Genomic DNA, 144,179 nt, shown 5'->3' on the forward strand with positions numbered 1-144,179 from the left:
TCATAAATAAAAACCACATAGCATTGTTTACAAAATGTTTTCAAATCATTTTCCATCAGAGTGTCCCAAAAATCATAACATAAGGATGAGGAGCGATACGGTCACGCCTTCGCCTTTCCACGATCTCCTGAAGTACCTGAAACAGTAAACTGAAAACTGTAAGCCCGAGGGCTTAGTGAGCTACCCCCAAAATACCAACACCACACTGACAATACCATAATAGTAATAATCAACCAATCAACATGGATACTGGGCCATCGGCCTGACTGGACCGCCCTACCGGGCCTATAGTCTGTGTGGATCTATCCCGAGCCTTCGGCGTGACTGGTCCGCCACGTGGGCCTACAGTCTCCCCGAACCGCTCATAGGGTATGATGGCCTTTAGCACAAACCAGGACCGCCTCAACCCAACCAACAAGCAAATAACCATGTGCGCATAGCTATCATATACTGGCATATACAAACATCAAACATATCTATCTCAATGAACACAATCATAGAATTCTCCTGTAACTAGAGTACCGACCTTGCAGGTCACTATCACACCAATCCCTACGGATCATAAAAGCATAACATACTGTCTACCTCGATTCCGAACTAACAAATCATAACCACATGCAACATACCAGAACAATAACAACTAAAGGCCGGCCTTGGTGCCGTAGACCCTATCGATATAGTGAGGATAACTCAGCTTGCAGATGTCGACTCAGAAGGTAAACTCCAACTCTCGGATCACTCGACACAGGCCCCACCGCCTATAACCATAGTTCAATATACGCATAAGTCTTTACCCTTATAAGGTACTCCATAACCCAATAGTCAACCCCTGATCAAGGTCAAAGTCCTCAGTCAAGGTCAACAGTCCATGTTGACCTCAACTCGCCGAGTACACCCAGCTACTCGCCGAGTCCCTTGAAGCATAATCCAACTCGCCGACTCATCGAGGTAACTCGTCGAGTTCCTTCGAATCCCGATCAGACCTTAAAGCCACCCGTCGAGTTCCCTCCCTGCGACTCGACGGATTTACTCGCGAACATATTCTTAGTTAAAACTCATCCAACTCACCGAGTTGTTCTTCAACTCGTCGAGTCACATGACAATCTTCATCGAACTCGCCGAGTTGTTCAACCAACTCATCGAGTTCAATGGCCATCTTCATGCGACTCACCGAGTCGACCTTGTGGCTCGCCGAGTCCATTCAATCCTCTTTCCATACAGATCCATTTTGAGCCATGCAGCGGCTCCAAATCACAAATCCAAGCTTCTAGGGCATGCTTATCACGTAAAGTTGCAAACTTTACGTGCATGCATGACTTTAAATGCTCAAAATGGAAAATCTAAGCTATTGATGGGTCTTTATGCACAAAGGGGACCTCAATCATGACTAAAGCTGCAACTTTATGCTACTAGAATCCAAAGAGAGTCAAGATCTGAAGTTACAACTTCAGATCTAGCCCATAGCTCATCATACCAACTTGATATTCCATGAAAACCCTAAAACTCACCCAATAAAGGAGATCTATAAGGAGAATGATGGTTTTGGTACCTTTTCAAGTTGATATATGAGATGAGTGTTGATTCCCACACTCCAACTGCTTCAATCTCCTTCTCCTCCAAGTCTTCTCCCTCCAAGAACTCTCTTTCAAGCTTCAAACACACACACAAGGCACACTCACACGAATAAGGCTCTCAAGGGTTCTTTGGAACTGTAAGGAGGTCTAAGGGAGGCTAAGGTCCTTTTAAATAGGGGTGCAAACCCCGGGAATTAGGGTTTCACTTGCCAGCTCCTACTCGCCGAGTCCCAATATGGACTCGTCGAGTAGGTCACTTAACTCGCGATCCTTTTCACTGCTACTCGACGAGTAGGTGTAACGCCTGTGTTTCTGGGCTTGCCATTCTTAGCAATGTAATAGTCTAGGTTAACCTTTGTAACTAAATTTGAAATAATAAAAATGTATTATTTGTGAATTTAATGAATTAAGAATAAAATAAGCGTCAAAATTAAAGTTTGAGATAATCCCGATATCTTTGCATAAAGCTGTAGTGGTCGAAACAAGGATTCCGGAGATATAAGGAATGCCAAAATCCGAGTTATAACGAAGAAGTTATGACCTGTCAAAGTTTCGCGACAGAACCGGCACGACGCCGAGTGATGTAAAATATGAATTTAAGATAGAGTGATATTTAGCCTTAGCGATCTAAATGAAAGTCGTAAATTTCGTTAAACCGAGAGCGTGCATAAAAGGAACGCCCAAATCTGACTTCGTATGAGGAAGTTATGATTTTTCTAAGTTTCGACTTAGCAGTATGCAGCCCGAATACTCGATTTGAGATCGAGCGGTTTTTAGCCAAGACAATCTAAATGAGAATCGAAGATCTCGTTGTTAGTAGCGAATCGATGCAAAGATAGGCGAGAACGGACGTCGGACGAAGAAGTTATGATTTTATAACGAAGTTTTCATGTCCGGGCCTTCTAAAAATAAATAATAAAAAATAAAGTCAAAGTTAGCCGACGGAGTCTAAACGAAAGTTGTAAATCGTAGTCTCACCTACGCGTGGATATAAAGAACGTCGAAAACGGAGCTCGTATGCGAAAGTTACGAAATTTTGAAGTTTGACGAGTCAAATTACGCCCAGCGTAATTTGAGTACGCCCCGCGTACTCAAGCGGATGCAAGTTGCCTGACCAATACTCGAGTGCCACAGATCGACGCATGCAGTGACATCAAATTACGCCCCGCGTAACCAAGTTACGCCCTGCGTAATTTGAGATTACGCCCCGCATAATCCCAGACCCTCAGCCTATAAATAGAACTCGAAATCAGCCATTTTCTCTTGTTCAAACTCTTCCTTCTCTCTAAGTTTTGCCTCGATTTGCGTGCCAATCATATCCCGAAGCCCCGGTATCATTCCCGAGCCCCGAAGCAGGATCCGAAGCCCCGAGGATCCCAAAGAACGTTATTCCCGAGCCGAAGCTCTGCCCGCGAGGAGTTCGATTTTGGTGAAGATCTTCCAGATCCATCGAAATATACTACTTCTATAAGCCGTAGTGCTGTCGGATCATCTTCTGATCAAGTGAGTGTGTAGTTACCTTCTTCCAACACATTATTATGAAGTATTTTATATAAAATATGTGCTATATGTATATATTTTGTTGTTATATGTGTGAATGTATATTCACTCTCTTCTATCTCATAGATCTGAGTTATTCTCTATAAAATACGTGCTATGTGTATATATTTTGTTGTTATATGTGTGAATGTGTATTCACACTCTTCTATCTCATAGATCTGAGTTATTCTCTATGAAATACGTGCTATGTGTGTGTGCCTCATCTGTTATGTGGAATATGTATTGATTAAAGCATGCTATACAGGTTTTAAACTATGTATAAAACTGTATATTTTTATCTACTAATATGTTGGGTAGAACATGGGTAGATAGTTGGTGTGTAATAAACAGATGAGAGGCCTCGATGTTGTTTTGATTTAGTCATCTAGCGGAGTTTAGATGACGACCACAGACTTTTCTAGACAGTCCTGTGGAATACTAGCAGGCTCGCCACCTGTAGGTGTTAATGAACTTGGGTGTTCATTCGCTGTACTCCATCCCCCCCACGGTTGCCTAATTTGACATATATTGTCGGGAAACCCCCGAATGCATGTGTTGTCGCCCCGATGAAATATTCTTAGACTAGGTCCCTTGTGTTAGTTATTTTAGGGACATAAAGTGAGAATAACGAGAATGGGTAATTGGGTTATTGTTGGTTGATGAAAATTAATTTAATTATTTATTGTGGGTTGAAAACCCTATATGCTCACCAGGCTCCCAAGCCTGACCCACTCAGTTTCTGTGTATTACAGGAAGTGGCGCAAGGGCATGAGATGGATAATCATCAAGTTGTTTTTGTTTACAAGTATGTATATGTATATATTTGTTGAATGATTTGTAATGTTTATCGTTTATGCTTTATGGTTTGTATCGGAACATGACATCCCGAGTTTTGGTTATATAATGAAAATACATTTCTTTATGAAATGCTTTGGTAAATATTATTTTATCATACTTTGTTTTTGGGAACAAATTCCGCATCTCTTTTAAAATCAAAAGGATTTACTCTGAAAATGTTTAAAAAGCATAAATGAAACCGGTCTTTTATGGCCGAGATTTTGGGGATGTCACAGTTGGTATCAGAGCATTAGTTTAAGCGAACTAGGAATTTATAGGATTTCTAGACTTAAACTTAGAATGCTAAGTGAAATTTTGAGATGTGTGTCTGTGATATTTTAGACACGAGCACTAGTTTATTTTAGGAAAGTTGCCTAAAATGCTTTATGTGCTAAATGTTATATGTTGCCATATATGATATTATTTGTTCGGATCTATGGTCTGTTGCCGAGCGGATCTAGAAACTTTATGTGTGTAGGATTCTAAGCGTACGTCTACGATATTAGAACTAGCATGTAAACATTTCGGAGCGATAAGGATGATTTGAATATCTATCGTGATTGAGGATCTAGTTTCACCTTATTCATTGTGTAGATCAAAATGGTGAGAACAAGAAGTGGAGTTGGAAATGCTGACGAAAACAGGAATCAACCACCAGTGATTGAACAAATACCTGTCGTAGCAGCAACACCTGAGCCAATAACCATGGCTGGTGTGCAAATGATGATTCAGACGATGTTGGATCGTCAGATGGATGAAACTAGAAGGTTGCTTCAACAGAATCGTGAAGAACTGTCAATTCGTGTGGAAGAGCCTGAATTAAATGAAGGGCACTCGGAAGGTGGAAACTTCAGTGGGTCTATTGGTCAAGCCAAACCACCGATAGTTAGGCAAGACAACCATGATGGAAGGAATGATGGAATGGGATGCAAGTACAAAGACTTTCTAACTTGCAAACCATCGACATTCAATGGAAAGGAGGATCCGATTGGAGTTATGGATTAGATCTCCGAAATGGAGTTAGCCTTCATGACTTGTGGCTGCAGAGGCAAGTTGCAAACTATCTATGCAGTGCGTCAGTTCCGAGGTGGAGCCGTTCGTTGGTGGAACACTCTAGGGAAGACGTTAAGCCCTAATGAGCCATTGCAATTGACATGGGCAGAGTTCTTGGTGCAGTTCAAGCGCAGGTTCTGCTCGGCCCAAAATTTGTTGGAGTTGGAGAATAAGTTTTTGGCATTGACGAAGGGCAGCATGTCAGTTGATGAATACACCAATAACTTCACTGATAAGATGGAGTTTACTTTGCGCATTGTTCCAGATGAGCTGAAAAACGTGGACCGGTATGCGAAGGGACTCCCATGGGAGTACGAGGTGCCAGTACGTCAGGCACATACTCTAGAGGCAGCTATCAAGGCTGCCAAGTCTGTTGAGAACATAATTAAGGGAAGAAACACCGACAAGGTTGAGGTTGGTGAGAAGAGAAAGTTTGAGCGAACATCTGGTTACGGTAAGAAAAGCAAATTTTCGAAATCTGATTCGAAAAAGTTTGGAGGAAAAGGAGGCGAAACGAAGTGGTGTGATAAGTGTAAGAAAAAGCACTTTGGGAAATGTAGCGAGGATGTAACCTGCTACAAGTATGGAAAGGTTGGACATTTTGCCAATGAGTGTCCGAACAACAAAAGGATGTGTTTTGGTTGCAATGAATAGGGGCACATTTTGAAAGACTGTCCGAAGAAGAAGGAGGCAGCTAGGCCCAACATTCCACCAAAGCCGAAGGCGAGAGCCTTCCAGATGACACTTCAGGCTGCGAAAGATGAAGCTGATGTCGCTTCAGGTACCTTTCTTGTAAACGAATTACCTGCTCAAATTTTGTTTGATTCTGGAGCCAACTACTCCTTTATTTCGCATGAGTTTGGTAGAAAACTAGCTTTGCCTGTTGATAGACTAGATGATGCTTTACTAGTCGAAGTTGCTAGTGGCAAGTTTGTACCTGTTAGCCATTGTATGAAAAACATCTTAATCGACCTTAATGGGAATAAGTTTCACGAGGAATTATTGCCTATCGAACTTAATGGTTTCGACATCGTGTTGGGAATGGATTGGCTTAGCGCCAATGATGCCGAAATTTTATGCAAGAAGAAGATAGTTAAAGTAAACCCGCCTGGGAAAAAGATTCGTTTATGGTGTATGGGGACAAACACAGAGTGAATTTTGGAATCATTTCCCTAATGAAAGCCAGAAAGTGTTTGACCAAGGGATGTACATCATATTTAGCATTCGTGATTGATGCTAAGAAGGAAAAGAAGGTGATGCAGAATATTCCAGTGGTGTGTGATTATCCGGAAGTATTTCCCGAAGATCTTCCTGGATTACCACCTGATAGACAAGTGGAGTTCAGAATAGACTTGTTACCAGGGACCACGCCAATAGCAAAAGCACCTTATCGATTAGCACCGACGGAGATGAAGGAGCTGATGATGCAACTTCAGGAATTATTGGACAAAGGTTTCATTAGACCTAGTTCATCGCCCTGGGGAGCTCCGGTGTTATTCGTGAAGAAGAAAGATGGAAGTATGAGAATGTTCATCGATTACAAAGAGCTGAACAAGGCAACAATAAAGAATAGATATCCGTTGCCAAGGATTGATGACCTGTTTGATCAATTGCAAGGTTCGAGCTATTTCTCGAAGATCGATCTTAGGTCAGGATATCATCAGCTAAAAGTAAGAGAGCAAGATATCGAGAAAACTGCATTCAGAACTAGATATGGACACTACGAGTTCTTGGTTATGTCGTTTGGACTAACCAATGCTCCGGAAGCATTCATGGATTTGATGAATAGGGTTTGTAATCTGTTCCTTGATAAATCTGTGATAGTGTTCATAGACAACATTCTGATTTACTCGAAAAGCCAAGAGGAGCATGGCAGACACTTGCGAGAAGTGTTAGAAGTCTTGAAGAAGGAGAAGTTGTATGCAAAGTTCTCTAAGTGTGATTTTTGGATTCGTGAAGTCCAATTCTTGGGTCACGTGGTCAACCAAGAAGGGATAATGGTTGATCCAGCAAAGATTGAAGCTGTAATGAAGTGGGAACAACCGAAAAGTCCCACGAAGATTCAAAGCTTTTTAGGATTAGCCGGATATTACCGAAGGTTTATCCAAGGCTTTTCTTTGATTGCTACTCCATTAACAACTTTGACCCACAAGGAGCTACTTATGCTTGGAGTGATAAGCATAAAGAAGCATTCGAGAAGCTAAAGAAGAAGCTATGCGAGGCACCGATACTTTCTTTACCCGATGGAGTTGAAGACTTCGCTGTTTATAGCGATGCGTCTGGGGTTGGATTGGGTTGTGTTTTGACCCAAAGAGAAAAGGTGATAGCATATGCGTCTCGACAGTTGAAGGAGCATGAAAAGAATTACCCGACTCATGATTTGGAGTTGGCAGCGGTAGTTTTCGCTCTGAAAATATGGAGGCATTACCTCTATGACACGAAGTGTAAACTTTTTACTGATCATAAGAGTCTCCAATATCTCTTTAATCAGAAAGAGTTAAATATGAGGCAACGACGCTGGCTGGAGTTACTCAAGGACTACGACTGTGAGATACTTTACCATCCCGGTAAAGCTAATGTTGTTGCTGATGCTCTCAGTCGGAAAGTCAATCTTGAAAGGAAAAGGCCAAGAGCGTTGAGAATTAAAGTTGTCTCGACTATTTTGGAAAGTATAAAGAAAGCTCAAAGCGAAGCTTCTAAGAAGAATGACCGAAAGGAGGAACGTTTGGGCAAAACGTTGGTGTTCGGTTTAAACGGTCATGGACTGAAGGTGTTCCAAGATTGGATTTGGATACCTAAGACAGGAGGAGTCAGAGATCTTCTGATGGAAGAAGCTCACAAAACCATGTACTCGATTCATCTTGGTAGCACTAAAATGTAAAGGGACCTAAAACCCTACTACTGGTGGCCGACGATGAAGCTTGATGTTGCAAAGTATGTCGCTGAGTGTGTGACTTGTGCGAGAGTAAAGACACAACATCAGAAACTGTACGGGAGTTTAGAACCATTTCCTGTGCCTATGGGTAAGTGGGAAGACATTGCTATGGATTTTGTCACTAAACTGCCCCGAACAAAGAATGGTCACGACATGATTTGGGTGGTCGTTGATCGATTCACTAACAGTGTGGATTTCATAGCAGCCAAGGAGAAATGGTCTATGGAGAAGCTTGCAAATTCTTACGTGAGGGAAATTATGATGCTTCACGGTGTTCCGTTAACGATTGTGTCGGATCGTGATAGCCGTTTCACCTCGAGGTTTTGGAAAAGTCTACAAGAGGAATTGGGTACCAAGTTGTGTTTAAGTACAGCTTACCATCCGCAGACTGATGGCCAGAGTGAAAGAACAATACAAACACTTGAAGATATGCTGAGAGCATGTAACCTGGAATTCCTAGGTAACTGGGATGAACATTTACCTTTGGTAGAATTTTCCTACAATAATAGTTTCCACTCGAGCATAAAGATGGCACCTTATCAAGCTTTGTACGGACAGAAGTGTCATACGCCGTCTTGTTGGCTTGAGGCTGGAGAAAAGCAGTTTATGGGTCCCGAGATGGTCCATCAAACCGCTGAAAAGTTGAAAATAATTAGAGAAAGAATGTTAGCAGCTCAAGATCGTCAGAAGAGCTATGCTGACAAGAAGCGAAGGCCAATGACCTTCGAAGTTGGAGATTCGGTTTTGCTTAAAGTCTTGCCGTGGAAGGGACTTATAAGATTTGGTAAAAGGGGAAAGTTGAGTCTAAGGTTTATTGGACCGTTTAAAGTTCTTCAGAGAGTTGGGAACCAAGCTTACAAGCTCGAACTACCAGAAGAACTGACTGGAATTCATAACACTTTCCATGTGTGTTATTTGAGGAAGTTCGTGGGAGAAGTTCCCGATATGATTCCAATTTCTGAATTGAGAATTGATGAAAACAAGAGGTTAATTGAAGAACCAGAGGCAATCGTTGACCGGAAGACTAAGAAATTGCGACGTAAGACGGTTGAGTTAGTGCTTATCCGATGGAAACACACGAATGGGTCGAATCTCACCTGGGAGACGGAGAGTGACATGATGAGTCGCTATCCGCATTTGTTTGTTGTTGTGTGATTCCGGGGACGGAATCATTCCAAGGTGGAGAGAATTGTAACGCCTGTGTTTCTGGGCTTGCCATTTTTAGCAATGTAATAGTCTAGGTTAACCTTTGTAACTAAAATTGAAATAATAAAAATGTATTATTTGTGAATTTAATGAATTAAGAATAAAATAAGAGTCAAAATTAAAGTGTGAGATAAGCCCGATATCTTTGCATAAAGTTGTAGTGGTCGAAACAAGGATTCCGGAGATATAAGGAATGCCAAAATCCGAGTTATAACGAAGAAGTTATGATCTGTCAAAGTTTCGCGACAGAACCGGCATGATGCCGAGTGACGTAAAATATGAATTTAAGATAGAGCGATATTTAGCCTTAGCGATCTAAACGAAAGTCGTAGATTTCGTTAAACCGAGAGCATGCATAAAAGGAACGCCCAAATCTGACTTCGTATGAGGAAGTTATGATTTTTCTAAGTTTCGACTTAGCAGTACGCAGCCCGAATACTCGATTTGAGATCGAGCGGTTTTTAGCCAAAACAATCTAAATGAGAATCGAAGATCCCGTTGTTAGTAGCGAAACGATGAAAAGATAGGCGAGAACGAACGTCGGACGAAGAAGTTATGATTTTCTAACGAAGTTTTCCTGTCCGGGCTTTCTAAAAATAAATAATAAAAAATAAAGTCAAAGTTAGCCGACGGAGTCTAAACGAAAGTTGTAGAGCGTAGTCTCACCTATGTGTGGATATAAAGAACGTCGAAAACGGAGCTCGTATGCGGAAGTTACAGAATTTAGAACTTTGACGAGTCAAATTACGCCTAGCGTAATTTGAGTACGCCCCGCGTACTCAGGCGGATGCAAGTTGCCTGACCAATACTCGAGTGCCACAGATCGACGCATGCAGTGACGTCAAAGTACGCCCCGCGTAACCAAGTTACGCCCCGCGTACTGAGTATGCCCTGCGTAATTTGAGATTACGCCCCGCGTAATCCCAGACCCTAAGCCTATAAATAGAACTCGAAATCAACCATTTTCTCTTGTTCAAACTCTTCCTTCTCTCTAAGTTTTGCCTCGATTTGCGTTCCAATCATATCCCAAAGCCCCGGTATCATTCCCGAGCCCCGAAGCAAGATCCGAAGCCCCGAGGATCCCGAAGAGCGTTATTCCCGAGCCGAAGCTCTGCCCGCGAGGAGTTCGATTTTGGTGAAGATCTTCCAGATCCATCGAAGTATACTACTTTTATAAGCCGTAGTGCTGTCGGATCATCTTCTGATCAAGTGAGTGTGTAGTTATCTTCTTCCAACATTATTATGAAGTATTTTATATAAAATACGTGCTATGTGTATATATTTTGTTGTTATATGTGTGAATGTATATTCACTCTCTTCTATCTCATAGATCTGAGTTATTCTCTATAAAATACGTGCTATGTGTATATATTTTGTTGTTATATATGTGAATGTGTATTCACTCTCTTCTATCTCATAGATCTGAGTTATTCTCTATGAAATACGTGCTATGTGTGTGTGCCTCATCTGTTATGTGGAATATGTATTGATTAAAGCATGCTATACAGGTTTTAAACTATGTATAAAACTGTATATTTTTATCTACTAATATGTTGGGTAGAACATGGGTAGATAGTTGGTGTGTAATAAACAGATGAGAGGCCTCGATGTTGTTTTGATTTAGTCATCTAGCGGAGTTTAGATGACGACCACAGACTTTTCTAGACAGTCCTGTGGAATACTAGCAGGCTCGCCACCTGTAGGTGTTAATGAACTTGGGTGTTCATTCGCTGTACTCCATCCCCCCCACGGTTGCCTAATTTGACATATATTGTCGGGAAACCCCCGAATGCATGTGTTGTCGCCCCGATGAAATATTCTTAGACTAGGTCCCTTGTGTTAGTTATTTTAGGGACATAAAGTGAGAATAACGAGAATGGGTAATTGGGTTATTGTTGGTTGATGAAAATTAATTTAATTATTTATTGTGGGTTGAAAACCCTATATGCTCACCAGGCTCCCAAGCCTGACCCACTCAGTTTCTTTGTATTACAGGAAGTGGCGCAAGGGCATGAGATGGATAATCATCAAGTTGTTTTTGTTTACAAGTCTGTATATGTATATATTTGTTGAATGACTTGTAATGTTTATCGTTTATGCTTTATGGTTTGTATCGGAACATGACATCCCGAGTTTTGGTTATATAATGAAAATACATTTCTTTATGAAATGCTTTGGTAAATATTATTTTATCATACTTTGTTTTTGGGAACAAATTCTGCATCTCTTTTAAAATCAAAAGGATTTACTCTAAAAATGTTTAAAAAGCATAAATGAAACCGGTCTTTTCTGGCCGAGATTTTGGGGATGTCACAGTAGGTAAACCAACTCATCGAGTAGGGCTTAATCCAAAAACTCATATTAACAATAACTGAGAATCGGGGCGTTACAAGATAAGCATGGATAGGAACAAACACATAGTCAAACAGAGATAGTTTGTGAAGGACGTGTAAGCTTAATAAGTTCATTTATGGACCAAAATAAGCATCTCGCAAGTGGGATCATTATTTCAAAAAGAAAGTTCAAGGTTTTGAATTTTGATAAATAAACATAAGCCGCCATACATATGTCAAATCTAGTGGGAGTGATTGGAATCTTTATTTCAACGAGACATTTCAAGGAGTTCGAATTTCGAGAAACATAGATGAGCCATATATATATATATATATATATATATATATATATATATATATGTCAGTGCTCATGGGAGAATTTTTTTGACAACCCGAAAATTTTTTCCTTGTATGTCTAGCCATTCAATTCAACCGGGTGTCAGACCCAATTCTACTATCTTTTAGCATTATTTAGAGTCTGTTTAAGGGTTCAAAACTCAGTACAATCAAGCTATGGGTTCAGGAAAGTGACAACTTATGTTTGTTGGTTTGCAATCGATCTGGAAACTCCATTACAAGGAGTTTACGGCCGCAAACTAGGAGTTTAAGGCCGTAAACTCTTGGTTGGCCGTAAACTCCTCCTATATACATGATATTCCTTTATTTTTCACCACTCCTCACACTTCCAAGTCTAGAAAATCAATCTCTCTCAAGCATCATCGAGTTCTTCATCCTAGATCTTCAAAAACGTAAGTGTTTCTTCCATCTTTGAGTTGTTATCCTTCTTAATCATGTGTCATCTTTTTATTCCATCCATGAAAAATCAACTTTTAAGTAGATCTTCATCTTTCACCAAGAAAACACAGTTGTTCTTGGTGGCCGTGAACCCTCCTTCAAGCCTCCAAATCGTGAGTATCCTTCCCCTATGCTTAGTACACATTAGAATCTCTTGTTAAACACCTTGAAATCAACCATTTAACTGGAACAAAAGGAGTGTATGGCTGTACACCCTTGCATGTCCGTACACACCTCAAACACCCCAAAAAGGGCCTCTAAAGTGAGAATCTAATTCATATTCTTGATGAGCAATCGACCCACTAGCTTTCCCATTGATCAAATACCCTTTTATGCATGTTTACCATGAGTTTATGGTCGTACACTCCATGGCCGTAAACACCATGTGGTGGCCGTAAACACCATGTGGTGGCCGTAAACACCCCTTTGATGAATCACATGTGATTCTAACACTTAGTCCAAGTCCCTAAGGGTGTTTCCTTGCATGTTAGTTGCTTTTAAACATTATCTTCATGCCTATATATGCCAATATATATATGTCATTTAGGACTCATTTGTGTCTTGGGAGTTCATTCATGGAAATTCTCATCCTTACACAAATCTGCAATTGAATCACCCACATAAGGTGAGTTCATACCCCTATGATCAAACTTTCGAATGTTTTTAATTGCTTTCAGGGGGGAATACAGGTTGAACACAATGATTAATTGTGTAAATTTTATTTGTGATAACTATCACATTAAAAGGATTTCTTATGCTTTATAAGTGATCAAAACCATTTCAAAAACTCTTTTTAATTTGTGTTACTTTATTGTTTATAAAACACCGTTTTTAAAGTACAATCATAACTCAGTAGATAAATGAGTCTTTTATTCAAGTCAGTAACAAGTTAAACAAACATACTAGTAAACTATAAAAGATATACCATAGGGGTTCAGAATCATACAATAACAAGAATAGAAGGAACATACGATAACAAGAACAAGATAACAATAATCTGAAACCACTACTTCACGACTTAACAATATACTTGTTAGGTTGCATTTTGTAACCAACGTCTCCTAGAGGGAGAGCATGAGTTTGTGTATAGATCGATAGTCGATTGACCATCCTACACCGTGTTGCTAGCTATAGTGGTACCTGCAGGTCAACGGGTGACAAATGTCATACCATTTTGATGTCTTTGGAACGTCGTGTCTTATACTAGTCGATCAAGCATGGTTACAACCATCTCACATTTAAACATTAACTAACAAAATGGTTTTAAGATAGTTAATACATTCAGTTAAGAGGGGGCCTATAATGCTAATTTTATGATTCCTTAGTAGTATACATCAGGGATATATATAAATCGGGTCCAGCAAATAGTGGATGTGTGTTTTCCGCTTCATTTACTATTCCTTGTTTGGTTGTGGGCTTAAAGCAGATGCACCTCGTCTACTATCTATTCAATCTTAGCTTTATAGATATTTCGTATACACCCAGTAATTATAAGGAGTACCAGGTATGGGTCAAGTCATATTATATAATTTCAATACATCGTTTTCTAGTACAAAATCATACTTTTCACATAGAACATATAGTGGACTAAACTAGAAACTTATCAGTTCAAGGGTTTAATCCATTTTATTAAACTAGTATAACTTAAACGACCTTTATTGGTTAATTCTATAATGCCTTAGTTTATACATCAATGCTATATATAATTAGTATCCGATGGGCAGTTGAATGTGTGATTTCTGCCTTACTTCCTATTCCTTGTCTGGTTGTGGGCTTAGGGCAGATTCACATAATTAACTATCTGTTCGATATTAGATTATATAGCTTGTATAAACTAAGTGATTATAGAAGGAACTATCGTTGTTACCATTTTTACTAAAGGAAATAAGGGTTTTCCTTAAAGAATGTTTTCATCAAATATAAAGGAACTATTACAGTTAACTCCATGAGTACCAAGTGAATACACCAGGGTTATATACAATGGAGATCTAACAAGCAATGGAATGTGTGAGTTCCGCCTCATTTCATGTTCCTTGTTTGGTTGTGGGCTTAGGGCAGATTCGCTCAAGCAATTGTTTGTTTGATCTGGATTCTATATAACTTGTATCCATTTAGCATTCATAGAAAGGATTGTAGAGTCATTTTACTTATCTTTCATCATATCAGAAGATATAGGAAACTAGTAGACATGTACGCGCACTGGGATACAGAAGATGGAGCATAGTAGCTTCATGTCTTGTGTTGTTATTTACTTTTGGAGTTAATCTTTTGTGAAACACATCTTTGTAAACACTTTAATATTAATACAGTGGTTGTTTGTTACTATGATTGCTATGATACATGTGTTGTGATACTAAACATGACGTCCTCCGCCCCCGAACGTTTCCGCCGTTCCGGTTTGGGGGTGTGACAGATTGGTATCAGAACATTGTTTATAGTGAACTAAGTATATCAACTTATAAAAGATATACAAGTATAAATACAATAGGGCCGAAGTGCTCTGGATAATAATATATTTTAAAAATATAACAATATGTTATAAAAATATACCTACTTGCTTATACATATATACATACTAGAACAAGCATAACAAGAAGAACATAACAGAAGGATTTAAAGGTTGAACACTCCGGTCAAACCTGAGAAATTATGTAATCATATATGGGATCAATATAGCTTGATCAACTATATTCATTTGAGATGTGATCAACATGTGTTTGGGAGCGATGTGGTGTTGCAACGGTCTTAAAACTTACATAACTCTATTCAAAGGATCTCTAGATCAGAACAGAAAGTTAGAATACTATGGGAGTATTTTATGATAATACAAGACAACAAGAAGTTAAAAACATACCAAGTTCATTACATTAAAATACTATAGGAGTATTTTAGGCACTATAATTAACTTATGTGAGAATTTAAAAGACCCTTCTGGTAGGTCTATGATTCTGGATGATATACTTCCAAGGTTTTATATAATTAAGGTTTTATAGACTTAAAATTTGTGATTTATGCTTCACTACCTGTTCCTTGTCTGGTTGTGGTTTTGGAGTAGGATCACTTATTCGAAGGTCTATTTAATCTTAAATTATATACAACTTGTATACAGTGAGTAATTGTAGGAGGACCCAGTAAGGATCACCCCATAATGTTACCCTTAATCTCATAGATTCTTTAGACACTACCATTCTCGTACAAAAAACCATGATAGATGTAACCACTCCATCATGGCAGACCGTAGAGGAGTCAAGGAGAGACAAAGAGAGTTTTCTAAGAAGTGATCAGATAGAGAAACTAAAACGTCTTAATACGTCACACTAATAAATAATACCCATGAATGACTTAGCGAGCTAGTGATTTCACTACTCACACTATGTGCTAGGATTATTTCGTTGCATGCAGTCAGTATCAGTTGTTCAATTCACAGATATTCATTCGAGGATAGCCACTCCTGATTCATAAAGTTTATTTGTATAGACTCATTTTAGAATTGTTTCCAAACTGTATGAAAGTCAAAACCAGATACACTCAGAACTAGGATAACTTAGTCTTTCAGCTTTCGGCTTATATCCACCGCTATAGACTTATTTCCATCTTATCTATGTATTCTATTTAGCAAGATGCCTCCACGTCGATCAGCGAGACGCACTACTCCGATAACTACAGTTCAAACTCCACTACCTTCTCCAAAATTTAATCATACTGCTCTCCAAGCAGCAATAGTGGCCGCAATATCAGCTGCCTTAACCCACCTCAGCGAAAGTGGTACCAACGGATCTGGTAGCGGTACACACTTGACAGACCCCGGAGTTACCCACGGACACCCATGGGAGTGTTCGTACAAGGATTTCATGAACTAAAAACCCAAATCCTTTAATGGAAATGGAGGATTCATTGCTCTAAGGCGATGGTTCGAGAAAACAGATTCGGTCTTCACAATCTGTTCATGCCCAGAAGGGAGTAAATTTAAGTTTGTTGCCTGCACCTTCTCCGACAGATCCCTGACATGGTGGAATAGCCATGTAAAGTCATTGACCCTACCAGTGGCTAACTCGATAGGTTAGGAAAACCTAAAGGTGATGATGTTAGAGGAATACTACCCAAGGGGCGAAGTTCAAAAGTTGGAACAAGAACTATGGGAGCATACCATGGTCGGCTCAGACATAGTGACCTACACTAACAGGTTCAGCGACCTGGCAGCACGATGCCCGGAGATGTTTACCCCCGGAAAGTAAGAAGATAGAAAGGTACATTTGGGGTTTATCTACCCCGATTCAAGGAGATGTGTTATCAACTAAACCAACTACATTCGATAGCGCCAAACGCCTGGCTTAGTGACTCGTTGACCATGGAGTCCATCATGGCATAGTGGTCCCTGTTCCCGAGGCATCAAAGGAAGGAAACTATAAACGAAAGTCGGAGAAGAAGAGGAAAGAACGAACAACCCAGGAAACCCCGCAGGAGCAACAAGTGACTACCGTGTACGCCGCCACAACACTTGCTATTCTAGCACCTGTCGGTCAATATGTTGGAACTCTCCTGAAGTGTGGAAAATGTAGCTACCACCACACCGGAGTATGTTGGGAAATGCACTGCTTGAATTGCCACAGGAAGGGGCACACTGCTCGGCTTTGTAGAGCACCAGAACAACTGATCTCCCAAGTCCCCGGAGTAGAAATAAACCAGGCCTGCTATGGCTGTTGTGAGATAGGATATTACAAGAGGGATTGCCCAATAACGAAGAACTCAGGCGCAGATGGACGGATTCCGACGATCACTGCAGGAGAAACTAGCCCAGAGTCCCCAGCGACTAGCGGTACGTCTTCTAATTAAAAATTTCGTTAAACAGATTTAATTTATATATATTATAGTAAAATTTAAAATCTTGGGGAAAACATTTAAAAGTAATTATAATTTTTTAGTTCGTATGAACAAATCACAACAGTCATAAGAGAACTAAAGATCCGTCAGGCAAGCTATGATGGACTAGTATGTACATCAGGGTTGTGCAATAGCTAAGATTTTGCAGACTTAGAGTGAGTGATTCTGCCTTAATTCTTGTTCCTTGTCTGGTTGTGGATTTCGGGCAGATCCACTCAGTTGGGTGTCTTATTCATCTTAATTATACATAGCTTGTATATACAGGGCGATCGTAGAGGTACCGAGGAGGATCATAATACAGATTAATACTCGCTCATCGCGGTATGATTGGTGGCGGTCGATTCATCAAAGGAAAATAGAAAGCACTAGAACATTTACACAGAGTACATTGTTGAACACACTCAAGATACACCATCGTATAACAAACATTTTCTTTTCAAATCGACCTAACTTTTGTTTCTGTAAAGAGTCTGTTATCATCATTCCTCATGAATTGGCGTGATCCTGACCATACTAAGTCCATATGTTTCTGTCGCCTTGACCGTCAAATCCACGAAACCCTCGTGATTCGTAACGACAGCCCGATCTAGACCTCGGAATCGTCTACGTCTTATTCTAAACCCTAAAGTACTCATGCGAAGAGTACCTTGCCCTTCAACACCATGTCAACTGTATAAACCGCAGACCTTTCCCAAACTACCACTCGTCCAGCAGATCAAGTTCAAGCATAGAGGTTAAGGACGAATACAGCCCACCTATCACTAATGATTGTATACGCGAAGGTGGTATATAATTATGATTATACAGATTTAGTGTGTGTGCTTCCACCCTATCTCCTGTCCCTTGTATGGTTGTGCACCTAGGGCAGAGATGCACATCTGACCGTCCTACTAATCATAATTATGTGCGACTTGTATACACAGGGTAATGATAGATGGACCAGGTATAAATCCTAACATGAGTCTAAAGGGCAAAGTTGGCCAGATCTACGAGTGAGTATTCTGCCGATCCAAGGAGCACAACCTCAGGAGTACTTCTAAAAAAAGCTAATTTCGGGACGAAATTCCATCTAACGGGGGGATGATGTGATAACCCAAAATTTTTTGCCTTGTAAGTCTAGCCATTCAATTTAACCGGTTTTCAGAACCAAATCTGCTATCTTTTAGCATTATTTAGAGTATGTTTAAGGGTTTAAAACTCAGTACAATCAAGCTATGGCTTCAGGGAAGTGACAGCTTAAGTTCGCTGGTTTGCAATCGAGCCAGAAACTCCATTACAAGGAGTTTACGATGGTAAACTCTTGGCTGGCCATAAACTCCTCCTATATACATGATATTCCTTCATTTTCACCACTCCTCACATTTCCATGTCTAGAAAATCGATTCTCTCTCAAGTATCATCGAGTTCTTTATCCTAGATCTTCAAAAGCGTAAGTGTTTCTTCCATCTTTGAGTTGTTATCCTTCTTAATCATGTATCATCTTTTAATTCCATCCATGAAAAATCAACTTTTGAGTAGATCTTCATCTTTCACCAAGAACACACACTTGTTATTGGTGGTCGTTAACCCTCCTTCAAGCCTCCAAATCGTGAGTATCCTTCCCCTATGCTTAGTACACGTTAGGAGCTCTTGTTAAACACCTTGAAATCGACCATTTAACTGGAACAAAAGGAGTGTACGGCCGTACACCCTTGCATGGCCGTACACACCTCAAACACCCCAAAAAGGGCCTCCAAAGTGACAATCTAGTTCATATTGTTGATGAGCAATCAACCCACTAGCTTTCCCATTGATCAAAGACCTTCTTATGCATGTTTACCATGAGTTTATGGTCGTACACTCCATGGCCGTAAACACCATGTGGGGGCCGTAAACACCCCTATGATGAATCACATGTGATTCTAACACTTAGTCCAAGTCCCTAACGGTGTTTCCTTGCATGTTAGTTGCTTTTAAACACTAAATCCATGCGTATATATGCCAATATATGTCATTTAGGACTCATTTGTGTCTCAAGAGTTCATTCGTGGAACTTCTCATCCTTACACAAATCTGCAATTGAATCACCCACATAAGGTGAGTTCGTACCCCTATGATCAAACTTATGAATGTTTTTAATTGCTTTCAGGGGGGAATACAGGTTGAACACAATGATAAATTGTGTAAATTTTATTTGTGATAACCATCACATTAAAAGGATTTCTTATGCTTTATAAGTGATCAAAACCATTTCAAAAAATCTTTTTAATTTGTGTTACTTTATTGTTTATAAAACACCGTTTTTAAAGTATAATCATAACTCAGTAGATAAATGAGTCTTTTATTCAAGTCAGTAATAGTTCAAACAAACATACTAGTAAACTATAAAGGGTATACTTTAGGGGTTCAGAATCATACAATAACTAGAACAGAAGGAACATATGATAACAAGAACAAGATAACAATAATGTGAAACCACTACTTCACGACTTAACAATATACTTGTTAGGTCGCATTTTGTAACCAGCGTCTGTTGGAGGGAGAGCGTGATTTTGTGTATAGATCTATACTGGATTGACCACCCTAGACCATTTTGCTAGCTATAGTGGGACCTGTAGGTCTACGGTTGACAAATGTCATACCATTTCGATGTCTTTGGAACGTCGTGTCTTAAACTAGTCGATCAAGAATGGTTACAACCATCTCACATTTAAACATTAACTAACAAACTGGTTTTAAGGTAATTAATACATTCAGTTAAGAGGGGGCCTATAATGCTAACTTTATGATTCTGTAGTAGTATACATCAGGGATATATATATATATATATATATATATATATGTATATATATATATATATATATATATATAAATCGGGTCCAACAAATAGTAGATGTGTGCTTTCCGCTTCATTTCCTGTTCCTTGTTTGGTTGTGGGCTTAGAGCAAATGCACCCCGTCTACTATCTATTCGATCTTAGCTTTATATATATTACGTATACACCCAGTAATCATAAGGAGTACCAGGTATGGGTCAAGTCATAGTATACAATTTCAATACATCGTTTTCTAGTACAAAAGCATATTTTCAGATAGAACATATAGTAGACTAAACTAGAAACTTATCAGTTCAAGCGTTTAATCCATTTTATTTAACCAGTATAACTTAAAGGACCTTTAGTGGTTAATTCTATAATACCTTAGTTTATACATCAGGGCTATATATAATTAGTATCTGATGGGCAGTTGAATGTGTGCTTTCTGCCTTACTTCCTGTTCCTTGTCTGTTTGTGGCCTTAGGGTAGATTAACACAATTATATATAGCTTGTATAAACTAAGTGATTATAGAAGGAACTATCGTGGTTACCATTTTTACTAAAGGAAATAAGGGTTTTCCTTAAAGAATGTTTTCATCAAATATAAAGGAACTATTATAGTTAACTCCATGAGTACCAAGTGAATACACCAGGGTTATATACAATGGAGATCTAACAAGCAATGGAATGTGTGACTTCCGCCTCATTTCCTGTTCCTTGTTTGGTTGTGGGCTTAGGGCAGATTCGCACAATCAATTGTTTGTTTGATCTGGATTCTATATAACTTGTATCTATTTAGCATTCATAGAAAGGATTGTAGAGTCATTTTACTTTTCTTTCATCATATCAGAAGATATAGGATCTTCTAGAGGAACAGGCGAACTTTTCTAAAAAGAACTTACAACTTACTTAACATCACTAAAATACTTATGAACTCACCAGCTTAAATGTTGATCAACTCTTTCAAAATAATTTGTATTCTCAGGAAACTAGTAGACAGGTACGTGCACTGGGATACAGAAGATGGAGCATAGTAGCTTCATGTCTTGTGTTGTTATTTACTTTTGGAGTTAATATTTTGTGAAACACATCTTTGTAAGCACTTTAATATTAATACAATGGTTTTTTGTTACTATGATTGCTATGATACATGTGTTGTGATACTAAACATGATGTCCTCCGCCCCCTGAACGTTTCCGCCGTTTCGGTTTGGGGGTGTGACAATTGTAGTCACCCTTATATTGTACATAGATAATGTGTGATTCTTAAGAAACTATATTCTGACTTGGCAAGTGAAAAAGATTGGCTTTGTATGGAATTGCTTCACTACAATATACATGGGAGATACAACACACAGACATAATAAGGATCAATGGAGATACATCTAAGTGACTTGTTGGATTGAGCTAAAGTACATGGAATGTTGGGGAAACTCGAAAAGGAGTTTGGGCTTAATAAAATACAGAATGACATTGAGGGATGCTAATATTCTAGTTCTACTATTGAGCTAAATGAAATGAGTCGTTTCTTACATGCTTCTGCTATGGGGTCGATCATATATGCCATGACATGTACCAGATCTGATGACTCGCATGCCTTGAGCATGACAAGCTGGATCAGATCAATTTAGAAAGAATCAACGAATCAAGATCAAGAACATTCTTAGTTCTAGGAGGACAGAGGAAATGATTTTGACAGTATGTGGAGTTCATTGTAAAAGTTACATTGATGCTAAGTTCAACACTAATAAACATGATTTCATTCGTAGTCGGAATTCGTGCTTTTATTGAATGGTGATGTATTAACATGGAAGAGCACCAAGTAATACACCAAATTTAACAAACTTAGAGTATATTGTAGTTGGTTAAATTGCAAAGAAGACAACATGAATACAAGAGATTCATTAGTGACATCTTTGTTGAAATTCAATCATTAATGGTCCTTATGAAGGTTCTTGTGACTTTAATGGTGAACTTACCTCGAGTATAGATCCCAAGCAACACAAGCTTACATGATACATACTTATTAAGTACCAACACACTTGATAGTGAGTCAAATGTAAAGACATCATAGTTAGTAAGTCATAGAAAAATAATCTTGTCGATCCATTCCATAAGCCAATGTCACTGACCAAGCCTGACAGTCAGAAAAAGTCAAGAGGCATTAGATTTGCAAATGAATTGGCTTAAACACTTTTAGTTTAGTTTTTTTAAAACGTGAGAACTTAAAGCAGTATAAGTGTTAATTCGATTTGGCGATTATTAAGTGGAGATCTTAATATATGATGGAGTTCGGTCATTTCAATTAGCTTATTACTGTATTCTCCTTTTGCATGTTTAGAACCCACTTCCCAAGTATTAATTTACTCAAATGTCCACAGTCGGTCATACTCTTGAAGTAAGTAGTGATTCAAGACTGCCATGAGTATTAAGGGATTGTCCATAACGATTGGACATAGCATAGAGATTGCGCTAACATTCATGAGTACTTAATAGAGATTTAAGTATTGGACCAACCCACTCTTAGATATTAATTCATGGATACAGTCAGTAATTCTAAGTTGATAATATTTTCTATTCTTAAATCCTAGATACATGTGGGGTTTTGCTCTATGATTTTGCTAAGCATTGGTCTACTCCAACGCTATCCATAACTAGTAGTTATAGAGGGTATGTCCATGTGTGACATGATAAATCAGACAAAAACTATGTAGTTGAAGTTTGTTTCTTCCTTCTGTCTTAACAGGAGAAGCGATATCTATGGGCCCCTTGATGATTTCTTGTTAACATCTAAAGTGCTTGTCCTAGCCTGGACTAGAATTGATGTGTTCAATTTAGTAGTCAAATGCAGTCGTCACAAATCTATATCGGGAACCATAATCTTGAATTATGAGATTTACCATTATCCATGTCTCGAGTTCATAAAGATATCATAGAATGAAAGGATAGTTGATCACATATCTAAGGGTTGAATCTTGAATGGATCAAGAGTTCGGTAGTTGCATTGGATGGCTAACTCTCTGTTGATTATTGTAGAAGTATTGGTCCTTGTATACTTGATGACTTGTCCAAGTAGGAAACTGTTGGAAATAGTGTCCAAGGTCATTAACTACAGATAATATTTGTAATAACAATAGGGTCCTTTTAGGTTGCCCTCAAGACCCAAACTGAGTAGAGTAGATAAAAGAGAATTTTTTTATTAATTATCATGGTTAATAATTAATTAGAGACTAATTGGAAAACATTTTGGGAATTAATTAACAGTTTAATTAATCAAAGGGATGAATATTCATTAATCGATAGTTGGTTAATCAGGAATGTTCCAGAACCCTTATGGAATTAGGGTTGGACGCAAATCACTCCATTCCACATGGGAAAATGAGTATATTTTGTGGTTACCTCCTCATCCTATATGGGAAGGATTATAAAACCTAGGAAGGCATCCAAGGCTATAAATTGGGCCTTAGGGATTTCATTCTTCCTTACACCTTGGGTTGAAGTTTAGGATGATTTCTAACCCTCTTAGGGTTTATGAAATTGACCCTTCTCCTAGTTATTTTTATTCCACTCTTTGGTGTCATTGGGTGTGATACCATTAGAGAGATACTGGTTTGGGTCCTCTCATCCAAGCAACTTCGTGTAGGATGAGATCTCAAGCATGGAGATCAAGGGCTACATAAGAGGTATGTTTTTCTTCTTTGTATTTTTGTTTTCTATGGTAGATGTAATTAACATGAAACCATAGATACATAGGTTGCATGTACACTTAGGTATATCGTAGTTTCGATTTTTCTGCTACCTAGTTTAGAGTGTATTTGATGCGTCAAAAACCCAACATGGTGAAAGAGGCGATCCCTTCTTTTAGAGAAGAAGGGTTCCTTTTATACCTATTGTCCTCTACGCGTGATCCCGAAAGGATCTTTTTTCCCATCTAGGTCGAAAAGACATGGAGGATTCCTATTGGCAGGTCGTGCACCATTAGCGGTTATCTGCTATTGGTGAAGAACTAACAAAGGATAGCACCCTAGGCGCTACACTTGTCGCTCTGAAGAACGGAAAAATACTATTTTGGCTTATTCTAGACCAAAGTTCCTTGTTCTGAATTAGACCTTGGCGTTGGAGCGCTGGGGGACTAAGTATGAGGCTGCAAGGATGAGGGTAAGGACCCGAGCCTAATCACTCATGTTGGATGGCGACTGTTAGCTAGCTTGTTATTTACATAGTCATTTTTTTATCTTTGACATATTTTGAGGAGGATACGTTAACACTAGGATAAAAATAAAATAGAGATTGATATATATATATATATATATATATATATATATATATATATATATATATATATTAACAACATACACTGCGAACCCCATTGGTTAGACTCCCTGTAAATCTAGCCTCTTGGACGTGCCTATAAATAATAGAAGGTTTATGGTGTGTATGATAGAAAACTTTTTCAACTCCAGTTTATAGCTTTCTTTAAATCAAGCGTTTGTAAGTACCGGAATATAGTTTAAAAATAAGGGTGGCAGCGGTTGCAGTGGGAATTAGTGGGTTAGTATCAACAAACGTTTTAACCAAAGCCGAGTTGGAGTTGGTATTATATGAGATGGACAATAGCCTTGACAGTGTCTCAGTGTTGAATTAACCAGGTAGCCTGTATTCCTTCTCCATCGACTTAAACTATGCATAGGTTTATAAATCACAATTCTCTTAATTAATTTGCTAAAACCCTCTCTCTCTCTCTCTCTTTCTCTCTCTATCTCTCTCTCTTTCTATATATATATATATATATATATATATATATATATATATATATATATATATATATATATATATATAAAAGAAGTTATTAAGAAACCAAATTGACAAGTTAAACAGCTATATATATATATATATATATATATATATATATATATATATATATATATATATATATATATATATATATATAAAAGATCAATAGAAAATGCATAAATCTAAAAAAAAACCATAAAATCCCTAAAAATATATATTAAAAAAATAGTTTAAGATTTCTAATTTTTTTTTTTAATTTACAAGATTAAAAATCATTACTTTTTATATCATTGAAAAAAATTAAATAAAATAAAATAAATTTTACATATATTTTTTTTCATAATTTTGTTGAGCAGATGTGTTCCAACACCAGAGATTTTTAGCCTTATAAAATCAAAAAAAATATATCGTAAAGTATACTTTTTTCTATGTATTACTATTGATTTTTGTAGGTTTTAGGGTTTGAAAACCTTTATGCATTTTATATTGATTTGCCTTATATATATATATATATATATATATATATATATATATATATATATATATATATATCAACAGTTTAATTTTTTTTTTTTTGGAAACCGGAAAATAAATTAAAGAACCTCATCAAGACAATGAGGGAAAAGAGTACCAAAGGAAAGAAGAAGAAAAAGCAAAGTATATGCAAATTAAAAGCAAAAGAAATGATTAATGTTTCACACTCTCCAATCAATTTTCCTTAACGTCTATGCTTGCACTAAGTGAAGGTAATTACCTTTATTATATCCACTACCCTCGTAGGAATCACCGGAACTTTATCAAAAATCCATTTGTTTCTCGCTGTCAATATGCACCATAAAGCTCCACAGATAATTACATTCAGTAAGCTCCGTTTCTTTCTACATCTGGACCATCGAGAAATAAAGAGAACCATAACTTTCACCGGTGTAAAGCTATCGTATTTCATTTCACACCAAGACAGGATCGACTCCAACACAGATTTCGCTGCATGACATGAAAGTAAAGCGTCATCACTTGTCTCCCCCTCTGCATTACATATACAACATATGGTGACTGCAATGGTAATTCCCCCTTTGACTTAGTGCCATAGCAACTGGAATTCTTCCCTGTTTTTCTCTCCATATAACGCATAGGATCTTGTATGGGATCACCTTTCACCAATTAAATGGACCATCATTTACAATATGACTCGCCAACTTGATTCGGTCTCGTAACAAACTAACAATGAATCGATCGCCAAACAGGAAATCAGAGACGCATTTGTTCACCTCCGTATTCCAACAAACAACTTCATCAGGTTCAATGTTAAGTTTTTCCAAGCTCCTGCTATATTTTATGATGTTTTTCCAAACCTAGGTGATAGTATAGTTACCAAACACAGTCCAATGCCTCGCCAATAGTCTGTGTAGGCAACTAGTCATTTTTGCCAAGAGGGCAGAATTGTAATTTTTTAGTTTCCACAACCATTTAGTGACCAAGGAGAGATTAAGAGCTTTAATTGAGCCAGTCCCAATACCCCCCACCTTTTTTGGGATAGTGATTGTTTCCTAATTCATCCAACAGATGCTTTTTTTTCGTATTCTCTATTCCATATAAATTTCGTCTTATTTTTTCAAGAGTGTCAATGACTCCATTAGGAACTACGAAGATGGACATATAATACATCGGGAGGTTACCTAGCACCGCCTTTAGAAGCATAATTCTACCACCAAAGCTTAATGTTTTAGCTTTACACATTGAAAGTTTTGATTGGAATTTATCTATTATCGGCCTCCAAGCGCTTTTTAGATTCATGTTTCCACTAACGGGGATTCCAAGATAGGTAAACGGTAACGTCGATGGTTCACAACCAAGGGGAGAGAACCAGTTCGAGATTTCCGAGGGGGGAGATCCGATCCCAAACACCTTCGATTTTCTGAAATTCACTTTCAGCCTGGTTGATACATAAAAGCATCTCAAAATACGAGCTAGATTAGCAATGTTTCTCCTCGACCATTCTCCCATGAGAAGTGTGTCATCTGCATAAAATAAGTGAGACAAACAAATGATAGAGTTTGGGAGTTTTATCTCGTCGAAAACTCTAGTATCCACTAGTGTCTTCATTGCCAGATTAAGACCTTCCATAGCAATGATGAAGAGGAAAGGAGAGAGAGGGTCTCCCTGTCGGACACCCTTTGACATCGTGAATTCAGTGGTTGGAATTTCGTTGATGATTACCGATACTCTCCCTGATTTCAGACAGTTTTGAATCCACTTTCTTCATTTCTCCCCAAACTTCATTTGATCCATGATTGAGTCGAGGAAAGCCCAATTCACTGAGTCAAATGCTTTATTAAAGTATGCATTGAAGAGAAACATCTTCCTTCTTTTAATCTTTGTCTAAGAGCAAAGCTCATTAACAATTAACGGCCCCTCCAGAATATTTCTACCTTCAACATAGGCTGATTGCACCTCATCAATAACGCTTCCAATAACTTTTTTTTAACCTAGTTGCCAACAATTTAGCAATTATTTTATATAATGATCCAATCAAGCTAATTGGTCGAAAGTCTCCTAAGTGTATCAGATCTTTTGATTTGGTCATGAGGGAGATGAAAGAGGAGTTGCAACCTTTAGATAATTTGCCACCAGCTTCAAAGTGATTTACCAAACCCCTTATGTCATCTTTTAGTAAGTCCCAATATCTTTTGAAGAATTTAAACGTGAGTCCATCCGGACACAGGGACTTATCACCACCACATGCCCACACTGTGTTTTTTATCTCCTCCAAAGAGGACTCCCCCTCAAGGAATCTAGCATTTTTCCGAAAAGTTTACGAAAACTAGGATGTTTGAAAGAGGGTCAGTTTGGCCATTTTTCATAGAATTTCGCCTCAATGAATTTTGCTGCCTCGCGTTTGATTTCTAACGGGTTATTTGTCCATGAACCATTAGCCATGATTCCATGAATGTGATTCTTCCTGTTTCTATTGTTGGCGTATCCATGAAAAAATGAGTATTTTCATATCCTTCCACTTCACATTTAATTTTCGCCATTTGTTTCAAATTCATGGTTGTCACTCTAGCTTTTTCCAGTATTTTTTCCCTGGAACAGTTTAATAATAGTTAATTCATAGTTTAATAACTATAAATTCATAGTTTAATGACTTGAAATTATTCAATTCATAATTAAATAACTATAAGAACTTGATGTTATTTTCGATGATGCCATTTTATCTAATTTAAGTCTAGTTGTCCATATTTATAACTTAATAATTTAATAATTGAGAATTTGGTTTAAGTGGGTTCCTTTTTCAAAATATAAACGAAATGAACAATAACTTGGTCTCACAAACCGTGTATGGTTATATATATATATATATATATATATATATATATATATATATATATATATATATATATATATATATATATAGGGAAGGGTTATATGGAAAATAAACAATTAGGGCAACACATGTTGAAACCAATAAAAACATGACAACACATCATTTTGGAGTAACTATATCAATAACTTCCATAGTAGATTGCTTATGAATAAAGAAATGGACACGTGTCACTTGATCATTGGTTCCAGCATATGTTGCCCTAATTGTTCATTTTCCATTGAACCTAACCCTATATATATATATATATATATATATATATATATATATATATATATATATATATATATATATATATAGAGAGAGAGAGAGAGAGAGAGAGAGAGATTTAAGTTCAAATAAAAATAATAAATAGTGTGATAACATAAAAACATTATGTTTATGTTATTATTCTATAATAAATTTTGTATATATGTATTGTTAAAATAATTGTAATATGAATATTAACGTTTGATTATTCATATATTCTTTAGAATTTTATTGTTCTATTATAAATTAATTTATGTGCATTTTTGTAGTAAATTTAAATTTTAGTTTGAACGTATGACTATTCATTTATTCGTTGCTTACTAATCACATAAAGTTTTGGATAAAGACGTTAAAAATGAAAATTTTAAAAGCTTTTATGCTATTATCCCTTTAACATAATATTACAAATATTAGGTATTATATTTAAATTATAACTAGTATATTAAAAAAATGTAAAAATATGCAAACTTTAAAGAAGACTATAAAAATGATAACTAAAATCTCCAATTTTTATTTTTTGTGCAATTGAAAAATATCGCTCAATATTTGAATTATTACTATTTATTTATGTCAAAATATAATTTAAAATTTAGTTGAGTTAAAGATATATGGAGTGAATATATATATATATATATATATATATATATATATATATATATATATATATATATATATATATATATATATATATATATATATATAGGTTCATTTGAGACGATGTCAATTTCGTGAGACCTTGAAACTAAATCTAAAAATAATTTTAAAATGCAAAATAAAAGTAAAAATCCAAAAATTCTTTTTTTAATTATTATTTTCGAACCTTATTTAACTAAAAAAAAACAAAAAATAAATAAACAAATTACCGTTTTTTTTTAAAATACGTGAAATATTCTAATGGAATATATATTACACTGTACATATTGTAATATGATTTTTAGAATGTTTAGAGTATTCTACTAGATTTGCCAGATATGTACAATATTCTAAATATTTTACTAAAATATGTAAAAAATGTATTTTTTTGTATTTATTTTTTATTTATGTTTGTATTATATATATATATATATATATGTATATATATATATATATATATGGAAAATATATATTTCGAAAATAATATTGGAAAAAAAAATTTCAAAAATTTTCAATTATTTTGTATTTTAAAAATATTTTTGTTTTATCTAATAAATGAGTGGCTAGGATTGCGTGTCACAGTCTTACAAAATTAGGTCGTCTCATTTGAACCTATATATATATATATATATATATATATATATATATATATATATATATATATATATATATATATATATATATATTAAAAACACCTTCATAGCCAACCCCATTAATTACTTAGACTCCCTATAAATAACGAAGGTTTAGGGTGCATATGATAGAAAACTTCTTCAAATCCATTTTTTATCTTTCTTTAAATCAGACGTTTGTAGGTATCGAAATATATTTTCAAGATGAGGGTGGCGGTTGTTGCAGGGGGAATTAGTGGGTTAGTATCAGCGCACGTTTTGGCTAAAGCTGGATTGGAGGTGGTATTATATGAGATGAACAAATGCCTTGACAGTGGCTCAAAAACCATCTCTGTGAACGGTGTTGAAGTAGACCTTAGTTTCATGCCCTTCAACCAGGTAGCTTTTGTTCCTTCTTCTTCAACTTAAACTATGCACTGGTTTATAAATCACAATCCGATTAATTAACTTGCTAAATCTCTCTCTCTCTCTCTCTCTATGCGTGTGTGTGTGTGTATATATATATATATATATATATATATATATATATAAGTATTAACGATATACAAATTCCATCCTTAGGTCACGCATCACAATTGACGTGACTTATCACGACACATAAAGTATGAAGTTTGACATTACCGTTAACTCATACCAAATGTTATTTTAAATCTTTTGCCTTATGATATGTTTATTATTTTACTGATCTATGTAAATACTTTTTTTATCATTTGATGGACTTCTATTTTTTAAATTATAGAAATAACAAATAAAGTGTTATATCTTAAATGGTAAAAATGTAGGAACTAGTTACTAGTATTTTATTCGTCATGCACTGCAACGACAATCATCGAAAATAGTGATAATTAGAGAGTGACCTTGTTTGGACCTTTATGAGCTTCTAAAATATCTTTTACACCATGACCAATGCCCCAGTTGGTCCTATACATGTGACCCGCTATCAGAAAAAGAATTGCAATAGCTAAATGATGGTGTGCCGTATCAGTTAGCCATAGACCTCCAGTTACAGTTACTGGGTCTAATCCTCCGGAGTCATCTGGTGTGGCAGATGAAGGAGAAAAAGTGAAGGAATTAGAAAATTAAAAAAAACAAATAAACAAAAGGACTCAAATGGAAAATAAGTTAAAAAATAAATAAATAAAATAAAAAATTGGAAGGGAGGAAAAGCAAAAGAAATTTAATATATATATATATATATATATATATATATATATATATATATATGTGTGTGTGTGTGTGTGTGCTAGGTGTGAGACCCATGTTTTACATGGGTTTATTTAAAGAAAATATGAAATTTTAACAATTTGAAAAGTTTGAATTTGTAAGAAAAGTGAGAAAATTTTTGAATTATTAAAATTAATGAGTCTTTAATGTATTGAATACATTACATATATACATCATTTTTAATAAATACTTTACATATATATTACCTTACATATTAAATGTGAAATTTTAATTTAATAAAATGAAAAGTACAATAAAATGACAAGTGGAAAATAGAAAATTTAAAAATTCTAGAAAATGTCATGTGTCCAAATTAATGAGAAGAGGACATGTGGAAAAAAAAACCTTCATTTATTAGAGTAGATAATAAGGTGAAACATGACAAAATAAAAATAAATTTTGCATTAATTATGAGGCTTAATATGGTGACACGTGTCAAAAGGAGATTAAAAAACTACTCTTTTATTAGAATATATATATATATATATATATATATATATATATATATATATATATATATATATATATATATATTGCGAAGCATATCATCGCTTCGTGCTGTTCCCTTATGCATTGATGATTACTGATTTAAATTGCTGCAATAAGCTGCCTCTCCGCTACGAGGTTTGCGAGGACCTTTATATATATATATATATATATATATATATATATATATATATATATATATATATATACATATATATATATATATATATATATATAGGTTCAGGTTCATTTGAGACCATTTTAATTTTGTAAGACCGTGAGAACAAATCTAAAAATAATTTTAAAATGCAAAATAAATGGAAAAGTCCAAAAATTCTTTTTTTAAATATTATTTTCGGAACTTGAATTAACTAAAAAAATAAAAAAAAATCCCGTTTTTTTTTTTGAAAAAATACGTGAAATATTCTAATAAAATATTACACTGACATATTCTAAAAAATAATTTTAAAATGCAAAATAAATGGAAAAATCTAAAAATTCTTTTTTTAAATATTATTTTCGGAACTTGAATTAACTAAAAAAAATAAAAATAAAAATAAATAAAAATAAATCCATTTTCTTTTAAAAATACATGAAATATTCTAATAGAATATTACACTGCACATATTCTAAAAAATAATTTTAAAATGTAAAATAAATGGAAAAATCTAAAAATTCTTTTTTTAAATATTATTTTCGAAACTTGAAATAACTAAAAAAAATTAAAATAAATAAAATAAATGCGTCTCACGGTCTCACAAAATATATATATATATATATATATATATATATATATATATATATATATATATATATATATATATATATATATATATATAATATTTAGAATAAATACCTTTTTGTCATTTGATGGGAAATTTTAAAGGTTTTTAGTTTCTTTTTTAAATTCACAAATAACAAATACAACGTCACATATTCATGTGCAACATGCAAGAATATAGTTATATTTTCAAAATTATGAAAAATATATTTCGTTAAAATTATCTAATTCATTTTCATTAACTTTGAAATATATTTTTTTATATTAAATAGAAATGTTAACGTAAAACATTATCATTATTGGAACAATGTGATAACATAGAAAACTATTAAATCTAATGTTTAAATATAGTAATCAATGGTTTAAAATGATAATGGATAATAAAGTTTATGTATCTATTTACTTTATAATATAATTTTATCTTATTGGAACAATGTGATATGATAGACATCTAACATTTTATTCTTTAAACATATTTCATTTAAAACCCCTAATATAATTTTACTTTTTAAATATTTTTTATTTTTTACGAACTAATTATTTATATTAAGTATTTAATTATAATTTATTTATGAAATATAAATTTGATATCGATTATAAAACATTTTCAATCTCTTTTTGATAACTATGGCATTATATATATATATATATATATATATATATATATATATATATATATATATAGGTTCCTTTGAGACCACCTATATTTTGTGAGACTGTGAGACGTATTTTTTTTATTTTTTTTTATTTAATTCAAGTTCCGAAAATAATATTTAAAAAAAGAATTTTTGGATTTTTCCATTTATTTTGCATTTTAAAATTATTTTTTAGAATATGTACTGTGTAATATTCTATTAGAATATTTCACGTATTTTTCAAAAAAAATGGAATTTATTTTTATTTTTTATTATTTTTAATTAGTTAATTCAAGTTCCGAAAATAATATTTAAAAAAAAGAATTTTTAGATTTTTCCATTTATTCTGCATTTTAAAATTATTTTTTAGAATATGTCAGTGTAATATTTTATTAGAATATTTCACGTATTTTTCAAAAAAAAAATGGAATTTATTTTTATTTTTTTTATATTTTTTTTTTAGTTAATTCAAGTTCCGAAAATAATATTTAAAAAAATAATTTTTAGATTTTTCCATTTATTCTGCATTTTAAAATTATTTTTTAGAATATGTCAGTGTAATATTCTATTAGAATATTTCACGTATTTTAAAAAAAAAACGGAATTTTTATTTTTATTTTTTCTAGTTAATTCAAGTTCCGAAAATATTATTTAAAAAAAGAATTTTTGGATTTTTCCATTTATTTTGCATTTTAAAATTATTTTTAGATTTGGTCTCACGGTCTCACAAAATTAGAATGGTCTCAAATGAACCTAAACCTTTATATATATATATATATATATATATATATATATATATATATATATATATATATATATATATATTATTTTATGTATATAATATAAAGCTCAGGCATATTTTGTTTATATTTTTTGTTTGTGACGATTTAAATATAATACATGTTTAACATATAACTAACTAAATAAAAAGATTTTATAAAACATTTTATATAGGCAATAAATTAGTTAATGTGGGTTTAAGAAAAACACTATTAGAAAGAGGTTAAACATTAAAGATGTATTTAAGATGTTTGTTAAAATTAATAAAATAATAAATTTTGAAAAAATCATAAGATAACTTATCCATGGATATAAGATAACTTATCCATGGATATGATCCATCTAAATGGATGTGTTTTACATTTAAGACTTTTCAAAATGGGTCATTCTCATCTAAGTTGTTGTCATCTTTTAAGTTTTACATGAGTGATCTTCAAAGAAGTGTTGATATAAATCTATAATTACTAAGAGTTTTCTTTTGAATAGAACGATTAAACCCTAACCTATATGGTTAAACCAAATTAATTTTGATTTAAAAAATATTGATTTTAATTGTCTATAATAATCTAAAATATGTTCCAAATCCAAGGAATTACATTTCCATTGGATCAGTTTTTTAATTGATTTTTCAAGAATGAAAACTATCGTTATAATAAATATATAACTTTAATATTAACAATCTTTAATTTGCCTAGTTTAAGAGGGTGTTTAGGATTTAATTTTGAAGTTAAAAAAGACTTATCTAAAATGATTTATTAACTTATCAATGTGATAACATGAGATTTTAAAAAAAGTGAATGGATTAACTATTTAATGACAAAAATCAATAAGTCAATAAGTTAAAAAGTGTTTGGATAATTTATTGACTCTTGCTTGTTTTATTCTATTAAGTCATAAGTCATAAGTCATTTTAAGAAGTCACAAATTATACCTTCTTCAAAACTTTTTTTCAAAGCCTAATTCAAAAGTTGTTTTAAAAGTTTTTATTAAGTATCCAAACAATTTTTTTCTAACTTATTGACTTTTCAAGAAGTCAATAAATTAGAAAGGTGTTTCTAGATGAAATCTCAAACACCCTCTAAATCAACAAATTTTTGGAAAATTACAACTCTAATAATATATATAGCCTTTTCAATTAGACGTAGGTTCTACTGTAACTTAAAAAACAGCTCTCTCTCTCTCTCTCTCTCTCTATATATATATATATATATATATATATATATATATATATATATATATATATATATATATATATAAGAAGTTAATTGTTATTATTTTTTTCGGTTCATTCGGTTTTCATTATAACCAAAACGATTTCGAAATCCAAAATAATAATTCTAATTTAGTTGAAATCAATCGAAATATCCAAATACTTGGTCAATATAGTTCAATACAAATTTTCAAATTAGACAATTTGGTTATATCTAAAAATGGTGAACAACCCGAATAGTAATATATGCCAATGATTCTTCGATATGCAGGTCACATATCCAAATATGATGGAGTTCTTTACGAAACTTGGAGTTAATATGGAGATTTCTGATAAGTCGTTCTCCGTTAGCTTAGTCGAAGGCAATGGCTATGAATGGGGCAGTCGAAATGGTTTATCAAGTATGTTTGCACAAAAGGGGAACATGATAAACCCTTACTTCTTGAAGATGTTATGGGAGTTGACCAAGTTTAAAAATGATGTTTTGAGGTATATGTGATTAATTGTAGAGCTTTTAACAGGAAATTCTTTTAGTTTGCCAAATATGTTCTCTTTTTCCCCTATGATGATTTTTTGTTCATTAATACCCAAAGTTTGACAAAAAGAAAATTCATTGTCCTTGTGACTTGTAATAACTGGTTTTTAGGTTACCATCAAACGAAATTTATATATATATATATATATATATATATATATATATATCATAAGGGTGATATTTTTTAGAAATACTAGTATTTTTTTTAGTAGTATTGCTACATATTTTTACCAAGCTAGAAGTATATACCAAAGGCTCAAAGGCCTAGCAGTAAGGAGTGGCTCTCTCAAATGAGAGGTCATGAGTTCAAGTCTCGTTGAAGACATATGTGGTTATTTAGGAGTAGATTAATTAGTTAGTTTGCCGTTAAAAGAAAGTATATATCAATAAAAAACGTGTTTATATAAATAGACATGGTTTTCATTCTAAAAACATAAAAATTATATATATATATATATATATATATATATATATATATATATATATATATATATATATATATACTTCCAAAATATAATTATGTTTCAAAAGCATAAAAATGCATATTGATGCTTATGAAGATGTATCTATACTTCTAAGAATATACAAATACATATTTATGCATCTAAAATATATAAATATATGTATTTATACTTCTAGGACGTATAAAAAAGCATATTTAGAAGCATGCGTATATATTTTTACCTTTTTAAAAGTAAAATTTTATTTTTTAGATGTATAAATATATATTTATACCTCTTTAGAATAATAAATATATTTTTTTTTACGTTTTTAGAAGTATAGATGTATAAATGTGTATTTTTATGTTTTTCGAAATACAGAAGTATAAAAATCTATTTATACATAAAAATACATATTTATACTCCTAAAAATATATATTTATATGATGTTTAATTAAAAAAAATCTTGTATAAATAATTTTTTTAAAGCATGAATACTTACGATATGATAAAAAACATATTAAAAAAAACATAAAACATATATAAACTTAACGGATTTTATTCTATAAATTTGATTTCATACCAACTTAGAAACCTACGATTACATATATCAGTGACAAAAATAAAAAGAATAAAAATAAATATATAAAGTGATAAAATGTTGGCATTAGCGAACAAGAAAACGTCAAGGCGACAAAAACAATAAATTTGACAAGATTAAGGACTTTTATATGACGAGCCCTTAATTATGTTGTAGGAAATACCTTGTTCTTCTAAGTAGTAGCAAATGCTTTTACAACAACAAACAATAAAAATTAAATAACGTACTTTTTTAATATAAGCTTGGACATGCTAATTACTATTGTTGTCTTAGAGTTAGAACAAGGTCTATAGTTCCGATCCTCGTGCTTGCAAGTTCTTAAGTAATGAGTAAGGTTTCCATTGCTTTGATTTTCATACATAGAGTATATAATCGTAGAGTATATAAGTGAAATGCCGAATGATTAATATGAGAACCTGGCTAGTGGTTCACTTTTAATTAACTTTATAACTTACATATATAGGTACCTTGAAGAGTTTCAACACAACCAAGATATCAGTCACAACGATACTTTGTGGGATTTCATCAAGTCACATGGATATTCAGAGTTATTTCAAAAGGCTTATCTTGTGAGAAACCTTTTGAAATTCTATCATTGCTATGTTTAATTTTGCAAATAATTACTCAATGAATCTTTGTTGAAGGAATGAAATGAATGCCTAACACAGGTTCCAATATGCTCTTCCTTGTGGTCCTGCCCTGCACACGTAGTTATGAGGTTATCTGCTTTTTCTGCTCTCTCATATTTCCATAACCACCATCTATTTCAGGTACACCCTTTTATGTTTATTCATAGTGAAAAAATTTAACTACAATATACATGTAGTTCGTTAATTATGCAATAGATAACATTTTTATGGAATTTATTTGTCGTCTATCTTTTGTTAGATTTTCAATGGCCCTCAATGGTATACAGTTAGGGGTGGCTCACAGACTTACATTAAAAAGGTGATATATTATGTTTCATCTTAAATTTTCCATGGTTCAAAGTATAATCATCATTGTTTAAACAACTAACTCATACACTCTCTAATTTTACTCATATATATATATATATATATATATATATATATATATATATATATATATATATATATATATCAACCAAGAGAACCCTAGACCTATTGCTTAAGGGACCATTCTCTTACGAGAAATTTAATATCCTATTATTTTTTATTCATACTATCTTCCTATTTATTTGAGATGGTGACAAGTGTCATTAAATTTAATTGAGATGTTAAATTTATTTAATTGTCGTCATCTTAAAAAGATAGGAAGAAAAATAGTAATAAAAGGTAGAAGAATATTTAATTTCTCATTACTTATACACTTAGTGCCATTGGGCCACATATACATACCGTATGATAAAGTTTAACCATCCTAATTACATGTTAGATTCATTAACAGATCAAAGAAGAACTGTCGTCTAGCGGCTGCCAAATAAAAACAGGTTGTGCAATAAAATCTATCTCAAGACGTGATGATGGTAAATAATTGCTTTGACTCCTTGAATCTTCATTTTATATTATGTATGCCACCTTATAATTATCATGCCTTTATTTCCTATGATTTTCTAAATTTAAGACATTTATGATTGATTCTCAAGTGTGCACGCGCGCAAACACACACACACATACACACACACACACACACACACACACATATATATATATATATATATATATAACAACTAGTTTATAACTCATGTGAACCACGGTTACAAAATTAATTAAACTTTAATAGTAAAAAAATTCAAAATTTTTAATCACTTATTTTAAATAAATTTTTAATTAAGAGATTTTTTTAGTTAGATAAAATTATTATAATTGATTTAAATAAATATGTAAAATTATATTATTTTATAATGTGTATTAATTTTATTTTAGTTTTTGTTTTAGTGTTATTAATTTAATGTAATTAGAATGGGAAATTTAAAATTTAAGATGGATAATCAATATGTTGACAAGTGGCATGCATTAATTAGGAGACATAATAGGATGACACATGACAAAAGAAAAATAAAATATGCATTAATTATAAAGCCTAATATGGTGACACATGTTAAAAGAAGAATAAAACTATTCTTCTATTAGAATAAGAAGAAAAAGATAAACCATACACGGCCCATGTAAGTGGTTAATTATAGAACACTAACATTTCAAACGTGTCATGGATTAAACTTTTGATCGGTGTTGTATTTTTCACCTTAGCCGCTAGGTCAGCATCGTAGGCCATATATATATATATATATATATATATATATATATATATATATATATATATATATATATATATATATATATATATATATCAATTTTGAATATCCGAACTCTTGAAAATCCATTTGTGAACCCATATCCAACCAAATTATTTATATATATATATATATATATATATATATATATATATATATATATATATCAATTTTGAATATCCGAACTCTTGAAAATCCATTTGTGAACCCATATCCAACCAAATTATTTATATATATATATATATATATATATATATATATATATATATATATATATATCAATTTTGAATATCCGAACTCTTGAAAATCCATTTGTGAACCCATATCCAACCAAATTATATATATATATATATATATATATATATATATATATATATATATATATATCAATTTTGAATATCCGAACTCTTGAAAATCCATTTGTGAACCCATATCCAACCAAATTATATATATATATATATATATATATATATATATATATATATATATATATATCAATTTTGAATATCCGAACTCTTGAAAATCCATTTGTGAACCCATATCCAACCAAATTATATATATATATATATATATATATATATATATATATATATATATAAAAGTAAATAACAATATTTTCTTTTGTAGTCGAGTTCAACTATTTGAAAATACTTTAAAGTCTTAAATATAAGGGTAAATTACATGGACGATCCCTACTATTTAGAGTAATATGCGTGCATGATTCTTAATAATTTTTATTTTAACTTGAACCATTCATAATTTATAATTTTGTTGCATGTGTGTATCTGTCCATTCTAAAAAGACTGTCCATTCTAAAAAGACTGATTTACCGTTAATAATTTATTTATTTAATTATTATTTATTCTTTTACCTTTTTTATTAAGAATATATTACAAAAATGAAAAATAAAATAAAATAAAATAATCCTAAAGCCCTAACTCCCTAAGCAACGTTAGGCATTCTCCCCCCACCCCTTCTTCTTCACGTATCGTCTTCCACTATCGCCATTTTGTCTGTATTACCGGTTACTTGCATCACTGGTTACTTGTATCGTCACCGGCCACCACACCCCGAACAAGAAAATCGTACCGTCGCAACTTACTCTATTCTTGTCCCCTTCCACCAGTTACAATCTCGTCATTATCGGCTCATAAGCCACCATAATTTTGACGCCTCTATTCCAATAAAACTATACAAGGTCTCCGACGACTACAACAACGTCACACAGGGCTGGTGAGCAAACCCTCCATCTCTTTCTCCTCTTCACTCGTAGGAGTAACCTGTCTTTCTATTTCGCCTTTCTCTATCTTGTTTGAAACCAAATGACACTTGAAGCACTTACCATGGACCTCTGATGAGCCTTGAAACTCTCAACACGATGAAGACCTATGAGTATTCTCCGCCTCTCTATCCTATGATGAGCCCTGAAACCCCCATTCCCATTGGAATCTACTCCCGAAGGAGAAGGATGTTGGTGTTTTTCTGATTTTATGCAATTCCAAAATCCATTTTTTTTCAAGCAGGTTAGGGTTTTTATGGTTTAAATCATCCATCGGGTTGTGATTTATAGGAACTATCTCAGATTGTGTAAAATCAATTTCAATTTTATCAAAATTTCAATTTCTGGTTTTTCTGGGTTTGAGTAAAGATTGGGTTGTGGTTATCGGAATTGTTTGAAATTGTTCATTGATTTCTGATTTCCTTACTTTTTCTGGTTTCCTTCATGAACTCTTGGTAAGATGAAGATCGATGTGTTTATAGGTAGGACAGAGAGGCGTTCTTGCCAAATAAGAGGAAGGATCGATGAGTACATTTATGTTGTTCAAAATAATTTGGATTTTCATGTTGCTACGGATGAGATGGTAGTTGGGTGGAGGATTAGCGGAAGAAGAGAGTGAACAGGGGGAGAAGTGAGAGGTGGGTTGGATCGGAGGAGGAGGTGACCTAATTATGTTTTTCAATAATAAGGAATAACTATTAAAATGAATTTAAAATATAAAAAGTAAAAGTAAGGGCAAAACAGTTTTTTTAAGGGGTAAATTACGCCAATCGTCCCTCGTGCATATGCCAAAATGCATATTTAGTCCCTATTTTCAAAAATTAACTCGGACCGTCCCTCGATTGTTTAAATCCTGCATGCGTCATCCCTGATATACGGTTTTCTTTTGATTTTAGTCCCTGTCAGATTTGAAATGACCATAATGCCCTTTGTATATTTCCTTTTCAATTAATTTAATGTTTTTTTTTATTATTATTAATTATAAAAATATATGGACCCACTTAATACCCAAACCCAATCCCACGCCATTCTTCCCAGATTTGTCTTCTTCATCCTCTTCTAAAATCTTAAAATCACTCTTAACTCTTTAAGTCACCGTTGATGGATAATCTCTCCAGCAAACCTTCTATCATCTTCCTTTCGTTGATCCTACTCCTATCATCATATCCAACCACCCGAAATTCCACCTTTTATTTTTGGTTTCCGAATCTGAAATTTGTAACTCAGATGGTTTTAGAAATTAAGAAAAAGAGAGTGAGTCAGGAAGAAGATTGGCGAAGAAGGAGGAATGGCAGTAACAAAACTGTTGTTGGTGATGGTGGGTTAATTCACCCGATCAGGTTACTTGTTCTCAATCGATCCATGAAATTTGTGGAGAATATATGGATATGTTTGAATCGCCACCTAGGGTTTTAAACCACCGCCTAGGATGTTAAATCGAGCTCCACCATCGCCATCGTTTACAAATCGTCACATGTGCGTTACCATCGTCATCGTCACTTGTGTGCTACCTCGGATTTCCTCTGTTTGAAAACCTATATCTAAACTAGTGGTTTTCTATGCAAGAGATATAGAAGGGGAGATGTAAGTATGAGACTAGAAGAGGGGAAAGAGGAGACGAGAGTAAAATAAAGATTGAAATTGTCCGGTATTTTGGAGTCAATTTCCTCTGTTTGAAACCGAAATGAATATAAATAAATCAAAAAATAAATAGCAAATGAATATAAATAAATCAAAAAATAAATAAATAAGGGCAAAATGGTGTTTTTATCTGAAGAGGGACTAAGCATGCAAGAAAAGACAAACATAGGGACTATTCTAGTTAATTTTTGAAAATAGGAACTAAACGTATTTTTTGACATATGCACGAGGGACGATTGGTGTAATTAAGACTGTTAGGAACCAAAGGCACAATAAAAGCAAATGATAAAAACCTCGAAGTTAAAAAATACTTCTTAGAGACCAACAACACAAATTACTCCAAACCACATAGACCATTCGGATAATTTACTCTAAAAATAATATAATTAGTTTTAAATATTAATGCTTTACATTTAAAAAGTTGATTCGGGTTGAATTGTTAATAAAAAATAAAAATTGAATTGATGACTTCATAAATGTGTGAATTGTGATAACCACTCAACATCAGCTAGATATCTCACCGCCATATTATTTTCAATCTCGATCACTTCATAAATGTGTGAATTGTGATAACCACTCTCCATCATTTCAAATTCATTAATTTTGAATACAAATAATATCTATTAAGTAAATACATTTTAAATATAAGATTAATTAAAGTTAAATAAATTTAATTAACTTATAGAATCTTAAATTACATAATAAAAACTATAAGTACTTAACCATAACTGTTTTTTTTTCATAGGTAACGTTTTTTTTTTGAACGGCGGAATTTTATTAAACTAGCAAGAAGCTAGAACAAACAATTATATGGTAATAGAAGAGGGATTATGAAGCCAAGTAGACCATCATAACTTAGCTTTTTTACATCTATTTGAAATCCAAAAGAAAGCCTTTTCAACTACGACATCAAAGAGCAAAGCTTTTTTAGGAATAACCGTGCCGAAGATGATGACATTTCTAAAATTCCAAATGCACCAAAATGTTGTTATAACCACCGCATCAAAAATTTTACGTTGACTAGCCCTCAACGTCACTATATCGGACCAAGAGAGAAGAGAATGAATAGTAATCCAATTCAGGAGATTTAGACCCCACCATATAGCAATACGTCTCCAAATATCCATTAAATCAGAACATCCAGCAAAAAGATGATGAATAGTCTCCGCCGAACAGGAACATATAGGACACATGATCGTCTCTACCAGAATACCGCTAGATGAAAGTCTCTCCCTCGTAGGAATGCTCTGAAGCTTCACCCTCCATATAAGAATATTGAGTTTAATAGGAACCCAATTATTCGATCTCGTAGTCATATCTATCGAAGTAATCAGCCCATTGTCGAGAAAGGAACGAGCTGAAGAAACTGAAAAAATATCAAAGATATCAAGAGACCATTCCAATATATCTGGAACAGTTTGAAGCCGTACATCCTGCATTAGTCTGGAAAAGATAGTCCATTGGGTCTCCTCGATACCACCTCTAGGAATTCGTCTGAAATGGCACATATCCCACCCAATATTTATCCGGTCTCTAACTGTAGTTGTACGGTGATTATTCAAAGAAAACAACCTGTGAAAAGAAGTAGCAAGAGGGAGATCTCCTAACCAAACATCATGCCAAAACGAAGTATACGCTCCATCCCCAATCCGGATAGGACAAAGGGACTGAAAATCAAAGTCGTGATCCTGAAGATTAGATAACATACGAGTGATACCATTCCAAGGGCTTTTTCATACGCTTCTCGGGATCAGTGGAGTAACATAACCCTCCAAACCATACAAAACTTTCACTACCCTAACCCATAGTAAATCGGGATAATGAAAGAAACGCCAACGCAAAAGGTGTGACATCCCCAAAATCACGGCCAGTAAAGACCGGATTCATTTATGCTTTTAGAATAATTTCAGAGTAAATCCTTTTGATTTAAAAGAGTTGCGGAATTTGTTCCCAAAAACAAAACGTGATAAAATAATATTTACCAAAACATTTCATAAAGAAATGTATTTTCATTATATAATCAAAACTCGGGATGTCATGTTCCGATACAGACCATAAAACATAAACGATAACATTACAAGTCATTCAACAAATATATACATATTTAGACTTGTAAACAAAACAACTTGATGATTCATCCATCTTATGCTCTTGCACCACTTCCTGTAATACAAATAAACTGAGTGGGTCAGGCTTGAGAGCTTGGTGAGCATATAGGGATTTCAACCCACAATAAATAATTAAATTACTTTTCATCAACCAACAATAACCCAATTACCCATTCCTGTTATTCTCACTTTACGTCCCTAAAATAACTAACACAAGGGACCTAGTCTAAGAATATTTCATCGGGGCGACAACACATGCTTCGGGGGTTTCCCAACAATATATGTCAAATAAGGCAACCATGAGGGGGATGGAGTACAGCGAATGAACACTCAAGTTCATTAACACCTACAGGTGGCGAGCCTGCTAGCGTTCCACAGGACTGTCTAGAAAAGTCTGTGGTCATCATCTAAACTCCGCTAGATGACTGAATCAAAAACAACATCGAGGCCTCTCATCTGTTTATCACACATCAATTATCTACCCATGTCCTACCCAACATATTAGTAGATAAAAATATATATTTTTATACATAGTTTAAAACCTGTATAGCATTCTCATTCAATACATATTCCAAACAACAGATGAGACACATACACATAACACATATTTCATAGAGAATAAATCATATCTATGAGATTGAAGAAAGTGAATATACATTCACACATATAACAACAAATTATACACATAACAAGTATTTCGTATAAAATACTTCATAATTATGCGTTAGAAGAAAGTAACTACACACTCACTTGATCAGAAGATGATCGGACAGCACTACGACTTGTAGAAGTAGTATTCTTCGGTAGATCTTCACACAAACCGGGCTCCTCGCGGGCAAAGCTTTGGCTCGGAAACTCTTTTCTTCTCGGGATCTTCGGGCTTCGGGACTCCTTTCGGGTCTCGGGATGATACCGGGGCTTCGGGATATTTCTTGCATGTAAATCGAGGTAAAACGGGAGAGAGAGGAGAGAAAATAGCAACCCTAAACGGCTGGCCCTTCAAATCTGTTTATAGGGCAAAATTTGCCCTTGCCACGTCGTGGCACCTTTTTCCACATCGTGGGCTTGGTCGTCACTGCATGCGTCATCGCAAGTTACGTCTGGAGGACTCCAGGAGGTGTTAGAAGACTTGCCACGTCGTGGCACTGCTTGCCACGTCGTGGTATCTGACAGTTTTGGTCCCTAATTAGCTAAAAGTTTACCAATAATTTTATATTAGCAGCCAATTAGACTAATTGGTCTAAAATCTGTTACATTCTTCGGGTCCCTAACTTTAGGAATCAAGGTAAAGAACGAAGCATTGCACCCATTAGAAATCGAGGAATGCACATGGAAATGCTCAACAAAAGCAACTACATCATCCTCCAAAATATCCCAATATCTCTTCATAAAAGCAAACAAAAACCCATCTGGACTGGGAGCCTTTGAAGAACCATAATCCCACACAAATTTTTTTATTTCCTCACGCGTGAAAGGAGCTTGCAAAAAACGAATCTGAATTTTAGACAGAGTCGAGAAATGAAGAGGATCTGTAAGAGGTCTAGGTCCTGTCTGTTTAGAAAAAAGAGATTGATAATGCACACGAAATTCTTCTTTGACAATGCTTTGATTATCAACCCACACACCATCTTTTAGAACACCACGAATAGCCATTTGTCGCATCTTGCGTTTTATAGTACCGTGGAGATATCCTGAGTTTTCATCACCTTCAATACCCCATTGAATTTTAGCCTTTTGGGCTAAATCCAATTGAGTAATGTGATCCAAATCTATAAGTTCCTTAAGGACCGTAACTCGTTTCTCCCGTGGCTCAGTCGTACCTCCATCTTCCATCAATCTAGAATCAATAGAGTCTAAAGTCTCCTGTATCTCCTTTCGTTTGTTGCTCATCTGAACTCGAGTGGTAGCATTCTAAGACCTCAAATTAGATTTAAGAAGTTGTATTTTCTTTTTAAATTTAATCCAAGGGTTTGAATATATTGTTCCTGATAGATCATTCCAAGAATTGCGGATAACGTCATCAAACCCATCAATGTGAAACCAGGAGTGAAACATACAAAAAGGTGTTGGACCATAATCAACACGGTGTTCCAGTAAGAGAATGGATCTATGATTTGGGATGAATTTCTCCAAGATCATACCCGAAAGATGTGGAAAGATATCCAAAAGGCCACCCGTCACTAAAAAACGATCAAACTTACTAAATTTTGAACCCCACTTATTACTCCAAGTAAAACGAGGCCCCCCTAACGGGATATCTGTCAAATCGGCATGTTCAATAAAATCATTAAAGCTACTAGCTGTAGAAGTGTTAAAATGGGACCCCATTCTCTCCGTCTCATCCCTCACAACATTGAAGTCACCCATTAAGACACACTCCCCGCAGAAAGAAAAAATAAGCTGAAAAATATTGTTCCAAAGTTTCCTCTTACAATCCGCCCCTTAAGGAGCATAGACCTTAATAAATAGCACCTCCGTACCCGAAGTCTTCCAAATAGCTTCAATAGCAAGAAAATAATCTGAAGAATAACTCTTTTTAACAATGATACAATCCAAATCCTAAATGGCAAGAATACCCCCCGAGGCGCAACGAGAAGGAGAAAAAGCATGAGAAAACGAATTGTTACCCCAAAAAGACCGCACCGTATAAAGATCCATAACTTCCATTTTCGTTTCTTGAATAGCTAAAAAATTAACTTTATGTTTATGACATAAAGTTCTAATCCAACTCTGCTTGTCTTTGCAACCCGCTCCTTGAATATTAATAGACAAAAAATTCATCTCATAACCGAATTATTATCGTTCCATATTCTTGTTTATCATCATATATTATAGTTGGAAGCTATGTGTTTGTCCATTTTGTTAAATAATTGCTGAAACTTATTTCCCAAAAAATTATTCATAGTAGACGATGCAGCTCTTTTTGCTCTATCCTTTGAAGTTCTTCTGATTCACGCTTGCCATCTTCATGGTTAAGGTCGATATAACAAAGCATGTTTGGTATCTATATGTAATCGTTGGTTTCAAATGTCTTTGACCTTTTATACCTACATGTTTCATTCCTTATCAGTGGAACCTAAACCTACTTTGGGCAACTTCGTAGAATGTCCCAACCCTTATAGTGGGTAAATGCATTCCAATTGATTTCAATTCGATATTATACGAGCGCCACTATTTTTTTTTGTGCAAATAAGTTATAAATTTTATTGAACATGATAATCTTTTGTTTGAAGTCCTGGAATTTTCAAGATAGTTAGTCTATTATGGTATTCACGACCCACTGAATTATGGAATTAGGCCAAACCGTGCTCCCAAAAAAGCAATTGCACATTGTGAATTCTCGGTCACATCATCCTCCAAAATGTTGACGTATGCACTGCACAATGCAACTTCCCCCTTTGAATTCCGAGTTAGATTGTGGCCACTTTTTGAGCTCTTTTATTAGAGCTCTAACTCAATCATGATGGTTCACCTGAGCAACTCATAATCTATTCGTTAAAAGCTTGACTTGAGTTCGAGTTAAAGTCTGAGTGGAGCTCAAGCTCAACTTGAGGCTCATTTAATAAACGAAATCGAGTCGAGCTTAGACTCACGTGACAAATGAACCTAAACGAGCTACGCTCGAGCATGTTATTTTTCCCACGAGCCGAGATCGAGCTGTGAAAATAGGCTCGAAATGAGCTGAGCTTGATCTCGAGTCTCCATAACTTAAAATGAGATCGAGCTCATGCTCAAGGTAAGGTGGGGTTTGCTTGTATACATCCCCTAGTTTTGGGCACCGAATCAGGATGGAAATAATGTATTTGGTGATGAACACCTTGGAATTGAGAGGGAGAATTGAGTAAGTTTGTAAAACTAAGTTGCAATGAAGGGAAGAGATTACGATCTCAGTGATAAAAAATTGGTACAGAGTTGTTTAGCACGAAAGGATTATTAGATCTTCGTGTTGTTAAATTTGTGAAACGATTTCAATTTGATGTCAGGTTGTTGAAGTTTGGATCTGTATTATGAGAGTAAGAAAGTGGCAATAAGTTTAACAAATATAATATTGAAGTTTGATAAATTGTGAATAAAATTGGTTGATTATATATATATATATATATATATATATATATATATATATATATATATATATATATATATATATATATATATATATATATATATAAAATTGATTTTAGAAAAAAAAAAAACAATTTAGCCGTGATGAGGCATGAAGGGGTTCACATAGCAGCATGTAACCTCAGCATCATTTGACCAACTTTCCATTGGATCATAAAGTTTTGTACAGTTAGCCTTAGGTTGTGTGTATGTATGAAAGATAGTTTTTTTTAATAAAAGATTGGTTGCTTTATAGTATCCAACTTTACATTTTTTTACTCATCATCCGATTTTAAATTCTGTTTTTGAAGTTTACTTTTCACAAAATGGGTATTTGGCAAAACTTTTCAAAACAGCTTATTAGTTTTTTAGCTTTTCAAAAATCTAATAAGCTAAAAAAGTGTTTGTGTATTTAAAACACTTTTTAAATCAGCTTTTTGGATAGGAAAAAATAAAATTTTCAAAAAGCTAGAAAATCCTAGCTTTTTAACCATTTTACTTTTGAAAAGCAGTTTTTCTTATCCAAACATTTTTTAAAAATAGTTTTTTTTTTCTAAAAACTATAAGCTAATAAGCACTTTTCTTAAAAATCACTTTTACTATAGAAAAAGCTAACCCAAAATGCCCAAATGACACGGTGGATGCAAAATTTTATAATAAGTATGACTCGGTTTTTTCTCTTCGATCAAACATAATATAAAACATAAAAACAATTGATTACGTCTAACATGAAAAGCCATCCATTGCATAAAAACATAATAACTATCTAATTATAATTTAAATTTGACCTTTCCAAATGGACATTTTTTGAAAATGATTCGTTACTTTTTCGGTCTCAATTTTAAAATATTTGGGCTTCTAGCCTCGGGCTACTTGTCCATTTTTTTTTGGATGAAAACATTGGGCTTCTAATTATATTTTTGGGCTTCTAAATTGCACCTTAGGGTCACACATTTCTTTTACCTAGTTTCATATTTTTTTACGCACCGACATAATAGTAGAAAAAAGATCAAATTTTTTTGAATTGCATCCAGAAAAATCGGTGTTGTTGGTGCTGCTACGGGCACCATAGCAAAACCGCCACCGAGTTGACAGTTAATTTTTACTTAATTTTTTGCTTAATAAGTAAGGTTACACTAATGTAGTAAGTAAATTAGCTAATGGGTGTGAAATATGATCTATGAGCAGGTTGTTTACTTCTATGTGAGGATGGCTCTGAAGAAAGGTTTGGTGGATGCATAATAGATGCGGATACCCATCAAACTCTGAGATTGTTGGGGGAAGAAGCTACAAATGAAGAAAGAAGAATATTTGGGGCTTTTAATTATGTATACAGGTATTATGTTCCCTTACGCTCGAGTGATCTTGACCTACTTAATGTATGGATTGACAACCTTTTCTGTGAACGTTAATATCATCATAAACTACAAACTAGCTCATGGCTAGCAACAAGGATTGTAACATTTAAGAAAGAGCTAGAACGATTTTGGCTACCAAACAAATGAAAACATCTTACCTTCTAACAATGTGTATTTGGGAGCTTTTTTTTTTGAAAGACAACACGAATACAAAATCTTCAAACAAACAAAAACGCGACGGCTCCCAATTGAACTGAATCAACCAAACTGATGGATGCCTATGAAGTGGAGACGATCAAGTTTCTTTGGGCCATCCCAATAATTTCTTCTCTACAGCAATGTCGTTGCTATAATGATTTTAAATGGATAATAAATGTTTCTTTTTGCAGTGACGTTTTTCTACACAATGACAGAAGTCTAATGCCTCGAAACCGCACAACATGGAGTGCACTGAATTTTCTTGGAACTAAGGATAACAAAGTGTGCTTAACGTACTGGTTAAATGTGCTCCAGGTACACATGATGTTTTCAATCTTAAATTTTAATATGCTCATTGAGAATTCTTAAACGAATAGAAATTTACGATGACATTTCTCAATTAAATGAGAAATGAAATGATGGGAAACACACTTCTATTAGTTTGAGAGTATCACCAGGGTAGATAGATTATTTACTTAGCAAACAATAATTAATTCAAATTGAATAGCTTATTTATCAATGTTCAAATTTTGATACTACTCGGCCCTTGTCGCTATACCGATGTTTCACTTACAGTTAGTAGCCGATGTAGAGGGTTTTAGTGGGGTGCATGCACCCCACTTAACATGCTTTTTTTCATATATTTTATATAGAAAATTCATAATTAAAATTGATTTTCAATTAATGGCCCCCATGATAATAATAGTTGTGCACTATGCACCCCAGTTACAATAATCTCTGGATCCGCCACTGCTTACAATGACTCAACGACATGAGACATAGCCTCATGTTTGCAACAAAGATTAGTTGATATGCGAAAACTGACATGGAAACTCATTAGGGAAGTTCTTATTTCAATAAATAAATAAATAAATAAAATAAATAAATCTTTAAGGTTAAGACATGCTCCAAAAAATTAGATAGGAAATCTACATTACACCCACCCCTACAAACAACTACATAGCCCGTAGAGAATAGATATTAGCTGTTGTTTGTTTTTTCTGAGCCAACCTGTTTACAGTCTGTAGACATATGTAATAGAAGAGATGAACCAAATGTCTGCAATCTGATAAATAAGACTATTTGTTTTTTAACTGTCTAAAAACTGCGAAAATAAACTAAAATTTAAAAAAACTATTTTTCTTAAAACATATAAGAATTTTTCAATACTTTTAATCTATTATAAATAGTTAAGAAATCTAGATCAAATTTTATGTATTATTGTATAAAATAATAAAAATAAAATGGTACAAATTAATGGATATATTTGATAAAAAAACAACAAGCTTTGGTCTAAAGTTGTACATAAAAATTGTAGTTAGGGATCAAAAAATGTAACATATAAAATAGATGGAATTAAATTTCGATTTTAAAATTTACTTTTCTACCTAAATCAATTAAAAACTCACCATAAGTATTTCCCAAGAAACTGATGTTGCTTCATTAATTATTTTTTATAAAATTTGGCACAAAAAATATAAGACAATATTAATTTGTTTAATATCTATATAAGGAGCTGTAACAACTATTATTGTAATTAAATATTTATTTATAAATTTGTCACAAAGGGAATCGTTGTGTCGTCAGACCTATTTTCTTGAAGTATGATAAACAAAAAATCAAATTGTTTATCATAGATAAACTTGGAATAAATCTAAGTCTTAATTTTTAAAAAAAAGATATATGTGTTTTTAGGCTAGAAAATGTTAGAAAACTCTGGTCTACATCTACATCAAGAAGAGGACATGCAAACCTTATTAGGTCTACGGTCTTCAAAAAACAAACGGTCTACGAAAGCTAATATTTTTATGTGGTCTTGACGATGCAAACAAAGGAGGCCAAAAAGATCTACAGACAAAAAACCAATACCAACTAGGTTACTAAACATAGCATCTTTCTCAAAAACATTTCAAAACCTTGTTTTGTTACTAGAACATGGACATACATTTCAAAGACATAACCTTATTCTCCACTACTCATTTCTATATGTGCAAAACGTTGGGTATGTCTCTTTTGTTGGGGATTCAGATATGGTAGGGTATGTGATAATCAATAACTTGAAATTCAACTTTGCTTCGTCTTTTTTGTTGGGGATTCAAATATGGTAGTGTATGTGATAATCAATAACTTGAAATTCAACTTTGCTTCATTGTGTCCTACAAAATGATCCTTTTTCTCAAATGTTTGGTTACATATCATAAAAGAGATTAAATTTATATAAGGTTTAGATCAAATTGAAAATATTATTTGTATCTCCAACAATCATTGGCAAGTGATTCTCGGATGTTATGTCATTGATAAGCTAAAAGTAGCAAATATCTTATGATTACATGAGTCAATTTTAGAATAAAACCCGGGAACTAAATTGGCAATCCTTATTTATTAGTATTACTAGATAGGCACATTTTTAATTTGTGTACATATCAAAGAATGATATACTTTCCAGAGATTCATTATAGAAAAATCCTAAAGTTGATGTTATCAAGCACACAATGAATAATTGCAAAACCTAAAATATTAATATTTTCTTAAACGATTAACACATAAACGATCAGGTTAATAGTTCTAGAGGCCCCAATTGGCTGAAGATACATTCATGTGACCCATGCCAGAGTTTCAACTATGTATACATACAACAACATTTAGTAACTCCTATAATAATAATCAATCATAAACTTTTTCATCTAACTTATTAACTTATATATCAATAACATGCTATGAATCTAAGATACACCAACATATTAACTTATATATCAATAACATGTTATAAATCCCAGCTACACCATCTTATTGATTCATATAGCAATAAGCTACTGTAAATTTAAGCTACATCATCTTATCAAATCATATAGTTATAACCTACCATAACTCTTAGTTACACAAGTTTATTAACACATACAACATTATTTAAAAATCATTCATATATTATGCCTTTCACATAATACAATAATCACCACATATCTTGATATCAATTATCTAGAAAGAAAGCATGGTCATTCACCTTGCAACATTTCCAGTGTATGGATTGTTGGTTCTTGAAGCTCCATATATGCTTTAGTTCAAATATTGTCAGCATAACACACTCAATTGAGTATTACAACTCAAGGTACAACTCATTTATATATTGACTCAACCCATCAGTAATGTAGGTAAACTTATTAAGCTCCATGAACTTGTTGTCTACATGTCTTAATTCATTAAGACATGAACTTTCTGTCACCTTATTCATTATTTCATTACCTTGAGTCAAGGTACAATATTTCCACCACAATCATAGAACTAAATTTAATGGATAAAACTAATTATACTTCACGAATAAATCATTAATATAACTTAACTCATTATGATATAAGTCAAAAATTTCTTATTATCAAAATTTCCCAAAACTAGGGTTTCGGTTTATCTTCTCCAAATTCAAGAACTAGGCATGGACTAGTTATATAACATCAAGAATATGATTACTAAGCCCATTTTAAAAATATAATTAAGCTTTCTTTAATATATATAAGATACCAGTCACCATAAACTCCAAACAAGCTTAATGATGAAGATGAAGTTACCTCTTTATTCTAAGTGATAGTGTTAGATTATTGATTTATTGAGATTTCCTTTCACCTAGCTCCTTATCTAGGTTTAGCTCATCAAAAATTGTCCTTAGAGAGTGCTAGAGAGTGTGTGGGCAGTAAATGAGTGACACAACCGACTTCCTAATTTGTGTACTATGTTTTGTGACGTTGGCTCCATTTGATGTGTAATTAAACGTTTACACATCACGTTATCATTAACATCATGGTTTAGATTTTATGTGTTGTGTACTCACTATCTTATTGTTTTAGAATTGTACTTTCTTCTTAACTTCAAATAAACATAACTTCTTCATATGGACTCCGTTTTAGTCGATTCTTTCGCCCACACGCTCTAAATTTTCATGGCTACATTACAAAAATAAAATCAATTCTTTTAAATCTATTAAGTCACACTTTCTTAATCTCAACATTATTGTCTAACCATTTTATTAAATATGAATATAATAACTTTTTTCAAAACTACACAACTTTTCAATTTATTTTTTACCACATATCCAAGGGTTATTATCATATACATAACCCCTTTTAAAACATAAGTACACCCCGTATTTACTTTTACAAATTCATAAAATAAGGTGTTACATATATGTTGTTCTTTTCCTTAGAGTATAAAAATAACGATGACATATAACATTTGTAATAAATGTTCCCTCTACAGATGGATAAAGGAAAGTGGTGGTTCATAGTATTTGAAGTTTCTTTTTGGTGCAAAAGGTGTACCAATAGTACTAACTACAGATTAGTATGCAACACCACACATATCAGACACTTGTATTAAAATATTAAAATACCAGTACACCCGTGTATGGTAATGCCTTATGTTGCAACATATGTGAATGTATGTTTTTGTTGAATGTCGCATCACCATTTTTTAATTTAGGTTATGAAGGACTTCTCTAAACCCAATATAGGTGTTTCCCCATGTCCCAATCTGTCAATTTGTAGTAAGTGACTATACTCTTTAGCTATGCAAGGACGCCACCCTTTACCATGTAAGGGGTCACGTCCTTTTGATTTATAATATTCATCGTATTTGTGATCTTGGTAACTTATAAGGATATGAAATCAACAACAGTTAACATGTATTAGGATCAACTCCAAATACCTTTGGTGTTATATAAATACCAACCACCAAAAATCATTCTTAATACTAGAATCACCAATATTCCTCCCCTAATTTTGTTGTAATCCTTTTATATTAGTGTATTACACATTTAATTTACAACAGAATGCAGGTATCCCAAAGACTAGACCGTTTATATCTTTGGAGATAATATATACATTCACGAGTCTAGTTCTAATACTTAGTGTAACTCTAACTTTGTCCAGTAGGAATTAGCAACTAAATCACATCATTTGTTGTGATGTCAATGTCCAATGGAAATACAGTCTAATTTATTTCTTTTAATTACAATACAATGAATACCAAATAGGTTTTACAATAAAAAAAACAATATAGAAGCACTATAAAAGTTTTCTCAAATAAATTAATTAAACTATACATATACTCTTGTACTTCTTTCTTGTATGCGGTTTACTAAATCCTTTAACAAGTGCTATCTAAAATGTAGACTTCAACCCAAAGCTCGATACCTGACACACATAGAATTTAAAAAGAAGAATACGTAAGACAACGAATTGTCTTGTGAGCCCATGTTTTAGACATAAAATAATGTTTGGAAAAAATTTCCTTACCTTATTCTTTAAAAGAAATGATTCTCAAACAACACTTACTTTCCAAAAGATTTTCTATAAACAAAATAACTCATTTTTCAAATTGTTTTCCTTTGTTCAAAACATCTTTACACACATATAATACTTGCAAAATTCATTTGTGCCTAATATGCATCAAAGTCGATAGCACATTCCAAAGCCGTAGATATAGTTCAAAATACTTATTTTTAATACATTCACCAACTCAGAACATTGTTCCATAATACTCAAGTAAGGAAAGAATTAATTTCTCCAAAATATACAAATAATCAAAATACATATAACTTAAAACGTATAACTAGTCAAAATACTTATAGCTAAAAGTGTACAAATTGTCAAAGTACGTATAACCCAAAAAGTATAAATAGTTAAAACCCAAAAAATACAACCAAATACTCAACAAGTCCAAAACAAACTTTCAGTTCCCTTCGAAATACAAGAAAACCGGTCAACACCGATTTTCTATAATCCCCTTTAACGATCGTAATGTATGTCAAGACAGAATATAGTTCATCTCTTGACCCGATACTTTTCTTTCAAGGTCGCTACCTTGTTTGGAGTTTGTTCCAAAAGTACGACCCTTGTTCCGGAATGTTTTCCATATGGGAATCCCACATAGGGATATCTAACTACTTCACGGCAGGATCTACCTACACCTCCCCACTTATGTTTAACCTTGATTACTTCTAAGCACAATTCAATCTCTGTAGGATTGATTAATGAATAGACAAGTCAAAAACATGTTATATAATTATGCAAGGACTATGTTAATATAGTTATTAGAACATCATTATAATGCTTTAAAGTTATTTTAAGCTTTTTTTTTTTTCCATTTTCAACTATTTAATCATATTACTTTAATTTAGCAAACTTATTTAAATCTCAAAAATATATAATGACTATGGTCTAGATTATTCCAACTCTATTATAAAAGTTAAATATGCTTCATAAAAGTAAAATAATCACTTTTACATGTTTTCCTTTTCTTTGTCCCAGTTTAGAGTAATTCGTCATTTCTTATATTAGTGTGTTCATACTCCATGATTTATAATCGAAACATGTTCCAATAATTTTAAAACATGTATAAAGTTTCATAGGACTTTTCAAACCAACTATTTTCTCATTTAAACATTATACTTTGCCTAAATATTATTTTCTTGGGTTTTAGGGAGTTATTTTAGCAACATTCTGGTTTGAACTTGTTTATAAGTTTATTACAATGGTTAGTTGTCAAAACGTCATTTATCTTATTCATTTTTTTATCCGTAAAAGTTTCTAAAAATAGAAAATATTTTACATTCTATATTTTCAATATATTTGTTACCAAATACGCCCAACATTATATAAATGTCATTACGATTTCTTTTTGCATTCGTATGTGCTAAAACAATAACTTTTTTAGTTTTATCGTATTTTCTCATTTTTAAGCTTAACCAAAATATATTTTTTTCTTGACTCAAACTTGTTATTTCTTTTTTTTTTTTCTTGAACTTTTTATGGTAAGAAATCGTTGTAGTTATGTTTCGGATCATTTTGAAAAATACTATTTTTCACTTTTAAAATGATCGCTTAATAGCCATTTTTATAAAATATTATTTTTCACTTTTAAAATGATCGCTTAATAGCATTTTTTATAAAATTTTAAGCAATTTTTATTGTCTATAACTCATTGTTCATGCTTTATTAACCCATTCTAAATTAATTTATTCAATTTAACTAAAATCCTTGAATTTGATAAAAATTCAACAAAAAGGTCAATTTTTGACATCACAAGTTTAAGCTTACTTTAGACCCTGGTAACTATCACATATGACCTCCTAATTAATTTATTATTTTCCCTACATCTTCCTTTCTGTAGCGGATATATGTTACACTCCAGAATCAACTTCGTTGGATAGCATAGCAAGAGTTACGCATCCATAGGTATATAAACACTTTAATTTTTCAGACTTAGAAAAATTCTGCATTCCAACTTTGTACAGATTTTTCACAAATTTGAACACTCGTAACTCTCTCTCTTAAATTTTGATCAGGCTAATTCTTTTCGATATTTGTTCTTTGTTGTCTTGGCTACATAAGAAGCTATTGTTTCACTAAGTTAAAATTTATAGCTACAAATATGCATGTTGGACATAAAATTACTACAATTCTGTATTTTCATCATGATGAAGTTCATGATTTCATTCCATTCTTCAACAAGCTTTTAAGAAATTCCAAGTAGTTTCTCATTTCTTATTTACACCTACATATTCTTAATAACCATTTACATAATCTTAATAACCATTTGATACTATTCTTTCTAGCAAGAAAATGTTAATTCCATTATTTCTTCATCTTTCGTCAAACATAAAATCTAGTGACTATAATTAACTCAATACTACCAATTGCTTGATTTTATGATACTTTCGATCAACTCATGGCATGATTTAATTCAAAATTTTAATTCCAATTTCTACATGTAACACTTTCAAAATCTAAATTCACAACCCAACTTCCAATTTCAATACACAACAAAGATATTTCAAGTTATTACATTTATACTTACTATTTTGACTCCAATGAAAAAGTGAAAATTCCAACCAAAGATGTTTAAGATGGTGTTTGTTTTTTGGAAAAAAAAATCTTTTTGACCACTTATGTTTTTGGGTAGAAAGACATTTGAAGAGAAATTGTTTGTTTTTAGAAAACAAAAGTCATGATAAGTCTTTTTGAAATTTTTTTTTCCGAAATACAAAAAAAAAAAAAAATAGTTTTTGATTTTGAAATACATTTTATAAGTTCTAAAACTATGTGATATTTAGTTTTACACCATCAATGTAGGCATCACCGCCACTTCTACAACCGCCTAATGCTTGTGCCACCGCACCACCACCATCAACACCACCGCCGTCACCACCACCTCTGCCACCCCATCTCCCTACTTCTTCCACCACCACCATGACTTTTGTACCTCCATCATCACCACCAACATCAACACCATCACCATCGGTCTTTTTTTTTTTTTATTATTATTTTTTTTTATTTTATTGTTTTATATGAAGACTTTAAAAAATAACTAATTTTTTTATTAAGACAAAAGATATGAAAAAATGATTTTGGTCTATATTTTATTTTGTGGACATGGAAAAGGACAGAATATATTTACCTCTTAAAAACAAACACCACCAAACTCATGTCTCTATGTCCATTTCCATGAATTCAACCTACTATCCATATTCATAATTACAATGCATCATGAATCTCATACGTTCAACAATTTTCCATTATTTTCAAACCATTCATGAGATTATATAAGGTTTTCAAGAAATTATCTTAAATTGTGCAATCTAATGAAATCAAGAGTGATTAGGGTTGTCCATTGCTAAATCAGTTACTTAGCACCTCCAACCACCATCGTCGGCCATATAATATCACCGGCGGCCACTAATACCGTTGTTTCTGCCCAACTATTGTGAAGAGTTCTGATGTCACTATTTTCTTTATCTTATGTCCCATTTCTTTTCTTTCCTGTTCACTACAAGATTTTTAGCCTATAGGGACGACAAAAATCATCTCTATAGAGTGGAAAGTCGTCGCTATAGACCTCAACGACGACTTGTCGTCGCTATAGACTTTGTTGCCGTAGGTTCGTCGCTTTATGTTGAAATGTCGTCGCCATAGCCTTTGTCGATGTAGCCCCCCTTACAACGACGACAAATCGTCCCTATATAGCGGACAATAGAGACGATATATTGTCGCCATAGTGATCAATATAGCGACGACATAATGTCGCCATAGCCTCATCTATAGTGACGACATATTGTTGCTGTAAGTACACTTATAGTGACGATAAGTCGCCCCTACAGGTGTTTCACAGGTTTTACACAACACAGTTTTTTTACCCCCCTGTGTTAAATTTCCAAAAAATTTATATACAATAAAATAAAACCAAAAACAGTTAATTTAAATCTAAATAATTCCAAATATCAAACCATCAAAACTTTTAAAATATCTTACATGCTCGGTTTACCAAAAATGAAGAGCCAAATTTGATTTTGTTTAGATGTTTCATACAAACCAAACTAAAACAAACAACCTAATTATCAGATACACTAGAACTACTTTCCCATTCTTCATTTTCATCATCTTCTTCATTTTCATCACCTTCTTCCATTTCATCATCTTCATTTTCATATCCTTGACTTTTTTCATCTTCTTCATTGACATCATCACCCTTTGGAACTTGTAGTCAGGAAGGATCAAAAGTAAATTGAAATTGTGGTGGTTGGGCGTTTGGATTTTGAGATAAGAACTTGATGCATCTGTTCTGTAAATTGTTGACTCATTTGTTGAGTCAACTCTTGAGCAAATGCATTGAAGTTTAGGGCATTGGTTGATGTACTTTGCACATTACGTTGCTACATTTTTCACTTTTCTTCCAACACCTCTTGTATGGCCGCTTCTTTCTCCAAGTGCACACTTGAGGCATTCTGTCTGATTAACCAATGAATCATCACCATCAACCTCTTCCAAGATTTTTCTATACTCTTCCATAATTTTACCATACAATAAACATTTATTAATTATTTTTTCTAAAATTTGGCAGCGTAACAACTATAACAAGAAAAAACCCCATCTGTTCAAAGTATATAAATAATAAGAATAACAGTTCCAAAATTTGAATAAATCTACTTGTAATATATGCAATCCATTTTAAATAACAATATAAACAATTTACTCTAAATTCCATATGAATAATTTATACAAAATAACATCATACTAAAAGTACGTAAATACCACTTTTACTTACCCAATCGTGTTGCGTCTGTGGGTGACACCATCATTTTCCTTCCTTAAAATGACTTTTTTTTCCATCCATCCGTGTGGTTTGCCATTCGAGTTTCTTTTTTCTACAAAAAGCCACAAAAACTATTACTAATATTTCATAGAAAATGTTGAAAAACCCTTAAATAACACTAAAAAAATCTTAATTCCTTATGCCGCTTTTGGGCATAGGATTCAACACCATGAGAACTTCCATACAACTATTTTCCCCTGTTATCTTTATTTTTTACAGAATGGTTTTGATACTTTTCGTTCATGAATAACTTTCCTCCATGCTTTTTCATTCATTTTAGGTGGGTGGGGGGGGGGGGGTGTTTCTTTGCCGTTACCACATCATTGTAGCCTCCAACTCTCATAAAATGCTTTTTCACCTTCAATTTTCGGTGCCTGTAGCTTACTTTGAAATCCACGTCAAGTCCTTGCATAATGCCATTCCAATGAGGCGTGTCACCGAAAGAATCTATACCAAAATAATTCTATAAAAGAAAATGAAAAGGATTATAAAACACCTCAAAAATATAAAGTTGTTATACTAATAAAACCATTAAATTTTATACTTACATTCAACGTGGGATATATTTTTCTTTTATAATCTTCAGGGACATCATCCCAACTCGGATAGTGAAAGGGGACATTGTTTGCAACCTCATTTGAGACCAATCGTATATAATCCTGATAGTTATCGCCAATGACCTTCTATAGTCTCCCCGTGATATCAAACTCCAAGGGAAGTGGCTTCTTCTTGTTAAATCTAAACCGTTCATACAAATTCAAATTTCTTCCAAAACTTCTCTTTGGTTTTGATACATTTATACATGTAATTAAAAAGTTAGTAAGTTAAAAAGTTATTGAACATAAAGACATATTTGATTAGAACAAGTTATTTACATGACCCACAAGCTCTGGCAACATGTATTGACATTCTGTTGAAATAAATAATAAACATAATTTAAACAAAACATTATAAGCAAGAATTTTAACATGTAACAATCATCTATTAAAGACACAAAAACATTATAATACATTTAATCATAATCATCACTGGAATAATATGCATCTATAGACTCATATTCTTGTAGTGGTTATCTCTCTCTGTTATGTTTGTGATATAGATAAACACAAACACACACACAACCATTGATTTTATTTCTTTCTTATTTTCTCTTAAGACCCTCTCTCTCCCTCAAACACTTTGTCTCTTTTCAACTTGATTGAGTCGCACAAAGTATGTGTGTACGTGCCGAATTTTTTTAGTAAAGCCCACAGATAAAATATGAAACAAAACACAAAATAAATAAAAATAAAAAAAATTATGTAAGGACCAAAAACATAACTTGAAAATATAATATTCTACCACAATTGCAACTTATAAATTACAAACGATTTGGCTTTAAAATTAAGAAAGATGAAAATTATTAGATCAAACTTTCCTAAGCAGAAAACATATTAATGTGAAAATCTATTATGATAGTAGACAAAATACATATGCCTAGACAGTTTCTTATTTTACATCTTGTATCATATGCTATCAAAGTTGTAATGTTAATTCGATTTAGGTAGCTATTTTTTTTGTCTAGAAGAAGTCGAACCGAATGAACAGTAACTCTCCCTCACAATCTCTATTTACTAATATATATATATATATATATATATATATATATATATATATATGTATATATATATAATTTACTTCTTATTTTCCTTAACTGTTAGTTACTACCATCTAGTTTATGTAAATGCAAATATGTTTTAGTGGTTTAACTATTAAAATTAAAATGCAGAATATTGATGAAAATGAGCTGCCTTTTCTAGTCACTGTCAATCCTTCTCGAACACCAAAAAGTACATTACATAAATGGTCACTAGGACTGTCAATTCCATCAGTTGCAGCAACAAAGGCTGTTCTTGAGCTTGCTTACATCCAAGGGAAGCGAAGAATTTGGTTTTGTGGAGGATACCAAGGTAATATTCTTCCTTTGTCAGTCTTCATAGATAGGTGTCAAGATACGCTCAAATAGATAATCAAGAGCCTTTTTCATCTAAACAATAGTTCGCCATCTCATAATTGACTTTCGAATGCCATACACCAAAATCTCAATATAAATAATGTATGGGCTCTTCAAGAAAGTATAAGATGATATTATAATGCAAGGTTTATTGTAACTTTGTAAATCTCATTGTAATTATGGTAAAAGCATATACGAATTCATATATATTTGAACTTGACAAAAGTAATTGAATTCATTAGATAACTAAAGGTCATACGTGGAAATTGTTTATGAGATTAAAAGAGTGACATGCCATTATTTAACTTGAAATTGATCGGTGTTTCATAGAACCTAAAAGGGTTTATATAATTTTTTTTAAAGTCATCCCTATTATTCTCATACATTAACTCTACAAAAGGTTAATTTACATCACACTACCCTTTATGTCACCACTTTTTGTTGAATCTATGACTCTACAAGAAATAAGTGTTTCAATTGTAAGTATTTTCGTCTATGTTCAAAGTTTAATTACTTTATCTTAATTTTAAAAAGTGTAATTTATTTTTATAGGTCATGGGATCCTTGAGGATGGTGTGAAGGTAACCTGTTACACAAGTTAATATTACATGCAAAACTCTAGTGTAGATCAAATAAGTATTCATTACACAATTTTGTTCAAATTTTGATAAATAGAGAACACATAAAAGTTAATGTCTCACATGGTCTTTTATTGTCTTCCAGGCGGGTATGGTAGCGGCAAATGGAATTCTTAAAAGGACTTGTGAAATTCTGAACAACCCGAAAACTATGGTACCATCTTTGATGGAAATTGGTGCGAGGTCACTTGTTGTTGGGTTCCTTCAAGAATTTATTGCTATTGGCACCTTAATGTGAGTCACATTCTTTTACGCATGTGTGTGTGTGCGCGCACACACACACACACACACTATATATATATATATATATATATATATCCAAAATGCAGAAAAACAAAATCATTTATCAAACAACATTCAAAAACACCCTTATATTTTGTTTATATATAAAAAAACCCTCACATTTTAAGTAACATTGTAGATTTATTGAAATATTCGTTTTTTAAAGAAGTTACTAGTTGTTTTTTGACATCACATTTATCCTATTCGTTTTTAGGTTGACATTGTAAAAAATAAATGATGTCACTTATTTTTGTTTGAGTAATGGTTGTTGATTAATGATTAATTTCTTATTTTTTTTACCCTAGACAAGAGACAACCTCACTAATTTGTGTTTCCATGCTAATTTAAAAAAACAAAGAAATAAATGTTATGTTATAAAAAATCAGTAATTTCTTTTTAAAAAACAGATATTTAGGTTAATATGAAATGTAAAGGTTTTTATGCAAATATGTAAAAACTTAAGAATTTTTGTAAATTTTGGTGTATATATATATATATATATATATATATATATATATATATATATATATATATATATATATATAGGGTTAGGTTATTTTGTTTTCACTATCTATTGTGTGCATGTATGATTGATTCTGGACCAATTATTTTAATTATTTTAAGAAACTAATTAATGCATATTACATGTTGAAGATATAATGGATATTAATTACATTTTCAGCATTTAATATGCATTAATTACTTTCTTAAAATAACTAAAATGATTGGTCCAGAATCAATCATACATGCACACAATAGATAGTGAAAACATTTGAACCTAACTCTCTCTCTCTCTCTCTATATATATATATATATATATATATATATATATATATATATATATATATATATATATATATATATATATATGACAAAATACAAAAACACCATCATTTATATACCAACATTTAGAAAAATCATAGATTTTTATATATTTGCAGAAAACCTTTACATTTCATATTAACTCAAATATCCAATTTTTACAAAGAAATTACTACATACATATATATATATATATATATATATATATATATATATATATATATATTATTTTGTAAAACATAATAGTTATATCTTGAGTTTTAGGAAGTATAAGATAGAATGTGTTTTGTACAAATCAGTTATGCATAAATAAATCATTAAAATCTACTAAAAGTTTGAAAACTATAATTAAGGAAGGTTACTAAGAAATTTAATTTGAAGCAAAATGACAATTTTAAAATATTAAGTTGATGTTTACAAATTAATTTACATTTTTTTTAACTCGACATCGATAATGATAAATTACATAAAATATATAAAAAGACAATTTAAATACAAGTTGTAAGAATAAATATTTTATTTAAAGGTGGTGATATTTTTATTATATAATAACTAATATTAAAATCTAATGATTATTTCCTCGTATGAAGCTATCGTAAAAAAAAAAATTATTTATCTTTGTCGGCTCACATCTAGTGTGTGTGTATATATATATATATATATATATATATATATATATATATATATATATATATATATATATATATATATATATATAACCATAAATTATATTTGTACATTGCATCTTTATTGGTATTATCTCTTCATCTTTGTTTCTTTCTTTTTTTTTTTTTTTTTTTTTTTTTTTTTTTTGACTCAACAAACAGATAATTGTTCTATTTTGAGCTCTTTATTCCAATACATGATAAAGGTTGGTATAACAAGCATATTGTTATTTAAATTTATTATAGTTTATTGGAAGAAGGCGGCGCAACATTCAAATTTGAAGGAACAAGGAAGAAGGAATCTATAAAAGTTTATGTGAAAGTTCAAAATCCTCGATTTTATTGGAAGGTCAAGACTCTAACTTAGTTTTATATATCTTGGGCATGGTTATCACTATATTAAGACTTTATGATCTCTTACAACAATAACTCAAATATCCATGAACATGTTTAATTATGACAATTATTTAGTAATTCTCGAATGATTAAATTGCGACGCTCAAGTCCTTTTGCAGCTTGCTACAGAAGACGAGTTAGGTCTGATTGGCGCATACATTAAAGGGGACTTCTCTTTTGTTGATAAAACAAATGGCCTTTTAAACTTGATAGTGGTAAAAGTCATGGCTTATGGCTGCTATTCAAGTAGCTTTTCTTGTGCTTCCACATTAAAGTATGCTAGTTTTGCAGATTCTCATTGTAAACTATGAGCAAAAAAATTATTCCTCGATGTCTTACAAAAGGTAAATATAGCTTATACACAACTATCACATGTTTTAAAGGTTATAATTGTTCATTAAATTAATAGAACTCGTTGTGTGTGGCTCCAGAGGTTGGTGGACACCAATGTTTTCAACAGCGATAATAGCATCTGCAAAGTATTTCTATCATCATGTTTTGATGCATAACTCTGTTACTCAAGCACGTAGGAACATATCTCATCACTATGATTTGGTACGTGGAAAAATTTACATATTAATTATAAAATATGTTTTATCATAATGTTACCACACTATGTAAAAAATATTACAACATTCACCTTAAAACGATAAACAAGCATAATATATATATATATATATATATATATATATATATATATATATATATATATATATATATATGTATATATATATATATATATATATATATATATATATATATATATATATATATATATATATATATATATATATATAATGATATATTGACGTGCTTCGGTAACATCTATATCCATGATAACATGCCTAGCTAAAAACGAGCATCGATTATGTTGAAGAAGTAAGTACAAGATATAGTTTAGGTTTATGCTTACACTATAATCTTTTTATGAAAATGCCACACAATTCTAACCATTATGGTTTCACTACATGAATCTACCCATATGTCCTTGACCTTTTTTAACCTTATGATGCACCAAGCCTTCGAGATAGCCTACGCTCGTCGACATACCTAGTCGGCAAAGGTAGAAAAACTCATCGGCATAGACGTTGTCGGGATAGCTACCGACTGTACCGACGACATGTCGTATGCACAAAATAATGTTTTATTATTTACTTGTACCGACAACAAGTCATCACCATAGGTCAACTCTATGGCGACGACATGTCGTCGGTATAACAACGACATTTTTTTAATCGATTCTGTTATTTACCATTCATTTTTGTTTAAAGAATCTAGATAATTTGCAACATATAACCATAATATACAAACATTCAGTAAATCATACCAACACATATTGCTCAAATTCAAGTCTAGTACATACAAAAATGAGATACAATAAACAATAACACAAAAGATAAATAATCATAATCTTTCGTATCCTCGGTCTCGTCGGTTAGTTTGGGGTTATTTATCGAAACATATTGGGATTGAATTGAAATTGTAACATTGGTGGTGGTTGAAAATTATGAATTGCTGCCACCAAGTCGTTATACATTTTTTTTTTCAATTGTTGCAAGTATTCTTGCGTTTGTTGGTTAATGCGACAAATTGTGTATCACTCATATTTTAGGATTGAGATTAGGAAGATGTGGAAGGTGGGTGACATGGAAATAAATTATTGGGTGTTGGTTTCCTCCAACTCTACGAGTATGTCTATGTCTCGTCGTGAGGGTACGATTGAGAAATTGAAGCTCATTTACAACTTCGCCCTCTACGACCTCTTTTTGCAATTTCCTATACTCCTCTTGAATCTTTTCTTAAAATAAAGAAAACAATAAACATAAATTAATTAAAATGAACAATTTAAACACTAAAATAATAATAATAATATAAATTAAACAAAAACTATAATAATAATAACATATTTAAACAATGTATTAACTTCATTTATTACTTACCAAATCTTCTTGAGTTCGATGCGACCAAACCGAGCATTCCTTGAAGCGCATCTGTCTCCAACCCTCAACATGTCACGACTTCTATCCTTTTTATTCCTATAATAAGCCAAAAACAATAAATATATTTATATAAGTGTTCATAAAAACATTATATAATAAAAATAAATTTTATTACCTCTATATGGCATCTTTGAGCATATGGCATACAACAACGAGCACTTGTATGCGGAAGTTTTGCCCAACTAACTTGAATTTTTTGTAACATACGTCTATATTCTGGGGTCAAAAACAACAAATCAAGCATGTCATTCCAAGTACTAGCGTCCCAACCACACGGTGGATGTCTTCTTGCAGTTTCCATGTCCACATATCTGCCCACCTCGTGAAAATGATATTTTGCATCATGCTTGTGTTATCCACACGCTCTTTGGCAGTCTGCTTGGATACCTGCTCAAACAGGTTCCCATAAATTTGTACCTGCGAAACCTATTAAGATCAAAATAGGTCTGGAAAAAAATATATTTGATTAGTAAAAGAGATATTTAATAAGTGTAATATTCAATACATAAAAAAAGTATTATATACTTACTTCTAACTAGGGATATATAGCTCCTTTTTAGTTGATAGGAACATGGTGCTAATATGGATAATGCAACAATAACTTTGATACCACAGGATTTGAGGTCAATCTAACTAATATTTGGTCGTTATCCCTTATGAATTGACATGTCTCCCCAGTAGTATGAAGTGGAACGACTAAAGGCTTCTTATCGTTATCGGCATACAATTCATACATATTTAAGTTCCTTCCTAAGGCATACAGATTCTTCGGGTTTGCTACATTTATACATAGAATTGGAAATTTGGAAATTTAGAACTTTAAAAATATATCTAATACTTAATAATTCATGTAACTTACAAGATTCGCAACCCAATGCTATCCTGTATGCACCCTCATGTGGAGGTTTGTTCTCGCCATTTTTTCTATATCCCCTCACGACATGTGTTGCCATCTATTTAACAAATATTATAAACATTCAAAATATACAATAAACATACTTTAAACAAAACTTATAAGCAACATTTAAAATTTAACAAATATTATAAGAAATCATGATATATAATAACCTTAACATACATGTAATAAAAATCATCACTAGAACAATATACAACTACAACATCATCATTGTAATGACCCAAACTTTCATCATCTAACTAGCTAGGGATTTATCATAGATATTTCTACAAAATGTGGAAATTTATAAAATTTAAAACACTTTAAACCCCATGTTTTTCAGGTTTACAATAAAATCTATCTATAAATACATCCATAAGGAAAAATAAAGTAAAATATACTTATAGTGTAAGTCCTTGTGCTCCTATCTTCTTATGTACAATGACTACTATGTAAACTTACAAAACATGAAAATCATCTACTACATTATAGCACAATTTTGGTGAGTTATATTCTAACTGTTTCATTTTATGATACTCTTCTACTAATCTTTCTCTATTTTCACATACTCTAAAACTTTTCCACTTTTCTCATACTCTGTTATATTCTCAATCTTTCTTATCTCATCTATCTCTTCTACCCTTTTTCTCATCCTTAATTTCTATTATTGCTATATCACATATCATGCTTTCTCCTATTTCTCATAATTTTTCTTAACCTTTTCTCGGGCTCATCTCATATTGTATACATGATTTATCTTCTCTTTCTTTACGTTTCTCACGCTCTTCTCACTTCTTCGCTTTTCTCTTTCTCCATACTCTATCTCATCTCATATTTCTCCACTCTTTCTTCTCTCTATGCATGCCCTTCTCATACTCATACTTTGCTCTTTTCTCATCTCTTCTTAGCATGCCTTTCTTTACTCTACTTAAATCTCATCTCTATATTCTCTGGTTTTCACGCCTCAACATTTTATTCTCATCTAGACCCAAATTGTCTAATCATATATGATAACTACATTATCATGTAGGGGAACAAAATACCTCTAATCTTATCGGGAATAACCATCTGAACATAATCCCCTCATCTTGATTCCTCACGGATCCCTTGACATTATTCTTCTCTTGAATCCGTAAGATTCTTTACTTTTAATCCCTCACAAATTATATCCAAATTCTCAAAAGAACTTTCTTACCTTGTTCTACTCATGGAACCTTTCATCTATCTTCTCTAACCATATATAATCTCATTATTGTAAGAATTGTTTATCTACATCCCTAAAGGGACCATGCTCTTATTCCAGTAGGAATATATATCTCATTCCAGAGGAATCTTACACTTTATTCCCGAAGGAACCATTCTCTTATTCCCGAATGAATATATATCTCATTCCTAAATGAATTATCTTTCTATTTTTCTCTAACACTTTTATGTGACTCATCACATAACATATGTTCGATGGACGTTCCATGTCTTTATCTCATCAAGAGATCTTCTACTACTCATCTAGTACTCAAATCATTAAGTACTTAATCTTTATCTTCTTCTAACATCTCTTAAGTATTATATACAACACCATTACATCTATACATACATACATATTCATTTATATGATTACAATGCATATAATCATATTCTAACTCTTTCTACCATCTCTCAAGTATTTAACAAATACCCTTCTCATCTAACCATACATTCTCTAGGTATATATACATGCTCTAATACATGTTTCTAAACATATACCTCATATACACTCTAAATATATGTATATGCCCAACTACATGCTTTGAAATTTATATTCTTAGTCTATTTTCATCTAGTAACTTGAGGGCATTCACTTAGTGCCTCAAGGTAAAACATATATATATATATATATATATATATATATATATATATATATATAATTCACCATGCTAGTTAATGAAGACGAACTACCGTTTAGATCCCAATCTTTAATCGATGCATCATGACCCATGTTCTTGCTCAAGGCATAGTCATACAAAATTTCAAGTTCCTTAAAACTTGTTTTATCCTATTAAGAGCATAATGAAATTCTTATGTCAAAATGGTCATTTAACGGATCAACATTCTGTCTTTTCACTTTCTATTTCTCAATCCAATACAAAAGGTTAATTTAGCATCCCATACTACATAATTCATTACACTTATTTCTAGGACATCAATTTGAAATTACCACTAGTTAGGGTTTTCAAAAACTAACTATCAATAGGTTGATTTCACCATGGAAATTACCCACAAGGCTTGATCAAAACTCCTAAACACCCTTAATAGCATCATATACATGCTATAGGTTGAATAAACCAAGCATTCTCCCTAATGTAGCACATTCACTATTAAAGCTCAAAGCTTAAGAAAATAGAGAAATCATTACCTTAGGAGTGTAAGGATGTTAAGCCCCTGTTAGGCTCTATCTGTAGCTTATCCAATCTTTTTCTCAACCTCAAAATCGCCCGTTATCTGCTCCCCCCAAATATGAGGTGTTTTTTTGGTTCGAAATGAAGCCTTAACAGGTTTAAAACCCGTGTTTTGATTGTTTAACAATATCGTGCTGGGATGTTGACCGTGCCATGAGGCATGCTATTAGTTGATGGTGGAATGTCTACCATACTGTGAGGTGTACTATTAGGTTGTGGTCAAGTCTCTGGTCGAGTCGCAGTGCCAATCTCCCATAACATGTTACTTTTTCCACCATGTCGTGGTACCAATATACCATGCAGTGGTGCAAAGTACCTTTCCTTCTACTTATAAAGATGTACTTTCTCTAAATTACCGTTCTCTCTCATCATGTCATGGCAAGCACCTTGCCGTGCCATGGTGGCTGTAGATTAGCAACCTTTGATTCCATTCCAGCTTGGGACGGTTTTTCTTCCAACTTATAACACGTATAACTTCTTCATTTCAAACCCATTATCTATATCTTTATATACACTCGAAGGTGGAGATACGTTCTACAAATCTTTTAAGTCATTTCTTACTGACTTAATACGGGTGTTAATTTGTTAAATCACAAAGTTGGCCCAAAAAGCATAAAATTTCCTATTTTAGCCATTTTCCTAAACTACATCCTCTCACCTGTTTCTTTTTCTTGAACGTATTTATCAGATCACATCTTAGTGAATTAAACTTATTGTTTCCATTTTCATGAATTCATAACTTCATAAACTTATAGAATTCTCATAAATTACAAATTTTCCATTTTGGTCAACATCTGGATGGGGGCTCTTCTAAGGGTGATGGAGGCTAAAGGTAGTCGAAACTCAAAACCCTAGCCCCCATATCCTTTATATATATGCCCTAAATCTTGAAACTTAGGGTTTTATGTGCATTGTGATATCGCATTGTGGCTACTTAATAAGTGTCATGTCGTGGTGATGTGGCACTACCACGCTCTGGTAATCCACTCGCGACGTTGCGGTGGAGGCAAAAACTCAAAATCCAAGTCTTTAAAACACAAGGAACTTCAAAAGAATAATACCTAGGATACAAATGTTATAGTATTTATATGATAATATATCTTGTTTGATCTTTCTTGCTAAATTCATTCTACGACACTTGTCTCTATGCTTCCACATCAATTAATTGTTATAAGAGCTTAAGGGAAGGTAATTTTTAAACACACTGACAATTTTCAAAGTGTTAATGGATATATTTCTTAAAATGGTATCATCAATGGGTGAAGAGTTGAGTTGGATGACATTTTAGTTATGATTTTCGTAAGTTTCCTTAAACAGAAAACTATAGAGACATTCAGGGTGAGTTTTGGTTTTGTAATATTATGGGCATTTCTGTTTTATAATTAGGTTAAAAAAACAAGTTTAATATCCGAATCTACTTCATTGAATTATATTTGGTTTGTCTCTTTTATAAATTGTCAACATCATTTGATTATGTGTTTTCCAAATCTAGAATATAAAGTGATTGACAAAAGTCATCAAAGAAATCATGAGTATTCTTGAGGATCAATAATATAGGGAGTTTCTTGTAAAAACATAGCTAAATAATAGAGTTCCAAGCTATATAACATGAGATGTAACATAAATTTTGGGGTCTGTGCACATGAATACAAGAATGAGTCTTCTATCCATGTGGCTTATTGCACGATAGTCTAAGGGGATTACCTTACTCATGCATCTTAAATAAGGAAAATTAATGTAAAATTTTCTAAGTGTTACAACTGTATCAAGTAGTTTCATAAATCATGGGCCAAAACTATTTCAAGTCATGTAAAAGTTAATAGCTAATGAATTTTTGCAACAATATTAATACACAATATATTATGGTCATTCATATGGTGATTGACAAGTTCAAGGGCAACAATAATTTTAGCATATGACATATCAAAATATAATACAATTTTGGTTTCATTATTGCTTTTGTATGAAAACATTATTAATTAGTTTGTGATTAATCAAGTTACCAAAATATAGGAGGCCATGTCTTGAAGATTAAACTCATATAAGTTAACATACAAGGCATGACATAATGTTTATGAGGGTCAATCAGTAGGATTGAATGTTTCTCATGGTGAAGGCTGAAATGAGGATCAATCTCAAGTGGAAAAGGAAAATAAATAAGAGGAAGGTCAAGTTCTTAGAATAAAAAGCTCCACATATGACATGATTTCCACAAGTATGGAGATATTAAGTATTCAAAATGGATGTCCCAAAAAAATCAAGGAAACATATATAATATATACGTTGCAAATAATGATACGAGATTAGAAAAATTATTGGTTCTTATGGTGGTAGAATATAAGTTTGGAAGGTAACCTTAAGGGTGCTCTTTTCATATGTGTTTGAACATGGAAGAGTCTAAAACCTATTAATAAGTTGAAATCGGTAGTGTGATGATAAGGAATGACGAGTCTTTTAACGTGATTGGCATTAGGTGATAGGGTCGTGACTCTCATAGAGGTAAGGTAACTTCCAAGCTAAAGAATAAATTGGTCTCTTTAGAAACTATGGACTAAGAGGGTTCAAATACACTTTTCAATATGAGTCACCAAGGTTCAATAAAAGGGGCACTACCAGTTATAAAAGGGGTTAAAGTGTCCATGTCGTATGTGCTAAATAAGGAAACTATATTTGGTTCGACATTAGTTTTATGTTCCTAGAATTTGAATTCATAAATGAATAGACTTTCACATATGATACTTGGTCACATGGATGAAAAAGACATGATACAATTGAGCAATCAAGGGATTTTAAGCAACCACAAGGTAGCCTAAATGAAATCTTATGAGCATCATGCCTACTAGAAGGAACACCAACTTGTCTTCTCGAAGGCTATACATCAAAGGAATGACTTAACTACTTACATGCATATTGTTGGAGCGCTCTAGTGCACCATCTCTCGGAGGCACCAGGACAATTTTGGAATCAATAGGCTATACTGGAATACAAAATATACTTAAAGGTTAAACGGCTTATGATCGATCACATGCTAGATATTTGTTTAGTGATTTTTTTGTTTGGGATAAGAGTAGGTTATGTATACCCCAAAACAAGACAAACATGCTAGTTTAAAGTGTTTACTTTTCAACATCATGTTGGGTCGATGCTTTTAGGCCAATATAGTGGTGGCAATCGATGACACGACACAATAAAAATACACTACATGAAACAAAATCCAGACAAAACTAAAACTCGAATTTGTGTTTGTGTCATACAAGTGTAAAAAAGACACATCCTATTATTTTTGTGTTCCAGATTGGACATGATGTTCACACAATATCAACATGTGTTTTTCAGGTTTTGTAAGATTATAGGAATTAAATTAAATAAATGTTTATTTTTTTTTTATCTTTTCCATTTTTCTCGTGCTGGTCATTTTTATTATGTTTTAATTGGGTCGTTTTAATGCTAAAAAACAAAATTCAACATTATCTCATGTTATGTTCGTGTTATATTAAAAAGATTTCATATCAACATGCCACACCAAACCAATGCTATCAACAAGGTTATGCTACCTGGCTCAACGTTTTCCAAAATGACTATCGATTGCAAGATATCATTTGAGGTATGGTAAGGAAAAACAACATACTATGTTTGTCATCGTGTATTTGGTTGCACGTCTTATTATCATGTAAAAGATGGAAAAAACATACCGGGGCCAAAGAAAAGAATACTTTTAGGTCATTGTTACAATGTCAAAGGATGCCATATTTGGTCACCGTCCAGTATAATTTTGAGCCGACATGTCACTTTTGATGAGACATATTGTCCATGAGTGTCCTTAAGTACGTGGAGGATGACCTTACATAGATGGAGAATTTGGGTTTGAATTGATACGGAAGGGTTGGACAATCAGACATGGAAAAATTTCAGAGTCATATCCACGGAGGAGGCCATGGCCACCGGTTTCTCTAGTCCGTTGGAATATGTAATAAAAGCCACAACCTAGCTGCTAGTTTCCTCTCTGATTGGTCGAAGTTTGGAATTTGGCTACAATGTTTCTTCTAATCCTCAAAGGTGGAGCTAAAACCATATTTCTCATGGTCTATATATGGTATGAATAAAAAATAAAAAATTTATTTGTAAACCAATAAATTGTCATGTCATGGTCTTGCTCACAACCATTCGTCATCCTAACCATTTTTACGACCTCAATTTTTACACTTGGCACCACAAGGCTGGCTAGTTTTTTTTTTTTTTTTTTTTTTTTTTTTTTTTTTTTTTAAATAGATTTAATAACAAAATATTAGATAATATATTCATTTGTTTTAAAATCATATATTAAATCTTTTTTACTTTTAATTTTCCATAAACAAATTATAATATTGATATATATTTGATATATATTTAAAACTCTCATATAGTATATCATTTGGTTGTGTTGGGTTGGGTTGTCGATAAATGGTTAAAAAATAAATTTAGCTAGTTTTATATGCGGATTTGAGAGAAAATATTTTTTAACGAAAGAATAGGTTGTGATGGGTGATGGGTTATGGGCATATCTACAATCGTATGTGATCATGCAACTCTAATGACTTTGAATCTAAGTTTTTCACTAATTGAACATGAAAATTTGAGCACCAAAACAATAACCCTAGATGTAGCATATATAATTCGAAATTCATATATAAATTAGGGTTTTGAAGTTACCTTGCTTGTTATGTAGTAATAACAAGAACACCTTTGTTAATCTTGACTCTTGAAAGATTAGTGCACCAAATCTTGCACCTCTAATGGCTCACAAACACCCAATGCAAGAGGATGAAAGGAGAGACAAGGAAAATTGGCTAGGGTTTGTAATCATATGCATAGCTTGAAATTCTCATGCTTGGGGGGGTTTATATAGCTGAGGGCTGCTAGGGTTTTCAGGTGGAAATCCTAATTTTCAGATTAAGGCTTAAGCAGCCCATGGACTCCCTATTATGAGGCCTTGAACGAAAAACTTATAGGGCCTTCTATAACTTTCGTCCACTCCATCATAAGTAGTCCAATAGCCTAGTTTTACAACTATCAATGATTTGCAAAACAATCCTTCTATTATTAATCAGTTCCTTTAATCCCAAAATTAATATCAAATTAAATTCTGATTAATTACTAATTAATAATATGATTTCCAAATAATATATTAATCTTATAATATATTAATAAAATCATTTTGAGTACCAATTTATTATTTAAAATAATAAATCCTATTCTCTCTCTCTCTCTCTCCACTAGTCATCCTGTCTAGTTGAATGAGTGAAGGAAACCCAAAAGGACCATGCTACTATCAAATCAAGTACATATACCAATTAAAGTTATGGGCTTAGACACCTAATCCAAGAGTCTTCCACTTAGATAAGTCTAATAACTATGATTGCAAGTATGACTTCAAAAATTGACTAGCAATCGTAGCTTTCAAAAGCCGTTGTCGAACTTTGACCTAGTCAATGACGTGTCTTTAGATAAGGGATCAAATATTCCACCATTCTATAAGATATCGTATAGACATGAGACATGGATTATAATCATTATCTCTGTCCAAGTTTTTTGTTTCCCGATTTCCGATTTATGACTACGGACTAATTAAACAAATAAAAATCAGTCTAGGCTTGGCCAAGTGCTTAGGGTGTCATCACTAAGTCATCGGGCGGCCCACAGGTATCACTTTTATCACATTTAGTGTAAAAGGAACGGATAAACTTTGAATCATATGCTTGTACTATTTACTCATCAAATCACACACTACAATACGTTTTATAACATTAAGTTACTGATGCGGTTACGTATTATCAATGCGCAACCGACTCGTAAACAACAACACATTTGTCTCTGTTTCAAGAATATAAGATATTATCGTCTCAAAATCACTCGTAATAAAATCCATGAAGTAATTCTATGAGCGTGGGTTAATCCAATACTTAAATCTGTATTTCAAGAGTACTCATGAACATTGCAGCAAACATTTGCTATGTCTAAGCTCATAGACAATCTACAGTCGGATTCATGACAATCTTAATTCACTACTTACTTCCAAAAGTATGATCGACTGTGGATGTTTGAATAAACCAGTTATTCAGGAAGTAAAACATGCGAAGTGAAACACAAGAATAACCTACATATGGTCTCAAAACTTTTGAATATAAATAATCCACTTATTATTTAATAACCATACTAATAAGACTTTATTCATTGTAAAATGTTTCGATTAATCAACTAAATACTTGAATTAAACAACAATCATGCCATGCTCTAAGCACACACACTATGTTTATCTATGGTCCTTCCTTTGTGAAACATATCAATTGAACACATTTTCAATGATGCTCATTTTACAATTCTAAATCCTTATCGCAAGTGTAAGAATACCAAATTCTTGTCACTACTAGAATGTGTTAGAATCTAAACTCACATTTAATGATCCTTTTTGTAATATCAAGGCACTAAAGTCATAGAGACTTTGCCGACGATATTACAAAGCATTCCATTGGAGATTCGTTATAAAACACAATTCCATGGAAATGAAGTCTCACATTCAAAGTACATTCCTTTGAACATACTTCTTGCATTAAAGTTTCTAAATTACATATAGATTCTTAATATCCAACTCCCATAATGGAAACATTTCCATATTACCATATGACTATCAATTATGAGCAAGAATTACCTCTACTCAAAACATGTCAATACGGTCCACTCAAATTAATACCATACTTCCAACTATCCATAAGCAATAAATCTTTGGCAAACTTCAGACTGTCCTTGATAGTTGTTTAACAACTTTAGTCACATCTTGTTCAAGTCCTTTTTCCCTCTAAATGCTTGGGACATTTGGAAAATCAGAACAAGTGAATATTATAGCATATGTAATAAAACCTATATTTGAAGCATATGGGATTCGATTCACAATGTCTTAAAGAACTGATATTTGACCAGTCTCTTGCTAAAATATTTTCATATATTGAATTTCCTATGTTGAAGTATTTCAACATGATATTCATATATGATCATGACTAAGTTCCATTAAAACATCAATCTAAACTTTTAGATTTTAAATGAACTATTAGTGCCCTCTCCCTTAAGCCTTACTATAGCGAAACAATTTCCAAACTTTGTTTCCTATAAATAGTACTGCTAACTTGGAACACCTTACATAATATTCATGCTCCCACTAGCATACCAATTATGTTCTTACCAACATAACAATTATACTCCCACTAGCTTTGACATGTACTCAGAAATCAGCTGCACTTCTAGAAAACAATAATTATTGTCTTTCTTACCAAAGTTCAGATTTTTGATACGTGGCACTTTGACAAGTCTTTATGAAGACTTCTCAAGCTCATACACCTTTCATTAGATAGCCTACGTGTGTGTCTAAACCCTTTCAGAACTTATAGTAATAAGTTCGAATGTTCAAACTATTTTCCATTTCTCACAATTCGAACTATGAAGAGGGATGCCGTAATAATACTCGAATTTGAGAAAGCAATTACCACAATTGCTAACCATAATGATATTAATCAATCCTCTAAAATCTACCAGTGAAAGCGTTTCCTCACAATCATTTTCACGAAGTAGAGAGAAACCTCTTGCCACTTAGATTTTATGGTGTATGTGTTCCTATCCATGCAAATTTGTCATTCCCAGCCCTTATCATAAGACAAGGTTTATGACAAATTCAAACTCATATGGACTGAACTTGCTTAATCTTAATTTCTTGAAACCTAGTAGCACAAGGGCCTACCAGTGCTTCCAAGTTATTGAGTAGCTTACCCATACTAATCAATGCACTTTCACTGATCAAGGTGTTTTGCCTTATCCAGTCAAATGAAAACTCACAGAACTCACATGCATAGTCAACTTAAATGGAATGCGTATAGAAACAAGAGTGTGTAAACATGATAGGTTGTCAACCTCAGGCCGTGTGCTAGTGATAACTAATATGTTTTTTCTTGATTGTCTCCTGAAACTTTTCAAGATCAACTAGACTCCTACTAACGTCTTGACATATAAGATTCTTTCGTTAAGGAACATCCTGATGGGTTTTAGGTATAAGAAACAATCCTATGTGCTCATACAACCCTAAAGCTTGGATCTAGGTTTCTCTATTGTGCATGCTTTGATTCCACGACTTGAAAACCTAGATCTAACATATATAGCTCGAAATTATCATGATGAAAATAGATCTAAGTGTTTAGCTCTTCCAAGTAGCTTGAAATCCTTGTAATCTTCTTGATCTTGAGCTTAGAGTCACAATTGTAACTCCTCTAATGGTTCACAAACCCCACAAGCAAGAAGGTAATATGAGAGGGGTTGAGAGTTGCTGGAAATCGGCCCTAGGGTTCTCTTAGAAGCATGTGTAGCCGATTCCTCTAGCCTAGGGGTCTTATTTATACTTACAGGCTACTAGGGTTTCAGTCTAAACCCTAATGGACAGCTTAACCACCAAGCAACCGAAGGAGCCTTTTGGAATAAGGCCTTGGACGAAAATATGATGGATCCCTATCATAATTTCGTTCCCCTTTTAATCCATAAGGCTTCCTTAGCCCAAAAACCAACTATCATACATTTGACAGTTTATACCCCTTTATTTAATTAATCTCTTTTAGCCACCAAATTAATTCCTAATTAATTTATGACTAATACTAATTAAATAAATATGATTTCTCCTTTAATATATTATTCTTATAATATATTAATAAATCATAATACTCCCTCTTTCTCCTTAAATTACCTTGTCAAGTTGCTTTGGTGAAGGCAACCCAAAAGGACCATGCACAACCGGATCAAGTACATACCAAATACAGTTACGGGCTTAGACACTATTCCAACAGATCCCTCATCAAACAAATATTCAAGAGTTAGTGTGGGTTTTTATCAATAAAACACTTCATGTAAATGGTCATAGTTGGTTTTTGTTTTAACCAAAACATCACAACTACCAATTTCAAATGTGCAAGAGTAAGGAAAAATTTATACTCCACATTTCATGAGGCGTTATAAACCTACTTAGAATATGTTACTCAAGGTACAACTTGGAGTAACTAGAGTATAACTCTAAAACTTGATTTTGAAACGAAATATGATTCATCTTCTTGATTTTAACATTTCAACAATACTTGGTTCCTCTTCTTAGTCATATAAATGCACTAAGGTGTCCTTGGAGGATCAATTGTGACATGGTTTCTAAATCATTAAGATCATCATAAAAGATGATACTAAAGTACTCTCCTTTCCTTTCAGATTGGAGAAACTTTTATCTTTCTGCCCAATGGATTCTTTTATTCGTTCAACTATACTTTGAAACTTTTCAAGGTATCAGAATCACACTTAATCTTGTATGCATAACCATATTTACTGAACCAATAGTAAATCATGACGAATAGACTTTATCATCCTTTGTGGTGGATCTGACTAGTTCACATCAATGTGTACTAGACCCTTTAGTCCTTCACTTGACTCATATATACAATTCAAATACATATGAAAACTATGTTTCTAAATACTCCTAAGCAATCTATCATAACTCCTAAGCAGCAGTTCAAAAATCTGATCATCAAACCATGTGACCGAAATCCATTTCTAATGATCAGACTCAGTTTACTCCTCTTTTAAGCTTCCTTCTTTCTCTTCGATCCTACAAAACATCAAAATGTGATTATCACATCATGTAAGAAGAATATATAAACAGGAACTTAATAGAGTTAGATAGTGGATGTACTTGGAGTCATACAATTTGACTTTACTATCTCTGAGATCTCTCAGGTAGTCTGGGCAGATTTGCTTCCAATGCTCCTTCAATCGGCAATAGAGAGAGATGGACTCTTTAGGAGTGACACGTGAAACTATCTCAACATCGGCCTTTAACTTATGGTCAAACTTTTTAACCTTGGCCAATTTCTCTACCTTAGGAGAAGAAATCATTTCTGGACTATCATTGTTATGATTGCCTACGTCCATGGAAATTTGAGAGATAGATCTTCCAAACAAATTTGCTTGACCAGTGTGCCAAAGCATTGTTGCTTCAGCAACAATTAGTAAATATGTCAGATCAGTAAGGTTCATGTCGTGGTCTGTCATATAGTAGTCCTTAACGAACTGACTATATGACTCAGGAAGCGATTGAAGAACCTTGTCAACAGCTAGCTTCCTTGGGAAAATGACACACAACATTCCCAGTTAGTCAATGTGCGACTTCATGTTTAGTCAATGTGCAACTTCATGTTTAGAACATGTGTACACATAGAGTTTCCATCTCGGTGTTTGCATGCTAATAGGGCTTGAGAGACCTTGAACTTTTCAAGTCAACGAAAACGTGGGTCAGTGAGAATCAATGGAGGAGGTGGAGGAAGAGAAGTATGATTTCTAGTTCCACCAATACACAAGGAAGGGCATGATCTTTCACCTTGATCGACATGTGGAAGATCATCTTCAAAAAGAAAGCCTTTTCCAAAGGATTGAGGAAAACCATAATTTTCAGACCTAGACATCTACAAGGGAGAAAATTCAAGTTAGTTGACTTAATCCTTAATATAACACCCAAATGAAATATCAAGGCTAGGACCCAACACAATAATTCACAATTCAGAAAAGGGATGCCATAATGCAATTGTAAATTATTTGAAGGTAGGTAAATGACGATTTACCACTTCCACCATGAAAACGAAATTTTAAACGGATCAGGTTTTTGATGAAACTCCTAGATCCTATGAGATTAATTGAACTTTTCAATGACATGTTTAATCTCGATTATGCCCTTCAAGTTTGTGACTGAGATACCGAGGATCACAAACAAGGTGTGAATAACCATGCAAATTAGTTTGGTACTCTCGATGTCATTTATCACCTAATCAATGTGCTAGTTAACCACACACGCTCTATTAATCAATGATAATTTAGGAGAAACCCATTTCCAACAATATTAGTCCCATATTAGTGTGTCAGTTAACAACACATGCTCCACTAACGACCAACAAGTGCAATGTGCAATTTCGTGGGTTAGCATCAAATTCACATTTTCCTAAAGTAACTAAGATTGGGAATTTTAGAAAATGGTTTAGTTACTTTTATAATTCATTATACTTTTAATGAGAGTTTAATGTCCAATCCTACCCGTTCGGATAACGACCCTCCACTAGTCAAGAGTGCGGTGGGTAAGAATGGATACCCAATAATAATCATTTTATAGGCTGCTTTCTTAAACACCCCTTGTAGACCAGCTTCGTAAATAAGGCTTACTAATAATAAAACTAACTTTTCTTTTATATATATATATATATATATATATATATATATATATATAAATTTGAACTTTTAATTTTATAATAGTATAAGTGTGTATTTTAAACAATTAAAATACTAGGGTCTAATCCTTTAATAAATTAAACTTTTAATTTTATTAAATTTAAACCATTTTATAGATTTATTAATTGTCTTTTAATTAAACACTTAATTAATTTATTAATAAACTCCATGAGGGTGTATTTTTAAACTATTCCAAAATAATAGGGTTATAAAATTGAATATTTCAAAATTAAAACTATTTAATTAGATTTAAATTGTAAAACCAAAGGATGTGTCTTTGAAACTTTTCAAAACACTAGGTTAAATTTTAAAAATAAAAATAATCTTATCATTATCCAACTTTAACAAAATCCTTCAATTTTGATAAGGATATCATGTTACCATTCAAAAAATTCAGTTTTAGGCATTAAAAATGAATTATGGTAATTATCCTATTCAAAACCTGATCTGAAAATCAAAAAATTAGGCAACTGATTAATCAACTCGTTGAGTTGGACACTGAACTCGTCGAGTTTCACATTGAACTCGTCGAGTTGCAGCTTAAGACAACAAAAATCGATTTTCTTCTACTTTGGATAATATACAATTGCATTAATTCAATTGAAAAATCATAGTATCTGATACCACTGATGGGTTATGATCATATCTAAAATCTTATGTGATCATGCAACCCTCATTGCTTTGGATCTAAGTTTTTCACTAATTAAACATGCAAATTTGAACACCAAAGCAATAACCTTAGATCTAGCATATATAATTCGAAATTCATATATAAATTAGGGTTTTGAAATTACCTTGCTTGTTATGTAGTAATAATAAGAACACCTTTGTTGATCTTGACCTTGAAAGCTTAGTGCCCAAAATGTTGCACCTCTAATGGCTCACAAACACCCAATGCAAGAGGATGAGAGTAGACACAAAGAAAATCGGCTAGGGTTTGTAATCATATGCATAGGCCGAAATTCTCATGCTTGGGGGGGGGGGGGGGGGGGTTATATAGCTGAGGGTTGCTAGGGTTTTCAGGTGGAAACCCTAATTTTCTGCTTAAGGCTTAAGTAGCCCATGGATTCCCCATTATGAGGCCTTTGATGAAAATATTATATGACCTCCTATAATTTTCGTCCACTCCATCATAAGGAGTCCAATAGCCTAGTTTCTCAACGGACAAAGATTTGCAAGACAACCCCTCCATTATTATTCAGTTCCTTTAATCCCAAAATTAATATCAAATTAATTTCTAATTAATTACTAATTAATAATATGATTTCCAAATAATATATTAATAAAATCATTTGAAGTACCAATTTATTATTTAAAATAATAAATCCTACACTCTCTCAACTAGTCATCCTGTCAAGTTGAATGAGTGAAGGCAACCCAAAAGGACCATGGTACTATCAAATCAAGTACATATCAATTATAGTTACAGACTTAGACACCTAATCCAACAATAGGTTGATATTAAAATTAAAGACCAATAGACCATTGTGCGTCCATAGCTGAGTTTATGGCAGATTTAGTGAAAATAGTTTCTACCTAGAAGCATTGTTTATGTTGGTTAGGTTGTGTTCATTAGGAGGTTTCATAGTAGGATTACGTGCCATGTATTGAGACCGTATTTGATGTTTAAACTATTACCTTGGTGTGGATCACTAGTACGTGTAAAAAGTATGTTGAGCGGGTTTGATCGGGTGTGGATGCCTGCCTTTTACAGTAGCCTCCAACTTGCAGTTGGTCTTTTGTTGTTTTGTTGCTAGCTTTAATTAGTCTAGCAATATGGTTGGTGTTTGAGAAAAAAAAGTATAGTATAATACAAAGACATGATAATTCAGATAAACTCAGATGCGACACTATCCACCATTGACATTGTTTTGCCAAAATATATGATGCTAGAAGATCAAAAATAACATTTTTCCGGGACAGTGAAATAGAACCTAACATTGATTAATTCAGTTAACACATTTCTATGTTCTTAATGTGGTTGTTATTTTGTGTGTTGATGCAAGTGTCCTAGTGATTGTTGCAAAGTTCCTTTTCATAGTCATGTTGTCCATGAAATTTCATTATTTTGAATAACTTTTTGTAGCTGTAAAAGTATTTCATAGAATATAAGTACGTAACTTACCATCTCTATTAGTTCTAATTCTGTTATGGTGATATTATCTGGTTTGCCTGTAGAGTAACGAGTTTTTTTCCCTATTCCTTGACGAGACTATGTCATACTCATGTGCATTATTCAAGGTTAGTATTTCAAATTAGTTTTCAGTTTCATTGATCTTTAATTAGCGTGTACTCATTTGTCATGGTACATTGACTAGAGTGAAGATGAAGACTTCAAAGCCGCACAAATGAGAAAAGTATCTTCGTTAATTCAAAAGGTAAGTTTTTACGCATCATGTTGTCGTTGTCTTAAAGAAAATGATCTATTGGAAACAACTGATTTTTTCCTATAAAATGTGTCTAGGCAAGAGTTGATAAGTACCACCACGTTCTTGAGATAGGATTTGGTTGGGGAAGTTTCGCTATTGAAATAGTGAAACAAACTGGATGTAAATACACAGGCATCACCCTTTCTGAAGCGCAACTCAAATATGCAGAAACTAAAGTGAAGGAAGCTGGCCTAGAGGTAAGTGGGTTTTAAGAAATACCGAAAGCAAAAGATATATAAGATTTAATTTAAAAGTGAAAATCACCATCATATATATTCTGTAATCTAGAATTTTGTTTCCTTGATCTCCTACAAAGCTTTGAGTTTCACCATCTTCCTTCTACAAGTTCCTTAATAGACTTAATTTTTAACGTTGATCAAGTTTCTTTTTCTTCATTTTTCGAGTTTCTAATAAATCCACTTCATTGTTCAGGACCAAATAAAATTTCTACTATGTGACTACAGGCAATTGCCTGACACTGCCAAATATGATAGAATTATATCCTGGTGAGTTTGAGCAAATCTCGTCTCTATGATTGTATTGAAACACATATGGTTGTCTAAGAAGTTGAGTGTGTATTTTCAGTGAAATGATAGAACATGTCGGACATAAATATCATGAAAAGTTTTTTGGATGCTGTGACTCAGTATTGGCAGAGGATGGGATTTTAGTCCTGCAGGTATCTTCTGGACTCAGTTCTCTCCTTAGTGGGAGGAAACTAATGTTGATTCTATAAGATAATAAAGTCATTAGAAAGAGAAAGTGTATACTTCGATGAATATATAGTTAGAACTTGACAAAAATGAGCAATTTAAAGCATATTATTAATTTACAATTACAATCCTTGGAATATATTAGTTCACTTCAGTGCCAGACGGAAGATATGATGATTACCAAAGGAGCCCAGGGTTCATTAAAGAATACATATTTCCTGGACTATGCATACCTTCACTTACTAGATTAACATCAGCTATGGCTGCATCATCTAGACTTTGGTATGTGCTAAAATCATCGCGAGATCACCATGCTGCATGTAAAAAAATTCTTTATAACTTTTTTACTTGTCTGGAATCTCATCAAATGCTTAATGACTTGCAGTGTGGAGCATGTGGAAAACATAGGAGCACATTATTATCAAACACTCAGACACTGGAGGAAAAACTTAATGCAAAACCAAAGGTAAAGAAAAAAATTATCCTTTTATCAACTGGTGTACATTCTCATTCAAGACTTGAGTGATGGTTATTTATTTATGTAACTCCTAGCAAAATACTTGCGTTGGGCTTCAACCAAGAATTCATCCGTACATTCGAGTGCTATTTTGATTATGCAGCTGCTGCCTTTAAGACCAAGACAATTGGGAACTACCAGGTACCTATTATATAACTTGAGCAAATATTCTACCTACAACCATTAATTACTATCAAAATCATAAGTTTTTTTTTCTTTTCAAAATGATTTTGAAATTCTATACATACATATATGTGTGAGTGTAATAGACATGTTTTTAGAGTAAAAAAATTGTGTCATAGTTATGGAGTTACCGTTTTGGCTTTTCCCCAATATTATTGCAGCTAACATCCTTATAAAGTAAAGAAAATCACAATACTTTGTGTTTTATTGTTGATTGAAGGTTGTGTTCTCAAGGCCGGGAAACGTTGCCACATTTGGAGATCCTTACAAGGCTATTATTTCAGCTTATTGAAAAATGCGTGTATCCATGTCCCAAAACCAACTTTAATAACTTCTTGCATGCAAAAACCAAATATATATGGGTGTTTCATTGGTCGTGCTTGTTATGTTGACATATATCATATTGTTGTGAAACTTGTTGTATATCATGTATTTTGACTTGAGTGTAATATTACTATAAACAACCCGAAGTTGCATAATTATGTCGTTTTTTATGATTCTAGAAGTTGTGTGCTGATTCCAACATACTTAGAGTCTGAAAATCGCAACTCTAGTTATGTGGTTATATTGATGGCTTTATTTTTTACTCAATTTTCTTGATGATTAATCATCCCCAAGAAAAAGTCAGTGATACGAATGCTCATGTGCTAAGTACTAATGAAAATAGACCAAGAGTACTACAGTCTTATTTCTATAAATAAGGCGGGATATGGTATGCACAGATGCACTGTACCAGGTGTCTAGAATTTTACTCATTGTAATTGGCTCCAATGGGTGGTTCAATCGTAGACGAGTCTGGGTTGGGATTCCATTGAAGCCAGATCAACAGGCTGAGTTACCCTCACCTAAAACTTCCCGAATTTCATGGTTTCGATATTCCTCAAGCCTAGATTCAGAAGGCGTCTCTATGCTTCAAAATAAATGCTACTCCTCCTAATCTCCATATCCGTTTAGCGTAATTAACTATCTGGTACTGTTCTCGAGTTATCAGGAGGGATACTGAAATTCAGTGGAGAAATTGCAGATATTCTATTAGTGATAATGGTAGATAGTGGGGCTACACATAATTTCTTATCTCAACAGTTGATCATTGCTTTGAGTTTGTAATCCATGTTTTTTTTAGTGGAATTAACATCAAGCTTGGAGACGATCAAATGGTGTTTATCAATCAAAGGTGTCTGAACCTTCCCATTCATGTAGGGGCTGTTTGTTTTCGGTGAACGCTCTAGTTTTTGATACGGTTGATATTGATTTAATTATGTGTATGGAATGGTTGAAATCTCCAGGAGAGGTTACTCATAATTGGGACCAGGCTTGGAAGAGGATTAAGTACCAAGGAGTTGATGTCCATCTTTGTGATATAAACCTGACCACACACAAAGTCAGAAACATCTTCCTTGTTTCATGGTAGGCGTGACTTTAGTTTTTCCTATGTTTGAAAATAAGCCATACATTTGGCAGCATAATAAATTTGGTTGCAGCTATCCATGACTTTTACCAAGTAGTTAGGATTTTTAAGCTTATATAAGAAGCCGAATCGTAGGTTTGAAGAAAAGAATACATCCCATATTGTAATTTGTCTTACAAATATTTTATCAACAATAGCCTTTTGGCAACATCTCCATGCACGTCCAATTTATTTAGATAACATCTGAAACCCATATTTGTTCACAAAACTTTAGCTTTCTTGCATACAAATTATTTTATAAATTCCAACAAGTGGTATTAGAGCGAGGTTAGTGTATGCCAAAATATATGCCAAGAATGACAACTCTCGAAGGTGAAGGTGTTCAAAAAACCGAGAAGAACAGCAGTGTTACGTTACACTATCCGATGCTTACAAAGCTAAATTACTCGGTGTGGGCTATAAAGATGTGTGTGAATCTACAAGCACAAGGAGTGTCGGATGCAATTCAAAAAGACGACGTGGATGAACGAAAAGATCGGATGGCTCTTGCGGCTATCTATCAAGCGATTCCGGAGGACGTGCTACTTATGTTAGCTGAGAAGGACACGGCTAAAGAAGCATGGGAGACGCTGAAGATGATGCACATGGGCGCCGATCGAGTAAAGGAGGCTAAAATTCAAACCTTGAGAAGCAATTTCGAGGTTATCCAAATGAAAGACGGTGAATCGGTGGATGATTTTTTCATAAGGTTGAATACCATTGTAACCGGTATTCGATCTCTGGGCGAAAAAATAGAGGAGATTACGGTGGTGAAGAAGTTCCTTTGAGTCGTCCCATTACGATTTATGCAAATCGTAACATCTATCGAACAATTTGGTGACTTAAAAAACATGACTGTGGAAGAGGTTGTGGGTCGTTTAAAAACCCATGAAGAGAGGCTTCGGGGTTATGGTGAACAAGGAGACGGACCTTCCTTGTTGCTTATTCATGCCGAGTGGGCAGCACGATCCAAGAAGACCGACGGGGGGAGCTCGCCAAACACCTCAAAGGAGAGAGGTGGTCATGGTGGCCGAGGCCGAGGGAGAGGCCGATGACGAGGGCGTGGCCGAGGAGGTGGCCGTGGATGCAATGCAAACCAAAATGACTATAAAAAAGATAAAAGCAAAGTAAAATGCTTTCGGTGTGAAAAGTTTGGTCATTATGCATCAGAGTGCCCTGAAAAGAACCAAGGTGAGGAGGCAAACCTCACACAAGCCAATGAAGACCAACCCATCTTGATGATGGCAATCTCACAAGAATATGTACCCGGAAAAGTGTCGCTAAACGAGAAGATTTGTGTCAATCTTCTTGCCTCGGGGGAGAGTCGAGTGGAATCCGAGGTGTGGTATCTCGACAACGGTGCTAGCAACCATATGACGGGAGACCGCTCAAAGTTTCATGAGTTAGATGGAAATGTGACGGGTCACGTAAGATTTGGCGACGGTTCTACTGTTGCTATTTTTGGAAAAGGCTCGATTCTATTCGATTGCAAAAATAGCGACCAATGACTTTTAAATGAAGTATACTACATCCCAAGTCCAAAAAGTAACATTATTAGTCTTGGTCAAATGACGGAAGAAGGAAGTCGAGTCATTATGGACGGGTCGGATTTGACGGTATACGATAGAAATAAGATTCTACTTTTAAAAGTTCAAAGATCCGCAAACCGGTTATACAAAACTCCTTTGAAAACCGGTAGACCAACATGTCATTTAGCCATGAAGGATGAGCCGACTTGGATATGGCATTCTAGACTCGGTCATGTTAACTTTCCCGCGTTGAAGAAGTTGTCCGAAAAGAATATGACAACTGGAGTTCCAAGGATTGAACATCCGAATCAAGTATGTGAAGGGTGTGTTCTTGCAAAACAAAGTCGAATCTCTTTCCCAAACCAATCAGTTTTTCGAGCTCAAAAGCCACTTCAACTTGTTCATGCGGACTTATGTGGTCCGATCACACCCACTTCTATTGGAGGAAGCAAGTATTTTCTTCTTTTAGTCGACGATTATAGTCGGTGTATGTGGGTTTATACGTTATCCGGGAAGTTTGAAGCCTTTGGTGTTTTCAAACGTTTCAAGTTGATGGTCGAAAAAAGTTTGGGTTATGAATTGAAGACACTACGCACAGATCGAGGGGGAGAGTTTACGTCAAAAGAATTCTCATTATTTTGTGAAGAAAATGGAGTAAAAAGACATCTTACGACACCATATTCGCCTCAACAAAATGGTGTTGTAGAAAGGCGAAATCGTACAGTTATGGATATGGCAAGAAGTCTTCTTAAAGGAAGAAATGTACCCGAAGAGTTTTGGGGAGAAGCCGTTAGACATGCGGTTTATCTTCTAAATCGTTTACCTACAAAAGCGCTCACCGACATCACGCCGTATGAAGCATGGTTTGACAAAAAACCAAACCTTGAATATTTGAAGGTTTTTGGTTGTGTTGTCTTTGCCAATAGTGTAGGAGGTCATTTGAAGAAACTTGAAGAACGAAGCAAAAAGATGGTGTATTTTGGAGTAGAAGATGGAACTAAAGGGAGAGTCGGAAATTGCGGGTTAGTTGTGATGTTGTTTTTGACGAAAATGAAGGATGTAATTGGTACAAAAACAAGGAAGAGGAAGAGACGACTGCTAAAACATTCACAATAATTGAGTTGGACGGTGACGAAGTCAACCCGATGAATCCGGACATCCCCGAAGTCGATCTGGAAATTCGGACAACCCTCATGTCGAACCTGTCCAGCCCGTAACAGCCCCAAGTTCTCCTACTACAGCCCCGATTTCTCCAACTTTGACCGACACGGATAGTCCTCCAAACTGGGTTGGGCGAAAAGGACTCTGTTCACTTGCCGATATCTATAATGATTCCGAAAATGTTATCCTAGAACCCGGAGAATTGTTAATGATTGCAGCGGATCAACCCTTGAATTTTGAAGAGGCGGTTACCTATAAACCATGGCGGGAGGCCATGCAAACAGAGTTGGATGCGATCGTTAAAAACAAGACGTGGCAACTCACCGACTTGCCACCGGGTTAGAAAGTGATAGGATTAAAGTGGGTCTTTAAAGTGAAAAAAGACAATCTTGGAAATGTGGTAAAACACAAAGCTCGACTTGTCGCAAAAGGTTACGTACAAAAGCAAGGGATTGATTTTGATGAAATTTTTGCACCGGTAGCACGACTTGACACGATAAGGCTCTTTCTTGCCTTAGCAGCTCAACATGGGTAGGTTGTCCACCATTTAGATGTCAAGTCAGCTTTCCTTAATGGTGATCTTGAAGAGGAGGTCTATGTAAGTCAACCGGAAGGATTCGTTGACAAAGTACATAGTCACAAGGTGCTAAAACTATCAAAAGCTCTTTATGGTTTACGACAAGCCCCTCGAGCATGGAACATTCGCTTGGATAAAAGCCTAAAAGGACTTGGTTTTTCGAAATGTTCACAAGACACGGCGGTGTACAAAAGGAACTCAAAAGGAAAAACTCTTTTAGTTGGTGTCTATGTTGACGATTTGATCGTTACCGGATCAAACAACGAAGACATTATCGAATTCAAGGACCAAATGAAAAAAGAATTCGAAATGAGTGACTTGGGTTTACTTTCTTACTAGCTTGGAATAGAAGTGGCACAAAAGAAGTGTGGAATTTCTTTGCGACAAACGGCTTACGCAAAGATGATTTTGGATCAATTTGGGTTACTAGATTGCAACCCTGCAAGTTCACCGATGGAACCAAAGTTGAAAGTCAAGAAAGACGAAGGCGGTGAAAAAATTGACCCGACCGAATATAGACGAGTAGTGGGATGTTTGAGGTACTTGACGCATACTCGACCAGATTTGTCGTACGCGGTTGGAATTGCAAGTCGTTTCATGGAGCAACCCACCACTTTGCATTTCCAAGTAATAAAACACATTTTACGATATGTCAAAGGAACCATTGAATACGGAATCAACTATGGAAAGGGTCGTGAAGTTGAAGACTTGGTTGGGTTTAGCGATAGTGATCATGGTGGTGACAAAGTTAGTGGAAAAAGCACAAGCGGGATGATTTTCTACCTAGGAAGAAATGCGGTGACATGGCAATCTCAAAAACAAAGGACCGTTGCTTTGTCAACATCCGAAGCCGAGTTCATGGCAGCCACGGCGGCGGCATGTCAAGCCATTTGGCTTGGTAATCTCATGAAGGAGCTTACAGGTGATCATGTTATGCCTATCACATTGTATGTTGACAACAAGTCAGCAATTGAGTTGATGAAGAATCCCATGTTTTATGGTAGAAGCAAACACATTGACATTCGCTATCACTTCATAAGAGAATGTGTCGAGGAAGGGAAAGTTGTAGTGGAACATGTCGACTCAAAGGATCAGCGAGCTGACATCCTTACAAAGGCCTTGACATAAGTGAAGCACGACGAAATGCGAAATATGATCGGTGTGACAGATATTGAACTTGGTCCAGTTTAAGGGGGAGAATGTGATATAAACCTGACCACACACAAAGTTAGAAACATCTTCCTTGTTTCATGGTAGGCGTGACTTTAGTTTTTCCTATGTTTGAAAATAAGCCATACATTTGGCAGAATAATAAATTTGGTTGCAGCTATCCATGACTTTTACCAAGTAGTTAGGATTTTTAAGCTTATATAAGAAGCCGAATCGTAGGCTTGAAGAAAAGAATACATCCCATATTGTAATTTGTCTTTCAAATATTTTATCAACAATAGCCTTTTGGCAACATCTCCATGCACGTCCAATTTATTTAGATAACATCTGAAACCCATATTTGTTCACAAAACTTTAGCTTTCTTGCATACAAATTATTTTATAAATTCCAACAATTTTCAGGGTATATATTTTGGCAGGTAAATAGGGCACAACACCCATGCAACAATGCTTGTCATCAAGGGGTTGAGCTATACCAAGATTGTCAATGTTAGTAAATAAGCAGGGGTTATATTTGGAGCAGGTTTTGTAGTCATTTTTAGATGTGTTTCGGGACCCATCAGGGCTGGCTCCACCACGATCGCACGATCATAAAATTTCTTTAATCAACCCTAATGAATGCATACGTGTCGGACAATATAGATACGTATACCTACATGTCCAGAAGACTGGAATTGAAAAACGAGTGCATGAGTTACTCTCTTTGGGTAGGGATGAGCAAAAACCTAACCGAAAACCGAAAAACCGAAAAAATCGACATAACCGAAACCGAAAAACCGAAACCAAAGCAATAACCGACGATTTAGATTTGAATTTTACAAAAACCGAAAAATAACGGTTTGATTCGGTTTTGACGTATAAAACCGCCCATAAAAACCGAACCGACCCACATATACATTATTTATATTATGATTTAAACTTTTAGTTTTAGATTTTAGACTTTATCTCTTTAATACTTTGTGTTTATTTTCAACAAACTGTTAATGGTGTTAAACTTTGATCTTTTGAACACTTTTATGCTTTTATATTACTAGAATCCGTACTCTTTATTTTAGTATATTTAAAGTAGATACAATACTATTTATCGTAACGTATTTTCACTATGTTTGAACCCAAAAACTAGAAAAAAAAGGAGCTCATAAACCCACAGTTTAAAACCGAAAATCCATAAACCCAACCCGAAAAACCGAAAAACCGAACCATGCAAAAACCGAACCTATATGGTTTTAAAAACCGGAAAACTGACTTTCTACGGTTTGGTTTGGTTTTAGCCAAAAACCGACCCAAACTGACCCATGCTCATCCTTATCTTTGGGCATGATTAGGCCAAGTAAAAGGGTGTTCAAAACAGTTTATTGATTTATTCGTGTTTTAAACAGCTAATAAGTAAAAAAAAATGTATTTAGAAAACTTAAAAGCACTTTTCAGAATAATTTTTCTATTAGCTTCAAAAACTACATTTAAAAAAATATATAAAACTTGAATTTTTGAAAGTGCTTTTGGTTTCTTAACCAAAATACCTTCAAAAATCATTTTTTAAACCAAACACTTTTTAACTTAATGACTTATTGACTTTTTCACCATAAAAGCTGATCCACACACTCTTTAAAAAAATCATTTTACCACGACTATAAGCCATTAAACACTTTTATTTAAAATCACTTTTAGAGTTCAAAAAACACCCTCAAATACCCCCTAAAAGTACATATTCTGCTCCAATGATTTTGGTGTGAAAACAAGATAACATGTGGAGAATGTCTGTCGATTACAGGACATTAAATAGGGCAACCGTACTAGATAAGTTCCTTACTCCAATGCTTCAAGAGCTTCTGGATGAGTTACATGGTGCTTGTTTTTGTTTTTTTTTTCTTTTTTTTTCAAAATTTGACATGAAGTCAGGTTACAATTATATCCGGATGCAAGCAGAGAGTGTGAAGAAAACTACTTTCAGAACACATGATGGCCATTATGAGTATCTCGTGATTCCCTTCGGTGTCACCAATGCTCCCACAACGTTTCAAGCAGTTATGCATGATATCTTCATGCATTTATTACGAAATAAAGTGGTCATTTTTTGATGTATTGATATACATCACCACACGGTGTGCTTATTTGGAGGATTTGGCAAAAGTGTTGGATGTGTTGTTACAAAATCGGTTCGTTGCCAACAAAAAAAATGTTTGTTTGGAAAAACTTGAGTACAGTCGTATTTGGGACACGTGATTAATTAATGGTGACGAGGTTGTTATGGATCCAAAGAAAGTGGAAGTTGTGGTTGATTGGTTGGTTCCAAAACAACTTGAAGGGTTATCGGGTTTTTTGGCCTTGACAGTATACTACCGAATATTCGTAAAGGATTATGAAAGTATGGCTAGTCCTTTGCTAGACCTCACAAAAAAGGATGCATTTCAATGGACCAAAGAATCACAGAAGGTATTTGATCGGTTAAAGTAAGCATTGGTTTCGGCTCCTGTCCTGTACCAGACTATGGATGTCCCTTTATAGTAGAATGTGATGTGTAGGGAAGGGTATCCGAGCCATTTTAATGAAAAAGAATAAACCTATTGCCTACTTTAGTAAGGCATTGAGTGAGCAGAGTCTGTCAAAATCAACCTATGAACGGGAAATCATGGCCCTTGTTTTAGACGTTCAACATTGGAGATCATATTTGTTGAGAATTAATTTATCGTATACTGGATCAAAAAAGTCTCATATTTTTTTCTTCAACAATGACTTTTAATTATGTTATAAGTCGAGTCGAGAAAATAGGGAAGCAAATGCTCTTTCTTGACATACTGATATGGGGAATTTCACATCGATGGTTTACCAACCCTTATGGTTGCAAGGGGTAAAAGCACATGAGGAAACTAAAGTTGATCAAGAAATAAAGAAAATCATCGTTGCTTAGTTATTTTATACGCACGAGGCTCGAGGTTGAGTTCTACACCGATCCTTTCACATTTGAATGAACAACTCTTTATGCTTTAGTAAGAAGGATTAGTCTCGCCCTGAGGCGTACCCTGCTTGAAGAATGCTCTTTGAGGGTTTTAAGAATAGCAATTCTAGGGGAAACTAATTCATTGATGGAGCCGAAGCCCTAGTTTCTTGATGATAAGAATTGTCGTTTTCTTCTTTCAATCCCACCGTATCTGCTGAGCCTGTGTCAACACAGCCACACAAACATGCAGGATACATGGTCAATAATGGGGTTTTGTACTACAAAGATAAGTTGGTCATTGTGCGTCATTCAAATTTCATTCCAACCTTATTACATAAATTCCATGTGGAAACCACAAGAGATCGTTTGGGTTATTAAATAACATATTGGTGTTTAGTAGAAAACCTATAGTGGCCAGACATGATGGAATGTGTGAAGAATTTGGTGCGTGTATGTCATATATGCCAACGTTGCAAGGCGAATTCGACAGTTCCCAGGGGTTTATTACAGCCATTGGATATTCCTGAGGCGGTTTGGGAACATCTTTCTATTATCCTAATAAGATTTTGGGCATTATTTTTTATTGGATTTTATATTGCCCATTAGCTAGAAAACCCTAATTAGCTAGTGTATATATTATGTCTTTTCCTTTCTTTGTATCTTGTACTTCTTATTTCATAATAATATGAAACCCTAGCTGATCTTTGTCTTGTTAGTTTATAGGGTATCGAAGCTCGGTTGATCATCTATATTTTTTTGTTTTTCGGGGCGAGTTGTAGCAGGCACGACGTTTGACAAATCATTTATATTTTGGAAATTTTTGCAATTTTGGGTATGGTTTTCTTGCTCGTTTATGTATTCCATTTGATTTTAATTGTTCGTTTCTTCGATTTTGAGGGTTTCGTTTCGTCTATTGGTTTTGTTGTCTTCGAGTTATTGATTGTTGCTGCTGCTGCTATACCTACTTACTGCCGTTTTGGTTATTCTCATTTGACTGATATTCAATATGGCCCCGAAAGATGATTCTCTTCAGTCCATTAGTATCCAAGTTGATGTCAAGAACTATGCCTATTGGAGTTATGTTATGAATAATTTCTTGCAAGGAAAGACTATGTGGGGGATTGTTACTGGTGAAAAGAAGAAACCAACAGAGGAAAAGGCTGCGAATAATGCAACATTACTAGATTCATGGGGGACTGATAACTCCAAGATCATTACTTAGATTAATAATTATATTATTCGGTCAATTGGTACTGAATTGGTGAAGTCTGCCACAACAAAGGAGGTTTGGGATCACTTGGATAGGCGATATACTTAGTGTAACTTTGCAAATTAGTATCAATTATAGTTTGACATTCGAGCCCTCCAACAGAACAATCTCAGTGTTCATGAATTTTATATAGCTATGTCGGATTTGTGGGATCGGTTGGCTCTTACAAAACCTGAGTTGAAGGCTTTTAAGCCTTATATTGATCAAGGGAAGACAAATGTTTGGTTCAGTTCTTGATGGCATTACGTTCAGATTTTGAAGGCATGAATGGATCAATCTAGCTTCATACACCTCTTCCTACTGTTGATTCAGTTGCTCACGAGGTGATTGCTGAAGAAACTCGTATCAAGTCCCATGCTGACAAAGGTCCCATGACAGCCACTCCTGTTGTCTAAGCTGTTTCACAACGACCTTAGTCTTCAAACCAGAATCGCACCAAAGTTGCATTTGATGAGTGTGCTTTCTGTAAGAGGAATAACCATTGGAAGACAAATTATCCTTTGCTGACAAGCAAGGGAAATCAGCAGCAACAACAAACGAGATCACCTACACAATCTCAATCTTCACAGCAGATGAGGTCTTTTGGACAGTCTCAGTCACGTCCCTCGTTTCCATATTTTAGGCCACCACAATACACTGTTCTTGTACCTACAGTTAAGAATGAGACAAATTTTACACCACCATCATCTATGGATCCCCATACTGTTGAGCAGTTCAGGCAGTTCATTGCTGCCAATCCAACTACCATGTCAACTTTCATGTCTCATTCAAGTCTTTCTTCATCCAACACTTCAGGTATTCCTTCATCCTTGTGGATATTGGATTCTAGTGCATCTCATCACATGTCACCATATAAGTCATCTTTTGCTTCATTATCATCTGGTACACTTGTCTATGTTATGTATGATAATGCTACACCTTCGTTAGTAGAGGGTTTTCGTTCTATTGTCACTCATTATATATCTTCAACATATGTCTATTATATTCCTACACTTTCTTTGAATCTTGCTTCGGTCAGTTAGTTGTGTAAGTCTAGTTGTTAGGTATTATTTTCTGATTCATTCTAGTGTGTACATGACATTCGGTCTCGGAGGGTGATTGGGATAAGCCATATACTTGGGGAGTTTTATGTTTTCGAGTAGTTATATGCGGTTGATCTTGCTGCATCTAGTGTCGATTTGTCGTCTTTTCGTTTAAATCCTTCGTCGTCTGTTTTTTTTATCTTTGGCACTCTCGTTTGGGACATGTGTCAGCGTCTCGTTTATAGTTTTTGGTTTCCCACTATTGTGTTACGTTCTTTGAAAACTGATTATATTTATGATTGTTGTGGTTGTAAACTGGGAAAATTTTCTACTTTACTATTTAATAAAAGTGTCACTCGTTCTGTTGCTTCCTTTGATATTGTGCATTTTAAGTGTGGGGTGTTGGGTTTTGAGCATTCTAACACTCCTAAGTGTACATGCAACCCTAAATACATTGGATCTATGTTTTTTCTCTATTATACATGCTAATGTGAATATTCCAAGGTATTACCTATAACTAGCATACAATTGTCATATACAACACAAGACTCTAGTTAGGATAACATACCTTATTGTGGAGCTTGAAATCTTGATGTACCCAGCCTTAAGAGCTTAGCCCCGATAGTGTGGAAGCCTCAAGTGGAATCACAACACATCATGGACAAAGGATGAACATGAGAGAGAATCTTCATGCACCCAAAATCACCATGAACACCAACAATACACAAGTAACTTACAAGTCTATTACAAGTGGCAATTTTGGCTATGAATGGATGTATTTATATGTGGGATTTCTAGGGTCATGGATATAACCCAAATCTATACCCATGGGTCTTATGATCCATGGTTCATGTGGCCCAACTCTTTATGTATCCATATATAAACTTAGTCCAACATGGATCATAAGCCCAACACATATAAATATAACTAATTAACATAATTTTCCCCATAGATTTAATTAGTCTCTTTTGATCACCAAATTAATCTCCAAATTAATTCTTGATCAATACTAATTAACTCGTATGATTTCATATTAATATATTATAACTTATAATATATTAATAAATCATATATAACACCTTCTCTCAAAAGTCCATCCTAACAAATTGTCCTGATGATATGCAACCTAAATGGACCATGCTACTCTCGGGTCAAGTACATACCAATAATAGTTATGGGCTTAGACATCTAATCCAACAGTCTCCCATTTGGATAAGTCTAAAACTATTATTGCAAGTACGACTTCATAACCTGACTAGCAATCGTAGCTCTTAAAGCCGTTGTTGAACTCTAAACAAATCAAATGACGCGTCCATTAGATAAGTGATCATACATTCCTCCATTCTATATATCATATGGACTGAGACATGGATTATAATCATTCTCTCTGTCTATTTGTTGTTTCTCGATTTTCGATTTATGACAATTGACTAATTGAACAAATCAAATCAGTCCAGGCTTAGCCAAGCACTTGGGGTGTCATCACTAAATCATCGAGGGGCCCACATATATTGCTTTTATCCTTTTGAGGTGAAAGGAATGGATAAACTTCGAGTCATATGCTTGTACTAACTACTTGTTGAATCATGCACAAAGGAACGTATTATAACATCGAGTTACCAATGCGTTTTCGTGCAATCAATGTATAATCAACTCATAATCAACAACTCATATCTCTAGGTTTGAAGAATATAAGATATTATCGTCTCATGATTCACTCATGATAAAATCCATGAAGTGATTCAAATGAGAGTGGGTTTAATCCAATACTCAGAACTTATGAGCACTCATGGATGTTGTAGCTGTTGGATTAGTGTCTAAGGCTGTAACTATATTTGGTAAGTACTTGACCCGGTTATGCATGGTCCTTTTGGGTTGCCTTCAGCATAGCAACTTGACAGGATGATTTGTTAAGAGAGAAGAGATATTATTGTTAATATATTATGAGAGTAATATATTAAAGGAATAATAATATTATTTGATTATATAAGTCATATATTAATTGAGAATTAATTTGGTGACTTAAAGAGTTTAATTGAATAAAGGGGCATAAACTGTCAAATGTGTGATAGTTGTGTTTAGGGCTATGAATCCTTATGGATATGGGAAGGGAAGATTTTAAGGATATGGATATCTTAAAAATCGTCCAAGGCCTTATCTAGAAGGATCTTTGGATTGATTTGAGGCTAAGTTATCCAATTAGGGTTTAAGGTGAAACCCTAGGAGCTCATAGTATAAATAGGCCCTTAGGGTTGGAGAAATCAGCCACTCTATCTTTGAAGAAACCCTAGAGCCGATTTCTCTCCTCTCTCTCTCTCTCAAACCATCTTCCTGCTAGTTGGTGTTTGTAAGCCATTATAGGAGTGACAATTGTGACTCTAAGCTCCAAGAAGAAGAAGTACCAAGCAAGTAATCCAAGGTATTGTTCTAGATCCTAATTTATATGATTAGAATCAATTGTTTACGTTAGATCTAGTATTGAAAGTCTTGGATATAATGCATGTTCAATTAGAGAAACGTAGATCCAAGCAATTAGGGTTTGCATGTGCATATAGGAAAGTTCTTATGGTTCAAACCCATCAGTGGTATCAGAGCTTTGATTGATTTCTATTGAATTGATGCATTGGTTGATTGCTTGTTGCTTGAAAAAATTCAATTTTGTGATTCTGCCTGATGAACTCAGCAAGTTCCACTGTGGACTCGGCGAGTAGCTCCAAGTCGGCGAGTCCATAGTGGTAACTCGGCGAGTTCGAGCGTCAGAAAGAGGGAGTTTCGGGATTTCTTGCTGTTTTACTTGAGGAAACTTACCTTAACTGCTTTGGTTCATTAAAATCCGATTTTAAACATATATATATGAGTATATTCTTGACCAAACAAAAGATAATTACCAATTAGTTGAATAATAATTTCCTTATATGATAACAATTGATTATTTGAATTGAATTGGTGGATTGTCTTGCAAGTAATATTAAATAAGATCAAATTGAGATAATCTAATTAGTTTATTTATATTATTTTCTATTTGATCCTTATGTTTTGAAAAGTTTAAAACTTGTCCTCAAGTTTTGAAATTTAAGTTTTGTAATTAAAAGTCTAATTTGAATAATTTAAATTTCAAACCCTAGAATTTTACAAGTATAAAATTCAACACTATACTAATATATTATTACAAGCTTAATATATATATATATATATATATATATATATATATATATATATATATATATATATATATGATTAAAGATGCTAGTATTACCGTTAGTAGGCCTCATTCACGAAGCCAGTCTATAAGGTGGGTATAAGGTTGCTGCCTATAAAATGGCGCTTAATGAGTGTACACTCACACCCACCGCTTGCTTGACTGGTGGAGGGTCGTTAGTCGAACGGGTAGGATAGGGCAAACCTCTTCTCATTAATAAGTATAATGAATCTATTTAAAGTAACTAAACTATTTTATAAAATTCCCAATCTTAGTTACTTTAGGAAAAGTGAATTGATGCAATCCCATGAAATTACACTTTGCACCCTTGTTTAGATGTTAGTGGAGCGTGTGTGGTTAACCGGCACACTAATTGGTTCTAAGCAAAGGTGGCAAAGGGTGATTCATTGTTTGTCATAGTTCAGTGGAGTGTGTGTGGTTTACCGGCACATCGAATAGGTGATTATAACAATGAAGGCACCATGTAGATTTGCATGGTTATTCACACCCGCTTTGTGATCCTCGGTATCCCAGTCACAAACTAGAGGGGCGTATCGAGATTTAAACATGCCATTGAAAAGTTCAATGAATCTCAAAGAAATCTAGGAATTCTCAATACATTTAAAACTTGAAGCTTATGTTTTTCGTGGTGAAGAATTAGTGAATCGTCATTCACTTACCTCCAAATTATATTCATGTTGGATTATGGTATCCCTTTTCTAATGTGTAAATAATGTTGTTGGGTCCTAGCCCTAAATTTCCATTTTGGGTGTTAATTAGGGACTTAACTCTAATCAACTTTGTTCCTTTCTATTTGTAGATGTCTAACGCAAACAACGCTGCTGCTAGGTCATTCACGCTAATGAGCCTTTGTCAAAAAGTGACTTTCGATGGATCGAACTTCAGCGAATGGATAAGATACATTCGCACGATCGCTCGCTACGAGGACAAGGAGTATGTTCTCGATGAGAAGCTCGAAAAGATCAATCCAGAAACTGTCACTCCTGAAGAAATGGCTGTGTATGAGACACATGACCGTGATGCAACGAAAGTCCATTGCATTATGATAGCCACAATGAACTCCGAATTCCAAAAATCCTATGAGGACATGTATCCTTTTGATATGCATATAGACTTGATGGAGAGATATCACCAAAGCGCGAGGCAAGAGCGCTATGAGATCATAACGAATATGATCACTGATAAAATGGGAAGTGGAGAATCTCTAACCGTGCACTTGCAAAAGATGCAAAGGTATGTCGATCTTCTTCACAAGTGGAATGTCAACTTTGGGGAATATTTGGCTATCGACATTGTTCTTCACTCCTTGCCCTCATGCTACAATCAATTTAGGATGACCTACCACATGAACAAGGAAGAGGTCACCCTAAGCAAACTCCAAGGTCTCCTAAGGACTGCTGAGAGCAACCTAAGGGACAAGTCTGCTGCACCAACTCCCAATCCGTCTGCTGCTCCTGTTTTGGCTATTGGGCAGGGAAGGGGCAAGAAGAGGAAAGCTTCTTCGAAGAACCACCGCAAGGGAAAGTCCCAAGATGGTTCCTCTTCTAGTGGGACCAAGTTTGATCCTGCTAAGCCCAACCCTAACCCAAAAGAGGCAGAGTGCCATCATTGCCACAAAATAGGACATTGGAAGAGAAGCTGCCCGGAATATCTACAAGCCATCAAGGATGGAAAGATCAAGCCATCTTTTGCAGGTATATACACAATTAAATCTAATGATTCATCCCATGCTATTTCTTGGGTTCTTGATACAGGGTGTGGTTACCACATTTGTTCGGATTTACAGGGACTAGGAAGAAATAGGGATGTGGAGCTTGGAAGAATATATCTAATCATGGGGAACAGAAGATCGTCACCTGTTACCAAGATTGGAGTGTATTCTTTAGTGCTTAGTAATGGATTGAATTTAGATTTAAATAATTGTTGTTACTCGCCAGATATGGCAAGAAACATCATTTCTTTTTATGGTTTGTTTAAACAAGGATTTAGATATTCGTTTAATAATGAGAATGGTTCAATTTATGCTTATCTAAATGGTGTTTTATATTTTGAAGCAATGCCTTGTAATGGAATTTATGAAACTGTTATGGTTGTAGATAACCTAGGAAATGATGTGTTGTGTATGGATTCTTCCAATAGTATGGATAGAGCATCGTTGTGGCATTTTCGTCTTGGACATGTCAACAAGAAGCGCATAGCCCAACTCCAAAAGGATGCAGTGTTGGAGTCATTCGACCTTAGGGAAGATGACATGTACGAATCTTGTTTACTTGGAAAGATGACCAAGTCGCCCTTCACTGGCACTTATGAGAGGGGTGAGGGTTTATTGGATCTCATACACACCGACGTGTGTGGGACCTTTAGATCTACCACAAAGGATGGGAACCACTTCTACGTGACTTTCACCGATGATTATAGTAGATATGGGTATATCTACTTAATCAAGCACAAGTCAGAAACGTTTGAAAAATTCAAAGAATTCAAACATGAAGTGGAGAATCAATTGGGTAGGAAAATCAAGATGATTCGATCCGATCGAGGAGGAGAGTACCTAAGTCTTGAATTCCACGACTATCTCAAGGAATGCGAAATAGTTTCACAATTGACGCCACCTAGGACACCGCAGTTGAATGGTGTGGCAGAAACGCGTAATCAAACCCTGTTAGACATGGTTCTTTCTATGATGAGTCGTGCTTCACTACCTATCTCATTCTGGGGGTATGCCTTAGAGACTACCACCCATATCCTTAACCAAGTTCCTACAAAGAAGGTTGCCAAAACACCTCACGATATGTGGAAAGGGAAAGCTCCCTGGTTGGCACATATCAAGGTTTGGGGCTGTGAGGTTTTCGTAAGACGAGAGACTCACGACAAGCTCGAACTTCGTAGTGAGCGATATATTTTCATCGGCTACCAGCAGAAATCCTTTGGATATCTCTTCTATAGACCGAGTGACAATGTTGTCTTCGTTGCGAGGATAGGGGTTTTCCAAGAGCGAGAACTCATAAGCCAAGGAGACAGTGGGAGGCAAATCGATCTTGAAGAGATTCAAGAGTCGAGCGATGAAGGAACCTCTAACGCTGGCGCTCAACCCGAGGAGGAAACTCCGGTTGAACCAATTGATGAGTCCTTACCTATTTTACGTTCCGAAAGAGTTAGAGTTCAACCCCAGTTTTATGGTTTTCATATTACTACCGAAGAGGATATGTATATTAGTGATGGTACACTAGTAAATCTAGATGAACCTAATAGCTATAAGGAAGCCAAGGCAGGCCTAGAGTCTGTAAAATAGAAAGAGGCGATGGACAGTGAGATCCTGTCCATGTATGACAACCAAGTTTGGAATTTGGTTGACAATGTGCCCGGACGTAAGACGGTTGGGTGCAAATGGATCTTCAAGAAGAAGACCGACGTGGATGGGAATGTGCACACGTATAAGGCACGACTAGTAGCGAATGGCTTTACTCAAACTCCTGGAGTTGACTATGATGAGACCTTCTCACCAGTTGCTATGATAAAATCTATTAGGGTGATGCTAGCCATTGCTGCATTTCATGATTATGAGATATGGCAGATGGATGTCAAGACCGCTTTCCTTAATGGGAAGTTGGCTGAGTATGTTTACATGGCTTAGCCAGAGGGTTTCGTCGATCCGAAGCATCCGAATAGAGTGTGCAAGCTTGAGAAGTCCATTCATGGACTTAAGCAAGCGTCTCGCAGATGGATTCTTTGCTTCGATGAGAAATTCAAAGAGTTTGGATTTGTACGAAGTGAAGATGAATCATGTGTATATGTAAAGGCTAGTGGGAGTATAGTTAGCTTCCTTGTTTTGTATGTCGATGACATACTGCTCATAGGAAACGACGTCCTGACTTTGCAGGAGGTTAAATCCTGGCTCGAGAAGTGCTTCGCTATGAAGGACCTTGGAGAGGCTTCCTATATTTTGGGAATAAGGATAGTGAGAGAACGAAGTAAGAGACTAATAGGACTTAGTCATAATACTTACTTAAATAAAGTACTAAAACGTTTTAGTATGGAAAACTCGAAGAAGGGAGAGCTACCGATACAAAGTAATGCCAAGTTGAGTAAGACTCAAAGTCCGAGTACTGAAGTCGAGATTGCTGAGATGAGCCAAGTAACTTATGCTTCTGCAGTTGGCTCGATCATGTACGCTATGACTTGTACTCGCCCTGATGTGGCCTTTGCTTTGAGCATGGTCAGTAGATATCAAGGGAACCCGGGCAAAGGTCATTGGATTGCGGTCAAGAATATACTTAAGTACCTTTAGAGGACCAAGGAATGGTTCTTAGTCCTCGGAGGGAGTGATGACTTAAAGGTGCGAGGGTATAGTGACGCCAGTTTCCAGACGGACAGGGACAACTACCGTTCGCAGTCGGGCTGGGTCTTTACCCTTAATGGAGGAGTAGTGACTTGGAAAAGTTTGAAACAAGACACCGTATCTGATTCAACGTGTGAATCAGAGTACATTGCAGCGAGCGAAGTGTCAAAGGAGGTGATGTGGTTAAAGAACTTCATTGGTGATCTTGGAGTTGTGCATGCCATAAAGGAGCTTATGGAAATTTGCTGTGATAATGAAGGAGTGGTTGCCTTGACCAAGGAACCGAGGGATCATGGTAGATCTCGACATATCGACATAAAATATCAGTTTATTAGACATCGAGTAGAAGAAGGACACCTCGTAGTAAAGAGGGTATCGTCGGAGGATAACCCAACAGATCCGCTTACAAAGGGACTGAGCAGGGTTAAGCATTTGCAGCACGCTAGGAGCATTGGGCTGAAAGACGATATTAGTTTAGATTAGATAGTTTTGGAAACATGTAATAGATAAATGTAATTGACATTTGGTGATTAAATAAAGGAGTATTATTTATAAGTAAAGCTATTGTCTTATGTTAATTGTTTAAGTATTGTTTCATTTTGCATGTTTTGACTTCCTGAATAATTGAGTTATTAAGAATAATTGAATTATTCGAATGGTCCACAATCGTTCATATGTTGGAAGTAGGTATGAATGAAGATTGTCATGAATTGGTATGTAGATTGTCTAGAAGGTATTAGACATAGCAAAAGTTTGCTGCAACGTCCATGAGTGCTTATGAACAAGTTTTGAGCATTGGAATAACCCGTGCTTGCTGGAATCATTTTTTTTTGAATGAGACACAAGTGATCGCAAGACGATAATATCATATCGTCTTAAAACCAAGATATATGATTTATTGTTTATTAATTGGTTGTGCATTGATAATGCGAAACCGCATCATTAAATTGATGTCATAAAACGCATTGTTGTGTATAATTGATTAGTAAATAGTAAATGCATATAAGTCAAAGTTTATCTGTTACTTTTATCCTAAGAGGGTAAAAGCGATATCAGGGCCCCTCGATGATTTGATTTGACTTATGTTTCGGGCCCGGTCAGGACTGAATTGATGTGTTCAATTAAGTTCTATGTCAAATGAATCGGAGATCGAGAAACCAATTGCTGTACAATAAGTTCCATAAGATTGTCCACATAATATCTAAACAGAGGACTGTACGATCCTTATCTAAAGGACAAGATATTGATAAGATCATAGTTTGACAACATCTTTGAGAGCTACGATTGCTAATCGGATTGTGTTTGCATATATAGTTACTAGACTTATCCAAGTGGGAGACTGTTGGATTAGTGTCTAAGGCTGTAACTATATTTGGTAAGTACTTGACCCGGTTGTGCATGGTCCTTTTGGGTTGCCTTCACCATATCAACTTAACAGGATGATTTGTTAAGAGAGAAGAGATATTATTGTTAATATATTATGAGAGTAATATATTAAAGGAATAATAATATTATTTGATTAATATAAGTCATATATTAATTGAGAATTAATTTGGTGACTTAAAGAGATTAATTGAATAAAGGGGCATAAACTGTCAAATGTGTGATAGTTGTGTTTAGGGCTATGAATCCTTATGGATATGGGAAAGGACGATTTTAAGGATATGGATATCTTAAAAATCGTCCAAGGCCTTATCTAGAAGGATTTTTGGATTGATTTGAGGCTAAGTTATCCAATTATGGTTTAAGGTGAAACCCTAGGAGCTCATAGTATAAATAGGCCCTTAGGGTTGGAGAAATCAGCCACTCTATCTTTGAAGAAACCCTAGAGCCGATTTCTCTCCTCTCTCTCTCTCTCTCAAACCATCTTCCTGCCAGTTGGTGTTTGTAAGCCATTAGAGGAGTGACAATTGTGACTCTAAGCTCCAAGAAGAAGAAGTACCAAGCAAGTAATCCAAGGTATTGTTCTAGATCCTAATTCATATGATTAGAATCAATTGTTTACATTTGATCTAGTATTGAAAGTCTTGGATATAATGCATGTTCAATTAGAGAAACGTAGATCCAACCAGTTAGGGTTTGCATGTGCACATAGGAAAGTTCATATGGCTCACACCCATCAGTAGCAATCATTTCTATGTCTAATACACTTTAGACAAATCTTACAGGCCAGATTCATGACAGTCTTGATTTATATCTACTTCCAACATATGACTGAATGTGGATGGTTTGAATACCTTAGTCATTCAGGAAGAACGACCTAGTTATTCTGGAAGTCAAAACATGCAAAGTGAAACACAAGAATAATACTTAATCCTATATGGCCACAAACTCTTGAGTGTAAATAAAAACCCTTTTATCTAAGCACCATATTGATTACTCATTATTCATTGTTTCGTTTTATCAACTTAATACTTGAATTAAAACAATAGTCATGCCATGCACCAAGCATGCACACTATGTTTACCTATGGTCCTTTCTTTTGTGAAATAGATTAATTGAACACGAATCCAATGATGCTCATTTCACAATCCCAATCCCTTTTGTAAATGTAAGAATACCAAACTCTTTCCATTTACTGTAATCTGTTAGATTCTAAACTTATGTGCAATGGTTCTCTTGTAATGACTATGCACAAAAGTCACAAAGACTTGGCAACAAACATTACTAACTATTCCAATGGAGATCAATTCCATGGAAACGAAGTCTCATATTCAAAGTACATTCCTTTGAACATCCTTGTTTGCATTAAGTTTTCTAATCTTACACATATTCAGAGAATAACTTCCACCTATGGAAACAATTCCATATTACCATTATGACTATCACTTCTAAACAAGAGTTGCCACTTTTTAGTATATGTCAATATGGTCCTTTCCAAAGTTTAACACTATACTTCCAATTGTCCATGAGCAACCAATCTTTGGTAAACCTCAGATTGTCCTCGACAATTGCTTAATCATTTTAGCCATATCCAGTTCTATTCCTTTTTCCCTCCTAATGCCCTAAGCATTTGGAAAATTTAGAATGGATATAATCGATCCTATACCCAAAGCATATGGGACACGATTCATGCTATAAAAATTTTATTTGCCATGTTCTCACAATTCGAACTATGAAGAGGGATTCCGTAATTATAATCGACTTTTGAGAACGCCACATATATAGAATTTCCTTATGTTTAACCATTCCAACTTAACATTCATATATATCCTTGACTAAAGTTGATTAAAATCTCAATCTAAGCTTGTAGAATTGGAATGAAGTATAAAATCCTCTCCCTTAATCATAGCAAAACAACTTTTCAAACCTGAATTGAAACTTTTGTTTTCTATAATTAACATTGCTAACTTGCAACACTTAACATAATAATCATGCTCCCACTAACATGATGATTATTAGCATAACACTTATGCTCCCACTAGCTCTAACATGTACTCAGAAATCAGCTGGACTTTTAGAAATCAATACTTTATTGAATTTCTTACCAAAGTTCAGATTTCTGATACGAGATTGCTTTGATAAGACTTTATCAAAATCATACACCTTTCCTTGGATAGCTCACATGTATGTCTGAAAAATTTTAGAACTATGAAAAGGGATGCCGTAATCATAGTCTCAATTTTTTAGACCTTTTCCATTTCTCACAAGTCTATGTCAGTGTGTCGGTTAACCACACGCACTCCACTAACGACTTTAAGAATGCAAATGTCACAATTGCTATCTACTTAACATCTACTTAGTGAAAGAGTTTCCTCACCATCATTTTGATGAATCAGGGTGAAACCTTATGACACTTAGATTTTTTATGGTGTAAGTGTTCCTATCTATGTGAATTTGTCATAACCTCAATCACAAGAATATGTCAACACAATAGGTTACAAACCTCAAGTTGTGTGCTAGTGATTAACAATAGGTTTACTCTTTATTAGTTCTTAAAACTATTCAAGATCTTGAAGACTCCCATTGTCCTTTTGACATATAAGATTCTTTTTGTCAAGAACCATTCCTTGACAAAACAAATATTCAAGAGTTAGTGAGGATTCTTAACAAGTTAAACACTTCTCGCAATTGGTCTTAGTTGGTCTTTGTCTTATCCAAAACATCACAACTTACAAATTTCAAATATACTAGAGTAAGAAAACATTTTACTCTACATTTGACAAATGTTTTAAACCTTTCTTAAGATTATGTCACTCAAGTTACAATCTTAGAGTATGACTCTAAGATTTGATTTTGGAACAAAGTACGATTTATCTTTTGATTTAACCATTTCAACAATTCATGATTCCTATCCTTAGTCAAACAAATGCACTAAGGTGTCCTTAGTGAATCAATTGTGATATGGTTTCATAATCACTAAGATAGTCATAAAACAAGATACTCAAGTACTCTCCCATCTCTTCAGATTGGAGAAATTTTTATCTTTCTGCCTTATTTGATTCTTCCCATCCGTTCTGCCATACATTGAAACTTTTCCAATGTTTCAGAATTACACTTAAACTTGTAAGCATAACCATATTTACTAAACTTTAGTAAATCGTGATGAATAACCTTATTAGGCTTTGTGGTGGACCTGAACAACGCACAACCTAATGTACCCGATCCTTTAGTCCTTCACTTGACTCACATGTACATGTGAACAAGGAATTAGTCTTAATTTACAATAGATGAAAATTCTCATTCATCATGCAATACAAGTTGCATGATTCCAAGTTTCTATCTAACTGAAACTTGGGTGATGAGAATCTTTCCATATTTGGTAAATTATGATACTACCACAAACGGAAGAATCAAATCCATTTTCCAATATTGCTATCAATGAAATCATATAAACAACAATTTTTCATAAATGCCATTGTAACGATGCTTAAAATAAATTAAATCAAAACTTTTCTTTTATTTTAAAACTTGCGGAAAAACTTACCCTTACAACGCAAATACATGTGAAAAATATGTTGTTAACTATTCCTAAGCAATCTATTATAACTCTTAAGTAGCAGCTCAAAATTCTGATCATCGAACCATGAGATCGAAATCCATCTATTCGCGATCAGAATCAACTTACTCATTCGTTAAGCTTCCTTACCTTTCTTTGATTCTACAAAACATCAAAATATAATTACATTACATCATGTATTAAGAATCTCCAAATAAGAACTTAATAGAGTTAGACTGTGGACCTTACCTGAAGTAGAGTCAAACCCTTTTTGACTTTACCATCTTTATGATCTTTTAGGTAAAATTCGTAGCTTCGCAACCAATATCCCTTCACTTGGCATATGGATTCTTTGGAAATGGTGCACAAGACTATCTCAGAGTTAGCCTTTCTCTTTACCATTAGGTCAAATGACTTGACCATGGCCGTTCCATTTCCATTGGGAGAGAAAGCTTTTCTGGACATTCAATGTTACCATTACCAATGTCCATGGAAGCATGGGAAGTAGATCTTCCAATCAAATTTTCTTTACCATTGCTCCAAATCATTGTTGATTTAGTAGTATCGAGCAAATATGTAAGATCATTAAGGGTCATGTCATGGTCTGTCACATAGCAGTCCTTAAAGAACTCACTATATGACTTGGGAAGTGATTGAAGAACCCAGTTAATAGTCAACTTCCTTAATACTTTGAACCTAACTCTCTTGGCTTGCCAATATGTGACTTAATCTCCAAGGTGTAAGCATATATAGACTTTGCTTCCCAAATAGGGATTGAGTGACCTTTAACTTGTGGGTCAGGGAGAATTATTGGAGGAGGTGGAGGAAGTGAAGCTCTATCCAAAAAGAATGAGGAAGACCATAGTTGTCTGAACTTAGACATCTATGAGGGAGAAATTTAAGTTTCATTTGATTTAAGTCCTTAACAATAACACCCAATATGAAATCTTAAGGCGAGGACCCAAAAAACTATTTTATAACTTGGAAGAGGGATGTTGCAATCCAAGCTACAAAATATTTGAAGGTAGGTAAATGACGATTTAACAATTTCCACCATGAAAAACAAAATAAATTATTAGGTTTTAATTGGATTTGAAACTCCTAGATCTTTTTAGATTCATTGAACTTTCAATGGCATGTTTAAATCTCGATTGTGCCTTCTTAAGCCTATGACTGAAATGTCAAGGATCACAAACAAGGTGTGAATAACCATGCAAATTGACTTGGTACCTTAATTTTATCACCGAATCGATGTGCCGGTTAACCACACACGCTCCATCGATCTATGATAAAACTTAAGTCACCCTTTGCCACACATTGTCAGTCCCATGTTAGTGTGCCGGTTAACCACACATGCTCCACTAACGACTTAACAGGGTGCAAAGTGTAATTTAATGGGTTAGCACCATTTCACATTTTCCCAAGTAACAAAGATTGGGAATTTATAAGTGTTTAGTTACTTAGTATTTATCATTATACTTTTAATCAAGGGAGAATTATAGTCCTTTCCTACCCGTTCGGCTAACGACCCTCCACTAGTCAAGGAAGCGGTGGGTGAGAGTGGACACCCATTAAACTGCCATTTTATAGGCAGTAACCTTATACCCCCCTTAGAGACTGACTTCATGAATGAGGCCTACTAATGGTAAGATTGACTTTATCTTATATATATATATATATATATATATATATATATATATATATATATAATAATTAACTTTTAATATTATAATAGTATAAGGTTGAATTTTAAACTTTTAAAATTCTAGGGTTTAATTTGGAATTAAAGTATACCTGGGGAGGTAACTTTGCATTTTCCCTAAACTTGAGGAAAAGTTTTGAAACTATTCAAAACAATTCAATTCCATAACTTATATGTTTAAAGTAGTTTTCATTCAAAAACTCTTCAAGTTCCATAACTTGAGGACAAGTTATGGAAGACTTTAAACTATTAAAAGAATATGAATTTTCTTTATTCATAACCTATGGAAGTATTTATGAGTTTTATGAATCTTAAATGTGACTTTTCATATAACTTGAGGACAAGTTACAAAAACACATTTTAGAACCAACTCTTAGATTAATTTGGATTGAAAACTACAATTTCACATAACTTTTCTATTAATCTAAGCGACTCATAAGAACAAGATAATTCAATCAAACTTTTTCATGTAATTAGCCTAACCATTAAACTAATAAAAAACATGAATCTTTTGACAATTATCTTTGAAATTGGATTCGCATGAACATTGCCACATCAAAAAAAGTTTTATAAGTTAAAAAACAGCTTAGGGTAATGTTCTTAGTCCAATTCCAGCCAAAACAGTTGAAGATATGCTGTCTGGGGGTGCAAGTCGTCGAGTGTATGAACCAACTCGGCGATTTGGATGAGTTTAGCCTTGGACTCGTTGAGTCCCTTCATGGACTTGGCGAGTCTGCTGAGCAGACAACAACAAACTTCGATTTTTCAGCCAATTTTGCAAGTATAACAAGAAAACAAACCTAGCTCTCATTACAATGTTGGGTTTTAAGCATTCTAACACTCCTAAGTATACATGCAACCCTAAATACCTTGGATCTATGTTTTCTCTATTATACATGCAAATGTGAATATTGTTGGAATAGTGTCTAAGGCTACAACTATATTAGGCAAGTATTTAACCCGGTTGTGCATGGTCCTTTTGGGTTGCCTTCACCATAGCAACTTGACAGGATGATTTATTAAGAGAGAATAAATATTATTAATATATTATGAGAATAATATAAAGAATAATAATATTTTTATTTGATTAATATAAGTCATAGAATTAATTTGAATTAATTTGGTGACTTAAGGAGATTAATTAAATAAGAGGGTATAAACTGTCAATTGTTTGATAGTTAAACTTTAGACTGTAAATCCATATTGATAGGGATTGGACGGATACTAGAAGCTAGGGATAGCTTCAAATCGTCCAAGGTTATCTAAGGAATGGATTTGGATAGCTTTAAGAGAAGATTATCCGATTAGGGTTTAGGTTGTAAACCTTAAGGAGTCTATAAGTATAAATAGACCCCATGGCATAGGGAAATTGGCACTTGATCAAAAGTAGAGAAGCCCTGGCCGATTTCCTCCCCTCTCCTCTGTACCAAATCATCCTCCTTGTTATTTGGTGTTTGTAAGCCATTAGAGGAGTGACAATTGTGACTCTAGAAGCTCCAAGACAACAAGATCAAACAAGGGATTCAAAGGTATGATTCTAGATCTGCTTTAACATTGTTTTTATACCTAAATAGTCATTAGAAGTCTTGGATTCAAAGCATGTATAATTAGAAAGCCTAGATCCAAGCATTAGGATTTTTCATGCGCACATAGGAAAGTTCTTATGGCTAAAACCCATCAGTGGTATCAGAGCCTAGCTTGGTTTTCATTAAATTGTTACTTATTTGTTTGAAACTAAACTGAAAAATTCGATTTTTGTGTTTCTGAGTCATGGACTCGGCGAGTCCCTTGGTGCACTCGGCGAGTCCAAGCGTCAGGAATGGCCAGATTCGGGATTTCTTCATGATTATCTTATGGAAACTTACCTTAATCATATTAGATCAACTCTAATCCGATTTTTTGATATATATGACTATTATCTTGATCTAATTAAAGATATTTATCAACTAATAAAATATTTAATTTCCATATATGATAATTAATTAATTATTTTGATTATTTTGGTAATTATCTTGAAAGAAATCTTAAATAAATCAAATATAGATAATTAGGAAATTAATTGTTAATTGAAATGATTTGTTATTTGATCCTCCATGTTTTAAATGTTTAAAACTTGTCCTCAAGTTTTGAAATTTATATTTTGTGATTAAAAGTTTTAATTTAGACAATTTAAATTTCAAACCCTAGATTTTAAAAGGTTTAAAATACAACCCAATACTAATATAATATTACAAGAATAATATATATATATATATATATATATATATATATATATATATATATATATATATATATATATATATAACTAAAATGCTAGTCTTACCGTTAGTAGGCCTCATTCACGAAGCCGATCTATAAGGTGGGTATAAGGTTGCGGCCTATAAAATGGCGCTTAATGGGTGTACACTCACACCTACCGCTTGCTTGATTGGTGGAGGGTCGTTAGCCGAACGGGTAGGATAGGGCAACCTCATCCTCTCATTAAAAGTATAATATAAAATACAAAGTAAGTACACATTTTTAAAATTTCCCAATCTTAGTTACTTTAGGAAAAGTGAATTGATGCAATCCCATGAAATTACACTTTGCACCCTTGCTAAGAAGTTAGTGGAGCGTGTGTGGTTTACCGGCACACTTGTTGGGTAGCAGATTTATTTTGTATTGCGTCATTGGGCTCGGTTTATAGTCCAAGTTTTGCACTCCGGTTTGGGCCTGTCGAACCGTGAGCTTGTAGGGTTTAGTATATAATAATGTGCTTGCATGCATATTACGTTAACGATCTAGAAGAAGACATTAGCGATTACGATAGCTTTACAGATTTCTTTATCGTTCTTGTAAACCCTTTTAATCCTCTACAGTTGTAGTTCTTCATCGAGCTCTTCTGAGGATTGTTTATAATCATTCGACATTGTTCGATCCATTCTTGAGTTGTTTACTGTTTTCGCGTTCTTGCTGTTTGCTCTTTATTTTACCTGTTTAAGATCTAATCGATCTTCAAGTTAGGTTTTCTTAACTTATCAATTGGTATCAGAGCAGGAGGCTGTGTAATTGATACACTTCTTTTCTGTGAAAAAGGTTTCGATTAGGGTTATTCCGCAATTACTGATATTTATTAAGCCGTCATCTCATTATTGACGTATCTCGATATTTATTGTTTTTCCATAATTTGATTTATTACAAGTCTGATCTTTGAACAGGTTATTCGATCATTATGGACGAGTCGCAATCGAATCCCATCAACATTTCGAACAACATTGGATCAACAACAAGGATTCCCATTATGTACACCCATGATTATGAAGTCTGGGCGCATCACTTTGAAGATTATGTTATAGGATCTGAGGATAATGGATACCTCATCTGGGAAGCAATCATTAATGGACCGTTTTCTCATTCTGCAACGTCAAGGATTATTAAAACTCAAAAGGAGTATAATGATCTTCTGAAAGATGTTAAAGATATTGCGCAAGATGAAAAAGTTAAATTTCAGTGCAATATCAAGGCGTTAAGATTGATCAGATTCGCCCTTCAGTCCGACACTTTCAGGCTGGTAAGTTCATGCACGACGGCAAAAGAAATATGGGACAGAGTACGTGAACTGTACTCTACAGACGAAGATCTAGAACATTCCATTCAAACATTACTCTTGTCTGAGTTTGGTGAATTCAGGCAAGGAACTGAAGAAACCGTGACCCAAACGTTCGATCGCTTCAATCATCTTCTTAGCAAGATGATCAAACATGACATCGAAAGGAAGCTTATTGAACAGAAGGTTACGTTCTTAAATGGTCTAAGATCAGAATGGAGAGCAGGCGTGTCCACAGTTAAAGCCCACGAGCAATTTAAATCATATTCCTTGGCGAAACTGGCGGGCATTCTCAAATCTCAGGAGAAGATTGTGTTGCAGGAGAAGAATGTGGTTTCAAGCCTAGGTTCGTTAGCCCTCCTGTCCAAAAGTAAAGCTGTAATGGAGGACGAAGACCTCAACTTGGAGGATTATGACCTCACGTCTGAGGATTATGCTATGATGGTGTCCAACCCCAAGAGGTTCATCAAAAAGAGATTTCCCTCCAACAAAAACCGAAACTGGCAGGGGAGTTATAGTTATGAAAAAGTTAATAATGAACCAAAGGTTGAAGAGTCTAAAAAGGAACCGAAGGCAGAAGGTGATTCTGGAGTAAGCTGTTACTATTGTGGTGGAAAGAACCACTATGCAAAGGATTGTGTCCTTAAAAAGATGGATGAAAAGGATGAGGAAAAGGATGAGGAAGCTTTGCTGCAAAAAAAGCTTGATGAGATAAGGAAGAAGAAATCTACCGCTAACCCTTCTATGAACGCTCTAATTGTGCAGGGTTCGGTTGCTGATGACGAGTTCGGTGGCGTGGAAGTTTGGTCAACCGACTCTGAAGACGATGAAGTGAGGAAGCCTTCTCATGGAAAGGCCTGTGTGGCTAAAGAAGAAAGCAGTGGAGGAAGGTGTTTGATGGTGTCCGACGTATCTCAGATTAGGGGATACAACACTGATGGTGGGAGTAATGAACCAAAGGAGCAACAGGATATGTGCTTTACAGCTAAGCTGCTCAACGTGCAGTTCAACGAGCTCGACGAATTGATCAAGAAGGTACAATCCATCTTTGTCTCATTTAAAGTCCCACAAAGCTCATATGAAAAAGAACTAAAAAGTGTTAATTCAAGAATCTCTCATCTAGATAGTAGTTTAACTCAAACTCGAGTCACCAATTCTAACCTAACTGACCAATTAAGCAGGGTGTCTTCAAAGAGTGAGGAACGGCGCATGTGGATCGAACTAAAGGAGTCGGAATTAATCAAAACAAAAGATGAAAACATTTATTTACAGAGAGACAATTTAAAGTTGTTGAAACAGCGAAATGTTTTTTGTTTAATTGCCAAACGTCTTTACACTAATATTACCCAGCTTCATTTGGATTGTGAAATAGGACAAAAGATAAATCGCATGATTTTACCCTTCCTTGAATTTAAGGAGGATGAAATTGATGCTGAAGCGTATAATTGTGAGAGTGTTATTTCATCTGAGGACGTTAATCCGACGTACATGTATGGACTTGACAAAATAGAATCTTTCATTAAATCCAAGGACCATAAGGACATGCTTAAAAACCTTTTGGATGAAAATGATAAACTGAAACTGAGAACCGAAGCCATACAAAAATTTGATTCTTTGAACGCCAACTTGAGCTCAGAAAATAAAATTGATGTTGAAAATGCATCTGAGCTTAATGAGGACGATAATATGAGTGAAATTTCTGTAGAGGACACGGTTGACTGCTCAGAATTTGTAAAAAGCAAACCCGAAAACCACAAGAATCTAATTTCAGAAAATTCAGTAGAGTTCGCTCGTTTGTCCCAACAAAAGTCCCCGATTCTTACAGAGAAGGTCGTAGTATATCAAAAGGTTAGAACCACTCCAAATCAGGTATACAAGGTCACAGGCGTAACCGAACATCAGACTGCTGAACTCACAACTATTGTAAACGAAGACAATGCTGATGGCTGCGATGAGTTCTTCTGGTCAGCTCCAATCGATAATGCTGATGAAACAGTAGGTTTGTCTGAAAGGACCTCATGGAAAAGCAAAGGGAGATACGTACCAGAACCCTTGAATAAACCTGATAACTTTGATGTGCCAAGCACGAGCGGTACGAAAGACATTCCTCAAGAAAAAGAATTCTAGCAAAAGAAGTCACAACTTCAAGTGAGACTTCCTCAGTTCAGAGTGAGCCAGCCATAGAAAAACCGAAACCAAAAGCTAATATCCATCATCAACCGAAGCATATGAGAAATCAGAAACGTCAAAGGAATCAGAGATACAGGAAGAATCTCTCTGAAAGAAAACAGTTCTGGCAATCCCAGAATGCTTATTTCTCTCATCAAGACAAGAACCTAAAGTCTGAGAAAAATCCTATCGAATCGCAAGAGAGACACAACAACCGAAAGCAGAGGTTCGGTTCGGAGAAAAACATCAACCGAAAGCAGAGGTTCGGTTCAGAAAATGATTTCAACCGAAAGTAGAAGTTCGGTTCAGAGAACTACACCAACCGAAAGCAAAGGTTCGGTTCGGAAATCAAAAGAGATCAAAGCTCTAAGGTCAGTCCCACCAATGATCAAAAGCAAAAGGGTCACCTAGAGTCTCCAGCCAAGAAGTCATCTCAGTTTAAGCTCTCTCATTCTATCTCATCTAATTCTGCTAATTCTTCCAACTCTTCTTCACCTCATTCTAAATCCCATTCTGCTCTTTCTCAAAAATCTCAATCATCAGCAGAACAAAAGGGAAAACAGAAGGTTTTAGCGTCTGAACCAGAGTCAAAACCGAAAGAAACAAATCCTAATAAAATTAAAGTTTTTACCATCAAAAAGAAAGATGAAACAACTCTAATTAAACGAACATATCTTGTTGACATCTCTCTTACTATTCTTGTTCCTGTGAAAGGCTCACGAGGACCCAAGAAACTTTGGGTTCCTAAATCTGCTTAATGTTTGCAGGTTATCAGTGACGAGCAGTTTGACGAAGAATGGTACATTGATAGTGGCTGCTCACATCACATGACATGAAGGAAGGAAGAGCTAAGGGAATACAGGTCTCTTTCAAATGGTGGAAACGTCAAATTTGGAAACAACTCCTTCGGCACCATAAAAGGATATGGAATGATTACTAACGATGATTTCACGATAAGAAAGGTTGCATACGTGGAAGGTCTACAACACAACCTTATCAGTGTATCTCAGCTTGTTGGAGGTACCGGTCTCAAAGTCTCATTCGATGATGAGGGTTCTGAAATAATTGAGAAGAAGATGAAAATAGTTATTCTCAAATCCGAACGTAAAGGTGAAATGTTTCCTCTAAATCTCAAACCCATCAAAGGAAACCCAACTATCTGCTTGTAATCAAAAGCGCAATCTGACGAAAGCTGGCTATGGCACCAAAGGCTCTCTCATGTTAACTTTAAGGACATCAACAAACTTGTCACTGGAGGTCATGTTCGAGGTCATCCACTGCTCAAGTTCGATAGAGACCATCTGTGTACTGCATGTGAAATGGGGAAGCAGAGTCGTCAAAGTCATCCATCTATAATAAACACTAAAGTTGTTGAACCACTTGAATTACTTCATATTGATTTATATGGTCCTTCATCTATCGAAAGCATCGGTGGTAGCAAGTATATTCTTGTTATCGTTGATGACTTTTCGCGTTTTACATGGGTGTTCTTTCTGAAGCTTAAATTTGAAGCGACTCCTAAGCTAAAGGTGTTCATCAAGCAGATTGAAGTACAGCTGAAAAAGGTCGTTCGCAACATTAGAAGCGACAATGGTCTGGAATTCAAAAATAGAGAATTCGAAGAATTCCTGGCGGAAAAGGGAATTAGTCACAACTTCTCAGCTCCCTACACTCCTCAACAAAATGGGATTGTCGAAAGACGAAACCGATCTTTGTGTGAAGCCGCCTGAACCATGTTAAGTTTCGCTTCCTTACCTCTTTATTTTTGGGCTGATGCTATTTCTGCTGCTTGTTTTATACAGAACAGGTCATATCTCAACAAGCGATTCTCGCTCACTCGTTATGAGATTCTCAACATCAGGAAGCCCAATGTGAAGTTTTTCCATGTGTTCGGTTCAAGGTGTTTCATTTTCAATTCCAAAGAACACCGCAACAAGTTCGATGTCAAAGCTGACCAAGGGATATTTTTGGGCTATTCTCTCACTTCTAAAGTGTACAGGGTATTAAACAAGCGTTCGAGGAAAATAGAAGAAACTTACTACGTGACTTTTGATGATAGCTATGTCAAAAAGCTAAAGGCCAACGAAGACACAGCTGGGGAAATCTTTCCTCAAACTGGCCAAGTCACAGCCTCGATCGCTAATCTATTCGAGCAGTTCATGGAGCTATTCGACGAACCAGAGAAGGCTACTCTCTCTGAGGCCAATGCAGCAGACAACAAGGTAGATCATATGAAGCAAATTGTTGAAGACGCTGCAAGAAGAATGAATGAAGGAGGATCAAGTGCTGATGAGCCTCCGTCACCCAATGCTTCAGTCGAGGGGGAGAATCAACCATCATCATCCCAGCCAAGCTTACAAGTTGAGGGGGAGCAAAGCACTTTGCCAACCGAAAGTGCCTCTCCATCCGAAGATGCATCAACACCCACAAGCTCAGCACCACAAGAAACCCCGGAAGCTCAAGTTTCTCAAGACATTCCTGAAAGCTCATCTACCGAGGGGGAGCATGCTGATATGTCTTACAACTATGAAAGCCAGTCCGAACCAGAAGAAATGATAAATGCTGAACTAGATCCAACCTTTGATCCAAACTACGCACCTCTCACCAAATGGACCAGAGATCATCCTGTCTCTCAAGTTGTTGGTGATGTATCTGAAAAGGTTCTGACTCGATCACAACTCAAGGCAAAACAGACTTCCTTGTTTTCAAAAGTCGAATTCTGCATCTTTAACTCATTCGTATCAAAAGTTGAACCAAAGACAGTTAATACTGCTCTTGATCACTCCGATTGGGTTCAAGCCATGCAAGATGAACTGAACGAATTCGAGAGGAACAAAGTCTGGCGTCTTATTCCAACTCCTCCAGATGCCTCGGTTGTTGGTCTTAAATGGGTCTTTAGAAACAAGATGGACAAGGAAGGAAACGTCATTCGAAACAAAGCACGTCTGGTAATGAAGGGATACTGTCAGGAGGAAGGGATTGACTATGAAGAGACTTTCGCTCCTGTAGCTAGGCTGGAATCAGTAAGAATATTTCTAGCCTATGCTGCCCACAAAAACTTTGAGGTTTACCAAATGGACGTCAAGTGTGCATTCCTCAATGGTGAGCTCGAAGAAACTGTGTATGTGGAGCAACCTCCTGGCTTCGTAAATGAAAGGTATCCTAATCATTGTTATATTTTGGATAAAGCCGTGTATGGACTGAAACAAGCTCCAAGAGCCTGGTATGAAACGCTGACTAAATTCTTAATGATGTCCAAATTCAAACAAGGTTCGGTTGACCCAACCTTCTTTCGCAAGAAGGAAGGTAACCACCTTATCATCGTTCAAATTTAAGTCGATGATATCATCTTTGGCTCAACGAATCCTAGCCTTACAGCTGAATTCAGAAAGCTGATGGAGACTAAATTTGAAATGAGCTCAATGGGTCCTATTAACTTTTTCCTTGGTTTAAATATTAGACAGGGACCCGAAGGGATCTTTATCAATCAGGAAGCTTACACGAAGACTCTCCTAGCAAAGTTTGGCATGATGGGAGATTCCAAAGTCAAAGTTCCAATGGCGTTCGGCACCAAGCTCACCCCATCCCTGGACAAACCGGCTGTTAATATTACGCTTTATCGACAGATGATAGGCTCACTGATGTATCTCACTGCTAGCAGGCCTGACATAATGTTTTCTGTTTGTTACTGTGCTCGATTTCAGGCAAATCCACGCGAACCTCACATGCTTGCAGTAAAGAACATTCTATGCTATCTCAAGCGAACCACCTCTCTAGGTCTATGGTATCCTTCCAACTCAGGCTTCTTTGTTCAAGCCTATTCAGATGCAGACCTTGGAGGTTGTGGACTCGACAGAAAAAACACAACTGGTGGCTGCCAATTCCTTGACGGGAAGTTGGTTAGCTGGCAGTCAAAGAAACAAACGTGCGTGTCTTTGTCCACTGCAGAAGCTGAATACATTGCAGCTGCATCCTGCACCTCTCAAGTGATTTGGATCCAGAGTCAACTCAGAGACTATGGACTCAATATGAAAAAAGATCCCACTATATTGCGACTCTGAAAGTGCAATTAGGATCTGTCATAACCCAGTGCAACACTCCAAAACCAAACACATAGCACTGAGGTATCACTTCATCAAAGATCATGTGGAAGATGGAAACGTTGAAGTACACTTTGTTAGAACCACTGATCAACTGGCTGATGTCTTTACCAAAGCTCTTCCTGAAGCCTCATTCAACAAAATTCTACAAGGGCTAGGTATGATGGAATCAGAATCAGTACCACAAACTACCTCTCGATCTCAAACGTAAGAAGCGAAATTGACCGAACGTTCGGGTTCGGTTGCATCATCTACACTCGCTCATCATTTCAAAGGTAGTTTTCTTGGTTGTAAATTTCTTGTACAAAGTTGTTTATCTATTCGTCTAAAGTATTCCCTACTTGAATGTCAAAATTCCTTGGTTTCTAAAAATTTTTCAAAACCGAAACCTACCGAAGGTTCGGGTTCGGTTTTTCAAAATTTTTCAAAACCGAAACCTACCAAAGGTTCGGGTTCGGTTTTCCAAAATGTTTCAAAACCGAAACCAACCGAACGCTCGGGTTCGGTTTTCCAAAATTTTTCAAAACCGAAACCAACCGAACGATCGGGTTCGGTTTTTCAAAATTTTTCAAAAACTGAAACCAATCGAACGCTCGGGTTCGGTTTCTAAAATTTTTCAAAACCGAAACCAACCGAACGCTCGGGTTCGGTTTTTCAGAATTTTTCTCAACCGACACCAACCGAACGCTCGGGTTCGGTTCCAAATTTTTCCAAAGTTTTTTTTTAACTCTTTTTAATTTCTTTCTGAGTCTTATTTTTTTTACTTTGTTATTCTTATTTTTTTTATATATATCAAAACTCCAAAAATATTTTGTTCTTCATTTGCTTTTTGTCTTTAATTTTTATATGTGTGTTCGTTCGTTTATGGGGATATGTTTGATGGATTAGTTAAGTGTCCCTAGAAGCATGCTGCTGTATGTGCCCAAAGCCTCATCAGATTCTGAATAACAGCCTTAATGACTTGGTATACACAACCCTTGTCTTCCCAATTAGGCTATCACATTTATTCTAATCAAGAGCTATCGAACTCTCTTCTCACATGAGATAAGAGTTTTCTGCTTGGTCCTACTTTTATAGCAGAGGTACTTTTCGTTCTTTCACCATCTTCATTACATTTCTCCATTAAATTCGTTTCATCATTGTAACCCTTGAGACTCTCAACAATTACCACTGAGGTTTATGGTTACTCAAAAACTGTGTTTATGATCTTAGTTTCATGCCACTACGAGCTGAGTGAAACCCAAAATTCAATACCAAATCTGAATTGACGGTGAACAATTAATTTGATCAAGTTTTCACTAATGCATTGACGGACGTATCCTCATGAAATCTCAAGTTTTTCTTTTGTGTGATTCCTATGAAATTGTTAAACACCATAACATTTCTTCCCTTGGGATCCAGTTTTAATTTTTTTTTTGAGATTTTATATTTTCCAAGCCACTTTAAAATTATTTCATGCCTACTTGTTCAACAGACTACACCGGTCTCACAAGTACTTTGTTCACTTTCTATCTTATTTCAAGATTAGAACTGTTGAATCAAAGCTAAAGCCACCCTAAGGAGCCTAATTAAAAGAAGCCTTTCAACACTTCTTAATAAGTGTTTGATCGTTATTCAACGGGAAACCACACTAACACTTTAAGGTCTCTCTTGACTTTGAAGGAAGAGATTCGTGCCCAAAATCATTTGTTTCGTGTCATTATTGACATCACATTTATTCCTAAAAAGATTTGCTTTATTTCTTTTCTTTTTACACCCTTAGCACGAAAATCTATGATTTTCCAAAATTCTGGTACTAATAATTACAGGCTGTTTTACTGAATTGGTGGTTAATTAAAAGACGTGGTCAAAATTAATCGACGTGGGCGTATCATTCAAAAGATGCCGTTACAAGGATAAGATGAAGGGTTGCTGACTCAGGCGGAGTCTAATGGATTGAATTTCAAACGGCGGTAAATCGAGGACGCATGCGAAATTCAAACGTCCCTTCTTTAACTGACACTGTGGATGTGTGTGCGGATTTGAAGCGATTCCTCGTTGGCACATAAAGGCGCGTGTGGATTTGAAACGGTTTCTTCAGAAACGGCGCTTGTTGGGCGGCGTGTTACAAGGAATCTGACATTCTCTCTCATGTGTGATCATCGCATTCCTTAACTGTCACGCATCAGTTAAATTTCGGAGAAAACCTTTCATATTTCGATAGAAGATTTGAACAGATTTTTCTCTCTCCTGCAAACCACTATAAAAGGCGACCTCATCTCCCTTTTACCTCTTTACCGCATCCAAATTCCAAGAGAGCAAAAATTCCCTGAAAACCTAACTGTTCATCATCTTCTTCCCAACTTCAACAATGGCAGAATCATCGTCTGTTCACGCTACTTCCCACATCCTTCCCATTCGTCCTCAACAGTGTTTGGTGATCGATTTAACCCCTCAGGCGTACGACTCCTACATGTTCCCGATCATCGAGTGCCTGAAGTATTCCCCAATCGCACCCGCACTTTCACGGGTGGAAACAGTGCCCATGGAGATATTATCGCAGATCTATGCGACTGCACATTATGACAAAGCAGTCGATAGAATCTTCTTCGAGGTTGCTGATCACAAAGCCTCGATTTCCAGGAAACGATTTGGCTCATTGCTAGGGTTTGCTGCTGACCCTTCAAGGGTTAATCCGGAGACAATTCCGTTGGGCCATCTTTACAATATGTTCTATAATATGGGGTACACGGAGGTGCTCACCTCCGTCACAAAGTTCAAAAAGTCGTGTATGCCGCCACAGTGGAACGGCATGTTCACTGTCCTCTTCAAGGGTCTCTCAGAACGGAGCTCAGGTTCAGACGGCTCCAGTCGGCTCTTTCTCTCTATCATGTACGGGTTTTACAACCGAGTCAATCTTGATTGTGGGTTGGTTCTCTGGCAACAACTCATCCAGAGTTTATCCTCCTCTTCACGACATTCTGAGGTGTCGTATGCCAGGTTCTGGACCATCGTTGCTAAATAGGCGGTGGATAAGCACGATGTCCCCACTGCTGCCGGTGCATCGATGTCTTCGATTGGTACATTCCATACCACGAAGATTATCGTCTCAGATGCATCGAGGTTCTCTTTCATTGGTTCCATCTCGGAGACCATGTACGGTGATGTTCCAGGTGACAGCAGGATCATCCGGACTATCAAGGAGTTCAAGCAGTCTGGACCGAGGGAGCTCACACAGGAGATGCTCAAGTCTATACATGATACCGATAAGCCTGTTTCAAAAGGCAAAAAGGCAGAAAAAGGAAAGCAAGTGGCGAAAGGGGCTAAAGGCCCTTCTCCCAAAAAGAGGAAGGCTACTAAACCTGCTCAGTCCCCGCAGCAAAAGAGGCGAAAGACTAAACCAAAGCGAAAGCTCATTATCGCTTGCTCTTCCGACGAGTCGGAGGGTGAGAGTTTGGATTCGGACGACTCTCAACGAGGCGACACCCCTCCAAGAGGCAACACCCCACCCAGATCACCTACTCCTGACATGGAAATCCATAACTCACCAATTCCCTCTCCTACTCAAACAATTCCCACTTCCATTCCCACCATAACCCCCACTACCAACATTCCTAAAACCTCTTTTACTATACCACCACCCATTTTCACTGATACAACCACAACAGCCACTGCAAAGGTTACAACCAACGTATTTGATACGGGGGTTCATACCGATGCAACCGAACCACCACCAGTAACCGAACCCATACACACAACCGAAACCCAACAACCAACCGAACCTACACCTACACCTACACCCGAAACAACCCGTCCAGAACCCACCCATACAACCGAACCACCACCAGCTTCACCACCACCACCATCTCCCGGTCATGCCTCTGACGGAGATAACCCCTTCCTTGGCGGGGAGAACATGCAATTTGATTCGGTCTATTTCAGTCCGTTTCAGGTGCAAAGCGACGATGCTGAGGATGCTCCAGTAACAAAGAAGCACCTTAAGGAGTTGCATGAGAAGGTCGATTTGCTCATTGCTTCCTCCTCCAATTCTAAGTCATCTCTCTCTGAAGTTGCTCTTCAGAAGATTGTTGATGCCTTCTCCAGGGCTCAGCAGGATTCAGTCGCTTCTGCCACTGCCGCCATAGATGCCTCGACGAAAGCTTGTGAGGCAGCGACCGAAAAAGTCGATAAACTATTCTCTAACGCCTCTACCCTGTTAAAGTCTTTACAGGAGAGTGTCGATGCTACAAAGACAACGTTGGAACCAATTGTTCAACAGTTGGCCACGTTCGTCTCCACGGAGTTGAAGTCGTTTGCCACCCTTCGCCAATCAATCAATGACGACAACTCGGCCCTTCGTGCCTCCATCGACGAGCGCCTCTCTAAACTCCAAGAGGATCTGGCCGTAGAAAACTCGTTGATGGACGTTCTTGCAAGTAAAACCACCGCCCTTAAGGTCAAGAGTGCTCAGCTTTCCAACTCTCAGCAACAACTTGACACTCTTCGATCCGAACGGGAGGTCATCAAGACATGTGTTTTAGATGTACACTCTGCCATATCCAACATCCTGGAAGCACACGATCCGATCCTGAACCACTCTGTGAGGCGAACCCTTGCAGAAAAACTTGCTCCTGCCATGGACCTGCTCAGTAAAATAGAAGGGCTACCTAGTTTCGTGTCCACTCCGAAACAAGGGGGAGAAGTGAAGTTCGGATCGAAACCACCTCCTTCCTCAAAAGCTGCTCACACAACCGAACCTCCTTCTGGTCAAACTTCTGGTTCGTGTGTGAAGGATAAAGGAAAGAAGATAGCTGAGGATGAAGAGGAAGAAGATAACGAAACCATTGCTGACTTGCTGAAACGCAAAAATAGTCGCAATGTTGATAATGACAATGTTCGTGTGGCGCGAGAGGCTGAAGAAGCTGAACGCAAACAAAAGGAAGCCCACGATCTCCTCGAGAGCAGGAAGACTCTTTTCCCTGCCTGGACTCGAGAGAGAATGATTAAGGAGGCTATCGATAGTCCGAGCATCCTATGGCTCGAACTGGTGATCTCCTTTGACTGCTACAATTCTGTCGACTCGTAGTTCGACATGCCCTTAACCCGAAAGGCGTTTATCTTCCACGCCTTCGCCTGCGTTGCCGAGGTCCCTCATCCTCATCCGGAGGTTGATCGGGAATTAATCGAGTTCTATCTGAAGGCTGCTCAACCACAGTATCAAACCTGGAGCGCTCAGAAGATAGTCAACGTTCGGGTTTTGAAGCCTTATTCTGAGGGGAGATTCATCAATGTTCGGTTCAGGGTGATCAGAGGGTCTGCAAAAACCGAACATCTCATATCTTTAGCAGATCTACCGAACCTCAACCCTCATGACTGGATTGTTCTGCACAACATCCTTTTGACGAATAAAGCTGAATATGGTCCGATCATAGACCATCTCAAAAGGATGTTGGTATGTTATATCATGGAGGTAGCCCTGATGGATCAGGAGATTGCAAATGTCTTCAAGAAGAAACCGAAGATATCTCCTGTTGGCTCAACCAGTGATCTGAACCAGATGAAGATGGGAAAGATTGACCCAAGGCGAAATTCGGTCATGTTCACAAGGGCTGAAGGACAAAAATGTCTCTTTGCCTTAGCGGATAAACATCTTTATACCACTGCTTGTCTAGAGCACGTGCTGGGGATCATCCACAGGTGTAAAGAAAATGCAGCGGATGATATCAAATACTTTGACGACATGATTCAGTGGTACATCCGATTCAGACAAACAATACTTGCCCTTATCTCGCGTCTGTTTCAGACTGTATAGAAGAAGGTTCCTGCTGCTGCTGGCCCAAGCAAGAAGTAATGATCTCGCTCCAATTGACGCAAATGGGGAGATTGTTGGGTAGCATATTTATTTTGTATTGCGTCATTGGGCTCGGTTTATAGTCCAAGTTTTGCACTCCGGTTTGGGCCTGTCCAACCGCGAGCTTGTAGGGTTTAGTATATAATAATGTGCTTGCATGCATATTAGGTTAACGATCTAGAAGAAGACATTAGCGATTACGATAGCTTTACAGATTTCTTTATCGTTCTTGTAAACCCTTTTAATCCTCTATAGTTGTAGTTCTTCATCGAGCTCTTCTGAGGATTGTTTATAATCATTCGACATTGTTCAATCCATTCTTGAGTTGTTTACTGTTTTCGCGTTCTTGCTGTTTGCTCTTTATTTTACCTGTTTAAGATCTAATCGATCTTCAAGTTAGGTTTTCTTAACTTATCAACACTAATTGATTCTAAGCAAAGGTGGCAAAGGGTGATTCATTGTTTATCATAGTTCGATGGAGCGTGTGTGGTTTACCGGCACATTGAATAGGTGATTGTTACAATGAAGGCACCATGTGAATTTTCATGGTAATTCACACCCGCTTTGTGATCCTCGGTATCCCAGTCACAAACAAGAGGGGCATATCGAGATTTAAACATTCCATTGAATAGTTTCAATAAATCTCATCCGAACCTAGGAATTCTCAATACATTTAGGACTTATAGTTAGTTTTTATGGTGGAGAATTAGTGAATCGTCATTCACTTACCTTCAATTTATTTGCATGTTAGATTACGACATCCCTTTTCTAATATGTAAATGTTGTTGTTGGATCCTAGCTCTAATTTTTCTTATTGGGTGATAATTAGGGATTCATATTCTAATCTATCTTTGTCCTTTCTTTTTGTAGATGTCGAACGCAAACAACGCTGCTGCTAGTTCTTTCACGTTGATGAGCCTTTGCCAAAAGGTCACCTTCGATGGAACGAACTTTAGCGAATGGATAAGATACATTCGCACCATTGCTCGCTATGAGGATAAGGAGTATGTCCTCGATGAGAAGCTCGAGAAAATCAACCCTGAAATCGCTACTCCGGCTGAAATTACCACTTTTGAAACTCATGAGTGAGATGCAACGAAGGTGCATTGCATCATGATAGCCACCATGAACTCCGAATTCCAAAAGTCCTATGAGGACATGTACCCGTACGAGATGCATCAAGACTTATTGGAGAGATACCACCAGAACGCGAGACAAGAGCGTTATGAGATTTTCACTAACATGATTTCCGCTAAGATGGGTCATGGAGAATCTCTTACCGTGCACCTGCAAAAGATGCAAAGGTATGTCGACCGCCTTCGCAAGTTAAATGTTGACTTTGGGGAAGACTTGGCGATCGACATGGTGCTTCACTCTTTGCCTCCGATGTACAATCAATTTAGGATGACCTACCACATGAACAAAGAGGAGGTCACTCTAAGCAAACTCCAAGGTCTATTGAGGGTCGCTGAGAGCAACTTCAAAGACAAGTCTGTTGCACCAACTCCCAATCCACTCGCTGCTCCTGTCTTGGCTATTGGTCAAGGAAAGGGAAAGAAGAGGAAGGCTTCGTCTAAGAACTATCGCAATGTTAAAGCCCGAGATGGTGCCTCTTCAAGTGGGACCAAAGTCGATCACGCTAAGCCCTGCCCTAACCCTAAGGAGGCAGAGTGCCACCACTGCCACAAGATAAGACATTGGAAGAGAAGCTACCCAGAGTACCTGCAAGCCATCAAGGAAGGAAAGATCTAGCCATCTTTCGCAGGTATATACACAATTAAATCTAACGATTCTAATCATGCTATTTCTTGGGTTCTTGATACCGGTTGTGGTTACCACATTTGTTCTAATGTGCTGGGACTAAGAAGAAGTAGGGATGTGAAGCAAGGAAGGATCAATCTGATCATGGGGAACAGAAGATCGTCTCCTGTGACCAAGATTGGAGTGTATTCTTTAGTGCTTAGGAATAATTTATGTTTAGATTTGAAAAATTGTTGCTATTCGCCAGAAATGGCTAGAAACATCATTTCATTTCATGGTTTATATAGACAAGGTTTTAGATTTTCTTTTAATAATGAGAATGGTTCTATTTTGGCTTATCTAAATGGTGTCTTTTACTTTGAAGCTATACCATGTAATGGAATTTATGAAACCGTTATGATTGTTGATAACTTAGGAAATGATGTTTTGAACATAGATTCTTCCACTAGTATGGATAAAGCATCCTTGTGGCATTGTCGTCTTGGACATGTCAACAAGAAACACATAGCCCAACTCCAAAAGGATGGAGTGTTGGAGTCATTCGACCTTAGGGAAGATGACACGTGCGAATCTTGTTTGCTTGGAAAGATGACTAAATCACCCTTCACAAGTACGTGTGAAAGGGGTGAGGGTCTATTGGACCTAATACATACCGATGTATGTGGACCGTTTAGATCAACCACGAAGGATGGGAACCGCTTCTACGTGACTTTTACCGATGACTATAGTAGATATGGGTCTATCTACTTAATCAAGAAAAAGTCAGTAACTTTTGAAAAGTTCAAGGAGTTCAAGAATGAAGTGGAGAATCAATTGGGCAGGAAAATCAAGATGCTTCGATCCGATCGAGGAGGAGAGTACCTAACTCTTGAATTCCACGATTATCTCAAGGAGTGTGGAATAGTTTCACAATTGATGCCTCCTAGGACACCGCAGTTGAATGGTGTGGCAGAAAGGCGTAATCGAACCCTATTGGATATGGTTCGCTCTATGATGAGTCGTGCTTCACTACCTATCTCTTTTTAGGGGTATGCCTTAGAGACTGCCACCCATATCCTTAACCGAGTCCCCACTAAGAAGGTTGCGAAACACCTCATGAAATGTGGACAGGGAAAGTTCCCTCGTTGGCACATATCAAGGTTTGGGGTTGCGAGGATTTCGTAAGACGAGATACTCACGACAAGCTCGAACCTCGAAGTGAGCGATGTATTTTCATCGGCTACCCGCAAAAATCCTTTGGATATCTCTTCTATAGACCGAAGGACAATGTTGTCTTCGTTGCAAGGATAGGATTTTTCCGAGAGCGAGAACTCATAGGCCAAGGAGACAGTGGGAGGCAAATCGAACTTGAAGAGATTAAAGAGTCGATAGATGAAGGAGCCTCTACCGCTGGCACTCAACCTGAGGAGGAAACTCCGGTTGAACCGATTGACGAGTCCTTACCTCTTAGACGTTCCGATAGAGTTAGAGTTCATCCCCAGTTTTATAGTTTTCATATTACTACCGAAGGGGACACGTACATTAGTGATGGTACACTAATAAATCTTGATGAACCTAATAGCTATAGGGAAGCCATGGCAGGCCCGGAGTCTGCGAAATGGAAAGAGGCAATGGATAGCGAGATCCAATCCATGTATGATAACCAAGTTTGGAATTTGGTTGATAATGTGCCCGGACGTAAGACTGTTGGGTGCAAATGGATCTTCAAGAAGAAGATCGACGTGGATGGAAACATACACACATATAAAGCGCGATTGGTTGCGAAGGGCTTTACTCAAACTCCCGGAGTTGACTATGATGAGACCTTCTCACCAGTTGCGAAGATAAAATCTATTAGAGTGATGCTAGCGATTGCCGCATTTCATGATTATGAGATTTGGCAAATGCATGTCAAGACCGCTTTCCTTAACGGAAAGTTGGCTGAGGATGTTTACATGGATCAGCCAGAGGGGTTTGTGGATCCGAAGCATCCGAATAGAGTGTGTAAGCTTGAGAAGTCCATTTATGGAGTTAAGCAAGCGTCTCGCAGATGGAATCTTTGCTTCGATGAGAAAGTCAAAGAGTTTGGATTTGTATGAAGCGAAGATGAATCATGTGTATATGTTAAAGCCAGTGGGAGTATAGTTAGCATCCTCGTTCTATATGTCGATGACATATTACTCATAGGAAACGACATCCCGACTCTGCAGGAGGTTAAGTCCTGGCTCGGGAAGTGCTTCGCTATGAAGGAGCTCGGAGAGGCTTCTTACATTTTGGGAATAAGGATAGTAAGAGAAAGAACTAAGAGACTAATGGGACATAGTCAGAACACTTACTTAGAGAAAGTACTAAAACGATTTAGTATGGAAAACTTGAAGAAGGGAGAATTACCGATACAAAGTAATGCCAAGTTGAGTAAGACTCAAAGTCTGAGTACCGAAGCTGAGATAGCAGAAATGAGCCGAGTACCATACGCTTCCGCAGTTGGCTCAATCATGTACGCTATGACTTGTACTCGCCCTGATGTAGCCTTCGCTTTGAGCATGGTTAGCAGATATCAAGGGAATCCTGGCAGAGCACATTGGATTGGGGTGAAGAATATCCTTAAGTACCTTCGGAGGACGAAGGAATGGTTCTTAGTCCTCGGAGGGAGTGATGACTTGAAGGTGCGAGGGTATAGTGATGCCAATTTTCAGAACGAGAGGGACAACTACCGTTCGCAGTCGGGCTGGGTCTTTACCCTAAATGGAGGAGCAGTGACATGGAAGAGTTCCTAGCAGGAAACCGCAGCTGATTCAGCGTGCGAATCAGAGTACATTGCAGCGAGCGAAGCGTCGAAGGAGGCAATATGGCTGAAGAACTTCATCGGTGATCTTGGAGTTGTACCTGCCATAAAGGAGCCCATGGAGATTTTCTGTGATGACGAAGGAGCGGTTGCCTTGACCAAGGAACCGAGGGATCATGGTAGATCTAGACATATCGACATAAAATATCACTTTATTAGACATCATGTAGAAGAAGGACAACTCATAGTGAAGAGGATATCATCAGAAGATAACCCAGCAGATCCGCTTACGAAGGGAATGAGTAGGGTTAAGCACTTGCAGCATGCTAGGAGTATTGGGCTGAAGGATGATATTAGCATAGATTAGATAGTATTAGAAACGTGTAATAGATTAATGTAATTAACATTTGATGATTAAATAAAGGAGTTTTATTTATGAGTAATGTTACTGTCTTATGTTAATTGTTTAACTATTGTTTCACTTTGCATGTTTTGACTTCCAAAATAATTGAGTTTATTAGGAATAATCGAATTGTTCAAATTGTCCACAATCGTTCATATGTTGGAAGTAGATATGAATGAAGATTGTCATGAATTAGTGTGTAGATTGTCTAAATGGTGTTAGACATAGCAAAGGGTTGCTGCAACGTTCATGAGTGCTTATGAACTAGTTTTGAGCATTGGAATAAACCCGCACTTGCTGGAATCACCTTATGGAATATGATATAAAAGGGTGATCGCAAGACGATAATATCATATAGTCTTAAAACGTAGATATATGGTTTGTTATTTGTTAATTGATTGTACATTGATAATGCGAAAACGCATCAGTAACTCGGTGTTATAAAATGCATTGTTGTGTATAGTTGGTTAATAAATAAGTAAATGCATATAAGTCGAAGTTTATCTGTAACTTTTATCTAAGAAGGTAAAAGCGATATCTCGGCCGCTCGATGATTTGATTTGACTTATGTGCCGGGCCCGGTCAGAACTGAATTGATGTGTTCGATTAAGTTCTATGTCAAATAAATCAGAGATCGAGAAACCTAAATGCTTGACTAACCATTCCATAGGATTGTCAGCATGATATCTAACAGAGGACTGTACGATCCCTTATCTAAAGGACAAGCTTGATCAGAGTTTGACAACGTCTTTGAGAGCTACGATTGCAAACCGAATTGTACTTGTGCATATAGTTACTAGACTTATCCAAGTGGGAGACTGTTGGAATAGTGTCTAAGGCTACAACTATATTAGGCAAGTATTTGACCCGGTTGTGCATGGTCCTTTTGGGTTGCCTTCACCATAGCAACTTGACAGGATGATTTATTAAGAGAGAATAAATATTATTAATATATTATGAGAATAATATAAAGAATAATAATATTGTTATTTGATTAATATAAGTCATAGAATTAATTAGAATTAATTTGGTGACTTAAGGAGATTAATTAAATAAGAGGGTATAAACTATCAATTGTTTGATAGTTAAACTTTAGACTGTAAATCCATATTGATAGGGATTGGACGGATACTAGAAGCTAGGGATAGCTTCAAATCGTCCAAGGTTATCTAAGGAATGGATTTGGATAGCTTTAAGAGAAGATTATTCAATTAGGGTTTAGGTTGTAACCCTTAAGGAGTCTACAAGTATAAATAGACCCCATGGCATAGGGAAATCGGCACTTGATCAAAAGTAGAGAAGCCCTGGCCGATTTCCTCCCCTCTCCTCTCTACCAAATCATCCTCCTTGCTATTTGGTGTTTGTAAGCCATTAGAGGAGTGACAATTGTGACTCTAGAAGCTCCAAGACAACAAGATCAAACAAGGGATTCAAAGGTATGATTCTAGATCTGTTTTAACATTGTTTTTATACCTAAATAGTCATTAGAAGTCTTGGATTCAAAGCATGTTTAATTAGAAAGCCTAGATCCAAGCATTAGGGTTTTGGATGCGCACATAGGAAAGTTCTTATGGCTAAAACCCATCAAATATTCCAAGTTATTACCTATAAATACCATACAACTGTCATATACAACACAAGAATCTAGTTAGGATAACATACCTTGTTGTGGAGCTTGAAGTCCTGATGTATCTATCCTTAAGAGCTTAGCCCCAATAGTGTGGAAGCCTCAAGTGGAATCACAACACATCATGGACAAATGATGAATTTGAGAGAGAATCTTCATTCACCCAAAATCACCATGAACACCAAGAATACACAAGTAACTTACAAGTCTATTACAAGTGGCGATTTTGGCTATGAATGGATGTATTTATATGTGGGATTTCTAGGGTCATGGATATAACCGAAATCGATACCCATGGGTCTTATGATCCATGGTTCATGTTTCCCAACTCTTTATGTATCCATACATAAATTGAGTCCAACATGGATCGTAAGCCCAACACATATAAATATAACTAATTAACATAATTAGTCCCCATAGATTTAATTAGTCTCTTTTAATCACCAAATTAATTCTTCATCAATACTGATTAGCTCATATGATTTCATATTAATATATTATAAATTATAATATATTAATAAATCATATATAACATCTTCTCTCAAAAGTCCATCCTAACAAATTGTCCTAATGATATGCAACCTAAATATACCATGCTACTCTCGGGTCAAGTACATACCAATAATAGTTATGGGCTTAAACATCTAATCCAACATGGGGTTTATCTCCGATCACCTCTAAATCTAGAGCTGACTATTATGTTTCATTCGTTGATGATCACACTTACTACACATAGATTTACTTTATGATGAGCATGTCTGAATTTTTCACCATATATAGTGACTTCAGAGCTCTTGTCAAGACTTAACACTCCCTTGTCATAAATGTTTTCGGTATGATTTAGGAGGGAAATTTACCACCAATGATTTTAAACAGTTGTTGGCATCTGATGGCACTGTGCATTAGTCATCTTTTAAAGACACCCATCAGCAGAATGGTGTTGCAGAAAGGAAACTTCGACATCTCCTAGAAACTACAAGATCCTTGCTACTTTTTGCTCAAGTTCCCAATATGTTTTGTGGAGAAGTTGTTCATACCGCCACTTATGTTATTAATTGCATTCCTATTGTGCGCACTTCAGGGAAGTCTCCTTATGAAATGTTGTTTGGTTGACTTCTAGATTATTCTTCATTACGAGTTTTTTTGGTGTACCTGTTTTGTCTTGAAGCTTCATGTAGAGAGAGATACATTGTCTTACAAATCGTACCTTTGTGTTTTCTAGGATATGATATTGGTCAAAAAGGTTATTGGTGTTATGATCCATCAAATCATAAATTGTATGTCTCTTGCAATGTCACTTTTTCGGAGCACATTTCGTTTTATAGCATTCATGTTCAGTCACATGATACAACCTGAGAGTAGCTTCATACTCTTGATATGTTTAGCATTGGCGTTGATGATCCACCACCTACCACCGATCGACCAGCTGTTGCTCTTCCACCACCTATCGTTGATCCTTTGCCTATAGATAAACAGGACCCCCACCATTGGGGCCTTATAGTAATAAGAAGTCCATAAAGCTTCATGAATTTGTTTATTCCTCTTACTCACCACTATTTGCCTCCTTTATTGCTAATGTGCATCATCTCTCTGAGCCAACATCCTATAAAGAGGTCGTTTAAGATCCTCTTTGGTAGATCGCTATAACCGAGGAATGTGCAACTTCTTATCAGACTCATACGTTGGATCAGGTTCGCCTTCCGCCCAGAAAACACACAATTATTTGTTGTTGGGTATACAAAATCAAAAAAAAAATTATAATGGATCCGTTGAGAGCTATAAAGCCATACTTTTTGTGAAAGGGTACTCACAAAAATATGGTATGGATTCTGAGGAGACCTTTGCTCTTGTTGCAAACATGATGACTGTTTGCACCTTGATTGTAGTTTCTTTCATTCGCCAATTGAAGATTTATCAGATGGATGTCAAGACTATGTTCTTGAATGTTGATCTTCATGAGGAAGTATACATGTCTCCTCCCCCTAGTATTTCTCACCATCCAGGTGAAGTTTGTCGAATTCGGAAGGCACTATATGGCCTCAAACAAGCCCCTCGTGCTTGATTTGAGAAATTTTCTATAGTGATTAACTCGCTTGGTTTTAAACCAAGTAACCATGGATCAAATCTATTTGTTTGATGTATGAGTGTAGGTCAGATTATTCTTTCCTTATATGTCGATGACATGATTATTACAGGTGATGATCATGATGGTATAGAGTCTTTAAAGCGTGATTTGGATTACCGTTTTCTATTAAATACTTGGGTTCGCTACGTTATTTCTTAGGCATTGAAGTTGCTTAATGTCTAAAGGGTTATCTTTTATCTCAAACGAAGTATATTTCAGATTTGTTTGAATGTGCACAACTCACAGATAATCGGATAGTTGATACGCCTATAGAGAGTAATGCAAAGTATTCTACAACTGATGATGTCCCCTTATCTGATCCAAGCCTTTATCATACCACTGTAGGGAGCTTGGTTTACCTGACTGTCACTAGACCGGATATTGCTCATGCAGTTCATGTGATTAGCCAGTTTTTCACTACTCCTTCTACTGTTCATTGGGGAGTTGTTCTTCGTATTTTGAGATATCTACATGGTACTCAGTTTCCACACCCTTATGTTTCCATCTACATCCTCCCTTGATATGCGTGCCTATAGTGATGCTAATTTGGATAGTGATATTTATGATCGTAAGTCCACTACTAGGTATTGTGTTTTTCTTGGCAATTTAGTGATATCATGGAAGAGTAAGAAACAAGATTTTGTCTCTCGTTCTTCTACAAAATCTAAGTATCAAGCCATCGCTATCGCCACTTTTGAGATTGTTTGATTGAGATGGATTATTGAAGATATGGGTGTTCACATCTCTTAGCCTACCCCTTTGTATTCTGACAACAATAGTGCGATAATGATTGCCAAGAATTTAGTGTTTCATAAGCGCACAAAACAAATTGAGATTGATTGTCATTTCACACGACATCATCTCCAGAAGGACACTATCTCCCTTCCTTATGTTCCTTCCACCTTGCAGATTGTTAATATTCTTACAAAGCCTTTGAGTGCTCCCCAATTTCATTTTCTATGTGACAAAATCTTAATGCATATTGTTGTTGCATTTGTGAGTTTGAGGGAGCATTTTATCCTAATAATATTATGGAATTTATTTTTTATTGGGTTTTATATTGGCCCATTAGCTAGAAAAACCTAATATATATTATGTCTTTTCCTTTATTTGTATCTTGTACTTCTCATTTGATAATAATATGAAACCCTACCTGTTCTATGTCTTGTTAGTTTACACTTTCCATGGATTTCATTTTGGATCTCTCAAAATCGAAAGGATTTGATGCATTAATGGTAGTGGTGAACCGACTTTCTAAGTATATCCATTTTATCTTACTGAAACATCCATATACGGTTAATTCAACCGTGAAGATTGTTGTACATGAAGTAGTTCGACATCATGGCATCCCAAAAGCTATTGTCAGTGATAGTGATCCCTTATTTATTAGTTGATTTTTGAAAGAAATAGTTAAAGCAGGAGGAATTCGACTGCATATGAGCTCTGTATACCATAAGAATTTGATAGTCAAATGAAGGTTATGAATTGATGTTTAGAGACTTATTTGAGGTGCTTCGCGGTCGATCAAACTCGGACATAGGCAACATGGATTCCATGGGCAAAATATTTGTATAATTCCACCTTTTAAGGATCCATGGGACAATCTACTTTCAAAGTTATTTATGGTCGAAAACCACCTTCAAAGATTTAATTTATTCTTGGGGAAGTTCGGGTCCAAGCAGTGACTGAAGAATTACGAGATCGGGATGGGGTGTTAAAGCAGTTACTAATTCTCTTGTCACAAGCTCAATCAAAAATCAAAGTGTAAGTTGATAAGAAGCAAAGGGATGTTCAGTTTGAAGTAGATTAATGAGTGTATGTTAAATGAAACCCTACCGCCAGATGTCAGTGACAATCACATACATCAAAAAATTAGCTGCAAAGTTTTTTGGTCCTTTTAAAATAGAAGAAAAGGTGGGATCCTTCGCATATAAATTGAAATTGTCCCCGACTTATAGGGTTCACCATATGTTTCACGTCTCATTATTAAACAAATCCATTACATCCTCAAGCAAAACAGTGTTACCTCCATAATTGGAAATAGGACCAGGAGACGTGTACATACCGATTGCAATAATTACTCATATTTTCTATTAAGAGCAATTAGGGCTAGCTGTGGTTAATCCAAAGGCAGGACCAGATGGTAGATGAAGCCACTTGGGAGGATGCATTAACCATTAAGGGGAATTTTCCATATTTAAGTGTTGAGGATAAGACTTTTCAACCTTATTAAAAAAAAATTAATTTTCATTGCCGTTTTTAGCATTTTTATAAAACCGATTTTGAATAAAACCCAAAAATTGGTACCAACATATTGGAATTTACTGTTTATAGAAAACAATAATCCACCCAACAAGAATCAACTACTAAAACATGCTACTCTTAAATTCTAATAAGTTGTTCTTAAGCCTTAAGACTTCATACCAAATGAACCTTAAAGAAAAGCGACTTATGAAGCCTTAATTCAAGCACCAAGTTACAAGAAAGAAGAGAGAGAGGACGAGGGCCTCAAAACCATGAAATTGGCAGCCCCATATAGAGAAAAAAATCAACAAAAGAACAACCATTTGATGCTAGCAAAGCCTTCATTTTATAAATCATAATATGGTCCAAATTCATGTATATAATAACCGAAAGTATCGTGCTATTTATGGCAAGTATGGAGTGTAAGATGCAAGACATCAAACAAGCGCTTACTTGCTTCCTTCTAACTTAACATTGACGCACAAAGTCAAGGGAGTGGAGTGTATTTTACATAATCCATCACTAGCTAGTTGCTTTCTAACTAAATGGTTTACTATTATTGCCCAAAAAGTTGTACATAACTTTAGTACTCATATTGTATGAAATTTACTAGTTTTTTTTTTTGTTTTGTTTCATAGTATTTCCTAGAAACAATAATTTTTAATATGTTGGTAAAATATTATTTTCATAAAATAACAATTTTCCAATTAAATACAAGTGTTGATATTTATTAAAAATGAAAATTACTCTAATAAACTATTAGTTGGTAGTAACTTTCTATAAGGTGTGACCTTATAGGATCATATGTCATTACCAAAATATCATTCTATAATGAATGACTCTTGTGCATAAAGATCTTTCAATCTCCCACTGTAACGTCTAGACCATTGGAGGTATTTAAAATTTATGTATATTAGATTTTGGGCGGTACCACATCGTGGTGAAGGCATCCCATGACGTGGTGAGGGTTGATGGGTCGCAGATTTTTAATGGCAGCCACAGTGTGGCAACCTATGGCCACGATGTGGCAGCTGTTTAATGAGAAATCGTAATGTTTTGGGGTTTGCACCCTATTTAAGGGGATGTAATGGTTAGGGTTGTTCACCCTCATCCTCCATCACTCTCTCTCAGCCTCCAAGCCAACCCTAACTCCCTTTGTTTCTCTCTAAGATTTTTGGTGTTGAGTTTTGAAGATTAGAAGAAGGAGGAGGTGACTTCTAGACTTGAAATTGGAAAACAACTATTCTCACCATCTTATTGTGCATCTTTTAGACTCTTGTAAGTCCCTACATTCCAAACTTTTTGATTATAGAGTGTTAGATCTTGTATTTTGTCCCATTACTTCTTGATCTTGTTCGATGGGATGGAGAGACTTCATAAAGGTTGAAACCTTATGAATCTATGGATCATTTGTAGTAGTTCATGGTTTGGATTTGAAGTTTGATGGTTGGTCTGTGTCATGCATAAGATTGTGGTCATAAAATCCCATTTTTGAACTAAGTTAAGTCCAAGGCTTGCATTGGACATGCAAGTTTAAAAAACATCAAACTTTACGATGGTTTTGGTGTTATAAGCTCTTCTAGAACAAATGAGCTTGAGACTCAAGGAATTAAGTGGTTCTTGATAAGTCATTGCCACTCTTTAGCCTTTCTGGATCTAAGACTTGAGATCTAGACCTCTTGGTGGATCTTAAGTGAGAAAGGTGGTAACTTTACCATTTTGGACATTAGAAATGATCAAATATGGACTTTGGAACCTTTGGAATTGAAGGATTTGTCTTAAGTCATTAAGAAGTTTTGGATCCAATCCCCACGGCGTGGCGACTGGGAGATTCGCATATGTTTTTCTGTTTGAAGGCCACGACGTGGCCAAGGATGGCTACAACGTGGAGGGTCCATCTTGACCGTTGACTTTTGAATTTGACCTGGACTTTTACTAGGCTTTGACCAGGGGTATTTTAGGTAATTTGACTTATATGCTGAGATTGTGTCATTGAATTTATTAAGGTGATTGGTAGAGTTAATGTAGAAGCGACATGTTATTTAGTTTTCTTATCTGTTTATGAGGTAAGTTTTCTCACTATATCTATGGGTTGAAGGCAACAATGCCGACCCATTACTTGTGATGTGGAATGCTAGTTTTTTCTTTGATGTTTGCATGAAAGACTAGGATATAGCCCTTGATAATTTTATGAAAGACCAGGATCTGGCCCCTAGCACTTGTATGTATGACCGGGATTTGGCCCTCGACATTGCAAGGAAAGACCATAGGTTAGTCCTTGGCATTCATATGTAAAACCGGGATTTGGCCCTCAACATTGAAAGGAAAGATAATGGGGGTAGCCCATAACACTTGTATGTTTTGTGTATGTGGTATTTCGGGGAACTCAGTAAGCTTTGTGCTTATAGTTTATGTTTATGGTTTCAGGTACTTCTGATTCGAAATGTGGATTGATGTAAAACTTATGATTATGTGTTATTTTAATGTATTTTGATTAATCTACAACTTATTTTTATGTGTATTTTTAATGTTCGAACTTGTAGGCGTCAAATTCTTGATTTATGTATGTGTAAGAAAATAAGAAAAAAGATGAAAATTATAGAAACCGGTTGATCCGGCAGTCGAACCAGTTAAACTGGAAACGGATCACCATAAGAGTTGAACTAAAAAACGGGTTTTTTAAACATTGCAATTGTCCTTTCCACATCAATTTTTACCGAAATCATTTGACTCTTAATTTCTTATCCTTTGACCACTTCAATCACGATTACACTAAGCAGTTCGAGCATTAATAGTTCTTCGATATCAAAACTTTCTGAATCACTCATCCGAAGAGAAAATGACTTATCAAGGTAATTAACTTTTCGGTATGTTCACATCTGGGTAACTATCTTTTTTTTTTGTATACATCTAGGTAACAAACTTGTTAAAAGTGTTCACATATGACCATTATGACCTGCTGTAGCAGGTTACATCCTAGATATGAACGCTTTTGACAAGTTCGTTACCTAGATGTCTACAAAAATAAAGTTACCCAAATATGAAAAAAAAACAAAAAGTAAGAGTAAATTACACGAATGGTCCCTGTGGAAACATCTGAGCACTCGTGTGACTTAAATTGAATACCATCACAATGAGTATACATGAATCATAACATAAACATCACCATGCATCAACATATTACAACCGACTTTGTTCACATCGAGTACATTGTTTTAACATTACAAATCCATAACATAAATTGTTTGATAGTTTTCAAAGCACAACACCCTAACATACTTGGTACTACTCCTCAGCTTACCTGTTACCTGAGAATACAAGTTATTTTGAAAACAGTCAACATATGGAATGTTGGTGAGTTCAAAAGTAAGTTTGATATGGAAAATGTTTTGTGTAGTTTGAAAGAAAACAACCCAGAAAATCCGATATTTCCTGAAGAGACCAATGTTTATATAAAAGTGTGAAGATCTGTAATTATATGCATGATGATTTCTATACGTGTATAGTCGGAAAAAAAACTTCGTATTAAAAGTACCAGTGAAAAATGTTAAACTTCCCCGGAAAACCCGATGTTTTCCGAAAATAAAAATATCATATAACGGTTTGAATGTTATCCCATCACGTGAATGATTTTGATTTACCTTGATTACTTGATTTATATTGGATTTATTTATGTGAGTCGTTATAACCATGCATGATAATGACTAGTTCGTCTGTCTTGTCACTTTGGTGAACACCGGAATTGATCTTAAGATTTTGTCACCCTAGACTGGCCGAGTCTAACTGTAGCGAATAGCTGAGGTGTGGGGGAGTCACCCCCATATAGATCTATGTACAAACTCTCGCTCTCCCTCCAGGAGACTTTCATTATAACTACAGACTACGACCGACACACGTTGGTGCCACCCGTCATTACTCACTAAATCCCAATTGACTTTGATTACTATTGATTATCGACCTGTATTTGTTTACTTGGCTTGAAGATCGGCCTAATAAACGAGGAGAAGAGGATTACAAGATCCTTCTATCCCTGCGTATTACTTATGGCTATTGGTTATACGAAGGACACACTGGCCCATTTCGCATTTGATTTACTTGGACCTTACTAGCAATGCTAATGGGCCACTAAGGTCCAATAGCAGTTAAAAGCCATTGAGGGTCCCTTAAATATGAAATTGGGTCATAGAAGGCCCAATAACATTATTTATTATCCCTTGGGCCCGAAAATCATGTTAATGGGTCACAAAGGCCCAACAAGCATGATTGGAACTTTCAAGCCCAAAGATTTGAATGTTTACTTGTTTTAGGTGTAGTTTAATTGTTGAGAAGTTTGATTGGGTGGTTGTTAAATTTGCACCGGAACAAGGCCGGTCGGTTGTTTTTAACGATTTTTGGAATTATACATATTTTCATCTTTCCATTTTCATGAATCGTAGTTTGGTATTTTTATTTTAACTCAAATATCTTAAAAATAAAATAATTGACTCAAAATTCTTGGTTTGAACCCCTTTTTGCCCTTCTTTGGTAAAATTGACAGTTTTAGTCCTTTATATAAAAAAGACATTTTAAGCCCTTAAACCATTTTCTTGACACTTTTGACCCAAAGACTTGTCCAACTGATGTTTTTAGCTCAAAACTTATTCTTTGGCAGTTTCAGCCCTTCTAGAAAAGTATTTTTCGGTCAAAGCCCAAACTTTTGTAACTTTTACAATTTTGGCCAAAATCCAAAAAGTTCACATTTTTGATCCCTATTTGGAAAATACATCATTTTAACCCCTGGAATTATTTTGTTTACCCTTTTTGCCCCCTGTTTTGAGAAGCTTATCATTTCACTCCCTTGGAAGTTGAAATTTTCGCAAGTTATGGCTTAATGGGCCGAAAAGCCCAAATTTGGCCCATTAAGCTACAATTTACACTTCTAGCGCTTAAAAGAGTATGATATCCATAAAAACATTTATCTTTACTGATTTGACTCTTTTAGTCCTTAAGAAACCATGAATGACAATCTTTCCCCAAAACTTTTGCTTATTTGACAAAATAATCCAATAATGAGTCTTATGTTGTAACATGTTTTTTTTAACCCTTATATGGTAGATTTTTTTAACTAGTTATGTGTAATATACCCTAGTTCACATATTTTTCCCTTATGAGCTATAGATCTCAAAATATCTTTCATTTTTTTGCACATATTTACCACATATACACATGAAATCACACATAGCACACACATACACATAGATCTACATATTTTACTTGTATTCTCCCCCATAAAACATATGAAAACCGAAAATAGAGGGGTACAAACTCACCTTTTCTTGTTTTTGATTTGAAGAAGAAATGGAAGAAGTTTGATGCTATTTTCGGCCTTACAAAGCATCTTGAGAAGAATTTGGTTAGATGGGTTCTAAGAAGCATCATCATGAACTTTCATGAGTTAGAAGGGGATTATAAAAATCTCAAGAAGTTAAACCATGGATCCAAGCATTAACTTACCTAGAATGATAATTTTTATGGAATAACCTCCTTGAAAAGCTCTTAATCTCAAAAACTTTGAAGGATAAGTGAAGAGTGTTCTTTAAGAGTGTTTGGAGAGAATTTGTGAGGTGTGTGTGTTTTTCCTTTGTGTTCTCGGCCGAAGAAGAAGAGAGAGGGGAGAGGAGAGAGAGTGAAGTGATAGATTCTTGGAAGTATGAGATAGTTGCATGGAAATCCCAAGTATAATTGTGAGGTGCCATATAAAAGTCAACTCTTTCTCCCTAAGTTTTGTAGTTGGGCCGAGAGAGGTAGAGGAATGAAAGAATTTGGGGCCTTTTTTGTGCTTAAATCCATATTATGGCCCATTAATGATTTTGAGCCCAATTGGCCTTTGGAGATGGTTCACGGCCCAAAATAAATCAAAGAATGAGTTTTATGGTCTAATAGGGCTAATTAGATTTGTTATGGCCCAATAAGGTCCATTAGGGTATTTTATTTCATTCTAGGCCCAATATGGCCCAAAATGTTAAAATAAATGGGATTGGGTGCAGTTAGAGCCCATTTAAGAGTTCTAAGCCCAAAATAGTCAAATTGGAGGCTTATTGGCCCATTAGGCCCAATAAGGAAATCCTAGTCCATAATGGGCTTAAACCGGGATTTCTAGGGTTTCCAACTCTTTGTTGACTGTTTGAAGTGCTTGCATAGAGTGTTTGATGGAAAATTTGTTGTTATTGAATAAGCATCATACATGCTTTCACATTTTTGGTTCACGAATGTTATCATTGTCGTGGTTACATGACAAATAATTCCTAGTTGTGACATCATCCCCCCGTTAGAGGGAATTTCATCCCGAAATTCTTTCTAAAGCTAGATTCGAGAATGCGAGAATAGGTGAGGGTACTTGTGCTTCATCTGGTCTTCGCGTTCCCATGTGAATTCCGGCCCATGCTTCGCGTTCCACCGTACCTTCACAATCGGAATGCGACTTTGCTTAGTACGCTTCACCTCCCTGTCCATGATTTCGACTCGTTCTTCGAAGAACAAGAGATTCTTGTTGATTTCGATTTCCTCAAGTGGAATGAAGAGGGTTTCGTCGGATAAACACTTTTTCCAATTGGAAACGTGGAACACAAGGTGTACACTGTTGAGCTCGGCAGGTAGCTGTAGTCTGTAAGCCACTGGACCGATTCGGGCAAGGATCTTGAAGGGTCCAATGTATCGTGGGTTCAGCTTTCCTCGTTTTCCAAAACGAATAACCCTTTTCCAGGGAGAGACCTTTAACAACACCCGATCCCCGACTTGAAACTCCCAGGGGTTTCGCCGTTTATCAGCGTTGCTCTTCTGTCGGTCTCGTGATGCTTATAGTCGAGCTCTGATTTGAACTATTTTCTCCGTTGTTTCACATATGATCTCCGGACCCATTAACGCACTACCTGGTGCCTGTCCTCTTTGGTAGCTGGGTCTCACCTACCTCAGCCCAACACAACGGTGATCTACATTTACGTCCATACAACCCCTCGAAGGGAGCAACTTTGATGCTCGAGTGATAAATGTTGTTGTATGAGAATTTGATTAAAGTCAAGTGGGTATCCCACGACCTTCCAAAGTCTATCACACATGCACGAAGCATGTCTTCGAGTGTTTGAATGGTTCTCTCGCTTTGACCATCCGTTTGTGGGTGGTAGGCAGTGCTCATGTTGAGTTGTGTTCCCAGCGCTTTCTGAACTGATTGCCAAAAGCATGAAGTAAACCTACTATCTCTATCTGAGATGATAGATACTGGCACTCCATGGAGTCTCACGATTTCCTTGATGTAGGTTCTTGTTAATCGTTCCATTTTGTATGACTCTTTGATTGGCAGGAAATGAGCGGATTTTGTCAACCTTTCGCCTATTACCCATATGGTATCCAAACCATCTGTCATCTTGGGTAGTTTGGTAATAAAGTCCATTGCAATCCTTTCCCATTTCCACTCGGGAATTACTAGTTGCTGTAGTAATCCCGAGGGCTTCTGATATTCCACATTTACTGTAGCACAAGTAAGGCATTTGCTAACATAGGTGGAAATCTCTTCCTTCATGCT

The 144,179-nt window shown here is 35.2% G+C and overlaps 1 protein-coding gene and 1 pseudogene across 1 annotated transcript; both read left to right on the top strand.

The window, feature by feature from the left end:
* Positions 1-29,730: 29,730 nt before the first annotated feature.
* Positions 29,731-85,203, top strand: LOC145059341 (uncharacterized). The gene is made up of 24 exons (XM_079007198.1): positions 29,731-30,015; positions 35,025-35,242; positions 36,793-36,898; positions 36,998-37,099; positions 37,218-37,277; positions 37,737-37,815; positions 48,901-49,048; positions 49,460-49,583; positions 61,174-61,354; positions 61,951-61,979; positions 62,122-62,270; positions 64,052-64,154; positions 64,321-64,416; positions 64,493-64,545; positions 64,633-64,756; positions 83,035-83,097; positions 83,175-83,234; positions 83,321-83,482; positions 83,718-83,791; positions 83,871-83,964; positions 84,144-84,280; positions 84,384-84,464; positions 84,551-84,656; positions 84,919-85,203. Exons 1-24 carry the CDS (start codon positions 29,842-29,844, stop codon positions 84,988-84,990), a joined length of 2,595 nt encoding a protein of 864 aa, XP_078863324.1. The 5' UTR covers positions 29,731-29,841; the 3' UTR covers positions 84,991-85,203.
* Positions 85,204-89,814: 4,611 nt separating this feature from the next.
* On the top strand, positions 89,815-90,540 carry LOC145059953 (secreted RxLR effector protein 161 pseudogene; annotated as a pseudogene).
* The last annotated feature ends 53,639 nt before the right edge of the window (positions 90,541-144,179 follow it).

The sequence above is a fragment of the Lactuca serriola genome, chromosome 6 (genome assembly GCF_051521515.1).
Source record: "Lactuca serriola cultivar US96UC23 chromosome 6, Lser_US96UC23_V15, whole genome shotgun sequence".
Classification (NCBI taxonomy): domain Eukaryota; kingdom Viridiplantae; phylum Streptophyta; class Magnoliopsida; order Asterales; family Asteraceae; genus Lactuca; species Lactuca serriola.

Coding starts and splice junctions, on each gene's coding strand:
- LOC145059341 (XM_079007198.1), top strand. CDS start 29,842: ATGAGGGTGGCGGTTGTTGCAGGGGGAATTAGTGGGTTAGTATCAGCG. Junction 36,899..36,997: donor TATTTCAAAAGGCTTATCTT/GTGAGAAACCTT, acceptor TGCCTAACACAG/GTTCCAATATGCTCTTCCTT. Junction 84,657..84,918: donor AGACAATTGGGAACTACCAG/GTACCTATTATA, acceptor TGTTGATTGAAG/GTTGTGTTCTCAAGGCCGGG.